A 144,008-nucleotide genomic window follows, 5' to 3' on the forward strand; every position below is an offset into this window, starting at 1 on the left:
AAATAAAAAGGAAAAAATGGGGGGAGGGGTGCGTGCGCCCCCCTTTAATTTTGTAAACGCGCCCCCTCTTTACGGAATTCCTGGATCCGCCCCTGATACTGTTTATTAGATTACTTTCATTTGATATAAATATGTATAATTATATATGCTGAAAAGGAAGGAGCCCTGGTTCTGATCTTCATGACATTGATGACGAAATTTTAATGACTCTTCAGCAAGGTTTTTTTTTTTTGTCAATGTGTTATCATATCTAAACATCTTAAAGACTATAATGAGATTTATATCACGATGGTGCGTTTTTTGCTTCTTGGACTTGTTCGCCTTAGTGGACATTGGTGACCTTTTATTAGGACGAATTTTACATATATTTGCCTCGCTCTTTGACGGATATTTCCCCCTTTTTTACATTTCAACCCACTGTCTGCCACGTTTACTTCCTTCCGTAGGTATTTGTGTGAAATTTGTGAATCTTTGACTTGTTGGCACGAAAAGGGTTAATTGGTCCCGGGTGGCGGCAAGCTGGCACTGGTGTCGATCCCTCTCTGTCTGTCGATGTCTGTCTGTCTATCTGTCTGTCTGTCTGTCTGTCTCTGTCTACTGTATTATATAAAATCAATATGAAAGACCTGGTTGACTGAAGCTCTGCGAAAGACAGAAAGGTTATGATAGTTCGTTACGTTTCTACCTTATACATGAGTTTCACTCACTTACGTTATTTATTTCATTTATATCCCATTCACCTTTTCATATTAAAAAAAGACAAACCCACATGCATGTTTGTGTGTAATGTAGGCTTATATGTGGTATGAGCATAGAGAGAAATGTTACGAGTTTTCTAATACTAAAACATTCAATTCACTTTGTCAATCCTGAAATTTGCATATCTTTTGCCCTGCCCAAATTTTGTTCAGAGGTCCGTACAGGAACACCATGGTTTTAGCAATTTGTGCGTGTTGTCTGAATCTACTCTGAAATTAATCCTTCTGAATTCAAAAGAAAGTGTGTCCAGTCTCCGAATATGGTGCAGTGTGTTCAGGAATATTCTCGCATCAACCACTGCAATAGAGTTTTATTCAGCAGATTTGGCTTCTCTGAATTTTTCCTAAATCTAGTTTAGTTATTAAACTAGATCTAATGTGATGTGTTAGGTACGACAAGGTAATTGGTCTTTAGATGTTTCATTTTTCTTTTTCTATTTTTAATTTTTATTTTTTAAAGCTTTGTATAGCTCATGGTGTGACAAGCCAAACTTCAGAAGGCGCTAAACTGATTGGTAGACGACGGTTGTGACCAGTGCAAATTATATGAATGACCAAGGAATGAATTTAATGCTTGGGTTAGATAATGTGATATATTCATAACCTCAAAGATAATGATAACTATATAACAGTATATAGTACTGTTATCTTCAATTCCCTTTAACCAGCCGATCTATCCAGCCACTACATGTTTTGAAGGCGCCAACCACAGATATTACTGTACTCAAGTGCGCCAACTGACAAGTTGTATGTCTCCCTCTACGTACCCTTTAGCACATGTAAAAGAGCACGACGTCTCTGCCATATTATGATTACCAGTTTCTACTCCACGAATCCTAACTTTCATATCGTGGTATCATTCATGGCATTGAATCGGTGGTGCTCGATTGTGAGTCAGAGAAATTTGTTTTGGCTGTTCGTGATTTCTTCATGTTGCAATGTACTCACAATTATGGACAAAGGCTTGTTCAAATCCACGAGAATGTGTTTTTAGATGATTCACATTAAAACTTTCGTGTCAAACATATAAACACACAAAATCCTCTCTTAGAATTGAACTTATAGTCAATGTGAAAAGGGTCCAGCTTCTTTTGTTATATACCACACTTAAGAATACTAAAGACCATTCTAACAAGCTATTTCGTAAGTAGCTCTAGTGCACATTTAAGAAAATTACCTTGCTTTTTTTCTCAGTTGTTTAGCCCAAGGAGGTTTAAGAGATGGAGTCCCAATTACTGGCTGTAATTATTCAAACAGTTGTCAGTTTTCTATTGATGCAGAATTCCACAGGTGCATTTGTGCCTTTGATGATCGAGGTTCGATGCCGCCGTTTTGCTGAGCAATCTGAAGATTTACTTTGAGTGCTAATACAGAGCGTATCAAAAAAAAAGTAATCCAACTTTGGAGGGCTACCATTTCATAATTGCCTGCTATGGAGAGTGCAATGTTAGTTGTGAGGAAAGAGGAACTCTTCTTCTTTCCATTGATACCTAATTATGTTGACACATGTCATGCATGACTGAGTACATGAACTTTAAAGACAACAATGACAAATCACACTTTTTCCAAGTTTGAGTATCACTAGTATCGTGAAGGAACAATAAATGTCTCACTGAATGGATGGGATCTCTCAATGAAAGCATTAACAGGCCAGCCTGCATGACTGCAGGTATGTGTTAAGGGCTTCTTCTAACCTTTTATGGTCCGTAATCTTCGATATGGCTACCGCTGTTGATAACTTGGTCACTCCCACAAAGGCTGAACCATTATCCATTTTCTCTCTTCACATTCACATTCATTGGCGCTGCGAGCTATGTGTTGAATATGGACAGGGAAAAATGAACTGTGTGGTTTTGCCTCAGGAGGAGTGACCAAGTTATCGGACAGGTGGCCATGTTAAAGGTTATGAACCATAAAATGTTAGAAGAAACCCTGAACACTAAACCTAAACACATACCTGCAGTCATGCAGGCTGGCCTGTTAATGTTACCACTTTCATTGAGAGATCCCATCCATTCAGCGAGACATGTATTGTTCCTTCACGATAACACTCAAACTTGGAAAAAGTGTAATTTGTCATTGTTGTCTTTAAAGTTCATGTGCTCAGTCATGCATGACATGTGTCAACATAATTAGGTATCAATGGAAAGAGGAAGAGTTCCTTTTTCCTCATAATTAACATTGCGCTCTCCAGAGCAGGCAATTATGAAATGGTAGCCCTCCAAAGTTGGATTACCTTTTTTTTATACGCTCTGTATAATGTCAGTTATATCTTGCATACGTTTTAGATGAAATTTCATTTTATGTTAATGATCAGGTTGATGTGGCAAGCACTATCTATGTATGAGGATTACAGTCATGATAATCATTATATCACAGATGCTTATCTTAATAAAGTAAAAAATCAAAATTCCTGTATTCATAGCAAATGACCTTTTTTTTTACTGCTCATGCGCAAACTACATAAAACTATGAAATGGTTTACCGATTGCCTTGTATAGTCGACTGTGACAATCGCAAATGAATAACGGGACGTGATCTTTCTCCGCCAAATAGCAACCACCCCCGTGATATTTATAAAAATTTCATTCAAATCATAATTTCATCAGCACACATCAAAATTCAGTCAGAATCATGTGTTCGACGTTATGAAAAATGAAGTCCACAGATACGAATTCCAAAGTGGTTAGAAACTACATCATTCTCGGAAAAAATTACCGGAACCACACACACACACACACACACACACACACACACACACGCGCGCGCGCACACACACACATACACACATATATATATCATCAAAATATGAAAGTTCTGCGTCGGTGATATCCATATATGTGTGTGTGTGTGTGTGTGTGTGTGTGTGTGTGTGTGTGTGTGTGTGTGTGTGTGTGTAGGATACTATGTATACTGACCAAATGCAATCCATGGTCAGCGGCGGAAAGAAAAAAAACTTTTTTTTTCTTCTTCCCTTCTTGAGAGAACACAACGATGTAGTCTTTATCAGGATTTTTTTTTTTTTTTAATATGATAAAAAAGCGGGCACGCCTTAATTTTTGTACGATACCTTCCCAGGGAAGGAAAACAGTAATGACGTACATTGCGTTCTCACATTGACATGGCGAATCATTCAATATGTTCACAATGTGTTCCAAAAGCCCAACATAAAACATGTTGATTCTGCTGTCAGTGTTCAAATTGAGAAAAAAAAAGTCCTGAAAATGCATGGTTGGAAACAAGAGCAACATAAAGACGAACGAGATCCATGGTGACTAAATATACAATGAAATATTAAATCTTGAAGAAAATGCATTGGACTTCATTTCGTCATATCCATGTCTGGACATAGGGAATTATTATCACATTGCACATGCGTATATTCATTTCTTGAGAAACTGGCGTGCTGATATATGTTCTCATTTTTCTGTTCCATAGATGTTTGTGATGTACTGGTACACATTATAAAGGAACCGCTATTTCGTCATTATGGATTCTACTGGCTTAAATTACACATTGTGGATGCGTGTAAGAAATACCATGCTAATATCTCATTGAATAACGAATTATGCGGTTGTGTCGAAATCAGTGAAATACAGTTTGAGATGACAGACTAAGTTATGTGACATACAAATACTTTAATCTATCATATGCATCATTGACCTTTCGAGTGGTATGATTGATATTGAAACATTTTCTTACGAATTAACAGAAATATAATCAGCACTTTGTTTGAAATCACTTTAAGGTACTTCATACATTAAGATACTGCGTAAGACTGCTCAAACATTGAGACAAAAAGCTTGCATCCTGGCGGAAGCGACAAAAATATAGTATGTGATCATAGTGGGTGCTGTTCGTTATTCCGAAGGTTCGCTATTCCGAAGGTTCGTTATTCCGAAGGTTCGTTAATCCGAAAAACGCAAATTCCATATACCTAGAGATTCGTTAATCCGAAAATGAAAAAGGGTTCATTAATCCGAACATTTGTGGCGTTATTCCGAAGGTTCGTTATTCCGAAGATTCGTTAATCCGAAAATGAAATTCGGAATAACGAACCTTCGGAATAACGAGCTGTAACCATGAAAATCGTGTGCGCGCACTTGCTTCCTTTACTGCGTGTGTGAGCCTTCAAACATGTCAAAAGTGAAGGTCTAAACTCACAGGAGTTTATGAAAGACGTGATAACATAGCATTACCTCGAAAATTCTATTTCTTTCCAGTTTCAGTTTGTAAAATAACAATAATGAACAAATTGAAACCTAAAGGTTGAGATCTGTCTGAAGAAGGGAACCAGCCTTCCCGTCCAACGTTTAGTGAGAATCGAGACTTGTGATTTAGAACGATGTTTGAGGGCGCGACTTGAGGTACTTGGCCACGGCAGGAATATTTTCAAAGCTGGTGAGGAACTTGGCGATGTCGGGACAGACGTCGGCTAAGGGCATGTCTGGATTCGTTAATCCGAAAATGAAAAAGGGTTCATTAATCCGAACATTTGTGGCGTTATTCCGAAGGTTCGTTATTCCGAAGATTCGTTAATCCGAAAATGAAATTCGGAATAACGAACCTTCGGAATAACGAATCTTTGGACTAAAGAGCCTTCGGAATAACGAACCTTCGGAATAACGAGCTGTAACCATGAAAATCGTGTGCGCGCACTTGCTTCCTTTACTGCGTGTGTGAGCCTTCAAACATGTCAAAAGTGAAGGTCTAAACTCACAGGAGTTTATGAAAGACGTGATAACATAGCATTACCTCGAAAATTCTATTTCTTTCCAGTTTCAGTTTGTAAAATAACAATAATGAACAAATGGAAACCTAAAGGTTGAGATCTGTCTGAAGAAGGGAACCAGCCTTCCCGTCCAACGTTTAGTGAGAATCGAGACTTGTGATTTAGAACGATGTTTGAGGGCGCGACTTGAGGTACTTGGCCACGGCAGGAATATTTTCAAAGCTGGTGAGGAACTTGGCGATGTCGGGACAGACGTCGGCTAAGGGCATGTCTGGGAACATTCCCTTCACGTATTCCATCGAGTTGTACAGTAAGATGTCTGCCAGACTCGTCTATAGGGACAATACGAGGTGAAAAACAAGAAAACATAAATCACTTGAAAATGATTGAATGTAATAAACCGAGAACGATCTTTTCTCATTGTTTCGTTCTGTCTAAATGGAGTATTGACTAAATCAGAGTGATGTCACTTCATTACCTGAATAACCCGGCAGGATTTTTATGTGCTTTTTTTTTCAGACCATGCCACTTTACAACGTAATGATTGCAACGATTATGTATTCTGAAACATAAACCCCTTATAGTCTTCCTTCCTTCGTTTAAGAAGGGCAAACAAATCTATCGCAATCTCTAAGCTGGTAAACACATCATTGTTTCTCGTAAAATTGGCACAGAAAAGCGTTCGCATGTCCGAAAATACGACCGGAAATCGTCTCCTTACAAGAAGTAATAATTTCTTAGTATCCGTTTTCTCTGATATATTTATGATAATTCTAACCTTGAGTAAGTCCAGATAGATTTAGATAGAGAGGTACCATGCAATCGAGCTGCCAGGTCACGTTTAAATATGCATTAACTAACACAACAAGTTACAGACATCAATGAGCGTAGCAGTGTAACTTATACACTGTACGCTGGATATTCCACTTGTATCTGGGTTGGAAATAGACTGTATATTTCTCGACTGACCTTCGACCCGACAAAGAAAGATCCTCCTGAGTTCTTGATGATCTTGTTGAGGAAGGCCAACATCGGCTTCAACGTGTTGTCCCGGAAGGTCTCCTTGTCCTTGGCCTGGTGGAAAGTGAGAATGCAGACGCATTATCGACGAGACGAATACTATACAGTCAAAATGCCAACCTAGACCATGGAGCTACAAAATCTGCATACACCATCGGTTAACCACAGAAATGGAAAGTGACAAAATCGAGCGTTCTAATCGAGGAAGGATACAGTATTATGGTCCCAGCTGATTAAGTATCCCTTTAAAAAAGAGGAAAGAACAAGGAACGAATATATGAAGGTACGCCACATTAACAATAAATGTCATCTATATTTCGTCCTCTTGTGTGGTAGGGAAAAAACAACAACCTCCACACAATGGCTAACTACAACATCCCCTCAACAGCATGATCGAAGTCCAAAGTTTTAAAGAATTAACCATTGGTTCATTACTGAAGTAATATTGTACTAAACCGTTAATACATCTTTTAATAGAAAATAATAAAAAGTTAATGGTAATAGAGAAAAATGGACAAAGAAGAAAAGGTACAGAAGGGACAAGGACGAAGAAGAGAAATATAGAGGAAAGGGAAAATAGAGGTAAAAGATGGTGATGAAATAAAGAAAGAGAGGAATCATGAAAGAGAAGTGAAGAAAAAGAATGAACGGGAAAGGGACTCCAACTGCCACAAAGGGAATATCTTAGGCAAATAAGTCATTGTTATTATGACCATCTACCATATCATACTTGAGTCTAATTAAATTGTAAGACACCAACCTTCTTCGCCTCATCCTTCTCATAGTGGATTGGGATCATCTTGTTGGATATGTCATCGAGAGTCTCACACACCACATCAATCTTGGTAGCTTCTTGATTGTTTGCCCCGTAGAAACCTGTGATTGGTAGACACACACGGAAAGACCCAACAACCCAGGTATAAACAAATTACACACCAGACGAAGAGTAAAACACACCTATTTTGGGCTTCCTTACACAATGCTTTAAATTCTTATCTTAATGAGATTGGAACTAATCCATACCTTTCAAGCAATTATTCAGAATTCGGAAACCATTGTTCATCTATGATGAGAGAAGATCTGATTCAGGTGTAGGGGAGGTTTCAAAGTGATACTGTATTCATGTTCTTTTATAAAAAATAGAGATCGAGCAGCCGTTGCAAATCATATGAGTATACAAGTATCCGTTTTCGTTTTGTTTTGTTTAGTTTATGATATTATGCTCATATTTTTCCACAAGGCGCCTTACCATTAGGAATCAATGCGATCAGTTTGAATTCGCCTTCCAGACCGCTGTCAACTATAGCTTCATAGCCAAACCTATATATATACAGCTTCCCAGAAATAATGTCCTTTGCACGCTTATCTCATGCGCCATGGATCCGGGATTATACTAATAATAATAATAATATAGACATTTATAACGCACAAAAAATCCACACAAAGATGCTCAAGGCGCTTATAAGCCATCAGAAAAAAATGAAGAAATTTTAAATCATTTACATTCCTGGGAGAGTAAAAAAATCAAGCCTAAAGTGATGATGTTCACATAGTATTTCTTTTCTAGCTTACCTAATTCCCTGGCGACAAACCGATTAATGGCGCGACTTTGGACAATCGGTTTTCCATCCACGATCAGAGAAGGGGCCTGGCCGAGGGGAAACACTGGAGAAAAAAACAAACATGAAAACAATTCAGTGGTGAATCTTTCGTATAACAGATCTACAACTATCACCAGAAAAGAGCTATTCAAAGTCCCTCCTTAAAACATCTTGCATATCATTATTTGTTATAAATTGGATAACGCTATGTTTCCCGTCCCCCCCCCCCTCCCCGCGGGAATAGTACCCGGGGACACGTACCTACTTTCTTGGACAAGATATTTTGCCCCCATTGTCGCTCTTAACCAGGGTGTACACGAGCAGGTTAAGGGACAATGCTGTGGAAACAAATCTCTATGGGAAGAACAGTGGAGACACAGAAACGACAATGCTGGCCAAATAATACCATTTATTATTTTATTTGCAGAAGGAGAGAAGAAGGAGTTGTCACGCACTATTTAGAGAGAAAACAAACATCTCTGTGTTGTCGTGACACGAAGAATGTCTCCACACTTCACTGCGTCGAGAGCATTGTTTGACCATGGAGCTAAAAGTAGCTCCATGGTTTGACTACTGCCTTTAGCAAGATACACACCGTTTCCACTTCACATCCAAATCTACTACGAATGCCACAAGACAGTCAAACATCGGAGTGTGGGAGATATTTTCAGTGCTTACGTTGGGAGAGTGTGAACAAACCGGCAGAAGACCTGGCTAGTACATAGAATCATGCCACTAAAACATGTAACGTGAGCTGTATGTTTTGAAAAATGCCTGCATTTTTACTTCAAAGTACCTCTCTACGAATAACTATGTATTCGTGCTAAACTGAATCAAAGATTGCTGCCATGGATTCGATAGCCTTCCAATAGAGTCGCGTTTGTTTTAGCATGGAGCTCCAGCTCCATGGTATTAGTAAGGGTGTTATATTTAACACGCAAGCAGCGCAGCGCGTCACCACTGTGAAGTACAAACACCTTAGCCTGGCACGCTGGCAATATTGCTATTATTTGCGAATTTTTAATGACAATGTCAAACTAAATCTGTATTTTGTGTTTATATCAAATGAAGCGATACATTTTGCATTAACAAATTTATGTGGGCGTCTCTTTAATTCTTAATGTGAAACTTGTAAGAAGTTCTTGCCTTCTCGCGTTCTCGAACACGAAAATGTTGAAAAGGCGAGAAATTATACCATCGGTGCTACTTAAAAAGCTTCCACAGCACTTCCATAATACACATTTTACAAGATGCACAATTTCAGTCAGTGTACTGCCATGATAAATCCAACCGTTCGCCGGACGTATCGATTTGGTTTATTTTGTGTGGGCCTTATGGTACGAAGGTCAACCGCCGGATGTGACGTCACCCGATGACACGGCAATCATTATGAATCCAGGGGCATCAGTGAGAGCAAGTGAAAGAGGTGGACTGGAATGGGAGGGGATAGCATAATATGGCTCAGCTGGTTTCACCAGTGGTCGGACAACGCCCACTTACACCCATCGTTCATGCCAAGAAATTGGATAAACTACAGACAATTCCGCACTACCAGATCAACCTGGTCAGATAGGTCATTCACGCATATTAACAAGCTATCTTATTAAAGTTCCCTACAGTTATAGGCCTACTTTATAAGTAGAAGCAAAGAATAAATATCCACGTACTTCTACACTTTTACTCACGCAAGCATTCTCTATAGTAGCCCATTTAGCTCGCCTTCTACATTTTGGCTCTGTTTGACCATCACGTGCCTTGCCTCTTCAAAACCTGTAGCACAATCTCAACTGGCTGAAGACGTTGCAATATTATCCACTACTTACACACGGGGTATCATTAATGACATAGTGCCAATTGTTCGGCAAGAATGCATCTGATCTGACTCAAAGAACACGCACAAAGACGCTCGCCAGGTAGGGTATTGCTAGTTTTGTTTCAGAATCTATACCTACGTTTAGAATCTACCTGGCATCAAACCTAGCTTTCCATCCTCTTTTCCATTTTCTATCTTTCCTCATTCTTCTTCTCTTCTATCAACTACACATAACAGAAACAATCAGTTAATGTAATACCCATTCTTGTTCACCATCTAAACATTCCTCCATAGCAACATGGCTGGCATACACAGTGTAAAAACCTATGTTGTGCATGACTAACAGATGTTGAGAGAGTCAGTTATTCCCACAGGCACAGTAACTCGAGTAGTGACATTCGCATCATGTAAATTTTATTAATTATCATTTTAGGATAAAGAGAAAGATGGGCCAAATCAGAAACATCCCCTCGACTCCCCGCCCCCTAAAAAAACCAACAACAACAACAACATTCTAGACATATTTACTGTCTTCAATAGAATGTGTCTCTGAACTTTCTACGCATAAGGTCCAGGGTCAGAATTCCAGGTCGTCCGTGTTCTTGGAGAAGGTGTACTATGACGTCTGACATTAATAACAAATAAGAAAAGCTGTGAAAAACAATGTTCTGCTAAAGAGACTACCCTGAGTAAATAAGGTTATTATCATGATCAAAGACTTTGGTAGAATCACATCCGGAAGTAGGTTTATGTAATGACATTGCCGATATCAAAAGTGTTTCTTACGTGTAGTGTCAGCCTTAATGGTGGGCCACTCTCCTTCCTTGAAGCGGTAATCCTCGAACTCCACCCCGGCCAGCGTGAACATCATCCTCGCGTTCTCCGCCCGGCCTCGGGCGTTGAAGTACATCAGCTTGTAGGTAGGCATTTTGCACGTTTACTGGTAGGTGCTGGAGGAAAACCAAGGTGATATCAAGCAGTAATATGTAATTTGTAAAGTCTGCGTGGGCTGGGTTTTCACCTGCCGAGCTAAAGCTGAGCTCCGTTGAACACCAAACGACGGAATGGATTCGAGTAGTGGTATTGCCCGTGTATATTTGCCAGGAGCGATATTTGCTCAAGCCCTTCTAGCAAAACTGGTGCTGCCAAGGCCAATACATTGTTATCAGCAATTTGTCCCACAAATAGTCTACGATCATATTGCCCAAGGGGGTAATAATATATTTGAGCGCTATAAAAACACGTATAGGTGATCTATAGATGTGTGATACTGAAATAAAATCAATGGCAACACGATGCCTGTTTACAGCATTGATTGAAGATTAATCATAAAAGGTATAACAGTAACACTTCCATAGCACGAGGGTGGTAAGTATGCATGAATGCCCCAAGCAGGGTATGAAAGAGAAGACTATTGTCATATCTGAATGAGCGATGAGTTTGCATTTTTTTTAAAACTGAATGGGGGGGGGGGGGCATTGTGGCTTTGTGTACGATGCACGATTCATTTCAACAACAGACAACGGAAATTTCTACAAGCAGCAATATGGCAGTTCATTTCTTTTCTTTTGGTTTCATCCAGCAGTTATTTCCACAACTTGAGTAAAAGAATAAACAAAACAAAACAGAATAAAAATCATATTCCATAGAACACAGCATCAACAATACATAATTTATGCAATATTCACTTGCCGTTTGTAAAGGACAGTATTTAGTACGGACATCCTGATATTTTTGTTTTTAATTCCGTTGGGACGACAAATGTCACACGAACTAGGTAGATGTCATTTTGTACCAACAGGGATGTTTTTTTTTTTTAAATTCACTGAGAAAACCACCTGTAATATAATGATTGTTCACGTGATCCTTATAAAATGGTGCTTATCAATACCATCACATGCACCTGACACCAAGCCTGCTATTTGCTAGTGTAGGTAGATAGAAAAGGATTGTTAATACATTCAATGCAAATCAATGAAACGGATTCTTTGAAGAGATAAATGATAGGCCATTGTGATCACATAGTGGTCATTCTTTGTTTGAACATGATTGATGAATTCCAAAAAACTGTTAAGTCGGGTAAGCATAATGATATGCTGCATTATGTCGCTTTGAAGACAACTTTAAGTACCTTACCAAATGAAAAAAAGCGATCTTTATCTATGTGCACATGACCTAACTCCGAAATGGCGTATTATACGTATGTTAACCACGATGTTAACAGTCACTGACGTACGCTGCAGATCAGGCTCCACAGTGGTTCAGTATACTAGTAATACAGGTGACAGAAATACTTCACTCCTTATCAGTATTCATTATACATGTACTGTCTCCTTCGGACGGATAGCTTCAGACCACGCCCCCATCTCTCTCTCTCTCTCGCTCTCTCTCTGTATTTTGCATGCATAAGTAACTGCTCTGTCAGGAAAGCCATAGACGGGAGTATCAGCGCAAAGTTCAAGTCTCTGTGACAGCATGTCTGGTCAATGTTCTTTCTCTGTAAAGGTTAAGAGTACTGTTCCCCCCAAAGAGATGTACGTTATGCTTCTTAGAAAGATAAACACAGAATATAGAGACAGACGCAGTTCGTAAAATGTTACTTGCTGTGCTCCATGGTTTCACAGTACACAGTGTGTATTTGTTTTGTTTTGTTTTGTTTATTTGGATGTTTGTTTGATTTTTGTTTGTTTGTTGGTGGTAGGGTGGAGAGACGGCCTCTGCTCATTGTCTGCAGAGGTGACCCGAGAGTTACTGACTACTTGTACCGGGTACTCGTTTTAAAGCTTTCGATGAAGTGTTTGGTTTAGCTCCACAATGATAAAGTCTTCGCAGATTGACATTCGTTTTTCCAGTCTTCAGAAAACGTAGATTTTTACCCAGGAACTCAAGTTAGGCAACTTTTCATGATAATTAGCTTGCTGTCAAACTGTGATTCCTTTGTCTTTGATAGATTTCAAAGTTCAACAATACCGTGGTGTCGTGCTTATGATAACTGTTAGGGAAGAAAAACCGTCCTACCACATCAAATTCAAAATAAGGTTCTGAACGTCAAAAACAGGTTTTGGAATCGAATCGTGCCCAGTCCTTATACAGCTTTGGAGAATGTTACACATACAAGTACTACATTTAATTTGTTTGTCAAGACTCCTCAGTGTTCCTGGCATTGTTGGGAGAATAATATTGGCAGGGCCCTCTGGAATATGATAACAATGTTCAAAAGCTGCTACCCTGAGTAAATCAGACCCAATCTCTTTGATCAGACCATACTAGCATGTCATGGTAGTCATTCTCACTCGTATTAATCTATTAAACATAAAACGAGTAACCAACATAATGTATTCTATATAGAATAGATAAACAAGCTGGAAATATTGTTTGATTTTTGTTTCCAGTGTAACGCGTACATCATCTTTGAATTGTTATCACAAATTGATATTCCGATTGAATGGACCGTTAAAGGTGGCAATGATCCACACTCCCTTCCCCTCGATAATAAATGGATAAAAGTTCATGCTTTTCCGTTCATAGAAACAAAACGCATTTCACACTAGGTAGTCGTCAACCTCTGCCAGCTCACGGAGTGTAATGATTTTCAATCAGTAGAGGTATGGATAACGCCCCCCGGCCTGCCCACATGCACATTGAAATAGAAAAAGGCCGTGAGTAGCATACGTGAGCACGAGACTTAAAAAGCGAGCGGACGGACGTTGAGGAGTCTTTGTATTTTCAGTCTGCGTGCATGGAAAATGAAATCGTTGAATAACGTGTTTTTTATTTGTGCAGTAATATGTTCCTGCATGTGTGAGTGTGCGCATCTGTATTTTCTTTATTCTTTTACATGTTCCCTTCTTTATTTTCTTTCATCTGCTTCTCTCATTCGTTACAAGCTACACACTTACATACTATAGTTGTGGGCTTTCTCACAGAAAAAAACACCTCTGTAATACTGTCCAACAACACACAATTTTAATCATCTCCTCCCCCCCCCCCCGAAAAAAAAAAAAAGATCCTGCAATTATATCCACTGCAGTACTACTCCACAACTTCCCAAATTGTTCCTTTCTTTAAGCTGTACTCCTTGTAGGACTGTCTTGTTCCAAGCTCAGTCTGGGAGATTATGCGTCATGTGTAACGTGTGGAGTGTGTTGAGCTTTTCACTTAAATACTAGTGTCGTGTACTAAAACATTTTTTTTTTTTTTTTGCGCTTTCACCAAGGAAGGGACTGAAAGGACGTCTGAGACGTCTGCAGACAACATGATAACTTATTCACCTGCAAGTTGCGACTACTACTACTACACAATTTTTTTTTGTACCATCTAAAAGTGTAATTTGTTCAATTTCAATGGGTTGAAAATTTTTTTTAAACTCATGTGTGTGTGTTGTGTGTGTGTGTGGGGGGGGGGGGGCGTGTAATAATGCTGATGACGATACTTCTACTATTAGAACTGAATATCATTACTATTATTGTCATTAATGATAATAGTACTGTTAGCAATAATATCATATAATAATAATAATAATAATATTACTTATTATTATTATCATTATCATAACTACTATTACTATTATCATTAACATTAATTAACATAAGTATTATTATTACTATCTTATTATATTCATCTTCATCATCATTACTTTGATTATCGTATTACTGGCCATTATTATTATTATTATTATTATTATTATTCTTACTACTACTACTACTACCACTACTACTACTATCATTAACATAAGTATTATTATTACTATCTTATTATATTCATCTTCATCATCATCATCATTACTTTGATTATCGTATTACTGGCCATTATTATTATTATTATTATTATTATTATTATTATTATTATTATTATTCTTACTACTACTACTACTACTACTATCATGAACATAAGTATTATTATTACTATCTTATTATATTCATCTTCATCATCATCATCATTACTTTGATTATCGTATTACTGGCCAATTTCTCATATCTATATATACTATGTATGTCATACTGGTATATACGCAACCCAGATAAACCTGTACTGACATTAACTCATTGAGGACAAGTCCAGAGTACTCGAGCAGGTGTCTATGGGAAATGCGTGTTGTAGCAAAATCGTTCCATAACGGGTGAAAGAATATCAACACAATGTTTCACTAAGGGCCTTTTTTAGTTCTCCTGTTAGATTACAATACGAACATGCCAGGTTTTGATGTTATCAAGTTCGAGACAGTAATGAACTCACAATGAAGGAGCCCCCACAGCAAATATTATGCAAAGACTTCATGTTAGTCTTTTATTGGTCACATATAATAAAATCCACCATGTTTTACCAGGATTAAAAGTCAAGGTAGAAGAAGACACTGCTACATTTCTTCTTTTTCCTTCAATAAATAGAAACACAACACAACCACACTGTAAGCTGATATATTCTAATAACTCCATTTAGTACAAGGAAGAATTGAATATATGTGTATATCATATAATTATTAGATTCAAGATGAAGTACGAAGTCATCATGAGTTTTATCTACTACTACATCTATCTGTTCAAAAAATAAAGTAATCCATGGTAAAATATAACCATCAGATATATCATATACAGTTTACCAGCTCCAGAATAATGTCATTGGGCAACATTCTTCGTGGATAGACAATTGGTGAGAATGGCATATTTGACAAGTCTCTTAATTCTGCATGCATGCTGAAATCATTGGTGAAATACATTCACTTCAGGGTAATATTGAGATAGAAAACAGGTTTGATTTAACATCACACATAGATTGGCCCTATCTCAGTACTGGCATAAGTTCATAATATCACAGTAATGCTGTATCTTCACTCAATATATAGCCAGGAACTGAAGACTGACAAGTACTTGTTTTTCAGTGAAGTTACTGTGATGGATGGGATAAAACACACACATTGGCTTGTCAAAACGACAGCTAAGATGAATTCTACCTGCTGGAAAAGTTCTTGGCATCATAAATACAATTTTGCTCTTGAGAGCTCCTTCCGTAATTCTTAATGATCAAAAGTACAGACTTTGTTTGTCATGATACATTAGGGAAAGCTATCTAAAAGCTAATATGTGAGATATTCTTTGTATCTTGAGTAGTAGAATTGGCGCGATGTGTCCATTCATCTAACATTACTGTAAATATCAAGAAAGAAAACTTTTTTTCGGGGGGTGGGGGGATACCTCCTGAGCAAAATCTTGCCTCCTGCTCCTTAAGAGTGTGCACATATGAATATATGAGTACATTTAATATGTTTCACTTCATGAACCTTCATCTGAATAACAGTACATTTGTATCAGTGGTCTTTGTGCTTTAATAGCAGACGTTTTCCTGTTACTGCCATTCAGTATTCACAATCAAAACACTTTCATGTCCCTTTCCTTCTCAATTAAAACAGCTTGGTGGCCATTCATTGAAGACAAATATTCAAAGACAGCACAAGATAGAAAGGAACTTGTGCTTTACACAAAAACAAAATAATTGGCAATATCTTAAAGAAAGCAAATATGAAAAATGAACTTTGGCTGTATAAAAATGTCAAATTCTTAGTTCACTTTACATATAAAAAAACACCCAAAACTTGTAACATATAATGGAGGTTACTGAAATTAAAAAAAAAAAACTAACATGGTATTATACCACTTAAGTGACATATTTATTTCTTATCACACAAAATAACTATCTCCTACGAAACACAATCTTCTTGTCTTGTTCATTATGACTGATTTGGTATATAGCATGCTATGCCTTTCTATCAATATTTTTCATGCCTTTTTCCTTAACATGAATAAGAAGAGAAAAATGCAAACAGATCATGAAGTAATTCTGTATTGGATGACATACCAACCAAGTCAAAGAATGTATAACTTTTGATCATGCTTGTGTATGATTTATTGTTGGTCAATAAATAAGAGTAGCACCACTGGGTTTGTCATAAAAAGCGAGAGCACAAGTAATTCTACCACCTCAGGGCCCCATGCCCCACTATGTTCCAAACACAGCCAATAATCAAAGCAATACAGGGACATGTATTGCCCCTATATCATCAACATTCTGAAGGGATATGTGGCACCAATGTGCCCAAGTTCTTTCATGATGCCACTGGTTGATACGTTAACCCGTTGAGGACGAGTCCCGAGTATACTCGGGCAGGTGTCTATGGGAAATGCATGTTGTAGCAAAATCAGTCCGTCCTCAACGGGTTAAAGGACAAGTCCACCTTCCTGGACATGTGGATTGAGTGAATGCAGTAATATTAGTAGAACACATCAGTGAGAGTTTGAGGTAAAATGGACAGTCAGTTCAAATGTTATGATTTTTTTAAGTTTCTGCTCAGTCACTGCTGGATGAGAAGACTACTACAGTTTGTGATGTCACATGTGTACAACGATACATAAAGAAAATATAAAGAAAATCAACATATTTTCATTTTTCTCGCATAACAAAAGAACACATGACTTGCCTTTTCAGAAGGCAGGGGGAACAATATTAGCCTTAACATATGTCAGTAACAAGTAGAGGAAATCTGATCTTGTTTTCTTTTGCAAAAATAACGATTGTGAAATTATCTTTATATTTTCCTCATAACGTTGTACGCATGTGAAATCACAAACTGCAGTAGTCTTCTCATCCAGCAGTGACTGCACAGATACTTCACAAAGTCATTTTGAACGGATTGTCCGATTTTCCCCAAACTTTGACAATGTATCACTTTCTTGTCCTCATTGATCTGAGACAGAAATAACCATATTGGGAAGACAAAGAAGTCTTCACTCATATCGTCATGGGACAGATGTACAGACAGACACAGAGTATGAATCAGAACAGATCAAGAAAGGAAAAAATAATGCTGGTAAGGCATCAAAGTAGTCTGTGCTTCAGACTGTTTTGTGTATTATCTCCATGAAGATTAATCTTACATTAATTGTATTTGATATCACGAGGCTGATTTCTTCACTAAGAGACAAAACTAGATTTACCGTGCTAGCAGTACAAAATGTGACCCTGCATCACAGACACCAAAAAGTAATCAGACATGGATTAAATTTCTTTTTTTTTAAAGTTGAGGGTAGAGTCTGAAAGAGCAGACACTAAAGCTGTAAAATGATGTATAGCTCAGTACAAATGGACTTACCCAACCTACTTAACCAAATAATGGACAGAAAGCATGCAATCTAGAAAAGTGTCTGTTGAGAAGAGAAACTTTGAAGCTTAGAGTCTATTCAAGTGCTTAACCTCATGAAGAGATCAAATGAATGAATGGGACCAAAATAAATAGATAAATAAATAAATGAATAAATAAATAAATAAATAAATAAGTAAATAAATAGAATAAAACAGAATGTAAAGCCCCATAGCAACCACAATATGAAGGAATTTAATCTCAGTTTCAACTGAAAGTTTGCGCACTCTATTAGGACATTATATTCGTGACTAATATATTGTACTAACCTTCAAAGCAATAGCATTATCCTTTCAAAAGTAATTTGTTTCATTGTCCAAAAATGAAAATTCATGTAGAAGACTTTGCTCTTTCAGAATATGTAATAAACTAAAGATTGACTGGGTTGACTCATTTCACTGTGTCCTCATGTAAAATCGAGGCATGCAACTTTTTGTTGGTTTTCTGAAGCAAGGTCACAAATGGAATACATTTAGAGAAAAATGATACATCATGTCATTTCTTTATTTGCATATATGGTACACATTGCTACTGGGATAGTCATACAATGTAAAATCAAGTAGAAATAATGACTGCATTACAAGGTTTGAAGACTTAAGGCAGGTGAATTATGTAAGCGGTCAATGTAATGACCAACAACAAAAAATACAATAATGTAGTAAAGACTTGTAGGGCAAAGCAGGGAACAGACAATTTTGGATGTTTCAGCCTCATGTACAATAATTCACACATCTCATGGTCTGCATGGTTAGCATCTTATCAACTAACTGTGTGTTTTGCAAAAGGAAAGGAATACGTTGACACATATTCAGGGGACTATGAACTGAAGAGAAACTGACTTTCAATAGAAGGCATGCATTTTTGGATTACACATCACACTTTCCAAGCTATGAAACTCACATATCTGTACTGGTACTTATCAGAAATTTTCACAACCCACACTCAAGTTATCCAAATATAACAGCTGCAAACACCGCAGGATATATAGCACACTGGATAATCAAGTTCAGATTGTAGATAACTTGCACATTTGTTGTTAGTACCGCAGGACAAAGCCTCTCACATAACTAGCCGGCCATCTGAGAGATATGTGTGGTATTGAACACTTTTTAATAGTACTGCCTCCCATACAACATATCAGGTGACTTTTAAAGACTCTCAACTCTAGGCTGTAGAATATGAAATTTAGCCTGAATACCCATAGCAATGACACACACAAGCCACACCTTAACTAAAGCTGAAGAAACCCACACAGCTCTACACCCACTTTGTTGTTTTAAAACTCAGAGCCTGTTGATTTTGATCAGATATTCAAATTAGAAAAATGATGTCTATCTATTGTTCTTCAGTAGCTTTTGTTTAAAAAACCAACAACAACAATATACAGTCAATGTAATAACAAATTTGTCTTCAGTTAACACACTAGTAAAGTTTTTCACTCAGGCATTACCTGTTAATGGAAGAAAACAATGAAATGATATATTGCGCATGAGAACTACGTGCCTCTAATGAACTTGGATTTAATTTGGGGAGCACAATCAGCCAGCCATATCATGAAAAGTAGAAATGTTAGTGACATTCTGAAGAATGCTTTAAGACAATTTTGGCCAAAGACTCAATCTGACAATCCATGTCTGCTGTCACATGTTATAGTTTAGATGACTTTGTGGTGCAGATTATGGGAAAGGATGGGGAATCATGTCTTATATAAGGAAAACAAAACAAGGAAATTTTGATACCAATAAATTTATCTTACTAAACTCTTTAATAGTTCAGTTGCCAATAAAACTTTTCAGGTGCACTTTGATGTCCTTTATAAGTCCATACTGGGACAAAAATTGTGAGAGGAACTTCTTAAATTGTGAAAATATGTAGTATTTCACAAGTATGAAAGGTGCTCATTTTGCCCACTGCCCATTAATGCACTCATCCTAGCCTGTATCATACTGTTATAATAACTGTGACATTGAGTATAAGTCTGTGTCTCTCAGACAAAGGTCATACATGAGCAAAATGTTTCAGCAAAAGAACAAAAGTAAAACTGCAATTTTTGGTAAAACTTTGCCCACTGCTGCCTAACTTCTTCTGGATATTGCTACAAATACTTTACACTGCTTTGTGTACAATGACAGCAATTTGGAATTCCAATATGAAGAAGTTATGGCACGTGAATTGTGACAATGATTTCATTATCAGTTATGTTTTACAATAACCTTATTCAAGACTGCTAAGATTACAATTTATTTTGAGCTTAGAGAAATAGTTTGAACTTAGGACGACATACTGAGCTCAGGACAATGATAAATTGACCTAAATTCCTGCCTTCTGACATACAAATTCCAAAAACAATCATTTTGAAATCTTTAAAATCTTATAGCTAGATGATTTAAATAATTCAATTGAAATTCATGTATTTTGTTGATCTCAAAAATAGCAAAATTTCAAAAAGTGACATTGATCATTCAAGATCATCAGATCTGTTCCTGAATTTGACATGTGAATTGTCCTAACGACGTGGATCCTGACATTAGGGTACTGAATGAATTCCTTCCTATGCTTTGACTGGCAAATCTAATGGATGGATGCACTCCTTATCCTTCTTCCCAAGACACCCCCTACCCTCCCCTCCCCCCCCCCCCCCAAAAAAAAAAAGAAGCGAGATGCTGCAAACCTTCTAAAGATCTAACACAAGCTCAAGGTGCTGTTTGGATGGATTCTCAGGATTTATCTTCCATTCTCCATCAACAACAGACCTTCGTTCCAGCCTTCCATCGGATTGTTTCGACATGGCAAGGGCTTCTTTTTTCTGTTTTGAAGGCAGCATCAAACAATTTCAGAGTCTGCTTCTAACCATCATTTGTAGGACCACGATAGGTCTGGCAGAGTAACAACCTGACTTTCAAAATGCTCAATCTTAAAGCAAGCAATTGTGGGTGGCATTTCTAATCTGTCTTTTCCGACGCAAATCTTAACACAGGACCTCCTCAAGCCTCGTCCTGCCCATCAAATCTGGCACAAATTAACCTGCAAACATGAACAGTTATAGTGCCATAATTATCCTCTTCCTGTAAAAATCCCCTCCAAATGACTAGCAACCACATATACATATATATTGCCAAAAGAATTGCCAAGTCTTCATCACCTATCCACATCATTGCTTTGTCTGTTCATACACTTCATAGCTTCATGAGGAGCAAGGGCATTGCAGAAAGTCCAACTTAGGAGAAGCAACGTCACGCAGACCGACTCTGCTTGTGAAGACAGGGAGCATATTTCTTTCTTGGATGGCAGCATAAAGTGACGATCGACAGCCGCGAAATCTTCTTCAAAAGTCTCGGTCCCATCCTGATGTATCATCCTCGGGAGGAGGTTCGTGGTCAGGCGGGTAGGTGTCGAAGTTTGCCGTGTCCGCGTTTGACCGTACCTAGCCAGGGTGGGGCAAACATTGGGAAGGCAGTGAATTTGTTTGTGCATGTAACCATCACAAGAAGAAACATGCATAGTCTTATTGTCTACTTACTATAACACTAGAAACATTCGAGGCAGGAAACTTTTGCAAATTGGAGACGATGGCCTTTTTCGTGACATGAAACTTTTGCAAATTGCCAACCATGAAAAAATTATGAACATAGTACATGAACTGGATTGTGGAGACAAAAACCTTCTTTTGACAATTGTGACTATCTTAGAAAGTTTCCAGCATGCAAAATTGTCTGGTTTTACAGCACTGCTTATGCACTCGCACTGCAAAGTGATATCTTAGTAACAGGCTGATTACAGCATTGGATTTGTTCTAAATTATCGTTTCCCTGTATTATTTCCTTTCGTTTTAAGGAATCATTCTGCTTTAGCACGAGGAGGAAATGATAATCTTTTCTGAAATGACCTTTGGGTTAGAACAAAGAAAAGACAGATGATAAACTAATGGACTTGCAAATCTATATAGTTGCAGTTGGTGAAAGTAAATATACTCAAATATTTGAGAAACAAATTTATGTTGTATCCACGTGAAATAAATTTATCAAATTAGATAAGTTCATATCCAAGGACAAATGCATGTACCAAGAGAAGGGGGGGTGGGGGTGGGTCTCTGATCAGCTCATAATTCTCTAGTTAGCAATGTCATACTGCCAATATTGCTAACCAACAATCAAACAAATGTATGGGAAGTCACATGACTTAGAAACTTACAGTGGGTATGATCGGTGGTGTTAGCGTCCGTTTTCTTAGCCCTTCCCAGTTGAAACCATCAAACCATCTGCAGAGAAAATAATACAGAGTGCCAAATGCTATCAACATTTACATGTTTGACTATGTTTATCCAAATTTTTGATCCAACCTACATCAATATCCATGTAATTCACATGTAACCGTGTCTAAAGAGACTCTAACTAACCCGCTTTAGGGCCATTTTCTCAAAATCTCCTGCTTGAGTTCGAATTTCTCCTGCTCTAGCTGCATGTTTCCTAAGAATAAAGATGCATTTCCTCCCAATTAAGATTAGCATTCTCTTGCCAAACATTTCTTTGGTCATATTAAGTTTAAAAATAAAGCTAAGATAGCATGTACCAGAGGGCATCTACAATCCTAAAGCTTCCCGGGCCCTTCAGAGGGTCCGGGACCATGGCCATGAGGAACATTGCGCTTAACACTTGTGATGTTCACTATGCACGCACAACTCATTTGTGTTGTGCCCATGTTAATACATTCACAGTCTTCCGTTTGCTAGAGGTTCCAGGTGGGAGAATCCTGCATTTAGAAGATGATTTTAAGTTGGAATCTCTAGTGTTTGGTGATGTGGGACATCCTAAGTGGTAATGTTCAATAACCATCATGGTTTTATCATCTTTCTTCTTTTCATCATTTTTCCTCCGCTGACTACCCTGTCTTCTGTTCCTTTCGTGAAACATGCTCTAAACATCTACTCATGCCTCCTACAATTCATATTACTTATTTCTGACATACACTTTTCTGGCACAGACTTAATGCAATGTCATTTATTATTTTTTTAGCATCAGAAACTACCTATTCTTTGGTATTCCAATCAAAATATGCTTTCTTTGAAAATGTGTCATAAATCATCTGTAACCTGTATTGTAGTTTGATTTTATGTCAACAAAAGACAAAAAATGCAACTCAGATGTCTGTGTATACATTGCACTATCATTGTTACTACATAATAAATATCCATACAGTTGAACCTCTCGTATCCGGACAAGTCCGGACCGGGGCTCATCCGGATAAGGGATTTGGCCGGATACGGGAGACTCAATGCTTTATACATGTACATAATACACATGTACTGATGTAGCCCATATTGTAGTACCACATGTAGTAATGTATATACTGCAACCTTTTCATTGTTACACTCATTAACAGACCCCAAAATAGAGGTTTGTGTTTGCAAGAATGAAATCATTTTCTTTTATAAATTCTTTACCTAAATAATTATTAAGAAATGTATCAAGTATATGTAATTCATGTATGTTTGTGTAGGAGTTCTCAAGGAGTTGGGAATCCCCCTTTCCTCCCGTAATTATTTTTTTAAAAAAATCACGGCGAGATTGCGTCCGTATAATAGAGAGATCTGGATAAAGGGAGGCCGGATAAGAGAGGTTCAACTGTGTATATATAATCACATACTTACACGTCAAGATAAATAAAGTACGCTGGTTTAAAAAAAAAATCTTCAAAACATAAATGATATCTATCTCATTACAGCCTAAACTTAACAGAAACAATAAGCAACATGGCAGCATTGCTAATGGAAAAGTAACAACACATGCTGTTGAAGTCAATGAGTTAGGTGCGATGACATAACCTCTGACAGGATATATAAATTCTGTTTTGTGAATCTGGGTCTAATGAAAAGAGATCTCAAACATACTTGTGTTTCTGGATGTCCTTGAGACCATTCTTCTGGTAGCCCAGCCTCTCTGTCGGGTTATCTCGACACAGCTTCTTGATCATGTTGGCTGCGTTGCGAGTTATCTTCCTGGGAAACTCAATCATGTCCATGCCTTTCAGGATGATGTTATACGTCTTCATAGGGTCAGAACCAGTGAAGGGAGGGCTGCACATAAAAGTGAAATTGGAACTCATTCTTGATATGTGAGGATTTAAAGAATTCTTAGATTAAATCTGGTCAACAACTTGACCATAGTTTAATCACCATAAGAAAATCTGTTTAAAGAATGTTTGAATTCAGCCTGGTCTACTCTTTACCTATCAATGCCAATGGTATTCTCATCACAAGAATACATGTGTGAAGAATGTTTGAATTGAAACTGATCTACTACTTAGCTTTGACCATGGTATGATCACTACAAGTACACATATAAAAAAAAAAAATAATTTCAGAATTAGTTCTCAAACATTTCACCCCATAATTCAATGGTGTGAAGTGTATGACCTGTCCGTCTAAACTCCAACAAACATCAAAAATCTGTTCATGGATGGTTATAGCTCAAAAAACTGAACCTTCAAAGACTGGTAGATTAGCAATGGTGAAGAAAGAAAACCCCTAAATTTGCAGAGAGAGAGAAAGACATACACAGATAAAGACAGACAGAAACAGAGATAGATAAAGACAGAAGCACAGGTTTCTCAGCTTGAAACAATGTTTGAGTGACAATAGAGTTATCATTTTACGAGATCTGAATGTAAACTTGTACCATGTCTCTGAAATCTGTTTTTTAACATCACATTTGGCCAATAATAATCACAAAGTGCTATACTCGATCATGGATGTGCATTTCTAAAGTGAACTTTTATAGTGACCTGTGAAATCATGTTTGAGGGGGCACAGCTTAGTTTTACTTTTTTTTTTACTTCCACTATTGTATGCAAACATACATACATAATTCTACATGCAAGGAAACTAAGAGTTGTTTGTTTCATTGATAGGCCAAGGTGTTTGTTACAACAGTGGTGTGGAAAGTCATCCACGGTTAGCAGTCAGTAAGGAGACTTGTTTCTGTGTTAATAGCTGGATGCTCTCAACCTATTCAGAAACGTGTTGCAGAGACACGGTTACAAACGAGTCTCCGTTAACCCATTGAGGATGAGCTAATTTTGCTACAGCACACATTTCCCATAGACACCTGCCCGAGTATACTCAGGACTTGTCTTCAATGGGTAAGTGGGAAAGCCCTCATAGAGACCCAGAGAATGAGAGTTAGAGACCAAGTCTTGAAAGGTGTTGCCTACCTTCCAGTCAGCAGCTCAAACATGAGAATACCCAATGACCAGTAGTCAGCTGAGAGGTCGTGACCTCTATTCAAGATGATCTCTGGGGCAACGTACTCCGGCGTGCCACAGAACGTCCACGTCTTCCTCCCGTGACCTATCCTCTTGGCGAAGCCAAAGTCAACCTGAGCGATAAGAGATCAGCAGAAGGAACGAGAACCTGACTTATAATAAGTGAAAACTGTATTCTTTGGAGTAACCATCATAGCAAATTTTGAAGAAGGCATCATTCATCATAAAATAATCCCAATGTGGTGTTCTGCTGTGAAAACAAACTCAAATTTGCTATTAGAATCAAGTATCATTTTTATACATTTCCTGGATTTACTATTGCCAAACTTGAACTGATCACCATAGCACATTGCCACAATTGAAATGAATTTATAGCCAAAAAAAAAAAGGATTGTCATGGAATAATGCAATGTAGGACAAACAACCCCTCTGGCTTTCATTCCCACGTTCTGGAACCAATAAAATCTATCTTCAAATCATATCGATGCACAATGCTGTTGCGTGATGATTACATTTAATTTCTTACTCTAGCATGATTACATCCAATCCAACATCTATTACCTCCTTAAAAATAGATAAGGCTGCTAATTCACTCATAGACTAATTTCTTTGTCACCTTCATTCCAACAGTTTAGAAATTCTGTTGCACATAATTACAAAATTAGACATTAAAAGAGCTACATGAATGCCTCAAAGTGGACCAACAGGGATGATGCCAGAATACTTTAATAAAGCTCATTGAACTAGTCATCAAGTTTTGCTATGATTAATGACAGGGAGAGGAAAAATTGGGGGCATTTCATCAAGTATTTTGTCACATATTTTTTTTTCTGACAAATTTGCTCTCAGCCAATCAGATGCAAGGTTTTCAGTAGCTTAAAACAGTTAGTCAGAAAAATATCTGACAAAACCCTCAATGAAATGCCCTCCAGTTTGATGAACATTAACTGTACCAGCTTTCCATAGCCCTTGCTGTCCAGGAGGATGTTTTCAGGCTTCAGGTCCCTGTAGACAATGCCCTTGGCATGGAGGTATGCAAGAGCCTCTGTTACACAGGCAGTGTAGAATCTTGTTGTACTGTCATCAAAGGAACCCCTGCAGCAAAGGAAGGTCACGTTAGAAAACATCTTTATTTGAAGGGTCTTGAAATGACAATGGTCTGATGCCTCAGCAATATTCTCAAGTCAAATCTCTTCACAGTTCACATAATTTATCACGCAATCAGAGCAAGAGAACACAATGCTGCCATCAATAACCTCAAACTAAACTTTCCAATTCTGTGTTTGATTTGAATGAAAATTCAACCACTTTGTATGAAATTACACTTTTTAAGAATTAAAGGCAACATGAACATTAGGTGGAATTGCACTTTACATGTCTAAGGTAAGCCAAGTACTTGTTTTCTATTCATTTAGTTCCCCTTAAACAGACATCACATGAATTAAACTGGTATTCACTTTTAATGTTTCACTTCACCTGCAATTATCATTGTAAAATATCTTTGTTCACATTTGATACTATCCCAGCCTTTTCACTTCATTCTATTCTTATAACAATTTCAAAAACTTTGCAAAGGCATGTTTAACTGGCTTTGCAAGTTTAAGGCCTCACACACACCAGAAACTGGATGTGCCATGTATAAAATTTATGAGGATGCCATACTTGGGAGACATTGGGTTAAGAAAGGAAGACAGTATTAACATGATGACAATATTCTTGAAGAGAGTTGGTACTCACTTATCTCTAAGAATGGTCCATAGTTCTCCCCCTAGACAAGCCTCTAGTAGCATGTACAAATACTTGGTGTCTTTGAAGGTGCAATATAACCTGCAGGGGACCCAGAATTCATACAAAATTCATAGACAAATCACAACATACACGCTCCTAACACAAACATGGGATGCTATCACACCATTGTGATATGAGCAAAATAATGGGAAGAACCAAGCAGTTGTGCATTTTTTTTTCCAGGGAAGTTTCCCACAGTTTGTTGACATTTGCAGTTGATGACTGTGGGGACTGGATGAGAGTTGCCAGGGATCAGGAGAATTTCTAATTCATGCTCCAAGTCTACCAGGGCCAAAATTTGGGACAGCAAGGAAAGACACATTATGGCTTCTTTTTTTTTTCATTTCACTACTCAGTGACTGAACTCTAAAACATTAAAAGAGCTGTGTGATGTTGTGGGATCATGCTGCAAAAGTTGTCCTCACCTGACGATGAAGTCACACCTAGCCTCCATCATGATATTCTTCTCTGACATGATGTGTTCTTGTTGCCTTGTCTCCACAATGTGTCTCTTCTTCAGCTGTTTGAGGGCGTACGTCTGACTCTTGCCTTCTAGTCTTACCTAGCACAACATGGGGGCAGGGGAAAACAAAGTCGCATCATGTTTGCGTTCCACCCAACTCATTGCAATGATCATTTCATGCTCCCACAAGAGATATGATATTAAACGCTATATGGGCCAAATACATATGTGACCCGCTACAACAAAAGGATCCTAAAGTCGCTGACGGCCGAGCCGAGAAAATTGAGTTTGAAGTCACATCATCAAAATTGGTCAAAACAATCAGATTTCTGTTTTTGGCATAATTTTACAATTTTATGTTTTGTCCATCATCTGCCGAAATTTCTAAGCTAAATGATCTACGGAAAGGCAAGAAATCAGCGTTTTTCTGGGCCATTATTTTCCCACTTTCAATGTAAGAGAAACATGTCCGAAGATTTGGATTTAGCGCCGCAGCTTGACTTCGCCCCTAGCAATGAGGGAGTGATCTTATTGGTCAGTGCGTGGCATCCTGATTACCGATTGGTTGTGTGTAGACCGCTGGCACTAAGCTTGACTGAACATGGCGGAGGTCGCTAGGAGCGTGCCTTTTATTGTCAAGCGGTGAAAACTGTCTCGCCTCCCCTTGACCATGATAGCGTCGGAAGGACAACTTTGAAGGCGTTTTTCTCGAAACTGATTTCCTCAACCACTTGACATGCACTGATAAAATCACTGATATCTCTCCAACCGAGTACTTTTATGAGTTGTGCTATACCTTTGTATATCAAATTAAAGTAGAAGAGTAAGGAAATAATGTCATTCCATTTTCAGAAAATTGTCCTCCCCCGACTTTCGGATCCTTTTGTTGTAGCGGGTCACATATGTTTTAAAAATTCTAATAGATTGAACCATGCATCCATGCATTAATCCAGCATCAACACACTGCTTACAGCAACAGGGTGCAGCATGAAGTAACCTGGGGAGAATTGCAATGTGTCAATGGCCTAAGGTTAGCAGATCTACATGGAAGAAGAAAATGCAAGAAGGAGTAAGGAATTATACTGTGGCATATAATCTATCAAACTTCCAAGTTCAAATTCCTTCCAATATAATTTGTGTATGAGTGTTGCAAATTGCTTTTAGCACACCAAACTTAGGAACTCTGTTTATATGATGTACACAAAGAAAGATCACTCAATGGCAACATCTAGATACAGCATTTACAGTTCTGCTTTATGAACAAAATGCATAGACTTACCAGTTCTACCCGTCCAAAGCCACCCACACCGAGTGTTGCTACGATGTGAATATCTCCTAACCTTACATCAGCAAACTCTGAATCAATTCTGAGGGGAAAAGAAAATGCAGTCATAGAAAATATTGAGAAAGCTAAAATCTCTAGTTGTCAAATTACTTCGCTGAATTTTAAGAAAACAATTCTTGTTCTGAAAATATTAGAATGGATTAAAAGTTAGAAAGAAGATTTTACCCTGTCAATAATGCTTGGTTGGTATAGGATTAAAGAGGAGATATAACATTAATGCTATGAATACTGTAGAAGGATGAAGTCTCCCTCCTCAGAGTAACATACTGTAAAAGTTCAAATTTTCGCGGTGTTGAAATTTTCGCGCATTTCGCGCAACCAGAAACTAGCGCAAAAATAAAAACACGCGAATATTTTTGCTTGCCATACGTTCCTGTGCGTGATGTCTTGATTCCGCGGAATTAAAAACACGCGAAACTCTTCTGACCCGGCCTAGCGCGAAAAATTAGTCGCGCGAAAACATCCACTTTTACAGTACTTCTATATTCTGCATTGTATGACAAACATGATTTTATGTTTTTACTTTAACCTTTAGGTGAGGTTGACAATAATTCCTGTTTTGCTAAAGCAGGGTAAATATGCCTTAAAATCATCCATTGTGAATTAATAATTATTATGAACTTAACATTTATCAAGGATTTGTAATGCAAATTCAATAGAAAAATATATTTCTTCATATGTACATGTATACAGAAAAGGTTGTAAAGTCTGTCTTGATACTACAGGCAGTGGAGGATCCAGCGGGGGGCGCACCGGGCGCGCACCCCCTCTTTATTTTTTGTTAAAACAAAAGAAATAAAAAGAAAAAAATGGGATGGGGGTGCTGGCACCCCCCTTTAATTTTGTACAGGTGCCTCCCCTTTAAGGAATTCCTGGATCCGCCCCTGACAGGTGAAGAAAAAGGAGAGAAAAGTGAAACACATGATTTGTATAGACATCAAACAAAAAAACCTCTGAATATTTCACATGTACTGAAATTACTTTCCAGCTACTGATATCAAGTTTAACTTCATAGAATGGAGGTTGGTAGGTGATTCTACTCAAGAAAAAAAGAGAGAAGTTTTGGGTAATTCTCTTGAAAGTTTTGCTCTCATCTTCTCACCTTCCCTTGGCACTGTCTTCTAGTCTGTTCTTGATGACTGACTCTAGGCCACCAGCCACTTGTAGAAAAGACCTAGAACCAAGCAGAAACCATGGGGAAGCTATTACTAAAAGATCTTCTATTAGCCACGATGCATGGCAAAGAAAGACAACATCAGAAAATGTACCCGAGTACCAGTTATGAAATCGCATTTTTTTATTTAAAAAAAATGAATATCATTACCTGTATTTTGCTGTTGAAACCCAATTATCATGGGTAAGGGGCAAAACCAGTGCAATATTTTTACTAGCTTTTAAACTGAGTACTGTATAGCCTACAATTTCAGTTTGATAATCTTGGAGAAAAAAACAACAACCTAGGCATACGTTCTTACAGGTAATGATTTGGTCTCAGCAGTGAAATATAGGTAATGATATTCATTTATTTATCAAACAACATCAGGCAATGTACCTGACCATAGGGTACAATATTACATTGTTTTGAGGAATAAATGAGTCTCATTTAAACTATCTGTATTCCCTGTGGAGACCAAATCATTATGGGTAAGGGGTAATACCAGCGAGATATTATTACAAGTATCTAAACTGAGTACTGTACAGCCTACAATTTTATGTTTAAAAATCTTGGGGGAAATGAACTGTTTTAAAGTGCATCACGCTTTTCACCATCATGGTTTTACCTGTAAGAATATACACCCTAGGCCTAAAGAATGCACAAGGAAATGATTCAGGTATTAAATATTCTTTCTTCCATCATTTAGAGAGTTGTCATGCTCAACACTACATCTACCTGCTTTCATGAAGTCATGTATCTAATAACAAGGTATTGTCCTGCCAATGAAGACATTTATTGCATGTTTTGCATGTTTTCTATTGGGAGAGAAATCCTCCTCCATGGAATGTATGCATAATATTGGACTTGACTTGAATATGAGGAAAGGTAACAATCCAATCTGAAGTGTTTTCACAGAGCAAGAAAACTTTCAATTAGGATGAACCTGATGTCATGGAAGCTTCGTATTTCAGCAATAAGATCATAGAATCACCTTTTTCTCATTTACCACACACCAAATTCATCACAAACTCTGTAGATAGTGTTTCAAATTCTGCCACCTCTTTCTTTGGAAGGTAGAGACTGTGCTTCTTTCTTCTCCTCCACTTTGTATCCTTGCCTGGTGTCATGTGTCTCATTCGATAATGTCACTTGTAAATTTGCACGAGCGGTTTTGATAGCCAAGTAAAGGTTCAAGGCCTAAAGTCGCCGCACATTCCTCGTGCGTGACATTTGGGCAAGCTAAGTTTACACCCAGTCACTGTATACGGGCAATTTTCTCCAATTATAGACACAGAAAGGGTACAAGGATCGGTCATAAAGTGTGAACTTTTGTGTATTGGGTGCTGGATTTCAAAATGTCCACTTTGGGTATACTTCCATCGATGGGTTGATGACTTTTCAAAACATATCAGTCACTTCAGTGCATTTTTTTTAAGGTGAACTGCTAAGATAGATTTACATCACAGGAAAGCTTGGAATTTTCTCTACAAATTTTGCTCACTGCATGTCTACCATAAACATTTCTATAAAAAGTTACATGGCTTTGAAACACAGTATGTTTTCCAAAAGTGTTCATATGTTGTGATTGCAGAATAATGTGGCACATGATTATGGGGGTGTGCACTGTGGCACATACAGAGCTTAAAGGGACTGTACAGTACTGGTTGAGTTAGGGACTCATGTTTTGAACATTCCTAAGTGAGATAATGAAAAGCCTCTTATGAAATATGAAAGAGCATGTAATTTTAAGAAGGATTCAACGTTTATTTGATGAAAATTGGTTTTCAAATGGCTGAGATATCCAAAAAAAGTGCTAATAATAAAAGGCAACATGCCACAACTTTATTAGGATCTCTTTGTTTCACCTTGTTTTTGGATATCTCAGCCATTTCAAAACCGATTTTCATCGAATAAACTTTTGATACCCCTTAGAACTGCATGCTCTTTGACATCTCATAGAGTGGATTCTGAATATCTCGCAAAAAGTTAAAAGCTAAATCTTCACCTCGACCAGAACTGTACACACCCTTTAACTTCTTCTCGGTGGTAAGGAATTACAGAATCCTCTGAATCTGTATAGCATTGAAAAGTGTGAGCCTGTGAAATTTTCCATCTGAGTGGGATTTTTTTTAGCTTACTGAGTACCTTTGTGTCATGTCCTTTTCCCCCTAAATTTAGCAAACAAAACAAGAAACACCTTAGCAAAGTTACAGGTACTTTTATGAGTCTGTATAGAGTTGATTAAACTCTATTGAAGTGTGAAATTGAGTGCTTGCCATGGCATTGGAACCAATCCATTGTTACTCACTCTCTATCCAGGGCTAGACAAACCACTCCATTGGGGTCTGCTGCTATAACCGTTGCCTCTCGGATAATTTCATCTCTAAATAAAGACAGAAAGAAGAAATGATATAATGATAATAATGGCTGAGAAGCAAGAAAATATGAGAAATTTATTCAAAATATTTGAGGAATAGAATTCAAAATGACATAAAAACACAAACATCAATTATATGTATGTGTAATTGTTTTAATGACATTAATGACTTGTCTGGATGTATACAGAGAGGACACACAATAGGCTGAGATAAAAGCACTGAACTGCATTTTCCATTCTAGTAGACAAGAATATAAAGCATAACAAAACCTTCAGCAATCCCCTGCACAGTTTAATAGAAATGAACGAATGAGACAGTAACATGAGGAGATGCATGAAAAAAAAAAAACTCATCTGTGAAAGTTTTGTCTTGAAAACAAATAATGAAGTAATGATAACAAGAAACAAATTTTGGGGATATTAAATGATTACTCTAGCTTCCTCAAAATAGTACCTTGATTGTCAGTGATAAAGATACCTTACTGCAATCCATCCACTAAGAATGGCCTGATTTTACCATGACCCTGATAAAGAAAGGGGTAGATGAGATGCAAACAAGAGGACCAAAGTGTACATCTCGCTCTCCTGGGATGGCATCCCACCAACATCAATTTAGATGTTTACAGAGCAGGACAAAAACAGACTGGGTAGGTCGATCTTTGATTAATCGCACTTTGTAGACATTGCTCTGCTAAGTCAATACCACGGAGCACTTGAGCAGAGCGCCATCATCCATTTTTCCTGGATGGTCATGGTGACCTCCTACCAGTTTCTTCAAACTTTGCAATTTTGGAAAACACTTCCACTCTAGATACCAGATATTGGATGAACAACTTCGCAAGGGGAATTACAGACTCTCCTGGCATATTGTTGAAAGCTAAATCTATTCTCAGGCAAGAAATGTTTGCCACATTTATCATACTGGCACATCTCACAAAGAGAAAAGATATTATGAAAACTCCAGAGACGAGGTGGGAGGTGGATGATAAAGTAGGAGCAGAAGGAAACAGGAGAAAGATTTGGAAGATGAGCACAAGAACCAGAAAAGGCAAGAATGAGGATGATGATGATGCTTACAAAGATAAAAAGGGTATCTGAAACACCAGCATCAATGGCGGGAATGAATATTCCACAACTGCTTGAAAGAAAAAGTCACTATATTAATATATGAATCACCACATAGTGTAGAGGCATGATGGAAAAAGTGATAGAAGACATTCTGAGTGAAACGAGCCTCATTTAATTATTTATTATTCCTTACCCTTCTAGTGCTGATTGTCCAAAGAAGTCTCCTTTCTCAAGCATTTTGGCATTCTTCACTTGACCAGCCATCATCTTCTGGGTCACTTGGCACTGCGGAGTAACCCAACGACAAAATTATTCTATCATTTAGGTTTGTTTTTCTCTCTTTCACACACGTTAATGGCCAAATAAACAGAATCACAATTGTACAACTACACAAACACATGCATATTTGATAAATGCCACAGAAAGCACTGTCTTTTGTGCTATTGTGGAATGTTTCATTGGCTGATTCATAAATATTTTCACAACAAAATGCAGGTTGAATAAACTCTCAGCTCACATAACTACATGACCTACTATGGAAGTAAGGTCAGAAATCTACCAACAGCTAATAAATAATTCTTATAGTGACTAGGAGTATTCTTTAGATTACTGTAGTACAAAGAAACTGTACTCATTTTTGAACAGACACATCATTTCACAATATTGCTTTTCAGGTTGATGAATTCGTTGAGGATAAGGTTGTGTGAGAAAACACATGACCTCATTCATTCCTTCCCATCATTCCTCACCCTTCCTTTACTGATGATGTACATGGTGTCGCCGGTGGCTCCCTGTCGTACAATGTAGTCTCCTTCATCAAAATACGTCTGGAGTGGGGGAGTGAAATACGAGACAGGAGCAGAGGTTTGAGACATCAATCAAACGATATGTTTGGAAAAAAGTCACCAAGAATACTTGGTACCCCTCCGGTCTTCTACTACAGTTACTCTGATGATGATATATGAATCAACTGCCACGAAATATTTGGGCAGGATAGGATAAGACTCATGCAGACAGTTTAGAAATGAACCCCAACATTCAACTCATATAGTTATACCTCATATTATCAACCCCGATCATGAATATAAAGTGGAAATGACTCCAAACTATGAGAAAAATTTCCACTGCCCAAATATTTTTGTATTACTGATGAAGTGGTGCTGGGACATGTTTCAGGTACAGCACATTCTACATACACATGATACGACTTTGAAACTTATCTTTTTTTTTTCAAACTCAGTTCTGCTTATTCTTCTCACACAACTACAGCTATAATTTGCCTTATTTTCCCATACATTTGTTGGGCTAGGTACCATCAAAATGTCAAATATTCATATGCCTAGTTGAAACCCTTAATATCACAATTCTACTTTCTTCAATTAATAAAGTTTATTTCATTTTTACACAATGTATATATTCAACAAGAACCTCAGCAAAGCTACATTTAAGACTTAAACTGCATGGCCCGAATTCACGAAGGTGGTACAAATGAAAACATGGACAAAAACCATGGAGTGCCAAGTGTCGCACGGAATATTTAGTTACGAAATTGGTCATTTCGTCGACAAAATTTCGTTAACGAAATTATCCTTTTGTGCACGAAATATTCATTTAGTTACAAAATGTCATTTCGTTACAAGATAATCATTTCATCGACGAAATTACTGATTTCGTAACGAAATATTCCATGCAACACTTGGCGCTCCATGGTTTTTGTCCATGGTTAAACCATGGTTTCATTTGTACCACCTTCGTGAATTCGGGCCCATGAGTCTAAGACATCACTGATGCATTGATATTAATGAGTTATATCTAAATCAGTATCTTTATGGGAGGGAGGATGCAAGAAAACGGGAGAGTGCACAGCTTGTTTTCTTTACCTCATCTATGATATCTGCTATCTTGTTAAGAGTTTCCTCTGGTAGATGATGAAAAGTTGGCACTCTGCAGGAAAACATTAAAAAGTCAAGGACATCAACAGTTGAAGCATATCAACTACAATTTTATTTGTAGCGATATCTTGATGACTATGTGATATGATAAGTTAGGGGAAACTCCACTCCACGTTAAACTTATTTTTTTCACATGATGAAATGACATATGAATAGTAATGTGAAATTGTCATAAAAATCATATGTTCAATTTAATAGGGCCTACAAAAATTAGTAAGTTTTACATGTATTTCCTAAATGGTGAAATTTGATTACAATCTGTCACATAACTTGTATGCATATGCGATGTAGTAACAAATGTTCTCCTCCCTTTGGTTTACAGACAGGCCTTTAAAAACCTCCTTTCTTGAAATGAAAAAAAAAAAGAAATTTTGATTTTACTCTTTGCATTCACGTTTTCATGAAGACGACATGTAGTTACTATCAAGTTACTGACATAAAATGATTTTTTTTTTTACCATCATAAAGATAAGACAATTATAAGGGTTTTATATCATCACATCAATCATTTCTCACATGCAATAACAAGTCAGATTCTGTTGTTTCAAAATACATGTGAAACTTAGTCACTTTTCACTTTAATGAAACTTTTGCTGTTTTCTTTGTTTAACTTTTCTCTTTGTTACAGTCAGTGAAAACATAGACTTGCGTTCACCAGTGATGATCTTACACTATCAAACAATCATCATTAGAAACCATTCTACAAATTAGATATTTTTGGTCAACCGGAAAAAATGCATATCTCAAAATGATATATATAAAACACAACAAAGACAGCATCAATAAAACTATAAAAAGAAATGCACTGGTTCAAGGTGACTATTACTGGAATGTTCAACAGCTTTAGATTTGTCAAAACATTCTACAGTTGCTCACAAATCTGATTTGCCTCACTCGCCATATTTCATTCACAGCAATTTCATTAATGCCCAGGACTGTTGTGAGTCAGGGGTGGCCGCTCGGCCTTAAATGCAATTTATGGAAGCAGCAGGCTGGTAATGATCAACCATGGCTGGAAAGTGAACTCTATCAAAACAATACACCAGAGTTATGCCATCAGCAGGCAGAGTGTATGCAGAGCCAAAGCCATGCATTAAGCCGACAGGCCATTAGTAGGAGAGCTAAGAGTTGTTCCTCTCTCTCTGTATACATAAAGCTTATGCATTAACTGCTTTTCTTACCAAAGATGAAAGGCTGACATACAAATATCAAGTTGGTGTTCATTAATTCCAAAGGATTGTTAATCCAAAAATGAAATAAGTTTGGTTATTTTGAAGATTCATCATTCCGAACCACCAAAATTCTGTATTCTTAGATGTTTTTAAACCAAATATTTATAGCCTTATTTAGGAGGTTATTATTCCAAAGTTTTGTTGAATGGAAAATGAAATTATGTTCATCATTCCAAAGGGTCAGTAATCCTAAAATGAAGTAAAGTTCTTTAGTCCAAAAATGAACCCCTCCCCCAAAAGGGTGGTACTAAGAACCTTCAAAATTACACACTTTACTTCATTTTCAGATTAATGAACCTTCACAACAACAAACCTTATTCAATTTTTGGATCAATGAACCTTTGGAATGACAAACCTTATTCAATTTTCGGATCAATGAACCTTCCGAATCACAAACTTTATTCAATTTTCAGATTAATGAACCAGCAGAATAACAAACCTTATTTCATTTTAACCAAACTTGCCAAATAATGAACAGCAACCCAAGCATTCATCCAGAGCGTAATGAAGTCATCTCAAACATAACTAATTTCCTTTTCTGCAATATCTATCATAACACACAACATTATAATCAGGACATTTCTTGCAATGACAGCATCATTATTTTCTACTACCTTCCTGTTTTTGGGAAGTTATTATCAACACCACAGCAGAACATTCATACCCATTAATTATCTATGTCATAAGGTTTCTGTGAATTACAGTCAAGATAATCATCTTGACAAACATCATCATCAGCAACATGGCAATTACCATCATTACCATAATCATAATCACAATCACAATCACAATAACAATTACAATCATATTCCCAATCACAATCACAATCACTATCCTTATCACAATGATAGTCACAATCACAATCACCATCACTATCACAATCACAATTGCAATCGCAATCACAATCACAATTACAATCACAACCATAAATGATAATCACAATCATAATCACAATTGCAATCGCAATGACAATGACAATCACAACCATAATTATAATCATCGTTTTAGTCTCCAATCATCAAAAGTTATGTCATCAGTTCCCCACCTCCTGATCAGTTCTACAAAGTCGGCCTGTCGGACCAAGCTGGTCTTCATCATAATGGCCTGGAAGCACTGCCTGTCAATGGCCCACAGTTTGGTGTTGGTTACAGCTGATGGACACAGAGAGAAATGAGCAGAATATAAAGAGTTTAGATGCACAAATATATATCTACTTTCTTTTTCAATTTGAGATGTTTGAGATTGCAGCTTCTAAAAAAAACAAAGAAAATAATCAAAATATGTGTAATAGTTCTATCAATATCATAAAAAAAAATGTATAGTTATGTATCAAATTCAGTACCATAGCAAACATTTTTCTCTATTAGATGATGACATTAATGAAAAATGAAAATGGCATTTACCTCTTTTTGTGTTCTTTTTTTTTTGCATATTTGTATCACTTGAAAGGTAAGAGTGGGAAAAAAACTGGTAAAAGCTGGACTTAGAAAATCTATGTTGGGCAGTTTTGTTAGAATTCAAAGGTCACATAAATGCTTCTTCATTCTTTGTTGTGTTATGCACTGACGGTAACAGGACCTACAGCAGACAGAGCTGAATTTCTTTAAAAAGTCTGTTCGTATGTTACAATGTACATTTTCACGGTTGCTCTGTATCTCCAGAGAGCCACTATGTAAGAAGCCCTTGGATAATGTTACATGTCATTTGACCTCAGGAATTGCCACTTGTAGTGAAGTACCCAGAGGGCTTAAGGTGAAAGAAGTCTCCAGGTTAGAGAAATGTTCTACACTTTTTTTGACATTTTGCATCACTCTACACAGAGAGAAACACACAAGTTTGATAAGACACAAAGAATTCGAAAAATGAAAGGAACAAACATGAAAATGATGAAAGTATTTGACCTTAAAATGATCAAAGATGAGAAAACAGTTCTGGCAAAAAGGGATTCTACGCAAAAAGGAACGCACTGAGAACAAAGAGACAGTAGTGTTTATGTATATACACACTAATAGAGTGAGACAAAAGTTGCTTATGAGATACCGTACATATTGCTGCAGAAGTATTCAATAAATCAAATTCATCTGATTCTCATACATTCCACAAATCAAATTCATTATTCTCCCAATGCAAGTGGAATGCAAAAATAAGATGAAATGACACCACAAAATCTCTTCTATAAATGCTGCAAGATGTTGAATAAACAAGCTCAAACCCTAATGTGACAATGCCATGCCATGAACAACACACGGTTTATTTCTTCATTTACTTTTGTCTTTGAACATTTATTTAACTAAATCTTTGCCCATTGCTATAATATATCAAAATCCAGTCTGGAGCACTACAGGTAAACACTGGAAGAGACATGGAGTTTAGAAATCACAGATATTGACAATACATTGTGACCTTAAACTACTTAATTTGTTTCCATTGAATATTTCTTAAAAAGTTCTTTGAAAAAGATAGTTTGATACATGGAATGCTTGTGTAGACTAACGTTTGAAAAAACTTTTGATAAAGACTTGCTTCCATGAAATACTCATGATTTGAAAGACGAAGACAGACTTTTGCATCATGTTTCATTGACAAATACATATATCAAAATAAAGAAACAATTGCAGAAACAGTGCTCTGTTTTCATAAGTGACTGAAAATGAACTTAAAGCTGTCAATGTTCTGTTCTTCATCTATGTTTGGATATTACATTTTAGATAAATATAAAGCAACAATTCATCAGACTTACACTTTCCTCCAAAAAAGTTATTAGTTATCAAAAGTTATTAGGATATTATGTTTCACGTTCCATTTGCAGACCGTCTATTAATTCAATATAGCCCCCCCCCAAAAAAAAAAGAATGAAAAGAAACAGATGCTTCACAGGAATAAAAACCCAGTCTTATAAAAGGTTTCACGCACATATTTAATATCCACTTCTATTAATGTGAGAGAAACAAAAGAAAACACATCCTTGTGTTTATGTAACCTTTCACTGTCTGATTGTGTTTAATGTAATGAAAATCAATAGAGCATGTTCAAGGACTGAATGAGAAAGAACCAACAGCATTACATCAGAACGCCTGCCTCGTGGTGTTTCTTCCTTATTGCTGTTTGATTACACAGCGTGAATGAAACACACAAGGTTAGCCGTGGATGGGGCAGGGTTTACTCTAAGAGAGAGGGATGTGTTTACTAAGTCATTCAGATTGTTTGCCTCCAGCCCCAGAGATGATATATCAGGCAGACGGAACTCCATTTTAACTCTGCCCTGTTGCCCATACTATGATAGATTACGTGAATTTATGTTCATCCGGTATATGCCCAGCAAACTGACTGAGATGAAACATCTTCATATCTTCCTATCCATTGAGATATCATACTATACACAAACCATTTCAACTACACAAATGCAAACATGCACATTCATATGATGTCAAATTTTTCTTCTTTTTTTTAAATATAAAGATCACTTTATTTGAAAATTTTCCAGTTTAAAGGTTAATAATTCTTTCCGGGTAATAGGATGATCAGTCATGTACACATTACGTACTAGATGTGTACAATGTCATTTCTCTCAGCTTAACATCCCACATCAAGATAACGTTCAGATCCTGTTCAGATATTTTCATGCATTTATTTCCATCAAAATTGGAATATATATATATATATATATATAAATATAAATAAATATATATATATATATATATACATATATATGTATATATATATATATATATATATATATATATATATATATATAATATATATAAATAAATATATATATATGTATATATATATATATATATATATATACGTCATATTTTTCAAAAGATGTGAAGGTTGAATAGAAATGCAGGAAAATATACCTTGATTGCAGGAGGAGGATATGGAAAGAAACACAAAGAAGTGGGAGGACGGGAGGGTGAGACAATTTACGCATTGATAAGAAAACAAACAGATACATTGATAGACAGTTATAATGGACAGATGCACTGGAAGAATGTTGGAGACATGGAAGAAACATTAAAACAAGAATTACCGTTTAAAAAGTAAGCAGGTTTCTTGATGTCTGTGAATGCTGATTAGTGGTTTCTGTGAGTGATGGATGCTTGATAAATCTCTTTGACAAGCAAGTATGTGGTTGAGAGAAGAGATAAAAACCCTACACCACACTTTGTTGAGAAGTTGACTGCATACAGACATATTTATATCCAGGGGTGTCTTTTACACCTAAACTAAGCGTAAGATAAGCAACGTAAAGAGACTGTTGTTCACTTTCAGAGCTGAACGACAGACACCCGTACAGGTGTACTGCCAGCAGCAAAATAAAATTTTGAGTAGAAGCATAAAATTTGATATTCTTTTCTTTCACTTAGAACTTGAGGTATCTGAAGACAACAAAAAAAGTTTCTATAATCAGCCAGAAATCCAGGACTGTCTACTGCGTAGGTTTGCTAAGTACCCTTATGAGGTTTACATGCTGGCTTCTCATTTAGAAACCAACAAACTATAAATATGCGAATACTGGAAAACGGTACTCTGATGATTTATTATACTTGCATATTCAATCGCCAACTGAAATGGATATATGCTTTGTTAATGGATTTTGTATTTCTGAACGTTGCAAGGAAACCGGATACTACACCCTGACCGGTTGATTCTCTCACAATGGCTAGAAATCCCTGGTGATGTTTCAGCTCCAAACAATCAGCTAATAAAACACGTAGCAATAAATGGAAAAAATATGATTTATGCTTTCTTTCTTGATTAACATTTGATAAGGAAGGCAATAGGTATCCTGGGTAGGATATAATCCTTCCTGTGGTATATAGGGACCTTGGACAGGATGTACAACCATATGGCCTTTTTTCCTGAGCCAATTACTGCTCAAAGCACATAAAGGGAAAAGGGGCAATGACAAGGGAAAAGAAAAAAATGATATGGAGAAAGAAAAATGACAGAAATAGACATGAAATGTAAATTGAATTGGCAACAAAGAGAGAGAGCAAGAAATGGAATAAACAGTTAACTCTGCACGCATCAGAGTCACAGAAGTTAAATTTCTGCAAGAGTCAAAGTCAGTATTCAGACTATCATTCGATGGATGTGATGGAGACAGGATTGGGTCTCACCTTTAACCGTTGCTGTTCTGGTACAGTTGTATAGGATAGCCAGCTCCCCAAACACCTTGCCTGGACCCATGGTGGTCAGGAATTTGCCTTCTTTGGTCACCTCAACCTTGCCCTCTGTACAAAAAACAAAACAAAAACAAAACAGGAGGAAAATGTTATTAAAGCTTGAGCATTTCTTTCCCAAGAGACAAATCTACACATCACAAAATCAACATACACACTCTGCTTTCTCTGGACAGCTGAGATGAAATCAATGAAGGGATACCCCTGATAATAACAATGACATATAGATATGAACATGAAAACATTGTTAAGACCTTGAGAGAGATTTCATCCACTTTGTAGATTTCCGCTTTGCAGTGGAGGAACTATTCGAGGATTGCTTTCAAAGAAGGCTGAGGACACAGTACACTTTCATCTGACCTTTTACATGAACTCTTTTGGTTGTCTATATACTTAAAATCTTTATGATAATGAATATTAAATTGGGAAAGATATAAGAACTCACTAGCATGATAATGATCAATTTCCGACATGTATGCATCTATATTTCTATGTATGTATGTTTGTTTGCATGTATTTGTCTCTCTCTCTCTCTCTCTCTACCTATCTATTTATCTATATTCATATACATACACATACTTGCACACAAAAATTTGGATTTTTTTTACAGTACAAATCAAAACATTGTCATACTGTAAAAGTGGAAATTTTGTACATTTTGCATGACCACAAACTAGCACGAAAATAGAAGCACACAAATATTTTAACTTGTTACGTGTACTGCTATGTTATGTCTTGATTCCAAGGAATTAAAAACATGCAATATTCATCTTACTCAGCAGAGTGTGAACAATTACTCGTGTGAAAATATCCACTTTTACAGTAATGTCCACCAAATCATGAATGTTTTTTGTCACATGACTCATGTCAGTGAGTCTGGGCATAGCGTGTCTCTTCCAGAAATCTGAGGTGGAGATGGGAGGAGGGAGGGGGAAGTCAGGAGGAAGGCTGTGGAAGGATGGAAACTGAAGAGTGAAACCAGGACCACAAACTTGTCACTCAAGATCCATCTGCCTTCCATCCAAACATTATTCCAAGACAAACAAATACCCCTCATTCCTCTGCCTCTTTCACCCATTCACCTCCTATCCCAACATAGATGCAAACCATTAACTATGACATTCAGTGATAAGCCAGTCTTGAAAATATCATTCATAAATGCTCAGCCATTTTGTGTTCATTCACTTAGTGTAAACTTTTTTCATGTTAATCATTTCATGACAATGAAGCATCTAAGACTACATTGCCCTGGATATACATAGAAATGAATATCACCACTGTTATCACCACCACAGCCTTTCTAACATATTATCATACAATTTTCTTCTTCAGTAATCTCATTGCTCACAGAAAATGGGTGTGTCAAGTATCAACCTTAACCCGTTGAGGACTGGCTGATTTTGCTACAACACGCATTTCCCATAGACCCTTGCCCGACTACTGTAAAACGAGGAATTTTCGCGCGCATTTTAATTTCGCGAATTTCGCGAGCGCCGAAATTCGCGACATTAAAATGCACGCGAAAGTTTTTGTCTACACTACATGCATTGAACGCCAGTGGCAATTCGCGAAAATTTCATGCCATGAAAAAGGCTGTCGGCTGCAATTCGCGAAAATTTCATGCCGCGAATATATCATGTTTTACAGTATACTCGGGACTCGTCCTCAATGAGTTAAATGAGGAAATAGTAATATCTCACAAGCAACAGATCAGTCTTTTCTAGTATAAAGTAGCTTGCTGAAGCCAGGGAATGACGTCAACGACTTAAATTCTCGCATGACTAATTACTTTTCTTGCTTCTAGCATCGTAATCCCTCCATAGGAGCCGCACCTTCAATGCTATCTGTATACTACTAATTTACTTGTTTTGCATTCACCCCAGCACACACATTAGTGATGCTTGCATAGTAATTTCATCAGTTTATCCTTCTGCGTGTATCGGGACATTGCAGCAGTTGACTCTGAGTAAGTGTGTTTGTGTGTGTCTGTATGTGTGTGTCTGTCTGTGTGTGTGTGTAATAATGTGTAAATACACCATGAATATGTCTACACCCATACACTTATGCATCAGTACATGATATATAGATGTATTCACATCTATAGAAGAAAGCAAAAGTAGTCACACTAATCTTACCACAAAGACACAGCATTGAACTCCATCCCCTCACCCCCACGAAAGAAAAGAAAATAAATTTTGAGAGGGAATAATACATTTATTTTGTTTGAATGTCATCATATACAGCAGCAAAAGTGTGAAAATGCACATAGTATTTAAAGTTCACATCAAAATCACTTCATTTCCTTAATACATGGGACACCTGGTTCCTTCATGAAACAAATTTATAAGATGGAAAGGGTTGACAGTGCACTTTTCATCTTCACGCATTATCTCTCCTTCATATAAATTGTGACCCTGCATCACAAAATCAACAAAATGTCGCCAGACATGGATTTGTAGTTAACACGTTGAGGACGAGTCCTGAGTATACTCAGGCAAGTGTCTACGGAAAATGGGTGTTGTAGCAAAATCAACCCATCCACAATGGGTTAAGGGCAGATTCTGAAAGAGCAGACTCTAAGCTTTGATGTATGACTCAATTCAAATGGACTCTCCTAACCTATATAAATATTTGAAAGAGAGCACACACTCTGGAAAAGTGTGAACCGAGAAAAGAGGCTCTGGAAGAACAGTGTCTATTCAAGCACTTAATCTTTACAAAACTGTGCTAGCTGTGCAAAGGATGGGGGAAAAAAAACCAGGCCGTAAACCATCGGAGCAACAACAATGAAGGGACTATCAGATTAGGCTGAAATTAAGCATGCTCTATTGACACATTCTGTCCATGATTAATGCCAACTTTCAAAGCAGTAGCCTCATCCTTTCAAAAGTCATGAGAGTTGAAATTGAAGAGTGTGCAAAGGATTTTCAAAAAATGAAAAGGAGCCTCTAAGACATACCTGATCTCACTACTTTACAGTAAAAAGGGTTGTCAAAAAACTGCTGAAAACACACTTTCCCATTCATTTTATGATCCTAAACTGACAAGTAATGTAGACGAAGAACAGCTCTTTCAGAAAATATGAAAAACTCAGGATTGACTTGGTTGACCCGTTTCACCTATTCTGAGTCCTCATGTAAAATCAAGGTGTGCGGCTTTTTGTTGGTTTTGTGATGCACGGTCACAATTGGTCTAAACTGAGACATCTTGTCAGAAGAGGGCCAACTCATTTAATCCGTTGAGGATGGGCTGATTTTACTACAACACACATTTCCCATTGACACCTGCACAAGTATACTTGGGAATCATCCTCAACGGGTTAAGGTGACTGGATCTGAAGTATCATTGTTGGACTGTAGAGGGAGCTTTGTTAAGAATAGATAGAAAAAATAGCAATGGCCTTGTGATGTCATGATTGATATATTCTCATTTTATATTAAATTGGCTTGATCTTATATGATTTGAAACAAGTCAGACATGATTTGGGCCAAGTGGTTATCATATTTACCTACTTACTATCTTCGTAAAAAATGCAGGAATAAGTCTCATAATTTGATTGCAAGGATGCTATGAGAAATATCTTGTTTTGGTTTTCATCTTTCACAAAGCAAAGGCAACTCTGCTTGTTGGGAGGATCGCAATTACTGTAAAGAATGAATATCAATGCAAACTGCGAAACCTACTATAATAGATAAATTAGATACTATTTTGGGATCACTTTTTAAAAGTCTAATGCAGAAAATATATCATTGTTGTTTACTAGCTTTTGCATGGCTGGGGATGTGGAGACCTATCACACATGAATATTCAAGAGTGTGATTGCACAAAGTAAGACTTGAGAGTAATTCCACAAGGAAAGGAACACATTGTTTTAGGCTAAGTATAGATGAAAATACCACTAGTATGTGTTGTTTGAAACTAAAAAAAGAAAAGAGGGGAAAAAAATACTAAAAAAGAAATGGTTCCATTTTGCTCATCCCAGCCATACAGGTGCCAGTCAGTCCAGGTTTGGGTATGCTTCCTCATATTGTTGAAGTATCAGTAGCAAATTACAACAATGGGAAATGTCATGTATTAGAATCTGTTAGAAACTTCCTCTTCCTTTTACCCCTCTTTTATATTCTCCCTTGATCCCTTTTTCTTCCTCCTTCTCCTCTTCCTTTTCTCTTCCTCCTCTTCCTTCTTTCCCTCTTTCTTTCTTATCTTCATCCTTTTCCTTCTCTTTCTTTTCATCTTCTTCTTTTCCTCCTCCTCTTCCTTCTCCTCTTCCTTTTCCCCTTTTTCTTCTTTTTCAAGATGTTCGAGGTAGAAGACAATATCTTTGCATAATGTATTCTACCAGACATCTTTCATGGAAAATAAGTTTGACAATTCCAGTGACAGAAATTGCCTTGTACTCTGATAACTTCTACATTGTAATCCTGACAGACAATCAACGTCCAAGGTATAGCTGTGTCTCCATGCCGATGAACAGCCCTAAATTGCTAGACAAGCCGAGATGCTCACGAAACTACATCTTTCCCACTTCCCTGGGGACGATGCTGTCACACATCACAGATGACGGTACCTCAAGATTGAGACACCCTAGAATTGACTGTCTGTCCCTGGTAAATTCAATCCTGAATATATTTTAGATTATTCTGCCCACGCAGCCATCACAGAACATGGGATCTACCACAAGGAGAGGAATTGGAGATGCACAATAAAAGGCTACAAATGAAACTATGAATGCAATATGTCTATGTCTTCCATTGTGAAGAAAAAGATGTCAGTCATCTTTTTAACCAAGTCATATGTAAGCAGTTATATCCAGTCCTACAGCCACCTCAGTATGGTGTCAACCTGTTTAGTGTGGCCACCTGTATGCAACATTCACTTCTGCCACACTTCTGAAATGTCCCTTAACCCATTGAAGACTAGCTGATTTTGCTTTAACACACATAGATAACCGTTTAAGTTTAATTGGGACTAGTCTTCATCAGGTTCAATGAAAGCTCTGATATAATATCACATGTTGACAAAATATGAAAGTGCTACTTCTCAAACTCCACCATAGTTCTGCAAAACCATGGTTAACCCATTGAGGATGGATTGATTTTGCTACAACACTCATTTTCCATATTATACTAATCTATCCCTACCCCAAACCCACTCCCCACACAGGCATACATACGGAAATACACACATTGTGGGCTGGACTCGACAGGGGTCACATGATATCGGCATGATCAGGGAAATTGCAGCACTCAATTCCCTCAGATTGGAGGAGATTGCGATATTTGACTCACACAGGTTGATAATCCCAGTATCCAGGCTCACTGAAAGGTTAATGTGTCCCACATACCAGGGTCACTCGGCTCTTCCTAGGAAACAAATGCCTCATTTGAATACACCACAGTCCTATTCCTTGCAAGTGAGCAAATTACAACAGGGACCCCAGAGACCTACTCTGCTGCCACAGCACAGTTTTGCTAGATTCACAAGGACTCAGCACTCTTCTGAATCATCAAACTGCTTTTTATAAAGTCAGTATCAAAGGCATTTAGCTGTCTTCAACCTCTGTGCTAATGGCAGAGTTAGGTGTTATGCATACTGATGATCAATTAGAATAAAATGAATTTGCACTCTTTAACTAACACATGCAATAAAGAACCGGGAAAAATTGGGATTCTTTAGATAGATTTCGAGGCATGACAATTTCAATATCACACAAGTGAGCAAACATTATTTTTCTTTGTATTGTCAAAAGAATTCCAGTACTTGTTACATGCTTTTCACCCCACTTTCACAATTTGGAATTTGTTATCTACAATTATATATGGATGTTGGTAATCATGACACCAGTGAAAACAAATCATCTCAACAAAAACTAAAATAACTACATCTATAGATAGGTTGACAATTATATTGTATGTCGCCTGAAAAAAAAAATGTGTGAGATTTTTTCCAATTATGTGGTGTCAAACTTTGTTCCAGACAATTTTAGATAACAACCCTTGGCCGTCTCTCATCAATTTCCAAATTGAATTCACACCCTGGTCACATTGCATCCTCCAATTTCTACGAAAATCTCAGGAAGGGCATGACCCGATGACCGACATCTTTGATGTTTTGCTGTTTACCCCTTGCCGGGACTTTTCACGGTTGCTCCCTTCACTCTGACTGCTCTGCAATCAAGTTTGAAACATGAGTATAATCCCCAAGACCCGAAATTTGACCTATGCCTGATTTACAGAGGAGCGAAAAAGAGTGAGATAGAGTGTGTGAAGTAATATTCTGGCCTCTAATATCCAATTATCTGGGGATGAGGCTAGCAAAGGCTTGGTTACATTGAAATCAATACTAGCTGAAGTTGAGGAAGGATAAAAGTAAATGCTGAAGTTCACACTTTCTAAATCTCCCATTTTCATTTATTTCAGAAGGCGGCTCAAGCTAAGTCTTTCTGTATTTCTTGGTAGTTCATGTTCCCAAAGGCTAATATTTTCATGGAATACCTTACCTTGAACTTGAACTTTCTCATTCCAAAAACTCTTCATAACTATACAATAACTTGTAGAGGAGGAAGTAGAGCCTACACTTGTCTTCTGAATAATTCTCTAAACCAAAAAGGTAAAGTTTCAGGCTCTGAGCTTTTTCATTGACCTCATGAATTTTTGTACCTGAATCAGATCATTAATGTTCAATGATAAGTGATATATTACATCCAATGATGCTCTGGAGGTCCTTTGAGGGTTATCATGACATTTGAGGCAAATTTCTTTGGACCATGACTTTTTCCCTTGATTCAATAATGTCAGCATGTCTCAACAGCTCATATGTTAACATTAGCATCACTAAAGTGTACTTAAACTGGCCTTTTGGAAGTGCAAACATTGTTATATTAAATCAAGAATGTGGAAAAACATACAACTTGAAAACACTTTGCCTCTTCCACTCTTCAGAAATGTGCTTTGGCACAGCAAACAACAACAACAGCAGCAACAACAACAACAACAACAACAACAGCAACAACAACAACCAACCAACCAACCAAACAAACAACATTACAACACTTAGAATGTGATGATGTTAAGGAGAAAAAAAAAACCCATTCTTGTCTCTATATAACTTCACACCACAGTCTTTGAGTCATCCTCTTATGAAAAGCAGCAAAACCAGTCAAATCATTTGTCTTACAGAACTAATCATTTGCACGATGAAACTTTTCAACACACGTGTTCACTATCTCATTATCTGAACATCATTTGGTGCACACAAAGGATGGATGCAAACAAGTCATGTAATATGAATGAATGAGAGAAACACTGTATCAAGCAGAGAGAGAGAGAGAGAGAGTCAAGGGATGATAGGTAATATACTGGTTTTAGAAAGAGAAGAGTACAATGAACCCACTGAGATGGATATGGGCGCAGTGGAGTGGAAGATACACAGAATAGTTTCAAACTTTAATGGATGCGGTTTTAGACTGATCGCATCCTCATCAGCCATCATTGCATGATAGTGATTCACCATCACAGAAACATGTCCATCCGCATTCTCCTACTTAATCTGTATCTTTCTTATACATCCATCTCCCTCTCTCTTTCTGCAAATATCACACACACCCACGCATACACAATTATATCCGCACACATATGTGTGTGAGCCAGATAGAATATATTTTGCACATATTATTGTATAAACATATTCAGGGAGCTTCAAATAAGAGCTTTAAAATTGGAAAGTTGAAAGGAAAACAAATACCACCTGGTTGCCTAGCAACTGCCCACAAATGAACTGTCTGTTAAATGAGTATACACCCACTACTTGCTGTTTTAAAGTTTGTTTACCTGTGAAGCTGCTGGTTTAGAGTTTGTCTACCTGTAAAGCATACAAACTGACCAAGAAGTAAAAGGAGAGAGGCAAGATTCTTGGAGGGGGGGGGGGGTGGAGGGGGAGGAGAGAGAGTGAGAGTGAGAGAGGGAGAGAGAATGAGATGAAAGACAAAGAGAAAGAAAGAGAGAGAGAGGAAAGAGAGAGAGAGAAGAAGAGAACAGGATACATGGAGGCATAACTTGTCATCCCAACGATATATTCACAAATGGTCACCAGATATCAGACTTGTTATAATCATGAAGCTCTTCCCATAAAGGATCTTGTGTCCAAGAAAGGGAAATAGATCCAAACAAACTAAACAGTACTTCAAGGTGGATGCGTCACTTTGCTTTTCCAGCTTTGGAGAAAGAGGTTTTGGATTCCAATCAATATTTATTTTTCTCTGTCACGAATGTCAAACTCTTCACCGTTCGTGTCGCCAACAGAGAAACTGGTCAGCGAAGATCTCTCAGGCTTGTCTTAGCTTGGCATTATATTTCCATTCGGTAGACACAAAGACCACTTTGTCACTTTCTGTAACATGACATGTTGCTCAAGAGATGCAATATTTGAGAGCTTAAAATTAGCAACACGGACATTTAAGATGATGATTGCATTGGCCGTTCTCCTCTATTCCTGCGTCATGTAAATTAGCTTTAGATTACGCGAGGATGCAACCTATAAAAAGTAAAATGGCGCCCCCATATGATCAGCGCATCAAATAGATCTCTGCGTCGTGAATTCAGCCGATGCAATAATAGCCCAGAACATGTGGTGAAAAGTCAGACTACACGAGATATAAATAGATCAATTTTGATAAGTGATTTTGCGCATGCGCAGTACAGGTTTTCTTTTTTTACTTCTGAATGTCCACGTCACAAAAATCTAAAGCTCCTGATCAAGTGAAAAAGAAGACTTTAAAGTTTGAGAGAGTGACTGTACATCAAAATCTACTAGATCTAATGATACAGAGTAAAATCACTAGCATCTAACCAAAGCTAAAAATAATTTGCTCCCTCTTAGCAGTCTATAGCTCACTACGATAAAAGTTACATTGTAAGATGCATTTGAAAGAGAATTTCGTTAAACAAAAAGAAATTACAAACATTTGAACCTGAGATCATAGTCACCAGTATAAGATATCAATTACTATGTCACTTCTCTCTGACTTCTACTTGGAGCTGAAATGGAAAATGCATCTAGTCGGCTTCCTTCTCCGAAGCAACAAATGGAAAAGAGCAATCCTAGTCCCACCTGTCATGCCCATGATTCAGAGAGTGCAAAATGGACATCTTCAACCAGCTGAATCTGCCTCCCCCCCCCCCCCAGTTAAAAGACAAAAACAAAAATAACAAGAAATAAAACAGAACTTCTGAAAGGAGGAGAAATCTGCATCCATCTCAGCAAACATCATACACACATCATTCTGCTAGGCTACCTTAAATAGCACATGAGAGTAAGGATGAGAAGAAAGCAAAAAAATGCTGATTTTCAGAGAAGTGAAGTGTACTATGAAGGCCTGGGGGGAGGGGCACGTCTTGTATCGATCACTCAGAGACGTCAAATTACGACAGGAAACCGCCGGGAGACAGGCCCGACTTGACTGAAACAATGACGATGGGACAATCGATATCTCCTCTGTCATCAAACCAGCTTCATAGGAAGTCTGGAGGAAGACAGTGGGAGGATGACGGCAAACCATGGCAACGCTGAGGTGATTGTGAATGACGAAAAACGCTAGAACCAACAATTGTAGCTAACTACTTCATGGGAAGTCATGAAGTTCACAGCAGAATTCATTTCTTTACAGCAAAGTTTCAAAAAAAGTACTTTGCCTTTCCTGCTCTAACTTTTCCGTGTTAGAATTATTGTCTCATATGATAAATATATGTGTGTCTGTCATTCAACATGGTTCATTCATGAGCTGCTGTAGCCACCATTTCTCTCCATCAATATTTATTACTGATTCAGTATTACGAGATGGGTTCCCAACTTTCTCTCATCATTCAACTGACTGTTGCACTCAGCATTTATTGTCACCATTATCTGAGTGAGAAATTCAGTCTACAAGTCATTCACAGTGATACACAGATTCTTCATAAACATTATTGTATATGCCATACATTTTCATGGGTTTTATTTTTTCGAATTTTGTAAGTTGGGAGCTATTTGTGAATTTAACAACATGAACTCTTGACCAGAACATGAATGCAAAATGCACTCATACATTTCTCTTTCAATACTGTACTATATGTAGGCCCTAATTGTGAAAAATTAGATATATGTATTGTATGTACAAACCCACGCAATTATATACAGTTGAACCTCTCTTATCCGGCCTCCCTTTATCCGGATTTCTCTATTATACGGACGCAATCTCGCCGTGATTTTTTTTTTTTTAATAATTAGGGAGGAAAGGGGGATTCTCAACTCCTCGAGAACTCCTACACAAACACATACGAATTACATATACTTGATACATTTCTTAATAATTATTTAGGTAAATCATCCCAAGAATTTATAAAAGAAAATGATATCATTCTTGCAAACATGAACCTCTACTTTGGGGTCTGTTACTGAGTGTAACAATGAAAAGGTTGCAGTATACACATTACTACATGTGGTACTACAATGGGCTACATCAGTACATGTGTATGTATACGTACATGCATAAAGCATTGAGTCTCCCGTATCCGGCCAAATCCCTTATCCGGATGAGCCCCGGTCCCGACTTGTCCGGATACGAGAGGTTCAACTGTATATGTGTGTGTGGGGGGGTCACATAACGGTTGTGTTGTTGTTTTTTTATATTGCTGCTTGTACATTGTGTTTATACATTCAAGATGAATGATTTTGTTTGTGAAATTACAGAAATCAAATAAAGATTACTGAAAAATTGAAAAAGTGTGTGTGTGTGTGTGTGCGTGTGTATGTGTGTGTGTGTATGTAATAACACTCATACAGACATATAATATACATGGTACACAAACATGCCCACAGACCACAGACCACATCCACATACAATATGCTCTCAGACATATAAGTACAAGTGGTCGCCTCCTCCAGACAAGTAATAGCTGCCGTCTCCCATTCTTGACCCAGTTTGGATAACCACTTCTTCCTCCTTCTCCTACCACACAGATGTTGAGGAGTGGAGGACCACTGGTAGAAACATAAGTTTTGAAACCCCTTGAACAACTCTCACAAACTGAGGGGAAATGGTTCATATTGGCTTCATCTATCTCAAGATGATGTCCATGCCGCTACAAAGTGAATAGAATTATTGGATCCACTGAGGTCCATAGTTTGAAGTTTGAACAACAAACTCAATCTCAGCAAAGGATATCTGAAGAGTTTGATCAAGGAATGAGTAAACTCAATTATTATTAATTTGAGATGCTTGCATAAAAGAAAATAATAACAAATATGGAATATCCTTAATCATAACTTTTGGAATATTTATTGTTTTGTAGCAAGTGAGGTGAACTAGAAAGGTCTTACTCTGCTCTATCTGATGATGGACTTACTTTTCCTGGTTTTATGATCAAATTCTTCAGTTTTATTGTTTAATATTTTGGATTTAAAATCAAAACATACAGAGAGGAAAAAATGAGGCAAAAAGTCATGTGGTGGATGTGATATTGTGGATGGATCTTACAGTAACCATACAATGGAGGGTGTAAAGTCTAAATTGCTGTGTGACATTTCACAAAGTGGCCATACAAAGCAGCGGGCCAAGTTAGAATTGCTCGGTGATGTCACACTTGCTTTGTGGTGTCATTTGACAAGTAGTGTACTATTTGGAAAATGCAATCATAAAAAGTGATGTCATTTCCCAAAAAGTATACTGTGGTGGGTCAAACAAGCCAACATTCTGAAATAATGGAAAATTCATATAATCATGTGAAGTTCTTTGAACCTACAACTAGAGAATGGACTTATCTATCCAAAAGATAACAAAATTATGATAAAAATAAAAATAAAAAGCATCAACTTGAGAAATGTAGTTTTTAGGACCTGATGGGATGAGACATTAAATGAATATTGATTACACTTCCATATTTCATGGTACTTCTACTTGTCATGTCATAGCTTTATAACCTATTATAAAGAAGTGATTGCTACCTCAGTATTTAAACTCTGAGATGTCTGTACAAGCATGATTACAATTTAATTAACCTGTTGAGGACGACTGATTTTGCTACAACACGCATTTCCCATAGACACCTGCCCGAGTATACTCAGGACTCGTCCTCAACGGGTTAATGATTGTATCTCTCACATACTTCCATTGTACTGCAGAGTGGATATTAGCAACACAGAAAGCTTGCCAATATCATTGAGTATACTGACACTCCATTGTCAGACGATGAATGACAAAAAGTTCTGCACGAGTACCCCCAAGGCTATTTGTAGGGCCTAAATTGAAATTAGGTTTATTGATCTCTCTAGCATATAAAATATTCAGACTACATTACTTGATTAAAATCAGCCATCCTTGATGGGTGTATGTGTAGTAGATTAATTTATACCAGCGACACTTGGATTGATTCTCGTGGTGCGAATCTGGATCACACATGAAATACAGAAATGAAGCTATGGGTGTAGAATATTGCACTTTCCTGGCAAATGCAGTCATTGATCCACATTCATATGATGCATATTTCTTACTTGAGAATAAATGATTTGTAGTAACCTCTATTTCAATATACAATGACCAATACTCAAGGAAAGGAATATCTATTCGTTATTCAGCAAAATTTGTGCCAACACTGTGATATGATGCATTCACAAAAGTACATTAGGGCCACATTTTAAACATACCAATTAATTTTTCAGGATCATACATTATAAGAGACTACATGGAAATTGCCCTACTGCACAGAATTATGCTCTTTGTACTAAAATGAAGTAATATGAAAGGGCAACAGTTTAATGGTCAAAATGTGTGATGATGACAGTTTGTGTTTAAAATAATAGCTGTGATGGTAAAATGGTACTTGTGGTGGTGGTGCCATAATAATGATAATGATGGTGGGATCATGATTTTAATCATGACATGATAATGGCACTCATGATGTAACAATGACAGTGATGAGTTTGTGATAGTAATGTAATCATGGCGGGGTGATAATGATTAGATCACTACAAATAATTGTGATGATGATATGACATTAACGACGGCAGTAAATGACAAGATGACAGTCTGAATTCCCCTGAATCAAAATGCGAACTTTGCTGATGAAAATTAATTGATATCCTACCCACAATATTTGTTCTTGGCTGATGACAGCAATACACAAAGATGATGCTGATAAGCTATTTAAGTTAAAAATGGATCCTATTATCTTGTCAGTGTGTAAAAATCAATGGGTGTATTTTTTCTTTCTTTCATTAAATACACTACTTGTTTTCATTTTTTTCCTGAAATTCTTGAAGTATAATGTACTCAGACACAGAGTATTGCCCATGCCAGATGCAACCATGAAAGGAGCATTACTGAAGAGTCAAGCAGTATTACCTCATGCATTTAAAGCAGTCAAATCCCCGACAACAGCATTTCGCTAAAGAATCTATCAGCATATCCCAGTCAGAAACAGGATGAATATCAAGGCTTCAAGTTATGATCCGATCACTTTCAATCCATTTCAGGATTGCCTACTTTCTGATACTTCATCCGAGCAAATATCTTGAGACTGCTAGTTACTATCACAGAGCAAAGACCACCCCCTCCCCCTGAAAAAAAATGACATCATCACAATAATAAAATAAAAGATTTTGTTATGCAAAATATATGGTGTAGAGAGTATATGTACCTTCCATGACGTAGACTAGTGAGCCAACATCGCCCTCTTTGATGATACAGCTTCCTTTGCTGTAATCCACGGGATACATGCAATCTACGATCTCCTGGATCTGAGATGACTCCAGGTTCTTCATGAAGTCGTTGTCCAATATTGCTGATTTGATGCATTCTCGTGCACTGCAGGGCAAAAAACCAGAAAGGAGAAAATGAAGTGAAATAGAGAAATGTACAAATAGGGAAATTTACATCATCTATGGCTGATATTGCCTGCAGTATCTATCCATATTACAAATATAGAACATGGAAATGAATCAAATTTGGAAAAGACTCTAGATGGAATTTATACAAATAGCAATAAATCTGTGGGAAGAGAAAAGACATACCCATGAAAGTAAATTAGAAAATAAAAAACAAAAAACTCCCCCCCCCTCAAAAAACAAAACAAAAACAAAACATATAATATCATCATTTGGGAATCAATAGATGACATATTGAAAAGTTTATGACATAGCATGACATCTACATAAAAACATAGCAGCAGCAAATATTGCTAAACGTAATCTATTACTTGAAGTATCAACATATAAGTGTGCTTAACCCATAGAAGACTAGTCCCGAGTATACTCAGGCAGGTGTCTATGGGAAAAGCATGATATAACAAAATCAGTCTGTCCTCAACTGATCAAAGAAAACAAAGACGCACATCGGACACACAATCAGATGTCTATCTTGGCAATTTAGCACTTTCCTGAAGTTCTTTGTTATCTTCTCACATCTCTGACTTAATGAAGATTTATTTTCTGGGTATAAATCTCTTGGAAAAAAGAGAAGATATACCTAGTCAGTGTCTCGCAACATACACCTTTACAAAGAAATCTTGTAAAAACAACAACCACAACAACAGCCAATATTGGGGCTTCATGAGGAAGACAGAATCGAATTGCAGAAACAGAGAATGAGAGGGAAATAGCAGCCATGCGAAGGCATTTGTGCTCGAGGTCAGGAAATTGCTTTCCATCGTGCACACCCTTCTCAGGTGAGATAATCCTTGTAATTGATTTGCTTTCAAGAGGCAAGGCTGCATACGAGCCAAAAGGTTAATTCCAGGCTTACTCACTGCTAGTGGAAAACATCCTGGCAAATTACAGAAAGAAAACAGATTCTCATTTCCATTTTGGATGTTGAAAGCCACCATACCAAGGTTAGCATGGTCAGCAGGTGCTTGTGCTAATCTGTTTGCCTCTGAAATGCAGGTACTTTCTCCTGTGTAATCAATCCAGATTTATACGACAATGCATAATCATTGAGCCCATCGTAATGTGCATATTGTGCTATTCTCTGAAAGGTGCATCCATACATAAAGGACCTCCACAGAAGCAATAACTGCCCTTTCTAAGAAATGCTTAGAACGTTAATTGTACTATAACTTTCCAAATCACTGAAATACATGCCACAAGAATTTGGAATGGGTCAGGGACGTCATTACGATGGCTTTGTAATGAAACATAAATGATCCTATTAAAGCCATTTAGCATTGCCATCAGGTAAAACGACCCAGCATACTGGCTTCTGTGGCACAAGATTTGTTAGCGTGCTTTGCAGACATCATCTTCTCATTGGGACCTATCTCTCACTACCCTGCAGCGTCCGCTTCACATTCTACAAGGAAGGAACAAGCCTTGCCTTTCTTACTAACCACATCAGTCTATCCACAGTCCAGGCTCCCATTAGACTTATTAATCTAGCCGCTCAGCAGGATGACATGGAAGACTTCTCTGATTTCCGTTCACAAATTTCAACTGCATTCATCGTCCCCTAATTAAACCAGAAATTACCGTTCAATGCATTCCAAGGATTATATACAGACCCAATAATTATGATCATGGTCCGTGATGTGTACCTTTGCAGTGACGACATTATATATTTTGCCTGGTGATTGCAACTAGATTTCAAGGTACGCTCCAAACTTTTGTGTAGAATTCTAATTTGTAATTTTCTCTTGTTCCACTGGGAACTGTTCTAACTCTGCAGATGTTTTTATTCATAGAATGTCTGAATGCAGTGAATAATGCACATACACGGAAACATGACATCCAATCTAAATTTGAACTGATTATGAAAGAAATATGTTGACCTGTATAAGCATGGAAATATAAATTTATACAAAGCAAACAAAACAAAACCAAGCCGAAACAAATCCTCCAACACATCCATCATATGAGACCTATTCCTAAAATAAAAAAACAAACAAACAAAAAGTCAAAAGGTCTCATCACACCCACAGACACGTATATTGACATCCATACACTGTTATTGGTCCATGAACACAACAACTATTTTAAAAAGTACATATATTGTTATTCCTAATTGATCCTATTCACTGCAAAATTACAATGAATGCTCACATGATTCTCGGATATTTGATGTCATAAGAAAATTTGAAGTGTAACATGAATAGCAATAAAAAAAAACCCAACCAAACCTCTGAAATATGAAATATGTATTAAAGGGTGTGTACAGTTCTGGTCGAGGTGAGGATTTAGCATTTAACATTTTGCGAGATATTCAGAAACCACTCTATGAGATGTCAAAGAGCATGCAATTCTAAGGGGTATCAAAAGTTTATTTGACGAAAATCGGTTTTGAAATGGCCGAGATATCCAAAAACAAGGTGAAACAAAGAGATCCTAATAAAGTTGTGGCATGTCGCCTTTTATCATTATCACTTTTTTGGATATCTCAGCCATTTGAAAACCAATTTTCATCAAATAAACATTGAATCCTTCTTAAAATTACATGTTCCTTCATATTTCATAAATGGTTTCTCATTATCTCACTTCAGAATGTTCAAAACATGAATCCCCACCTCAACCAGTACTGTACAGTCCCTTTAAACACAATGATAAAGTTAACTATTTTGAAATAAATGCAACCCCCTCCCCCCACAAAAACAAAAAGGGCAATCCAAGTCCAGGGCTTGATTATGTTCTTTTACCTTGAAAAAAACCCCCAACAAAGGCACAGAGAACATCTAGTCCTTTTGTAATCATCATATTTAATTCCTATCAGGACAGTTTACTGTGCCTTTGTCTCAAATAAACATGATTTGACAGTCAAGTTTCATCCAGGAAAGTGAGAACAAGTCCACTTCAAGAGGTTTATTCAACTTTTATTTTAGCCCACACTAAATGCCTGTAGGCTCCAAGCATAGGAACTCACACTAGCACATACGTACTGACTTAATCAGAGTTGGCTTTCTGCTGCCCTCTACACATGGGAAATGTGTCTGTTTGTACTTCTCCTTGCTCATGAGTGTGGCCATGCATAAAGTCAGCATTCATGAGCCTAAATGAATGCAAGTACGTGTATGTCTTGGTACGAGAAGGCAGTGGAAAAATCTTTAAATCAACACTTGAACATGAAGACATACATAAAAAAATACAGAAATGACAAAACATGCACAAGTACCTCCACAAAGTGTGAAAACTTTATTTTAATTTCTTCACTGTGATAATTATGCATATTTCAATTCATTGCTCAAGTGTGAACTGTTCATTTTTTTTTTGACTAATATTGTAGTGTAGCTCAGGAGAACAATAATGTATGAGTTTATTTCCTGTTCGATCCCATTATGAAATGGAAAGCAAGACAGCTTATCACCAATATCATTATTAATGCAGGTGAAAGATATTTATGGTTTACAAACTAATGTTGAGGATTGTTATGCATGCATCATAAGTCATATCTGACCTTGCTATGCCAAATTTAAAAAAAATCCTTCACTTGAAAATATAAGTGGTAGATCTCGATAAAATAAATGTTTAGACCTCATTGAAGGGTTTCTTTTTTTTTCCAGGACAAATATGCCTGGGTAACTCCTCATGTTTAAAGGGACTGCACAGTACTGGTTGAGGTGGGGATTCATGTTTTGAACATTCCTAAGTGAGATAATGAGAAACCTCTTATAAAATATGAAAGAGCATGTAATTTTAAGAAGGATTCAATACTTATTTGATAAAAATTGGTTCTCAAATGGCTGAGATATCCAAAAAAGTGATAATAATAAAAGTCGACAGGTGACAGACCACACCTTTTATTAGGATCTCTTTGTTTCACCTTGTTTTTGGATATCTCAGCCATTTCAAAACCGATTTTCATCAAATAAACTTTTGATACCCCTTAGAATTGCATGCTCTTGACATCCCATAAAGTGGTTTCTGAATATCTCGCAAAACGTTAAAAGCTAAATCCTCACCTTGACCAGAACTTTACACACCCTTTAAGACACCCATAGAGCAATCACTTTATAGCTCATGTAAATAGCTCATTAATGACATCTTTTAGGCTGAGATAATAATGTTGGCACAGTGGTAAACTTTAAACACAACAATCTTGAAAACATCACGACTACCCCAACGCCCCTCCCTGAAACCTGCCATTCCAACAGAGGCCCGAGGTGCATCAGACTCACACTAAAAAGTCAGCACGCACTCAGCACACGTGTGTTTGTGGAAAACTTCTCATCTCAAGTACCAATACGTGTCCAATGTCAGACATGCCCTCCAGAACTTCTAATCCTGTAAGAAAAACTCCTAATATGCATGTAGCTGCTCAGAGATGTCATGTCAAAGAAAATCTACATCTAAAGGAAGATGAACATGAGGGAAACCACTTCCATTTACATTTTTACCGTATGCAGTAAATCTTAGGAAAACTTATGGTGCTGGATGAAAAAAAAGAACCCAGACAAAAATATGACAAGTAACTGTCACAGTGTGAGGAAAGATGTTTCCAATGGGTATAAACAATTGCAGCAGATAGCAAGAAGCCTCCATTATTTGCATTATTACTCAAGTTATTCTCACAACATATCCCTGACTGTTTGGCCTATTCAATTGCCTGCTCACCCTTAAACACAAGGGAAATAATTTTCTAAATACAGTCAAACCTGCCTTAGCAGCCACCTGTCTATAATGGCCACCTGCCTATAGCAGCCACTGACAAATCCCCCCGAGAGAAAAATCCTGTTAAAGACCCTGTGTATAACAGCCACCTGTCTAACGTGGCCAGCGGCCACAAATTTTGTTTCCCGCGGTAGATTTTAACCTGTCTATGGCGGCCAAAGAGCCGATAATTCAGTGTTTTTCTGCTTTTTAGCCGTGCCAGTCATTCATGGGCAACGTTTATTGATCGCCAGTATCATTTGCCATCGCTGCATTCATCACTCATTCAGTCATAATAATGCATTAGTGTTTAGCTTTCTTCATGACTGTACACATGCTGAGGTTCAATAATTTCATAAACACCAGCATTGCTCAATGCATGAAACACACGTGTGCAAACGTACACACATACATGTACATGTAAGTACGATGTACTTATGTATACAACGATGATACATGTAGGACTACATGTAGGCAATGTACACAAACTTGGATGACCTGTCTATAGCTGCCACCTGTCTATAGCGGCCACTTTTTTCGTCTCCCTTTTGTGGCCGCTATAGACAGGTTTGACTGTATCTGTTTTTTTATCATTTTATCTGTCTATATCATTTCTGTATAAAATTGATGTATACTCCTGAAGGATCTGTCCTAATATCCCATTGGCTTTACACGTCCACCTTTCAATTAATCTGTGCATACTTAAAAATGACCGCATTTTTTTCTTTTTCTGGAAAGCTCCTACAATTATCCTACTGTCTTACTAAGATATCGCTCTACTTTATACCTACTGTATCAGAACAAATTGAAAAATGAAATGAACACCACAGCGAGAGAAAATCAACACCAAGATCATTCATGCAGTTCAATCTCAATATTTCAATTCATGTCACATGTTTACACGACTGGAATTCAAGAATCTGTGAACACAGGTCAGGCAAATTCAGAAATTCATGTTTGGTGCGGTTAAAACATTCTGGACCACAATGAAGATTGACTTGTGGATGAGACATTGGTACAGCTTTCTCCCTGAAACTTTTTTCCCTTTTTCCAATTCTATCCTTGCTCTATTTTTCCTGTCACTGACAAATGATCTTTGTTTGTGATTTGTGTTTATTTCATTGGAGCAGAAGTCAGAGGAATGTTGGCTGGAGTTGGGAGTTCATCGGCATGGCAAGTGACAACCAGAAAAGGAACAGGCATCTAGCCTTCTCACTCCTACTCCTCAACTGTCAGAATTTTCCACCCTGAGTCAACCTTAATAAGCAAAAAAGGGTCCACCCCTGAAATAAGAGCCAGCCGATGCTGATGACCAGAGGGTGGATTGTAAGGGAACAGTGGGGTTGGTTCACCTCCCACCATGCAGCCATGGAGCCCCTCTGGCTGGCAGTGATCTTCAAGGTGGTGTCAGTTCCTTTCATGCAACGATGACCTCCATGAACCAAACAATCAGGACTGTCAATGAAACTTGGCATTCTATTCTCCACATTCAAGAATAACACAGTCATCCATACCTCTCATAGGAAATCATAGAAGAGTGTTGAATAATGTCTGCACTTGTATATAGTCCTATTTGGAACAACATTAAAGGAACCCTAACTCAAAGAGAAAGTGGATTGAGTGAAAGCAGCTACATTAGCAGAACACATCACTTTTCTATAGCATAATGAAAGAGCACTTGACTAACTGTTTTCAGAAAGCAGGGGGAATAATTGCTACCCTTAACATATGTCAGTATCAAGTTGATGGAATGTATAATTGTCATGAAAAATGAATTTTTGTGGAAATCCCTTTATATTTTCTTTATATTATTGTCCACACATGATGCCATAACCTCTGGTAGTCTCCTCATCCAGCAGTTCCAACACCAAAACTTTAAAAATTCACAACTTTTGCATTGATTGTCCAATTTTCCTCAAACTTTCACTGATGTGTTCTACTAATGTTGCTGCTTTCACTAAATCCACATTTCTCTTTGGGTTTGGGCTTCCTTTAAGTATCACAACATAACAAAATGAGATAGATAATCTGTCTCGTTTTCAACCATGAAAAAAAAAAGAATACATAAGATCTGAACCACATCTACACAGACAGGTCATGCAACAAAAAAAAAGTAAGCTATTCTGCTTGGCCTTTGAACTGTCAAAGAAGGGTTTAATCTTTCCCACAGTGCAATTCTTCAGATATCACAATAATAAAATCATGGTCAGAGCACATCATGGCCCACTGCCCTTTAGAAGCAAAAAGATGTCAGTTCTGTGAGACTATTAAAGATCCTCTGCTTCTGAGCAGTTGATGCTGCCGACAGGACATAGGCTTGAGACAGCAAAGTAAACTTCGCTTGCACACTTATGACTGACTTGATCATCTCATATTAAACTGTTCACTGTTTACTCCCCTGGCCATGATTCATCCCATCTGTAAACTGATGACCGGTCCAAGATGTGTGCCTACTGACCACAAGACAAACCTTGTGTCCTTCAGTTTGTCTATCCTTAAAATGGACAGCTATCCAGAAGAGTAGTTTGGGCAATTTAAACCACATGCCCTCGAAAATATCACAAGCAACCCTGCATTAACAGCAAGAGAGTTGACTTTAAGTGTCTAGGCTTGTGACAACAGAATAGCCTAAAGACAGAATGGGTACATAATGCACCAAAAAGGCAAGTCATTGGTAATCCACCTTCCCCTCAATTTCTGAAGTATGTGCTATTCATACCATCACTCTCTGTAACTCCTGAGGGTAGCATTAATCTAGAATATATGGCCAGTAATTATTTAACAACTATTCTTATGCTAGAAATGACTGATACAGAGCACACACATTCAGTGATTATCAAACACGATAATTCCAGACTTGTGATACTGAAAGACAGTCCTGACCATGACAGACGTGATTTCAAGTGGATCCAGACACATATATATGTAGATTTAAAAAAATAAACCAATTAATCATGCTTTTATAAATTTACATTCTTTTTTTTTTTTTTGAAAAACAAATCAATGGCCAGTGTTAAAACTTAAAAATACGATGCTCTCTCTCAAGGTGGTAAATTCTCTCGGCTCCTTTCTATCACACTCTCGTAAAAAGAACAGAAAATGGTGAGTGGCATCATCTTTCATCCATTCAGAAAATCACTGCAATCATTGATATAATTAACCTGATGAACGCTAGTTCCGAGTATAGGCCCTTCTCAGATAGGTGTTGATGGGAAATGTTTGTTCTTTTCAAAATCAGCTCGTCTTCAATAGGTTAAGATGAATGGGGTCACTCCTACAAAAATGCTGTCAATTAACATGAATGATTGTTGAACTGAATATGATTGACGAATTTGTGCAACACACTCTGAATACCCTGTGACAAACATCACGGTGTGGAGCTAATTGCTCCATGATCAAAGGAACATGAAATGCATATCCATTACAGCATTCACATTGCCCACTTGTCAAGGGGCAGCATTGGCATTGTACCTCAGCTGGATCAAGATGGGTAGCAATATGAAAGCACACTTCCTTAACACACCACACCGTTACAGTTTGTCACAGTATAGTCCTGTAGCAAGTTGACACTAGGGTGCATCTGGTTGCATCACAAGTACACATACCTGACTTATATCAATGTGGGTGGCAATGTAAATGTGTCTCAGTACAACTCCAGTTGTAAAAAGTTGAAACAGTCAAACACTTTGTTGTTCACAATAATCATTGAGGGGGCTGGTCGGATTTTAGAAGAGACATTTTAGAACATAGCTGACATTGTCATTAACTCTGGAATTGCATAGAATAAGATAAGTCATGTTCGCAGGAAAAATATGATAATTTATAATATAATGATGTGATTGTGTGCTCGATCATTACATCTCTTTCCCACCAGCAATGCCCCCATGGGATTACAGGCGATGATTTGTGCGTAAACAGAAATTAAGTGCTTTAGTGTAGGACGAATGCTCCATTACAGGACAAGTTCACCTTTATAAACATAAGGATTGAGAGAATGCAACAATATTAGTAGAACACATCAGTGAAAGTTTGAGGAAAATTGGACAATCGATGCAAAAGTTATGAATTTTAAAAATTTTTGTGTTGGAACCGCTGGATGAGGAGACAACTACAGCTTGTGAGTCATATGCGTACAACAGTATAAAGAAAGTGTAAAGAAAATTCAACATATTTTCACTTTTTTCGCATAATAAAAGAGCACTTGACTTGACTCTTTCTAAAGGCAGGGGGAATAATATTACCCATAACATTTGTCGGTAATGAGTCGGGGGAATGTGTACTTCTTGCAAAAGACGAAATTTTGTGAAATTCTCTTTATATTTTCCTTATATTGTTGTACGCATGTGACATCTAAGTTATTCACACACTGCAGTAGTCTTCTCATCCAGCGATTACTGCACAAAAACTTCAAAAATTCATAACTTTTGAACGGATTGTCCAATTTTCCTCAAACTTTCAATGATGTGTTCTACTAATAATGCTACATTCTCTCAATCCTTATGTTTATGAAGGTGAACTTGTCCTTTAAAGAGGTAGGTTCTGCAATATGAATGTGCTATCAAAGGAATCCATCATTGCTATGAGAGAGTACAAGCAATGTGAATGTCTTCATTATGGAACCAATCCAGAGTTACACCCAGGCATTGTTCCCGTGTAGTGCAACAATGGTACAAACTTTGTTGGCAATGTGAATGTGGTACACCTGATTCATGACATTAGCCTGTCAGAACTAACAAACCCACTGCACCAATCAATCAAGCTAACAAATACCATCGTCACCCATTCATCATGGGGGGGGGGGGGGGGGGAGGGGAGAGGACATTTAAATACCAGTATAGATGTCTGTTTTTATCGATGGCCAAATCAATCAAAGATCAGCTATCTCACATAAAAGCTCTTTACTGGATACAGGGGCTGCTTCCCAAGCTCACTGGATGAGCATTATTTGCCATTTCCTCCTTAAAAATATTTCAAGGTGCTGGCAGATGAGGAGGGGAAATGAAACACCTGGTGAAGACTCTACATGGTCTTGTTCACACTCGTATCTTCACAAACGAGGAGGGGCATCGTTGCAAGACTGGGATAGATCATTTCTATTTACGGCAGTTTCGTCACGAGTACCATGTGTTCCTGAGTATAAAGCTATTTGATTCATTACCGTTACGTTATCTAGACTTGAAAGATTGATTCATTAATAAATGGAAATAAAGTCAAGATTTTGCATCTTTATTCTGAGTTACATAATTTTCTTCCATAAGTTCATAAATCTTGTAATGTGAATTCCATTTTGTGTGATGATTACACTTGGCAATCTGAAACTCTGTTGGCTCGACACCGTCAAAAAGGGTTAACAGGGATCTTTTTTTTTTAGTTTCTGTGGGCTTTCATACTGATACCAGCCATGCTGAGGTAAACTTCAAACTCCCAAACGCCATCGCAGATAAGAACCATGCACTGAACGGATGTCCCATCTCACTCATGCTGCCTGTTTTGCTAAAGTTCACACAAATTCATTTCATGATGTTAATAAGTTGCTTACCTCCACTTAAATATCGTAGTTACTTTTCTAATTCCCTAATCTTTAACTTCTCCTTTCTCCCATTTCTATGAAATTGCACCTCCTAACTCTCTCTTATTCTAATCACTTTTGACAAGTTATATATCATTTTAGAGCTTTATAGCTTAATCTTTTCAAATGATGTAGAAAAGTGGAAATTCACTTTGGCCTACTTTGTGGGGTTTTGAGCTGGGTGGTCACATATGTGGTTTTCTTCTTGGCATACTAGGAAGACACTTATGCTTGGACAGAAAAAGAAAAGAGTCAAAAGAAATACTTCCGAGTAATTATCATACCTTGATTCTGAAACATACGTCTGGTGTTACAAAACTGCTGCAATCCTTATCCAGCCTTGAACTACACCATATTTTGCTTTTGTTTTTGTTGAACAGGCAGCAGACAGATAAAATATGCCCTGACCATTACTGACAAACCAAAGGAACCTCTTTCAAGTAACCTTGACAACGGAGTGCATTATGAACATTTCCAACACCCCGCTACTTAAATCAGGCTCTTTGGCCTGGCTAACAAGAGCACATGACTGGTCACCGATACGGACAGACTGGAACGAATTGGTGGGATGGAGTCCTACAGTGACCGTTCGATTAGCGGCCATCTCGTTGGGGAGTTCTCTTCTCACACCTCACCGATTTCTACCCAACTGCACCGATGTGCTCTCTCCTTACTGCACCATCTCTGGTGTATATCAAATTCAGCTGTCGATACTCCCCGCTTTATTACCGGACTTTGGACGGTTATTCTGATCAATCTGAGAAGGAGATGAAGGTGCAGGCCTTAGGCTCTAGCTGACTTGCTCTCAGCTTTGATGGAATTTGTTTGTCAATGAATTTTCTAACCTTTTGGTCACAGCGGTGAGGAATGGAGATCATTTCACAATCCATTCTTTTCCCTCTACTCTGCATTACCACAACGTTTGAAAAAGAAAGGTATTGTTATTTCCCTTGCTTAAGATTATTTATACAGTAGAGTCCACTTAAAAAAAAGTAAATTAGAAAAAAAGAACACTGCAACACTCTGTAACATTCTTGACATCACCTGTACATAAGAAAACAATTATACATTGTCATTCAAAGTTCTTCCTTAGTGGAAATGATATCTTGAAAACCACGCAGTTTCATTTACATCAAACTTAAAAAGGCAATCATATTTTTATATCATGCTCAGTGTCTATGAAGTTGGATTGTCTTAGTTAATAAGCTATCTGAAATGGAACAATTTTCTCTTGCAAAAGCTTTCTTTTCAATTCTAATCCATAATATTTTTTTTCATTTTTGTGGTGAAGCTGGAAAATGAGTGAATCTGCCATTATGATTACGTGACTGCATTCATAGCATCTGACAACCTACAAAGATTAATCTTATGATCCCCTCAAAGCCATCAGATCTTATGAGAAAAGACAGAGAAAATATATGGGGTCAACATCCACTCTCATTATTCTCTTCTAGACTAATGAAGCCACTGATACGGGCATGACATCATCTTACAATGGGATTTTTTAATATGAAAAGTCACTCCTTCCCTTTGCCACATGTGTCCACTGGAATGATCACCACCACAGCAGATACTGGAGGGATTGCTGAAGCAGGTGTTAAGACCCTCAGCACACTCAATGTTACAGACACGAGAAGGGAAGTACAAGGTGCCTAGTCCTCCCCCCCCCCCCCCCCCCACACACACACACTCACACACCACACACATCTCAGTTCCGCAGACTAACTTCATTTGATTGAGCGAAATTTCATGGGATGCTCAGAAGATGAAAGACAGGCCCGCATCTTTGGAGCCTGCGGCATCGATTCAGCATCCTGAGATTAGCAGTGAATCAGGTACCTGCTGCTGCCAACGTACTCTCATTTTTGGCACCAGCAGTCAAGTGCTCTCATTATGTAACTACTTAATCTATTAAATCATTTTGCCATCAAATTCTAATAATCAATAGCTATGATTCCTTGGATTTTTAAGACATTAATGACACTGCACACAGTGGGTCATACTTCATAATTACCACCTTTTTAGTATACTTTTACTTTTACTTTTACCACCTGTCTAGTATAATGCTTTTGTCATGTGACACAAGTGCAAATTACACACTTTCTATGCTGTCTGATGGTTAATATCAATGTCACCACATGACATTTTTCTGAGTACGAAATGAAAGGTGATTTAGTTAATTCCTGTGTATAAAAAATACTTATGAGGTATAAATGAGACCAAAATATTTTTCATCCCGCTAAATCTATACGGTATTTGTCAAAGGTGAATTTCCTTGGAAAAAAGAATTAAGAAAGTACATGCAATCTTGGTTTTGAAAACCTTTTTTAATTGAAACGTAATTACTTGAGTTCGTGGTGTGAGCTGAAGACGAAATAAAATGTATGTGTTTATAATCATCTGTACAAGGATATTACACTTCAGTGTCTGAGTTGTGAAAATTTTGTAAAATGGAGTTAAAAAATAAGTCAATACTGATATCACACATTGGAAATTCACACGTACAATAATGTCATACAGAGGAATAGGGAGCTTTGTATTTTCAATCTACATATGATTTGTGTTTCTATGTCAGTCACTGATGACAGTAAATTTTCAGGGACAGGTACATCTTGAGGCTGAGTCGGTACAATGCAAAAAATGAGACAAACTAAAGCATCTTTAACAAAAAAAGGCAATATTTGAATGTCATGTGCAAATGCCATAGCTTTACATCATTACACCTCTCTAGCTTTCACAAGTGGAAATAATTTGATATTCCACTGTACAGTAGGAATATGCTCTCATACACTGCACACACTGTGCTTTCTTGGAGGGAAAAGTTATCGTCTGCCTTTAAAGAAATGCCGGGGGCTCCTCAGCCATCTCAATTTGGTCACCGCAGGAGAGGAGACGCCTCGGAGAGACCAACACTCAAGCCAAGTGGCCCTTGGTGAACGTGCCTTGCTGGTTGCTAGGAGGCGTGGCTGATACTCTTTGGGGAGCTAGGGGGCCAAAAGGGAAAGGTTTGCAGGACGGCCCTGGAAAGTGGAATGGAGCAAACTTGGTCTGACTGTGCTTCTCTCAAATGCATATCATCATCTAGGTTTATATGAACTTCATACCTAAACCTTACAGTAATGAAGTCTACTTCCTTCAAAATCTCAAACAAAAACAGAAAAATGATGCCAAAACAATCTTCTGTTCAGTGTTCCATGTTGAACCACACTGAAACTGCACATTACAAAAATGCAGTATATCCAGAAAAAAGTATCAAAGATAACAAAAAACAAAGAGAAATCAAATAGCTCTACGAATTGAATATTTGACATGTGAGCGATCTGAACATAAGAAATGATTTCCATCGTAAAAGACAAAACAGAAATATGAATTTTAGTTTTTTTTCCTACCATGAATAAAGAATGCACAATTTCAGAATATGGTCAGATGATGATAAAATGTAAACTCTCAACACATAAACACAGGGAAAGAAATGTGCTGAGAAATTTCAAAAACTACAAGGAGTTGGGATGGAGCACATTAGAGGCTAAAGGAAGATAGATATCCAGATTGACCGGGATAAAGACATGTCAGGTAAGATTCACAAACATAATCTAGGGAAACTTGAAGCTGGGTTTACATAAAGAACCCCATTTTCCAGAGAGCCAAAGTTACCTTACTCTGCTTTTGACAACTCACTATAAGATAGGTGTAAAAGACAGGTCCTTTCCATGTCATATGAGGGTTTCCATAACATTTGTTCCCATGAAATACCTGCACACTAAGCAAAAACATAATTTCTACCCACAAATATAACCCTAACCCTAATCCTAATCCTCACATCAAACCAAACCTAAAACCCTCTCACAACCCTAACTCTAACCCTAAGTCCTTGGAGAAAATAAGACCAGAGCAATTGTCGCAGGAGCAAGTTAATGTCGTCTAACCCATGTGAGGTGGTGTTCCTACTCCTGTCTGCCCTCTCATCACAGTAACTTCCATCTTTCAGCAAAAGACTTCATGTAGAACCAACCCACATCTCACTCAACCACTGAAATTTACTTCTTACAGCTTTTGCTTCACAAATAACTCAGTCACTTATACTCATTCAGCTACAATGCACTTCCATTATAACGAACATGATTTTAACGAAATTCTTGTTACAACAAAAATCAAAATTCAGGTCGCAAAATTATCATCTATAAGTTTTTACACACTATACCACTTGGTTATAGCAAAATTTTGTTATGAAAAAACAGTACCACCTGCTTGCAAAGACTTTCTTATAACGAGTACACTGTACTACAGAAAAGACAAAATAAAAGTATCGTTACTGGATTCAATGCCCTCTCCTGGATCTAAATTTAAAATAAAAAAAAACCTCATGATAAAAGTTTCCAAATGAATTCCAGAATCAATTCATTCCCCTCGACATGAAATAATCTGCCATGGTTTCTACCTCCTTGGGAGCCATGCTGCAACTGTGACGGTAAACTAAACAATACTGACGTCAATTACATGGATTAAAAGCATCATGTGATGCCCCCATGAAACCAATGGTGGTATAATTCAACCCTGCATATTATTACCGTGCACATACTGGTGTGAATGCACAGCTCCCTGTAGAATTCAAACATTTGCTAGATATAAATCAGCAAATGTAACGTGAGTTTAATGTTACCCTACACATAATGATACCTGAATGCTGAATGACATGTCAAAATGCAGACAACCATGATCGAAAATGCATAGATCTCTCTCAAGAGAAGGAATACTTTACACTAGGTTTGACATGAGTGTCTGGGTAGAAATCTATTCCTATCTATTCTGTAAGATCTACCACTATGGTAACAGTTACAGTACATTATCCAGAAGGTTCGTTATTCTGAAAGGCTTGTCAATCCGAAAATGAGATAAAGTTTGCCATTTTGATGGTTTGCAATTCTAAAAAATGAAATAAGATCCATATTCTGATGATTCATTAATCCATTAGGGAAATGAGGTTTGAATTTGGAAGGCTTGTTAGTATGTGCACCTTTTTTTTTTCATTTTCAGAGTAACAAATCACTTTTCATTTTCGGATTAACGAACCCTCAGAATAACACATCTTATCTTATTCTCGGATTGACAAATCTTCAGAATAACAACCCTTACTTAATTTTTGGATTAATGAACCTTCAGGATAACTAACCTGATTTCATTTTTAGAATTACAAATATTTAGAAAAATGAACTTTCACAATAACACAGGAAATGCTACAATTAATGAACCCTATTTTTATTTTCAGATTAAAGATAACTCTAGGGAATCTGTGTGCTCTGAATAACGAACATTTAGAATAACAAACTTTCCAAATAACAAACATCACCCTTGGTAACAAAATGAAGTTGTGCCACAATTTGTCATTACTTGGTTTGAATCGGCTTTCACACACAAGAACACTGTTAATAGTTAGTTTTGCTCTCATTATGAAGTGTATGATTAGTATAACAAGATGGAATCTATATTTTCCAACACAGTTTATTTTTTGAGAAAGGCACTTGGCTCAGCCTGACAAGCCTTTTGTTTTTTTAATCACCATTCAGTTATCCACCAACAAATGACCACTCTGTAGTTGTAGAATAGCAAGTCTACTCAGGTGTAGAAATGTGCCTCAGTCCAACAGCAAGTCCATGGTGACACACTATAGATTAGGGGATTAGATAATCATTTTTTACTGACAAGAAGTTTCAAGGAATCTTGAAGACTCCAGCATACATGTCAATCAGATATCAAAGCATAGCAAGTGTTAAAGGTCAGTTTATTTTATCCTGGTTCACTGTTTAACTTATTTTCAGAACCACTAATATCCGGTGAATTTGTACTCCTTCCGTTATTTGCAAATACAAATGCACTTCCATTTCTATGACTGGACAAATTTGATTTCATCAAGTGATGACTTAACTGGTGGAACTCTTAAATAATATAAAAACAACAACATAAAAAGTAATATCTTCACACTCATATAAGTGAACCTATTCCACTCTCCATTCTAATTCCTCTTTAAACCATGTTTGCCTCCCCGACATTTTGCCACAAGGGTTCGAGAAAATGGCAAAGGGCCACGTATGACTGTAATCTAATAAGATCGACAGACTTTTATTACTCTAAGTGCAAGTTCTGGCCAAGGGAAGAAAGGCTGGTTAATCAAAATTAGCTGAAATTAATGAAGAGGCAGTCATGCCCTGCTGTGGCTGGCTGACACACATGGTTGAGGGCCTTTATAGACCTCCATAAAAACACAACAAATTCAATTACATTTCTCCACTTTACAGAAGTTAGGCTGGAAGAAATTTATGTACTTTTGACATTGCTTCGCAATCTCTGTGTTAATTACAGGTGTGCAGTTTCTGGTTTTCTTTTCCTTTTGATCAAGTCCCCAGGCTTCACAAATGATGAAATTATGTTTAAAGTTTTTTTTCCCCTATGACCTACAAAATATTAAAAACGTGATAATTTTGTTGAATTCTCATGTTTCATCATTATCATATGTTTTTGAGTGTCAAACGAAAGTTGAACAGTGCCTATATATTGCAGTTCTATATTTATTGGAAAGTGGAAAATATTCATTATTCTACTCAACATTTTCTGCAATTCCATGTCAACATGCCAAATCCTGGGACTGATGTTCCTGTAAAGCTTGATTGCTGAAACAAGATTATTCCTTTCATATAAATCAAAGATGTGGTAAAGAGTTATATACATAAAAGAACTGAGAAAGGGGTATCCTTTATAACTCCATCTTGTGGATGAAGTCAGGTTGCCAATTTGGAGATTTAACACAGAGGGTATGCTCTGTACAGAGTGGGCTGAGATGGTGAATTTTATTAGCCCAAACTGTCTTGAATTTTTTTATCACTGACATGAAGTAGTTGATTAGCAGGGGTGGATCCAGGAATTCCGTAAAGAGGGGGCGCGTTTACAAAATTAAAGGAAGGGGGGCGTGCGCCGGTTGCGGTCCTCCCTGGATCCGCCCCTGATTAGTGTCTCACAGAAGGAAAACTCAACACTGACGTGATTTGTTGTACATCCCATGATTCTTTGTGTGCAATCACCCTTCAGCTATAAAAAGAAATTCTCAACATGAATCATTCAGCAGTTTGGTCCCAGGGTAACGCAAGGAGACCCATTCATCATGATGTCATTGACATTGTACTGAGCACTGAAGTCCTTGAACCATTTACATTGTCCAATCATTTGTCTCCTGTACCATCAGCCCTTCTCCGCTTTTCACACTCCAGCAGTGCCAATGTGTCACTAGAATCACATGACCTGTTACAAGCTACCTTATGCCATGCATGAACAGCACCCCCCGCAGCTAAGTGATGTCAGCCAATGAGAAGTCACACGGTGGGGTGCTTTGATGCCATTCCTGAAGGCTACTGAGGCATCTAAATGAGTTCTCTACACCTGCAGGATATCTTGAGATGGCTTATGATTACAGAGTTTAAAGTGACACATTATACCCACCATTAATGATTCTGGTGACACAGCATTTGCTCCTGCGACAATTGTTCCTGTCTTATTTCCCCCCCCCCCCCAAGGACTTAAAGGTTACGGTTAGGGTTAGGGTTATGATATGATTTTTAAGTTTAGTTTGATGCGAGGATCAGGATTAGGGCTAGGGATATGTTGGTTGTTAGAATTTATGTTTGGCTTAGCAAGCGAATATTTAATGGGAGCAATTGCCGCAGGAGCAAATGACACGGAACCAATGATGCCATAACACAAATCTAGGCATCTAATGTAAGAAATTAGCCTCCCCCCCCCAAAAAAAAAAAAAGAGAGAAAAAGCACGGCATATATCTCAAACATTGTCAAAAATTTTATTGCAAAATTTAATAGGCTTACGTATTGTTAAAAATGACCTGCCAAACAGATAAAAAGTCAAAGGGGTTCAAGAATAAATATGAAACATGGGCACAATTTAATGCTTAAATTGTAGGCCTAATATCTACCGACAGTTTTAATTACAAAATATCAGTTCTATGTTTACAAACTCAGAGAAATCAACTAATGGGCAAAAGGGGAAAAAACAACAACTTTAACTAATCAGTTCCTCAATAAACACAGATTGCACACTTTCAGGCGTATGGAGAAACAAGACATGCCAACTGAATCAGGGGGTTGATAATTACAGCAGGCTAATGAAAGACAGTACTCATTTGACACTTACAAAGAAAGACGGCAAATCACTACGTGCTGTCCTGCCTAGTGTAATGATTTTCCGATGTCTGCACTGCTGCACTCTAGCTGCTAAAGATGGCAGGCATACATCACTCTGTGACAGGCTCTTCTATTAGGTCATTAAGGCAGTGCCTCTGGCCTAAATACCATTCCTGTGTCCCTCTTCATTAGAGGCTGTCTTCTAAAGTAAGATGCACTCCTCCATCTCTCTCTATACCGTACTTCCTTCCTGTCACATTAAGAGCCAAGCATGCTTTCCAAACAACACTGCTTCAAACAGCTCAGGCACACTACACAAGGTTTTTACCAACATGGCTAAATTGCAGTACATTACTCTACTCAGGCAGACCGTATTAACTTGGTTTGCTCTTTTACTTTCACTTAATCAAAGCTCATGCCCCTTTTTACCAAGGAAGGTCTGGAGGAACTTTCAAATCTGAAACATTGCTCATCCAAAAAATGCATTCTATCTTGAGTCTTATCCTCTTTACCTTTATATTTTCTATTACTGAAACTGCTAGAAATGTCCTTCCCCAAATTCAGCATGAACTACTGCTTAAGTATCTTAGTATCATTAAGGTGAAAAAGAGTGCTAAAGTTTGAAGAATAAAAGACCATAGGGAATCTTTTGACTTTTCAGATCTTATCTTGAGTATTAAACCCAAAATGAAGTGAACTAAAACTGAATTAAGGGCAAAAGTGACCTAGATCCAGGATTTCAACAGTACTGAAACTGTTTTTTTAAATTATTATTTACGTTTTATTTCCACAGGGTAGTCTCATCAAGACCAGCAGGTCCTGCTCTTCCAGAGAGCCCTGCCAATGATGAAAATACACAAACATTCATCATAACACAAAATTAACCTTCATACATGATTGAACAGTAAAGCATTAAAATCTACACACATGAATACTTATTATAATACAAACAATCAGAGTCAAATAAAATCATCTCAATAAATATATTTCTTTACATAGAATAAAAGTGAAATGACCCTTCCCCCCCCCCCCGCAAAAAAAAAAAAATATTTACATAATTATAATAATTTTGATGAGTTTTCTGAGGTTTTACCCTCAATCCCCCATCTTTCCCACTTCCATTATGTTTGCAAAGACCACAGCAATTTGGGTGTGAAGTTAGATCCCCTATATATTGCCTATACATGTATTAGGGTGTAAAGGGAGTCTACATCTACTGTAGATTGCAATACCGACCTCTTCCCCCTCTCTCTGTCTCTCCTCCCTCTGCCCCCCCCCCCCCTTTCTCTTTCTCTCTCTTCATGATATACGGAAGTCCAGTTGTATTTCTTCAGATAATCATATGAACAAAATAATCTGAAAATTTAGGCTGGTATGTGGTTATCTCATAAGCCTTTAAGTGGATGACTTTAAGAAGGTCATAAACTCCTTGGGGTCATTGACAATGTGATCCTATAAGTTGACAGGACAATCACCATGCGGTTTATCAGCACGGACATTTTGTGGCGATGATGGGTCTACTGTCATTCCTCAATAAATCATCTACAAGTATCAAGAACAGATTTCATTCTCTAAAATGACTGACGATCATAAAGCTCACAGCTCATCGTCGCAAAGTTAAATATTTGCTAGGAACAGGCAAAGCCACGTGATGTGACATTTCTCAGACCTTCCGGTAGAAGTTGACACTAATTCATAAAAAGCACAAAATAGTTGCAGTCACACTGGCAAAAGATCTCGAAGTTTAAGATAGCGATCTTTAGGTTCACAAAGTTTTGCCAGTGTGACCACGGCTATCATCGGTTAAGCTGCTCAAGATACTTGACGGTTATTTTCAAATTGTACCGACTAGTAGGGTCAACTCTCCATGAAAATAAAAACATAATCGAACTAAAACGGCATCACCAGGCAAAAGATGCGCTATCACGAGATTAGTGTTTACTCATTAAAATAATCTTTGTTTACAACACAATTCTCCTCTTTCTTGCTTCATTTTCCCCTCTCTCCCTCTCAGAGACACACGCGCTTACGATCCCACACGAAGTTCACCTCATACGAAGTTCTACAATTCACTCTACGCATCGAATTTGAGAAGTTTCGTTCGAAACAATGGGTTATCAAGTCTAACAAAATAAATCACGCGGTGTGAAAGACACGGAGCGGCACGACTTAGCCCGGAAAATACCGTGACATATCGCCTCTCCCGTCCACGTTGTAAGCCGCGTTTTATCACGAACACACTCGAACATTCGGTTGAGTTGCGAGTGTATGTGACTCCGTGCATTAGAATTAGATAAAGCATTAGTCAACAGCACCGTTACCCGAGACCACATTGGATTTTATTTGCTCTCTTGTATCATATAGCCCAGCCTGGTTCGTGGCACGAATTTCCGCTTTGTTAGCGAGTGGTTGAGAACGTTCAAATCAGGATCATATTACTTCGCAAATTCGGGACGTCTTCTGCTGTGAAAATTACCATCAAAGGTTCTTGAAAGTCGGTCATAGCACAAAGAGAAAAGTAGTTAGAAGCATGGACAATCCTATTGTCCTTGATTAACAATTCCTGGATCAGGACTCGAATTCGGTCACTTGTTGAAATGACACTTGAAGATCACGTGATGTTTGTTTAAGTGCCCTTGCCTCGCTTTCGGTGTCACATCTGAGACAAGCTTCGTGATGGCATTGTGATGTAAATCTGGGTTTACCGAACAGCCTCAAGCATCCTTTCCAGGAGCTGTGCCGCAAAACAAGAACAACGTAATTTACTCAACTACATTGGGACGTCCTGTTGCTAGAGAATGGTTAAAAAGGATACTTCAGTGATTATAATGACCATACTATAAGAAGGTATGTAATCGAACATTCTAAAGTTTTATAGGTTTTTTTTTATCATCAATGTGCAGTTATATAGAGTTTCAAGTTGCATAAGTTGAACCCAAAGCATTTGTAACTCGTCGCAACGAAAGCTTGATAGTATTTTAGAATTCTCCGCACCTGAATGTTGCCAATAATAGAAAAATCTGCCCCTTTTTTTCGAAAACCCTGAAAAGCTTTAGATTTTCTAACCAATCGTTAACTGAAATTGAGGCAGAAATTAAGGTGCCATACCCGTGATTTTTACATTAATTTCTTAATTTTCAGTCAGATCCCCCTGTTTTACAGTCTTCTTAGCGTTGTGACGAGTCGCTTTTGTCTTCGAGCTTAAAACTGACGTAACGATACGAAATAAAACTATCTGTGTTTATTACAGCTTGAATTACAACAGTAAAGATTGGTCTTTAATACATAATCGATCAAACGACATTTCGTTCTTCCACTTTGTATTGGTCTTTTTCTTCCAGAGCGAGACATAAAATTACGAGACATACAATAAAGATGACTAAAGAATAAAGTGTGCCTGTCTGCCCACAAGCGTCGAAGTTAATCATTGAGAAAAAAAAAAGTCGTCAACTCAATATTTCAAGACCACATTGCAACGATTTTCTTCCAAGCTGTTAAACGACTACTGAGTAGCCGTCGCAAATTTCTAGACAGCAGTCTCGTTAAAATTCCGAGAAAAATTTATTGCGTGATAATTTCTCTGCGTCATTTATGACGCGCATGATTTCATTCATTCTTTCTCCACTATTTTCTTCCATAACTCCGTCGCGACCAGCAGTCACCGGCGGAGAGGGAGAGCGGGAGTCGGGGGCAAGTTTGCACTTCTCTTCGCTACGGATCACTTCGCACTTTTCTATCCCCAATTTTCATGCCCAAGTATCTGGGAAGCTCATGAATGCAGTCTCTACGCTGGAACTTTAATAGCGGCGGGGAGAGAGAATGAGAGAGAGAGAGAGAGAGAGGGGGGGGGGGGTGGGTAGAGGGAGGGATTAGAGAGAGAAAAAAATAATGTCATTCACAGACAAAGGACCGGCATTTCATTCATCTTTAAACATATCGTGGGCGCGCATTTTGTGTAGACCAACATATGGATAACTGTCCAACGGCACCGTCATCCTCTGAACAATCACCCTGACCTTTGACCTATCCCTAAACCCTTACCGTTAATCCTGCACCCAATCGTGATTCTTATACCCTTAACACTAACCCTAATCCAATCTTCACTCTCCATTACTAACATGTATTTATTCAGGGGAAATTGACCTGATACGCTGTCCAACCAACCAATGCTTTCATACAACACGAGATTGTAAATGCTCCTGAAGTACACATCGACATGCACCATAACAGCCCTTGGCGTTCCTCCAAGTCAAGCTGTGTATAGGCGAAGACATTACGCTGTTTGAAGCTAGGTCTCTACAGATGCGACATACTAATGATATTCATTATTCCGTAGGTTCATTAATCCGAAAATAAAAAGAAAGTGCGTAATAGAATCACGAACCGTCGGAATTACGAACATAATTTCGTTTTCAGATCAAGGCACCTTATTTCATTTTCGGATTATTGAACCTTCGGAATTACGAACCTTATCTTAATTTCGGATTAACCAACCTTCGGAATAACAAATCTTCGGCATATTGAACTTTTGAAATGACGAACTATGACCGTTATACTAAATACTAACAGTGGACTGCACGGTAATAAAGACGAAAAAATTAGATCTCTGACCTACAATCACACAAATTCAGATTAACCTCACGTGAATTCCATCGTCCTGCGCAGAGTGGATCCAATTAAGGAACACACTGGTGGACGTGCATTCGTTGTGTGTGGTAGTCTTCTACCCAAGCTAAGAGTCACAGAAGACAAAACATTGGTTACAGTTCCTTATTCCGAAGGTTCGTTATTCCGAAGGTTCTTTAGTCCGAATTTTCCTTACTCTGAAGGTTCGTTATTTCGAAGATTCGTTATTCCGAAGATTCATTAATCCAAAAATGTGATAAGGTTTGTTATTCCGAAGGTTCATTTAATCCGAAAACGAAAAAAAAAAAAAAAAGGTTCGTTATTCCGAAGGTTCGTTAATCCGAAAATGAAACAAAGCTCGTTATTCCGAAGGTTCGGTAAGGACTATTTCATTTTTGGATCAACAAACCTTCGGAATAACGAACCCTATTTCATTTTGAATAAACGAACCTTCGGAATAACGAACCTTCGGAATAGCGAACCCTATTTCATTTTCAGATTAACGAACCTTCGGAATAACGCCACATATGTTTGGATTAACGAACCCTTTTTCATTTCGGATTAACGAACCTCTACGTATAGGGAATTTGTGTGTTTCGGATTAACGAACCTTCGGAATAACGAACAGCACCCACCAAATCAACGCCGGTCAACGATTTGTACTCTCACCCACGTATGAATCATTCAATACAGTGTATTTGTTTGATGTGTCAAATGCTCAACTGCTCTTCACACACACACACACACGGGGAAGAAAAACAACAACCATACATACAAAGAAACGAACAAATCAAAAATCCTAGCAGAAACTGCCACAATGTACATTTTGGATAGTGACTCGTAAGTGCACAAAAAGAGCTTTGCTCATCAGCGCGCTCACGTTCGAGTCTGGCTGACTAATGACAAGTGTGCTGCGATACCATGAGAGAACTACGAACGTCTTACGACATCAGATCGTTTTGTTTTTGAAACTCTTCATTAATTTAAACAGACGCAAATGTAAACAACGAGTATAAAATAATGACGTCAATCACGAAAATGATATCAATCAAAAGAAATGATTGGCTGACAGAAGATATATGTACGTATGTATGTATGTTGTTCGTCGGTTACTTCGTCTGTTATTGATGGTTTCCTCTTCTACGTGCTCGTAGTAAATAACATTGACCGCATCAGGCAATTAGCGTCAGAGCCCTGGGAAGACAGTGATAAGTGGAGTTTATCATCCATCATGACAACCGACTGGTTCTCATCACACTGCGGGCGTACGCTAGGGCAGAGTGCGCGAGTTCACCAACCTTGGTCACGTGATATGCGTAGAAGACTCGAACGATGAATGGGAATACGCCAAAAAGGATAATAAGAATACATGTATCAGCTAGGCAAGATGCTGTAGGAACAGACATTGTTTAGAATAGTATGATACTAACAGCCGTACGATCCTCTGCTGCAAACTTACACAAATTATGGGTACGCATGCGAGCGCACATACACCCACAAACAAACACACACGCACGCACAAATATAGTGTATACCAGACACATACAAACGCACATCAACATAACATACATACACACTATAAACACATACAAGCGCATAAGAATACAAATTGTAATCATACACGAACACCCAAATGAGCACTTAAAATGACTGTCAAGGGAATTAAAGTATAGGATTTCCTCTGCATTCACCGTGTGTTCATGTATGCCAGCTTAAAAAAGAGAAAAAAAAACAATCTCAGTCAACAATCATGCTTGCTGTGATCGGAAGGGTTGACTGAACTAGCAACAAACGCAAAAATATTCAACTAAGTGAAGTGTTACAATGAGAAATAAAGAAAATTCGAAGGGACGAAGAGCCGTGTGGGAAAAATCGATAACAGCATGCACTTGATCATGTTTCAGCATGATTATTGGTAAAAGTAATCCGCAAACGGGACACTGTTGTGGCGTATATCTTCCTAATTTCTTCCACAGAAATGGGAGTCACAAACATTTCCTGTCCCTTGAGGAGAAGAAATATGAGAACACATGGCTCCCAGGGATTAATTGAAGATTTTGTTTGCGGCACTCTTAATGTTTCCGCCATTGCTGTAGACGGGACTCGAGTGGAGAATGAGGGGGCGGGGCGTTGCGTGGTGGTGGCGGGGGACGGAGTGAGACGCCGTGGCTATGTGTCACTGGACGCCAGTCGGGCATTAATCCTACAACATACTCAAACAAATTACTGTGGTTTGTTCAAATTTCCTCATCATGAAACGTTTACTTTCTCGTCGATTGATTCTAGGTAGTAAAACAACAGCAAGTGCAATTCATTAGAAAAAAAAAATAAGAACCATGAAACCAGAGGAAAATACAGTGATGCTGAACTTATGGCCCTCGGAGTTTCATAGCCGTTACATTCATGTCCCTCTTATTGGGACACTGGTCTATTTCTTCTTTCCATCGAAATATATAATACAGTCAACCCGTCTGTAGCGGCCACCTAGGGGAGATAAAAATTGTAGCCGCTATTGACAGGTGTCCACTACAGACAGGATCTTTCACATGGCTTTTTTCTCGCAGGATTTTTTTTTTTAATGTGACCGTATACGGCAGGTGGCCGCTAAGGCAGGTTTGACTGTACACAGAACTGAGATTCAACAATGAGTGGAAATTCAATAATACATGGCTTTTGTGTTTACGGTAATCCATCCGTTCACGTTCCACATGACTGGAAAGCCACAAGCAACTCGATCCAGCATCTCTTAGTTGCTTATTGCTTAAAGTCGAGTGCACAAGATATGGTTGCCTTAGAAAACCGCATCAACATAACAGTTTGTTAGCTTTTGCCTTGTCGGTACATGTATTAACTATACGTCGAGAACACAGGCACACTCCCACACGTTCCGATAAATCAATTATTACGTAACGTGCTCAAGAAGATACACATTTTTCCAGACAACATAGATTCACTACGCTACTCAAACAATACCTTTAGCGTTATCTTATTTGACCCGAACGCCACCTCGGTGGACGGTCTCACCTTTAAATTCCACGGGCTTCGCCAGGGTATTCACAACATTTTAATGACCACAATAAAATTCAACCCAACACTCGGATCACACTCTTTAAAGGGATACACAAAACCATGTTCACATTAACTTTGATGAAATACGCATTGACCAAAAAAAAAAAAAAATCATCATAAGTAGACTTTTGCCTATCAGCATATTTTGAGAAACACTGATTACATACCATTTAAATCAAGCTAATGCCTTGGCCTAAAAAATCCTTTGGGTTGGTATATCAAAATACCCAGCTATTAATCAAAGCTCTTGTCATTACTATAACAGCTACTACTCCTCTCCTTCACAAAGCTATCACTGCTGATTTGATCTGAAGAATATAACGTACACTTAATTTCTTCTCACTGGGTCCAAATCACATATGGAAATTTAGTGAACATTAGTGTGTGCAAGCGAATATAAGGCCTATGATGGCCTGAAATGATAACCCGAGTCGAGTCATTTCACTGGTCGCGATCCGTAGCACTATCAATTATTCAGCATTCTGTAATTTACTAAGTATGGTCAGATCTTACAACATTTCACTTTTAAAGAAGAAATTCACTCCTAGATATTATCAATTTCATAACAAAGAGAAGAAATATTCCCTGCAAAACAGTGCAAAATGATCCCAATCGGATAAGAAAGAAGTTATGACGTCCTGAAATGTCAAAATTGTTCGGAAAGCATTTCTTGACCAGTCGTTATGAATATTCAAATCAGCAAGTTGATGATGTCTTGCTCTCACGATTTCTAATTCATTTCATATACAGAAATGACAAAAATTTCATATTTCAGCTGTATAAATATAAAAATTGCCTCAGAACCACCCGAAATAAAAACAGAATAAATGTAACCTCTGATATATTTTGGTATGGAAATATACTTATACCTGTAATTGCTAAAAACAATTTTCTGAATACATCACAACTTGTGAGAGCATGACATCATCAACTCGCTCATATGGATATTCGTAAGGACTGGTCAAGAAATGTTCCAAAAACATGTGAAATCTCCAAATGTCATATCTTATCTATTTCTTATCCGCTTTTTGGTCATTTTCGGAACATCCTGTCAGGATATCTTGTTCTCTTTTTTGTGTGGAGTTTATTCATTTTTGGGGTGGATTTCCTCTTTAATATCCCTTCCAGTTTGTCAAAGTGAAGTTGAACATGGAGAGGATTATTCACTTAAAGGACGACCTTCTAGGTTTGTACATCAGGGCGAAGAAACACGTCAACGAACAGAACTACATGGTATCTCTTACAAGGTAATGTCTTCTCCCTTTTTTTTCCCTACCCCGTCCGATACATCATCTGCCTCTCCTTAACATTCCGACGCCCCGAAACACATGCGCGGCTTAACCGAGATTTACGCTGGAGAAACAAACACGCCAACCTAACCATGGTTCGCATGTTCCGCTTTTATAGCAAGGTAGTTATCGCTGGACTTCATTCACCCACACGTCTCGAGTTTCTCGTGGCGCCATTTTGTTCAACTGAAGGCCGACTCCATTTACCCGTCTCTGTAAACACTGAATTTGTCATGAATGTAACATTAACCTTCGTAGAATTCATTTGGCTTTTATCTTTGTTGTTATCTCGTTCCAGAACAAACTGGGATTTGAAGATCTGCCGGTTCCAAAAAAGGACAATTATAGGCCTTGTGAACATGTTTAATTTCTAATTATAATTTTTTTTCTCTTTTTTTTTTCGTAAACGACTTGTGGGGAATTCGGGAAGAAGATGGACGCTTAGCAATATAAATGTCAGCACAAATAGTCATGTGATAAACGTCATTCCTGACATTTACCCGTAGTGTGGTTTGATAAGAATGACGTTTGCAGTCGCGACGCGAAGATCACTTGCAAAACTCGAACTCTTTTATTCCATGTTGTAACAGGAAGATACATTAGACACTCGAAAAATGGGGAAACCCCCCAAGATGCATCCCTATATCATTTAGCGTTTGCTGAAGTATGTAGCAGTCAAACATGATACATCGATCTTGCTACAGAGAGCTATAAAACACGTAAGATTAATGTCTATATGAAATATGTATGGTCTTATGTGGGAGGAAAGTAAAATCTAACCAAACAAACAAACTAAAATCCACAAGAAGCTATACTGCCTCCGGCACCCTTCGGAGTGGGGGCAGAAATTGGTCCTCGGGAATCAATGAATGCCATGGGAAGACCAGAAAACAGCACCCCTAACATTACCTAAAATTATGAATGCGTCTTTTCTAAAGGACCAAGACCTATCTATTTTGTTCTAGAAATGCAAATGTGAATCACAACCGACAGCAAGTAAACCAAACCAGTGAAATTGAAGATGCTCTCTATCACAGGCATTAGCAACAGGCATTTTTCAGAACGAAATAACTTGTGCAATGCACTTGGTTGTACACTCATTGTTCTGGCTGCCACTGCAGGAGAATATCTTGATCAATTTTGATAGGGAAATGAAATAAAGAAAAGAATTCATCGGGTATAGGAAGTGCAACGATTGAGCTAAAGTGCCGTTCCCATGTTACCACTCGGTATCAATCGTGGGAAAATTCGCGCCAATGGAGCAATGGCGGTTTGACCTTTGCCTAACCTACATGCTGTTTTGCGTTGATGGAACGAAGGTGACAGCAACGGAGCAAGTGTGAAGGGTAAGAAAGACTGGGGAGCGTAGATGTATGCTAAATATGATATATACAGGCACCAGTGTCTTCCAAGGGTGGATATTTCTCCATCCATGCCGGATCATAAATCTGGCCAACAAAGGTCTCAAATACTGTGTATAAACAGTACCTATGCACTTACGCGGATCAGCAGTAATTGCTCAGAGGTTTACGGAAAGAAATCGGCCTGCCTGTACAGGATGTCTCTCCATCCACTCAAACTATTTTTCCTCCTCCCTGACTATTGTGCATCAGACGGGAGTTAATGGGGTCGGGCTGTGGTCTACTGATGGTGAACGGGTAGATGGGACGCTAGGGTCGACTCTTTTGATGATTGTGATTAAACTCTGCCCTTGCTCAGAGTTGTAGTATGCTTGAGAGAGGCTAGATTATAAAAACTTTAATAGAACACAACAGAAATAAGCACATTTTTCTTTTAATTCAACGAAATCCACGACAATATCAACATAAAAAGATTGATATAATAACCGGTTAATTCTTGTTCTGTGTTTCAGGTATAACGGAAAATAATTCAGACGATAAAGTAGATTTTTGTAGCTTGACTGTTTCCATGAGAACCCGATTCATCAAGGGCCAAGGGCGCAAAATACAGGCGTACTCTCCTGTGGATGAATGGTTTATACTGGCTGGGGTTAAGGGACCTCACACTTTCTTTCACCCCTTGCCTCAGTCAGTGCAACATCGCATTCTCAACAATACGAGGGAAGGGCGGTTGAATGTGAACAGAGAAGAACGGAAACATCAATGACGTCGGGTGCCTTTTTTTTTTCTTTATTTCAATGTCGCATAGCCGAACTGATAGCAGATGATCTTCAGACTTCCGCAAGATTTGTTGCGTCGCTCAATCACAATACTCGACTGCCCCGACACTGTAATTCTTGGCGGACTGCGAATGCGGAGAGATCATTAAGAACGAATGTTTACGGGAGAGATAAACCGGTCAACGTCCCTCGCCAAACATGTGACCTTATGACGAGACCGATCCAATTTGTGCTGGTTTATACACTCACTGCTGTGATACATGTTTCTGATTACACTATGACAGCGAGTGGGACTGAGGAGGGAGGGCGAGTATCGCAATGATCTGTGACATGGCGGAGAAATCTCTCAACCATTCTTAAATAGGTCTCCCCGGTCACTTAAAGCCACATTTCCGCTTAATGCTGGGTATATCGCCTTTCTAGAGGGACTTTACGAAAAAAAAAAAAGAAACAGTTTGTTAATTGATGAGGAAGCAGTATTAACGGGATGACACGTGATTCACCTACAAACATAGATGTTGTAGAATAAAATCTGTCAACAACCATTAAACGTTTCAGCATCATAGCCGCAGCCATCTTTAGTAGTCGACACATCTTTTCTCACTTAGACCTTTAGTTATTTACCCCTTTACTTTAATGACATCTCTTGCGTATTTTCCAACAACATCTCAGATGTTATATGCCGGTATTAGTTATAATCAGGTACGTAACATTGTTCGTCCCGTTCAAAGAAAATAATTTTTGGTGGTTTGCACATTTTCTTTTTTAATTTCATTTATTCAGGTCCGTTTAATTCTGCACATAGGCCTACCTTCCCGATATAATAACAAAGAAATATGTAATAATATACGCTGATATGAAAAAAAGAAGTAATTTCAAAGGGAGTAGTCAATTTTAAACAGTAATGATACTTCGTCATCACAATGACAAGCAAAAAGAAAAAGAAAAGAAAAAAAGGAAAAAAAAGTGGGTTCTGCAGTGCAATCATGGGTAAGTTGGAGCGAAATATCGGAGAACACTATCAAGATCAGAGCTTGATTTAGATGGCGACCCCAAGGACCACGAAGAGGTGCCTATCGGAGGAACTGCTCTACAAAATTCATCAGGAAACAGTGATGCTAACAAACGGCCTTGGTATTTTACTGGAGCCGATAAGAGATCAAACACCTAGATGCTTACTTTATCCACTTTAGTCCACTGGGGATATCATGACTTTGAATAAGGAAAAGTAAACGTCCTTTAGAAGGTCACGAGATATATGCGAAGGAAAACAAGAGTATTTCTATCGCGGCACAGTGAACAACTCTTTCTGTAAAAGTGGATATTTTCGCGCGACTAATTTTTCGCGCTTCGCCGGGTAAGAAGAGTTTCGCGTGTTTTTAATTCCGCGGAATCAAGACATCACGCACAGGAGCATATGGCAAGCAAAAATATTTGCGTGCTTTTATTTTCGCGCTAGTTTCTGGTTGCGCGAAATGCGCGAAAATTTCAACACCGCGAAAATTTCCACTTTTACAGAATTTCATCAAGTCAGATGATTGTGTACCATTGGAATTGCCTGTATTTTTGGATCTATTTTTTTGTGGTTGTCGGGATGTGTGTGCGTGTATGTTTTCTTTGGGGACACCGCAAGCTTTCAAAGTACTAGTAATCGAATTTGAACCTCAGCCGCGTAAAACCCGGAAGAGGAGATATGTGTTACGATGACAGTACAATACAAACATCCTATATACTTGATCAAGGAATAACTTACCATTTGCAGTCTGACTACGTATTAATGACATGGCAAGGTCTCCAAGACAAAATACCCCCCCCCCCCTCACACGCACACACACATTCAAACAAACACCGAATCTTAAAGAAAATAAAATGTTTGAAAACAGAGTGGATATATAGGTAGATAAAAAGATGAAACCTAACTGATGCGAGGATTTGCTGAATACACGCTCGCTCAAGATGGAGTCGCCCGATATCTTTTCGCTACCCTTGGAATCATTAATCTCGCAAAGACAGTATAATCAAGGAGGTACTAGGCAAGCTTGCCTAGTACCTCCTTGGTATAATTTTCCTTTCAATACATAAACATGAATACGCCCCTACTGGATGGAAAGAGCACTAGTATATATTAGACGTGGACTGAGCGGAGGTAGAAGCATGAAGCTACAAGCACACAGCTGCGATATCACACGATCCTAAGATCAACATGGGGACATTTACACTCTAAACCAGTTACAAGGGTGGCCTCAAGCGATTAAAATGGGCATGTGGGGGTCAGTTTCACCTTCTGTGACTCGATCGGTATTTGGCGATTTACAACCGCAATACCACATCTGAAGGGTGTTGGATTCCACGAAGTGTAGTTGAGATATACAATGTATTCCAAGTATACATTTCTACGAGCAGTTAAGCAAGTTCGAGGTTGAGGTCGTTAATGGGAATGTAAACACAGCTGAGGAGGATCAAGGGGGGGGGGGTAGTATAGCTTCAATGTAGAAATGACAAGTTTATGCTTTCTCTGTCATTCATTCATCTGTGGTTTCCATGTCACACTAGAGCGGCTTGAACAGAAATGTTTTGTGGATAATCTTTCATTCACGTTGGACCATAATAGTCATTCCGAGCTATGTGGCAGCTTTGAGCAAATTTACACATCTCATACAATACTAATTCCTTAATCACAACAGTTTACTTTGTTTTAGCTGTGCTGTCCACGATCTTATTACTAGTAATTTGCAGTTATGTGGTATTCTACTCACAATTTGACGCGAAATGCACGTTACCTCATCGATTCTGCCTACTTTCCCCGATACGAACATGAAACGGCTTTTAGATGAGCATTTACAGCATTTCACTTCATTCTACATCATATTGATCTGTATACAACTACGATGAATTGACATTGCACTATGGTCTGACAGAGAAGGGTGCAGTAGTGATGACCGTAGTTAACTAAGCTGGGATAAGGTCGTGTTGTGGTGTGTTGCTGTCGCAAACTGCCTAAGCCCCAATCATCATTGGATTAGTGGCTGGATCACCGCTACGCGGCGGCCCACTAACTGCGCCTCTTGAGGGCCCACCTTTCCGCGGTTAATTCTATTAAGAGAGTGTGATCTAGAAAGGGAAAGTGCTACTTTTTAAATCACCTTCCCCCCCCCCCCTCTCTCTCTCTCTCTCTTTCCCTCTCCAATTCTTCTGGCTGTTCCATTCTCTCCCCCTCCCTTTCTAGTTTTTAATACTACGATATTTAGGGAACACAAACTGCCGTGCAGGGACCAACATTGAACCACTTTTCAATCGGTATAAACAATTCTCCTTTGCTTAGCCATAAAGTCTTTCCCTTTACCGCGTAATCCCCTTTCAGTGATTATGAAAAGAAAAGCTATGTTCCTATTTTTGATCTTTCAGTCCTCATAAAAACATGCAGGGAATAAAACCCGCCAACACGTCGTTTTCACTATTGTCATCCCACAATAATAAGTTTTTTTTAATCACGTTCACGCTTCCCACTTTTTTCCCCACCATGGCTTGGTCGTGGACGTACGTCGGCTGCCACAGTATGATATGCATGCATGAAGCTAAGCCATCACCTATATAAAAGCAGACAGCTTGGCATGTCGCATGATATACTACCCTCAGCCCACTATGCATCTGTTTAATATTCGATTGATGAATATTCATACCTGACCCCAAAAGACGTCAAAAGTAATCGACAGATCCCCGATTCAGGCAAACTTCTTCCGTGAGGTGAAGAGATGTCGTTATATGCCGAAAACGAGATCTTCGGGTAATATAATGCGCAGTCACAGACACCGAGAGTGACCTATTTTATTGGATTTGCATTGGATGAGGAACAAAAGATGCCCGCCATGTCAATATCAGGTTCAGTTTTCTTCGTTATCATTCTTTTGAAGTATTCGTAATAAACCGGCTTACTGTATTTTCGTCGCTACGCCTTACACTTTGGTGTGACCAAAACAAGGCGAATGTACGCCCGCGATGTGCTCTTTGAAGCGGTCAACCTCCGCACCTCCAGTAGCGCTTGATTGCCGCTGCTGCGCACAGGTGTGACAACACGCCCTACTAAGTCCACATCTTCATTGGATGAACCGCATCAATGGAACGAGCCGCCACACAGCTGTGGCCATAGTCAGGGCACTGCTTTGATAGGTCGGCATGCCCTATGACGACACAAGATCACACCTGTATTCTGCATCAAGGAATGTGTAAGAGTGAGAGAAGGTGAAGGTGTGAGTGTGTGTGTGTGTGTGTGTGTGTGTGTGAAGGAATTAAGTTCTATCGGTTTACATACACTTCATACAGCAGATCCAGTAAATCGATTACTCACACCAATAAACGGGCACTTGAAACACTGTGACGATTTTCCATTTATAGCGGATTCGCCATAACACTCTTCACTGAAGAAGAGTGATACACACAATACTAGTACCCTGAACAAGTGTGCTTAGAAAACGCACAATAACAGTCAAAGTATACTGTGGATCTGGGAGAAGATATGTTTCATTCCACATTATGTTCTTCCCATCCGGTCACTTCAATCACTTCAACCCGGTTACATTGTATATCAAGATCATGATAATAAACAAGTTATTCAGTAGTTCACAAAGCTATCTCGACGTGGTCTATCGTTACAGGAATGATGCCAGATTTTACAGCTAGGAGGGCTTCATAAACCACCCTCACACCTCCCCCCCCCCCCCAAAAAAAAAAAAAAAATTCGGCTTAACATAACGATATCTTAACGTCAGCTCTGTCCTAAAACTTCACGAACTGTTGATGGTGATTGTAATGTGTTCATTAATCGGCTATTTATTGCCTTTACAAAGAGCGCGTGGGCAATCTATGATTATAAAAAAATCTCAAAGAATTAGATGTTTATTTTCCCTGCGGCACCAGGACGAATGATGAACTAAATATTTTGGCACAAAAATCTCTATTCCGAAGACAGATGGAAAGTTATGGGTATGAGAAGGGCACGGAAATAAGGGCTGTACATTCAAAATAAAACAAAATATCAATTAGAATGCGGAATTTAAACAGACAACATATTTGTAAATGGCAATAATTTGGAGGGAAAAGTATATACCCAAATGCTAAACATGACATCAACGCACATCGCGACTTAACGGGACCCGGGCTTGCAGGGCCGAATCTGGTTTTGATCGCCTTGCGAAATCTTCTGGACGTATTCTGATACCTGTAGATAAACAAAGGCCATCCTCTCGCTGAACTAGATCCACACGTTCCGGGGGAGAAATCAGAAACTCTGTCAAACATGGCTGCCCGAAAATTCATCGCGACTGGCTGAGACGGCGCGAATTTTATTGGTAAACATCGAAACGAACTCGTCGTTCATCGGATTCCAAATTACTGGCAATTTCAAATGTAGGTTAATTCAATCGTTCAATACCGCTATGCAATGTTACTTTTTTACCGCAGGACAACAATATGCCACGTCCGTATAAGGTACGCCTAGGATGAACGAATCTGGACAACTATTAACACTTGAAAATGTCCAATATCTCCACAGGTTTGACGACTCTGTCCATCAGTATTAATGTATACAGTTAGAGGTCTGAGCTGACAAAACGTTTGCTGGCAAGGCACAGTGTATCTTGTGCAGGATGACTTGTGACCACACTTCGTGTTTCAATCTCTTTAACCAAGTGTCCCTACAACAGAATGACTGTATACGAGCCCGAGATGGACAGATAGATAGATAGATAGACAGACAGATAGATAGATAGATAGATGGATGATAGATAGGTAGATATAGATAGATAGATGATAGATCGGTAGATAGATAGATAGATAGATAGACAGACATATAGATGGTTATATAGATAGTTAGATGGCGAAATGTCCTCTACGCCACTGTCAAGGACACTCGGTTCTATGAACTGCACGTGGTCTGAATGGCAATGACCCACCTACAAGTGGATACCAGACTGCTGCAAAAAGTTCTTGCCCCCCCCCCCCGTCACCTCGATCTCTATTTAGTATAGTAGTCAGAACGAGTTAATGCATTATTTTGTTTTGTTTTTAGGGGGGGGGGGGATGGAAATTCGATATGGGCAAATGTGAGAGAGGACTTATAATACTGGTAAATCAATCAAATCATAGTCCACGCCTAAAAGGATGACACGATTTATATACCTCAAAAGATCACGCAATCTTACACGTAAAAAAAAATACTGGTTGAAAAAATATGCACTTCATGCAACAATGTTAGACAAATGAAATCTCTGTGCTACGACATTAATAGCAGTCAGCAGATTTGCCTAGTTGGACTAATTGGCGAACCACATTTATGGGTGTTTGTCAAAAGCTACCATGCAATATTTAACCCCCCTTTCAATGTGTACTTCCACAGGAATATACAATACTACCTCTTGTATGCTTACTTATTTGACTTACAACAGATATGCCTCTGATATATCCCCACCCCCTTTTTTTTCGGGGAGGGGACGGGTTTGTAAGTCCAACGTGTTGACTTCCTATGTCCCTGGTGCATCGCAAGCAGTAGAAAACTGTAAATAGCGCCACGCACCATTGGCGCGTACCTGCCATGACATTTTACATCTCGCAGACTATTTGACATTTCCGGTGTGCCAGGGACAAACAAAGCTCACATGAATACGTAATCAGCAGCGCACACAGGTTACTGTGACGATTGAGGACTCACAAGGCAACGTCCCAACACAATTGGTTGTATGAACAAAAAGAAAAACCTCACGTTCGTGAACGTTTGCCGAGTACAATATTTGAGCCAACACTCCTGAGTAATATTTGTGCTAAAGGTATCGGTCCAACACCTAGGTTCTGCGATAATAATATTGATGAGACCTTCATTCAGTGGTAATATACGGTAAGTCGGCTAAAGCTGCGACGATTTAGGCTTGTGTGCCTGCGCCTCGCGTCTATCGCTACCACACTTTTATCGCGTCCATCCGATCCGAAGCGAAGAGGACGATGAGAGAACTTTGAGCGCTATCGATCCGCTTTTCGCTTATGACTTGTAAGCGGCGTCTTATTTCTCCACTCCATGTAGTTGTGTAAGAGCACTACGACACGCCACACGATCAAACGTCATTAAACGAGAGGGGGACGGCTGGCTGGCATAACCATGTAGATCGTTAGGGGTGACTACACTTTCTCTTTGAAGAAAACAAAAAAGTTTCCATGGATTGATAAACGCCAAAGATGGAGGGGGGGGGGGGGGGGAGGGAGGGTTAATTCTGAACAACCGGAAACAAACAAGTCCACTGCAGCAGCGTGATCAGAGTTTCAAGGAAGAGAGACTAGCGACCTTCATAAAAATCATTACTCAATGAGATGATTGTCGCCACAAAATCTCTTTGCAAGGCTGCGCTATGTGAGGCTTTATCATAAGAAGTGGACAATAAATATCAAAGAGAATCCTTAAATTGGCAACACTGGATCACAGTAACTCCCTTGCCGTATTTCACTGTATCGTTTATACCCTGCCACACAAAAATACAGCTTTCTACACGTCAACACAGCATTGGTTTGCCATATCTAGCCCCAGTATTTTGATTTTTCTTTTCGCGTATTTATCATGTTAAAGGGTGTGTACAGTTCTGGTTGAGGTGAGGATTTAGCTTTTAACGTTTTGCGAGATATTCAGAAACCACTCTATGAGATGTCAAAGAGCATGCAATTCTAAGGGGTATCCAAAGTTTATTTGATGAAAATCGGTTTTGAAATGACTGAGATATCCAAAAACGAGGTTAAACAAAGAGATCCTAATAAAGGCGGAGCCTGTCGCCTTTTATTATTATCATCACTTTTTTTTGATATCTCAGCCATTTGAAAACCAATTTTCATCAAATAAACGTTGAATCCTTCTTAAAATTACATGCTCTTCCATATTTCATAAGAGGTTTCTCATTATTTCACTTAAGAATGTTCAAACCATGAATCCCCACCTCAACCAGTACTATACAATCCCTTTAAAGTGAGATAACAGATAAATAGTCATGTAAGCCACATTTTCACTAGTTGTGAATGTACAGTGTTGCTCTGAGAAACACCACATTTCGAATTTATTGAATATGCGCAATTCGATCTTCACTTTCGCTGTTTAAGAATTGGCGGGGTATATTTAATATCATGCATACACATGCATCATTATTTTCTGTTTAAAATCTGTCTTCTTCCTTCACATTGAGCAGTTTTCATCATGTCTGTCGACTTAAGATGAGTCTTGACAGTAAGACAATTAAAAAGTTGAGGTAAGACTCAGGCAAATAAGGTCATGGCCTTGAGGTCCTTTAGTACACATATAACAATTCTGCATCCTTGGGCAAAATATCATACTGAATTCTGGAATTGATACATCTGCATTTGTTTTAAGTATCTTTCACCGAATAGCAACGATTATGAGCATCATCTGCAAAATCATGAACCCATCCTTCAGTATGAGAGACGCGATATAAGGACTCTCAACAAGACAGACGTCCTTTGGAACAAACAAGAATGCATGCAATCGAGAGCACCTTTAAGAGAACTCGTTCTTTGCATGACGTCTAACCAGAGAAGCAGATGTTCAATGGATTGAAACCCACTTTTTAAGATCATTGCGATGAGAGCCCGGCCTCGTGACTCTTTTGATACGAATCAGTTCGGTCGAATACCAGAAACACCGCTGGTATAACCATCCACCCCATGCATTAAGGTGGCTTTAACGAAGATGACCTGGTACACGCCCTGGACCGAAAGTACGCTGGACTCCGCAACTCAACCCTGGGTTCGCTCTCCTCTTCTTTTGGCAGGCCGTGTTGATGGTAGTAAAACTAGAACACGACCGTGATCAGAGGGATCAACACCGACATCATATCTTATCTGGCAAAGTACTTCTCGAAATCTGAGGAGATTCCATTGGAATGGAGTAAAAGTAAGAATATGAGATGTACCGCAAGTCTCTTCCTTTGAAGGACTATCTTCGATTACTACTGTGAAAGGCATCATTCTATCAACGAAGGCGAGAACAAAGTACGCGGACTGCGATACACAATACAGGGCTTAAACATTCTCATAATGAAAGTCAATTTTTTCGCATCGCGAATTTCTATCAGTGTTACAGTGTTTTGAGAATAAAAATCTAAAATGTTTATGTGTGACTTGATGTGTTAAATGCGGATAGCGCCTTCGTCAATGATTATACATGATAGTTTTGCACAGACGTATTTGTTTTGGTAAACACGCACTCAATTAAACGTAAGACTAAGCCGTTCTTAAATAATGTAAGAGAAAAATAAGTCGAATTTGAATAGAGGCACACAAGACCACATCTAGCAGCATACCTTTATAAACACCCTGGGCTGAATGAATATGAGGTCAACATTTCACGTAGAAAGAAAGACAATATTTTTTTCGTCGCAGAAAAAAACAAACAATAATCATGACGTAAACACAAATAGCAACAGTACTGTCAAGATATTACGGACAGCATACAGGTTTGTCTTTCAACTTGGCTGTAAGAGGGGAAAGCCCCGTCATGTAAATACTAAAATACATTTGGAAATCAATAAGAGACCTGAAGAAAGCTGGACATTATTTTGTGAACAAATACTCGCTCCCATATCTTCGAGACTATCAGTCAGCAGAATATTCATCGCTTGGAGGTCATTATCGCACGATATGTAAACAATATGTGTAGACTTACGCAGATAAACGTGTCTTGTAATTCCATTTGAAAAGAAATCTTACGCAAGATTTTGTGATGATAATAAAATGATATTGTACTACGATCTCTTTGTCTGAAAATAAAACCTGCTCCGGAGAAAACAGGTGTCACTTTCAATTCCCCATGAATGCTTAATACAGAATTTGTTTTGCAGATTCAAAAGAATGCGCCACAAGTTTCTAGTTTCCGATTTTTCACATCAAAATTTCTATCAAAGACTATTCGTGATGGGCGTCATAAGTGGTGCACTCAAACTTAGCATGTCCTGTGCCACTACAATGAGGAGGCGTAGGAAGGGAGATATACACAGAAAAAAAATACAGACAGAAAGAAGTCCACTGCACTTTGTTGAATACACATGGAGAAGAGCAAAAACATGATTCATGATTTTGATAACCTAAACAGCCTCCAGAAAAATATGGAAAACTGCAGTCCAGTGTTGTTGAGACTGATAGTGAGTCAAGAGGTCATTCAACTTTTGTAACATCGCACCATTGGCAAAACCGCAATGATAGATGCACTCTTGTGTCGGTGTATATTTCGTGGTATGTAAGAGGGAAAATACAGCATCTGAAAGGTGCGAAAGTTCGACAGATCTGATCGTGCCTTTCACAAGATACCGTAACGAGTATCGATCATATTATTCCCCATACTTTCCAACCCGTTAGGCCAGTGAACTGCTATGTAACTGGTGAAAGTGTAACCACGGAAGGACTGTGAAATAAAGACATTCCCCAATAAAGGTATTTATCCCCGATTTCATTACTTTAGCCCTTAATTGGTATAATTATGACTTTGAACATGGACTTCCACCGTTCCCTGAAAGGCACAAGTGATGTCCTTTCAGCCAGTCCATGATCCTCGATGATTTTCCAGAGACGGCTTGTCATTGGGACGAGAATGGCAGGCATATGACCATCGACGAAATACTTTGATAAAAATCAAATAACGGCAAAAAATGATATCGTCCGGGAATTGTGTCGGATGCTAGTCCTTCCATCGTCAGTCTGCTTTCATCCCGTCTTCCTCCGATTCTACCGGATCTAATCGGAACCACATGAAGCTGGCTCCAACATTCTCAAATATGTCATCCGCATCAAAGATAGCATTTGGATCGAATCGATAATGTATTCCCGTCGCCCCTACAGGAAGAGTGTGGGAGTTTATTCTTTGCAGTAAGGGGCCAACAAACCAGTCCGGAGATAGCTCTTGTGCACGTGGGTACAAATAACCTTTCTCTTATTTCTCAGTTGGTTAGACACTTCACTCGTTTACAAAGCGACAAAATGCGTAACAATTTATGGAATTCATCAGTCATGATCAAACAAATGATGAACTTGCGTACAGCAGGAGACCAGAATGGACCATCAGCTAATACTTTGGAAAAGCATCCATCTTATTTTTTACTGGATGTATAACAATCTTTTTCCATTGATACTGCCAAATACCACTTTTGCTACCATGTGATGTGCTAGGATGCACCTTTTATGAGGATTACTTGAATAATCATTACATCACAGATGCTTATGTCAGAGAATTTGTTGGTATATACATAACACCTTTCCTGCTCATGCGCAAAGTGGAACCCCCAACTGGCTTATTACGTTTTAATCGCTGGAGAATCACCACTACCAATGTCTTCAAACGTTTCTAATTTCTATTCTCTTTCACCCCCCCCCCCGTTGACTTATAGTGCAATTGAACGAGTACACACATGCAATATAATAAACAATTCTTTAGCAGACCAAACAGACCTGTCATAATTTCCAAATAACCAGATAGTAACTTTGATAAAATGACCATCTGAAGTAATTTTCTCTCCAACCAAGTCTAGGGGTTGCCTGCGCGGATCAAACGTCTGTTATAGTGAGTGAAGGAGTCCAACCAAAGAGAAGAGGAAGAGGACTCAAGAAGCCCTCTCTCTAAAGAGAGTCTGTAAGTCTCGCGAAGCTGTGCCCATCTTACCTCGTCTTACTCCATCACATATCGAGTCAATGACATCAAATATATTAAGTGAGTATGCAAACAGATAATCGGACATAGAGCCGACTGAAAAATCAGGCGCCGAGGGGAAACTTGCGGCGGAAAAAGGCGAACAAATGTGTTTGGTATGTTCTCCGGTCTAGAACTCCGGGGAGAAAATCTCTCTTCGGTTTCGCCCGTTGAATATTCCTCGTGGGACTTTTTTTTTCACCAAGAGCATTGGAGGGTTTTCCCCTGACTCAAAATTGATTCTAGAAACTTGTTTTTTTTTTTCATCATATCCAACAAATCCCCCCCCCCCGCCTCTCTCTCTCTCTCTCTCTCTCTTTCATCCCCTCTTCAATATCGGTCTTCTTTACACCGTCTCTGACGCAAGGCGTAGAACTTTACACAGAGGCCGCTTTGCGCGGCAAATAGCGGGATGTTTGCGTCGCTTGATGTAGGGGATTCGCTGATCGATGTTTTAAATGCCGTGACACGTATGACACAATTATTCAATATCTGGAGCAGCGAACTCAATCTGATTTCGGTAAAACGCTGATATCATGCTGGGGCTAGAGTCATCTCGTGGTACCTCTACCACACACCTACTCAACCAGACGACAGACCTCGAACACATTCAGAAGCGATCACGTTTACTGCTTCCCTAATCCACAGAAAGATCACGAGTCATAGTCAAGTGGAAGAGAGCTTTAATGAATCACAATCAGTAAGAAACTAACCTTCAGTTGGTCTCAACAGTGAGATACCTGGGGTGGGGCGCAGCCTTGTCTCAAATATAAGTAACAAAATATGTAACAAACACTACCCCAACAAGTGCAGTCATGATGTACGATCCTTATACATGTATATTCCAATATTCTCTCCCTTTCCGTACTAATCATAGACCTTATATATCCCATGTATTCGAAGCAAGAGAAAGAGTGAGAGAGAGGGAGAGAGAGAGGGGGGGGGGGTGGGGTGGGCGGGGGAAGAGACCTGTCGCACGCAAGATATGCAGAGGACTAATAAACCAAGCAGTTATGATATCATTTATCCAGGGCAGCCTCTTCCGAGGTAACCGCACTCTTCCAACAAAGTCCTCGCAATTTTCTCTCTGGGACCTCGGCGGTATGATACTCTGTTTTCAAACCATCTGTATAGATTCCCTGCTTTAATACTTTCTACTTTTTCATTATATGCTGCTACATTTTAGTGTTTACGACAATGTTTTTTAGTTCTCTGCGAAGTGGATCGAAAGGACTTGGTTACTTAACTCGCTGTCCACCGCGCAACTGTGATTTATAGGGCCTATGTGATTGCACTCACTTGGCTGTCTACGTAATCTGAAATTATTCAACGCTAGACAATTTCATTCCATAACAGCAACTTCCCCACAAGAATCATGACGAAAATACAGAACATTAATCACTGCAAACTATATAGGTAACATCATATTGGGCGATAAGAACTGTGACCCTTTCCTCTTTAAACATTTTGTATTGCAATCTCCTTGACACTAATAGTTGTATATCCTCTCTCTTTGTGGATAACAATAGAACGACAGCCAACCCCCCCCCCCAAAAAAAAAAAAATAAAAATAAAACACCACAAAACAATGGTAAACGTTGCCTGGAGTAAGACAATGAAGTGCCCCTCATATAGATAACAAGGATTCATTCCAAACGGCAACACGCGTCCTTCATATTACACTTGTTGCATGCAGTCCCCTTCAGACTCGAGTCATTACTAGTTACTTCGTGTCCTCTCTACACCACCAAAAAGAATGTGACCTGGTATTTCCAGAAAGAGTTTTGCCTTGACTTCTCACTTGGGTGTTAGCTTTGGCTTCCCGCCCCGTCGACTGACCGCATTCAACCCATGGCAGCTGTATGCTCGCCTTGTTTGACACCTCTACGGGCTGCTCAATGTGCATTCCTATCTATCCCACTCCTCGTGTCCGGGGTGTCTGCTTGACTTCGCTCAGACGACGCAACTTGACGGAAAACCTCAAATAATGTTCGCGCCAGTTCGTCGCGTTTCATTTAAGCTTAATTGAAGGTGTGATGGAATGTGGTAAGCGATTAGTTCCTTGTGCCAGAGTCAAGATGAAATCCTCGCGTTTAACAAACTGCACGAGGCAGACACGTGACGAAATGAGAAATGAAACACAAACTGACTCGGAAGTTATTCAGCTTTAGCTTGCCGCCGCAAACGAATAATGGGTGTTTGAACCCAGAGAAGATAGTGTTATTTCAGTTGAAAATTCACCAGGACACAATGTGTATACAGTAATGTGAGGAAAGCAAACGAGGTGTAACAAGAATACTCACAGAGTCACTCATGGAAGGGAAATGCCCTATGCATTTTATCAGATGGAGAGATGTTTCGTCGAGCATGCATTTTAATATGATTTTTTTTTTTTTTGCTCTTTTATAATACAAGTTTGAAATGTTCAGTTATATAATGGTAAACACCAAGTTAACATTGCATATTGCATGTTGCATGTTGGCTCTCAGATTAACGAACACGTCAGTTAACCCCAAGATAGGTCGAATCTGAACATCACCGTTTGTGCCGCAATGCATGTCTGTCTGCCCTCCCCCCCCCCCCCCCCCCCCATACTGAGTAGGCCCTACATAGGAGCATCAGAGGATATGTCTGGGAGGAGTTGAAGGGTAACAAACTCGGGTAACACATGTGTGAGCGAAAACTTGGCTATACCTCCACAGACGTCAGCAATACACGTCTTCGTCAGCACCGATGCTCACACACATAGAATAAATGAAGGCAGTGCGGTGAACAAGTACAGCTCCAATCTACGTCACTGCTCGGTCGGGAGATAATGCGAAAATGACGGCGGCTTGTTAATAATCATCTTCCTTTAATCTTGTAGTCCCCATGATTTCTTGTGATCATGGCAAGCCTTGCATAAATAAAGAGCCTTGTAAGATTTTCATCACATTAATTACATTGATGTAGAAATTAGCGCTGCGGGCAAACACCAAGAACAAAACTAGGGGATAGTTCTTCCTTGAAAGTTGCGGCGTATGGAACAAACTGAGGACAAAAACCTCGTCGCAAACTTACGCAAGTGTGTCTGCTTTATACATCAACAGAATGAGGCTATGTTAGTGTGATTTTACATGTACATGCAGTATCATCTTAAAGATTTACTACGGAGAAGCCCTTGTCACGATCACTACAGGTAAATTGCATTATAAGGAGAACACTAATAAACGATGTACCACGCCATGTTGAATAGCGCTTGTAAGAGACCAGTTTATAACAGACGCGACACATGACTTAACCTCAATGCTTGCGAGGAAGATATTCAAAATGTAAGACTCTGTGAAGGAAACAAGTCATATAGGAAAATTCAGCCAGAATTTCTGAACTAATGTCGATGTCTTAATCACAGGAAGAAAATATTCACATGCACATAACGCCTCGTCTGTCGACACGAAAAAAAATACAACATGTACACTGTATTAACCTTTTAAGTCGGGCCCATCGGCTCACAGGTTTGTGTATGAGATTTGCGCACATTTGATACACTGGTACAGAATGGGTTATGAGAAGAATTTCGGTTTTTTGACATGAAAAACTTTTCAGGCAGCAGAAATGCGATTAAAGTTGCATGATGCAGTTCTTTGATCAAGCTTAATAATTACATGTAGGCAGGCCTGCTAGCATTATGGGAAGATAGCACTCGGGAGGGAAAAAAGAGTTGTTTGTCATGATTGTGATTACAAGCAGAGAAAGATGCGACACACCGACCCACATACACTCCCACTCGTCATTTGTCAGAAATTAGTACTTTAAACTACGGTGTTAAAGAAAATAAACATCTAAAACAATGTGCTGCCAAAACCTATGTACGTGTTGAGCAACAAGCAAAAAAAGAAAGAGAAGAAAAGAAGAAACAATTGAAAAAAAAGAAAAAAAATAGTGACCATTTTGGAAGTTTGCAAAAGGTCAAGACATGGCGGGCTTTGACCCATTTTAGGAGATGGTGCTGCATCCATCCTGCACAATCAATCAACTTCAGACTATACCACGCTTCATCATATGTCGATACACGGGTTCAATTGGTGGTGTCACGCGTGCGATGCATTATATTGACTGATAAGCAATCTTTAATGACAATTTCTGCTTCTGACACGCAATCGACTCGCTTTGTGCCACCTCCACAAACACCTCGGAGTGCACTTTGGAGGACGAACAGACGTAGAGAGAATAAGGTGAGGAGGAGGGATCTTGGATGAAGTAGGACAGGTGACAACTAGAGTCTTAAAGATAACTGTACTCAGCAAATAGGTTATCAACACAGCAGTTCTTCACATTGTCGATGTTGTGTAGTTTATACAGTATGCACGACCTTTTAACTCATTGTCATAGGGAACCTGCATGGCTCCTGTACACAGTATATGAAAATTTGAGATTCACAGGGAATGGGTTGATACCTCTGTCACTGTCTGTTATAACATGTTGCACCGCAGGCAATGTGCTTCTATCTTCTCCCATCCGTTCGAAGTGGAGTGATCCATGTCCCGCCAACATTAACCTCGCTTTTCAACAGAATTTTGTTAACTAACTTTTATGCGAGGTGCATGATACAATTGGAAAACGATTGTATCGAACTGAAAGTGGTGTCTAATTTTGCGCAACTTAAAAGCATGGTCTATCAAAACGGGTGCACGTCACGAGTTGGACACTCACGAATCATGCAGCCCACGAGTCATACAGCCCATGAGTTGTACAGCCCACGAGTTATATAGTCCACAAATGATACAGCCCATGAGTTCGACACTACGCAAATATGGCCCATGAGTCCGACACTAGGCAAACAAGGCCCACGAGTTCGACACTAAGTAAAGAAGGCCCACGAGACCGATTAAGCAATGGCGAACTCATGGGTCGTTTTTACCTACTGTCGAACTCGTGGGCCTTTTTTTTTTTTTTTTTTTTTTTTTTTTTTTTTTTGCTTAGTATCAAACTCGTGAGCCTTGTTTGCCCAGTGTCGGATTCATGGGCTGTATGACTCATGGACCCTTTTTTCAATGTCGAACTCTTGGGCCGTATGACTCGTGGGTGTCAGTCTCGTGTGATAACTCACTTCAGCTGGCGGAAGAGATGAAACTCAAGTTTTGACATCGCAACGTCAAGAGAAGATGGAAGACGCATTTGACGAAATGTTAATTTTGGTAAGATGGGTAGATTGTGACGGGTGAATCACATGTGAAACTTCAGTCTGACAAATCCAGATACATGCATCCTTATCAATGAAAATTTACCACACTAATTTCACGTAAATAAGTGATAACTAACATTCAGATTTCTCTAATCTTTTCCGATATTAAAATAAGAGAAAATAATAGTCCACAGTGATTTAAAAAAAAAAAAAGAAGAGAGAAAGCAACGGAATATACAGAGACAGATCAAGGTAAAGAGATTCAGGTAAATAACAAAAGGTGACGGTTCATTCAGACGAAGCTAATTTGTTTTTCTCGTATGGCCAAGTACCAACACGTCATTACACCCCCTCAAACAAAAACATAATTATTCATCACCCTGACATTTTTCTTTGTCGCATTCATCCCGAGTCTATTATGCCAAGCCTTCCAAGGATTGCTTGGACTAGCTGTGATTGAGAGAACAGTGAAGAGGAGACACGACCCTGCCGACCACGGAACGTATTTTCGTTGCCAACCTGCCCTGGTCGGTGATAATGCGGGGATGTCACGGCATCGGTAAATCGACGAGAGACTCGCCGATGACAGTCTCGTGGGCAGGTGCGAACGATGGATTACAGTGTCAACACGGACCGAGTCTTGAGCAAATGGTGCGCATTCCGCGTTCGCTGCGTCACGGGATGAGTAGGGGAATTAGTTCACCTAATCCAGGTTGTAACAGAAGGCTCCGAGGGGTGCGTAGAACCTGGTACGGCATGTCAATGTGGTAGAATACTGAGGAAGTGGGAGACGTAATGAGGATGTACTGAATGTTTTTTAAAGTTTGATAGACGAAATCAATGATTGTGTAAAGTTTCTGAACATTTTACTTCTATGTATTATTGTCTCTTTAATGATTCCGGCATCTGAGGCTGATGTGAACACATAATGACTATATCAGGTTTCATTACTAATTGACAGCAACCCTCTCTCCTAAAATAATCCATGATCCTGTCGTTAAAGTGATCAGGCTCCGCTGACTGAATAAACAGCGTCCTTCTTTCGTTATTAATCCCGATGTCGGAACATTGATGAGGGCTATTTCGTGAAATAAAGTGAAATTGTGCATGCTAGAGACATGGTGACTTTCTCTCCTTGTTTGCTAAACAAATTACTCTCTGTGTTGTGGGGCGATGAGGCGGCTCATTTAACATCTATTGACCAGGACAAGAGGAAAGTGTGAGTGAAAGGTAAAGGGAAGAGAGGTCGAGAGAATTTGAACTGTGGCATTAGTAAGCAGGAAAGAGAAGCCGATGAGGAGAGAGAAAACATCTCTGATCTACCGCGAAAGAGGAAATCGATTAAATGGAGGCAGGAGAGGGAAGGCGGTGGTCAAGATTTGGGTGCAGAGTGTAATGTAGGCCAGAAGTTGGGGGTGTTGGAGAGAAAGAACAAATACCATCACGGGTGTACAGGTGCATGCCTGGTGGTAAACTTGCGTTCCTTTTCAGTATTAATTGACGTTCACTGCATGGCGCATCCCTGTAAATCATCGCTTTGGTAATCATTCACAAGCGCTTAAAGGGAGGCAGTCCTGAGAATTTTCACTGTGTGATAATTAAGAAGAGTAAAAAATATAGCCTTTCACCAATTTATACACGTGGAAAGCAAACACTGTCTCTGTACGCGATTTTTACAAAACAATTTCTGCAAGCGATCGTGTAGGAGCCTGCAAAAAGGTGCAACGTCATTGATGCCCAACTCACTAAGTTGACCGCCGTGCCTCAGAGAACCAATTTAAGTGTTCAAAATGATCATATCTGATTTTGTCATAAAATGTGCCAATATGTGGTTTTATCATTTCAAACAAAACACATCAAGCTTATTTATACATATAATTTATATAAAAATAAATAGTAAACATGAATTCATAAATAACTAGGGAGCTTACGCATGACGAGCAGAACACAGCTGGGAAGAGTTGTGCCTCGGTGACGTCTGACTCTCCGCCAAGACTTGCTCATTAGCATAATCACCATGCAGATTCACACTTTTTCAATCAAAATTTACGAGCTTATTTGATGATTTGCAAGTTTGTTTTTGGTGAAAGTAGTTCATTGGAGGTACCAACAACATATTTTTTTTTGAAATTCGTGAGGACTGCCTCACTTTACGGTTTCTCTTTTTCTTTGCTTCCCCGAGTCGTTTGCGACCAGCTGCTGCTACGGCGAGAAACAAGCGCTAACTTTATTCATCCAACACTTCGAGATATTCTCATGGTGCTAATGAGATAGAATTAGGGGACAACTTCGTCATTGTACAGTAAGAGTGTACAATAAAGATCTAGGATATCAGATCAATGCACATAGTAACCATAACAACGATCTGAGTCGTGCTAATGATGAATTGCACTTCCTACTAGCAGAACAGTGAACATACAAGACTTACATCACTCCCTTGGGCTATGATGGAATAAAGCGAATGACGACAAATGGGGAAAAAAAGATCTTAATCAGCACTCTATCCACTGGCCATGATCTCATATCATACTTGTAATGTATGTATGTATAGATGTATGTATGTAGGCCAATGCATTTAATGATAACAACATAAGTGCAAAGTTAGTGAATAACTTTCATGGAGAGAGATTCACATGATCATATTCAACTTGTATTTGCCTGAATTAACAGTGATTTTGTTACGCAAGTTCCAGGTGTCAAATGAAATCATCGTCATTATAATGGACTTAAAATTACCTTTAAAGAAGAGTTTATCAGTGTATCAAATGTTGTAGGATGATCTTAAACCCAATCTAAATGTACTTTCTGGAACTGATTTTAAAATTCTCAAACCAACGCTTTCGTTTTCCCTCTCCAACGTATCAAAGAGCAAACAATAGCAAGCCCAAAGGATGATATTGACCCCTCTTTGGGTCAAACGAGACGCAAGCCTGATGTTGGTGAATCATTCTGGAGGGAACCTATGATTCGGTCAATTGAGCGAGTGAAAAGCCTTTCGGGTGGCACAGTCTGATTTGTGGCGACTCCTTGAAATAGCACTAGAGCGCAATGTTCACGCGTCACGGCAACGCGACGCGGACCCATTACGTCACTGCGATATTATTTCCGATTGGCTGGAGACACACGCGGGAGAAATCACTTTGGGCGAATATTGTGAATATCTTAACAACTTCCTGCAGAAGAATAACTTATTCTCGACTCACTCGCCAGAAATCGACGCACAAAACACACTCGTCACAATTGAGTACAGTCAAACTGTACAAAATCATGGTAGGTTTGGTGTACATTTACAGTATGCACATGTCTTTCAAATTTTTCCACTTAACATGCATCGAATGTTTTGGCTCAAAGATTTAATTCTGCATTATGCATCCGGATATTGTAATATTCACAGAAGTAAAGTATGTATGCTCGTGTTTCTGCGTCTGTGTTCTAGTACATGTATGTGTGTCTGCGTGTGTGTGTGTGTGTGTGTGTTAAGCTCTTGTGAGTCATCTGTATAGATAAGATTTATTGCTGTGCAATACACTTGCACAATACTGTACACTAGTACACAGCTTGTCTGTTGTCCCAGTCATACAACAATTTTGCACGTGTCATTGGGCAAGGTTATCAACCCAGACTATCACTCAAACCTTTAATCACTTACGGAGAGAAGAGCCTTAAGGCAAACTACAGTCACGCCTCATTTCCACCATGGTTTTCAAGAGATGCTTTTCTTGGCGTCAAAAAAGACTGTATCAATGTATCAATTTGAAGAAGTTGCCTCCACCACTTGTCCACGGCGACGATTGAACTAAAGTCATGTTGTTTGTTTGTTTTGTCCGAACACACCTTTTTTTCCCTTTTTTTTTTGGATGTGACATTATACACTTGGTCATCTGTGTCCATTGAATGAAATAGACGTTCAATGAATAGAAACATCGGGAACTATCGTAAACTTTGGGTCGAATATAACAAGGTCATACCGTCAAACGTAAGCCCAATATCAAGAGTGATTGTTTCTAGGCTACAGAGGCTACAGGCCCTATAACATCCTCCAGAAAGGCAGAGTTCTAATAGTCACGTCATCTTGCTAAATTTAACACGCGACTCAAAGGCATTTGGTCCATACTGTACGTTAAGCCATCATCTGACATCGGGGAAACACTTTTTTTCCCTCATATTTTATATATATTCCGCTTTTAAAGATAAATCTGTTGTGGGCGACAAATTAGATCATTATGAAAAGAAAATAGCGTCACGAGAAGGCTTCACTCTCCTAAGGATCACTCGTACGAGCAGACACGTTGCCTTTTTTTTTTTTTTTTTGAGTACTGATCCGTTCTATTCCGAGTGTGTACAAAGACCCGAGATCTGTCAGCATTCCACACATTTATTATCGCTCTTATCTCTCTCTCTCTCTTTTATAACATCATATATAATACTATATATATATATATACATGTAAATTATGAAAATGTAATATATATATATATACATTTTTTCTTTTCCATATAACAGTGAATATCAGTGGTGTTAGGTCTTACGGAAATTTGAAGATGCGCATAACTCCGTTTCGCTATAAACAGCTGTAGAAGCAGAACGTATCTAATTAAAATCGATAGTTTGTTTTTCAAAGGTATATGGTCGTGTGATGAAGATAAATATTGGCAATAATTTTAGAAAACTTTTTCCTTCACATCGCACCTCAAATAGGCATTCCAAGACTCGCACTTCTCGATTAAATCCTCTTTCTCTCTCCTGGTATCTCAGTCCTAAACTTTCTATTGTATTATTTCCTCAATATAAATTCATCAATCTTCACACGGGTTGATGAAGACAAATGCTACGAGAAGATTGGGCAGACTTACGAGGGTGACTTCGGGACGATCTTTAGTTCAAGGGTTGAAGTATCGGGTAGATTGCCACCTGATTCAGCGGAGATACCAAGCCGTTTTTGTTTCGATCTCTGCATCACATGTTTAGTGGCGGGACGGATTACCGAGCGATACTTGTCGAGCTCGTTCTGGAGTCGCTGTATGAACACGTCCTTCTCGTCGAGCTCGAGCTCCAGCTCGTCGATGAGTTCGTCGCGCTGCCGCAACTCCTCGATCTTTTCCTGCAGGGCGAACTGGAGGTCGCGTAACGTCGCCATGGCTGAGGCCTGTGGTACTGCGTCAACGTGCATCTGGACTGAGGAAGCTGTTTGGCAGGCGAGGGGTTAAACGTCGGAAGGAAAGAAATACAGTAACGAAGCACTTTATACAGGCAACGGGTGAATGCCTCCAGTTGACAAGTGATATTCCAAAATTATGAATCCAGGAGTTCACGAAGTCTTCCAAGATCCTAGTACGCGAGCAGAGAATATACATCCCAGGCCGATGTAAGCTGTTGGTAAAAGCAGATGCAGAAGGCATCTAATGTATATAGTGTGTAGGAAGTCACACAGAACACACGACAGCCTTGACAATGTACACAATGTCACGAAATAGAGTGGAGTGACAGTGCCTATCCTTGAATCGCACACATGTTAACCGAGAAGAGAAACATCAGCCTTCTAGGCAGTATCCTCTGACAACGAATAAAATCCACGCTTCTTCCTGGCGGTTCACAAAGGGTTAAGCGCGAAACACTTCCTCCTTGCTCCCTTCTGACATCACTTCATCACAAGGTGTTGTTGACGTTACAAGAGGGGCGGAAACAAACCAGTGGGCTGGCAATAAGTGATAAAATGTAATGCTAAATATAGTTGCTTGTTTTAATGGACGCTTTGGATGGCTTCTCGTAAAGCGTACACCACCACAACAACATTCGTCAAAATTGAGATTGGCAACCATTAAGACGGCTGTCATTTACGCCACAAGACACACAAGCTCTTCGTGCAAAAGGCAGAGGTTTGTAAGAGACAAGACGCAATCCCCGTCCATAAATGTCTTTTTGCGCGGGAGATTTACAACTCTCGCTTTGTTAAGTCAGACGACAGATAAACAAACGAACACAAACACTCTCCTCTCTTCTATAAACTCCTTGTTTCCTAGTCTCAGTGCGTGTATGATATCAGCGCAGGGACATATCTTCACACAACTATTTTCATTTCAATCTATCTGACGATGTCACGAATTATTTCGCCGATCGGACTATGAAATGCAACGTGCCGTCAGAGAATATGCCTTGCCACGTAGCGTGAGATACTTGAATAAGCACTTGAGGAACCAAAAGCAGAGGATGATTTCAAAATTCAGGACAAAAATGTCATTTCAGCGGTGCCTCTCTAATTTGATGCTCGAATTTCTAGCATCCAGTTCTTCGACTGAACAAATCTCTCCGGCTGAGATCGACGAGGTGAGAGTTGTAGAAATGCGTTATTCTTACAATCCGAGGGAGTGTTGACCACGTAGAGCGGGGATTACTTTTCTTTATAGTACCCTTTTCTCACCAATCAGTGACTCGCGTGGGCCATTGTGCTCCTCCATAACATATGTTTTACGAGACTCAAAATGTAGACATTGTTATATAAACACGATATGACGTTGCACAGAATCTCAGAAATATTCGAAGAAGTCAAAATCCAACTCTCCGTGTAAAGATGACCACTGCGTCGCGACTAAAATCCGTAAGGCACGTTTATTCTTGTCTCAAAACAAAACGGAAATATAAAGAGGTTCTATAGGGGATCATTGGAGCCATTCCACGTTTAGATCTTCCAGTTTTCGTACTGCGAGCTGATCTCAGTTTGACAAGACTGCTTTCGACAAGAAATCAAAGCGGGAGAAAAGGTTTGGTGTCTACACGCATATCAACCGAATAGCCAGAAGCATTCATTGGACAAACAGTGCAGAAGGTAAGGTCCTCAACTGGTACACAAATCCGTTAACTTTGGAGTTAATCAAACATGTTAAATACCATCCTGGCGATAAGAAGAATAAGCACGTTTCGCTAATCCGCGGAAAGGATAAAATAAATGCAATGCAATGCAGGTCCTTTGCATGATTCTGGCACCACACAAATTAATACATGCGGTACAATAAGATAGATAGAGAGAAGGAGAAACTAGTGAATTAGTATCAACGAGTCGCCTACAGTTCTAGCGGCTGTGTGAAGTGGTGAGCTCACCGAAAAGTGAATTATAGTAAAACTCGCAGCGAGATGCCTTCGCATCAATACCGCAGGCTGCACTCGTTATGTACGTCTCTGGCGCTGAATGGGGGCGTGCGTCTCATACAATTTTGATCATCTAGCGACCATGTGTGATTTGTAGCGCCCCCACTTTGACGACCAGCGTGTAGAATTTACACGCAGAATGCACAATCACCTGCGACCACGCTCTGTAGAAGATCGTAAAATGATTCAAGGGTGTTTTCACGCCGCTTACTTCGCGGTCACTCTTGAAATGGAATCCGCCAGATATAGTGACATTCACTTATCACTTGCACTCTCAGTACTTATTGCACGCCTCACGTTTATGTGTAAGAATGCTATAGCCCTTAATACCTAAATCACAGCAAAATCCTTGAAAGCTATCTTTATATATACAGCTCTGAAAGAAAAGCTTTGTGGGCCGTATTACTAAAATGTTTACACCTCTTTTGAATATTCCTCACTAATCCTGTTTACTCGACGGCACGCTGTGCTGTATTGTCGAGTGTTCACTGGTTGTTATGCTGCACAGTCGGTTTTGAAGGCCGGAACAGTGACTTAAGTTACCGATCAAGACTTATAAATGTGGCCATATACTGTATTCGAGAAGGAAAAAAACATTAGTTTCTACAGACGGCGATTTTGCAAAAACGACAAAACAAAAGAAAAAAACAAAACAAAACAATAAAGAAAGTCGATTGTGCCAAAAATATCATGTGATTCTTTGAGAAGTCATAATCTTTCATTCCCTCACTTTATATCATATTTCCATTATTGGGGCACATTCACATAATTCTGTACCTCCTCCTTGATAGTTTAAAAAATATTGGCGCCGTATCGAGATCCTTTATTCATATCAAAAACCATGGGCAATAGAATTACAGTATAATAGGGTGCAAACAGTTTACGTTTACTGTGTTTTGTGTAAGTTCGGATCAAATTAAAAAAACAACTACAAATATTGTAATAAATCAACAAGCGTGTTCACGCTGGATTTAAATGATTTGATACGCCATTTTTTTTTTCTTCTAACGTACAGAATTACTATGCAATGGATCAGTGTGCGAGTATGAGTGTGTGCGTGTGTATTTTATGTGTATGGCGTTTCGTAAGTGTGTACATGTGTTTGCTTTGGCTTGGATTTCCATGTTCCTTCAGTGCTATGACTGCAGTACGGTATTCCTTGTTTTCGAGTAGTTTACGTGTGCACAGTGACTCAAATCATTATAGGACAATGGCGCAATTTGGACGCTAATTACACAAACGAAGAGCCCACTCGAAGGTCTATACAAATGTAATGTAATCATGATGGGGGCAAATAACTGCATTTGCAGACCAAAAGGAGACTAAAGGAAGAAAACATATGTGATTTGATCCGATGTGATTTGCTTCATTTTCTTTTCATAGTTCCAGCCCTTCTTTAGTTTATTCTTTTTTTTTTTTTTGGGGGGGGGGTTAATTTTCTATTGTAAAGGGTAAAAAACCTCACACACATCTGGATTAGCCTTTTGAGAGATGGGAATTGGGGGGGGGGGTAAAGTGGACGTAGATTACCGTAATGCGTCTCTTACATTTCGAGAAAAAAAGATCAACCACACATACAAACACACCTCCAAAACAAACAAACAGAAACAGAAAAAAAAACCTATCAAAAACTTTATACAAAAGAAATCGAAAAATTCATTCAACTTTTTACATAATTGTAGTTTTGAAAAGAAAAGAACTGCCTCTCGCCTCCCATTTTTAAAAATAAATCCATTATACGATACTTCTGTTCAAACTTTTTAACAATAATGAACAACGCGTTTCACGATACGCTGTCTTACAGAGCTAAATATGAACTTGCGTATTACTGTGTTCTACTAATATTGCTACATTTTCTCAATCCTTATGTTTATGAAGGTGAACTTGTCCTTTAATCTGTGAACAGCTGCCTACAAGCCAGCAGCGCCATCAGGGTGTCGCTGTTGTGTTGTGGTGTCATTTTACCTCGTTTTTTTTTTTTTTTAAATAATGTGATCCATCCATTATATTTCCTGTTTAAGACCATTCTCTTTCCTTGTACCCTATACAGATTGATGATCTCAGCGACACAGTTACGGTGTTAATTCAAATGTATTACGCCGCTGGAAAATAAGGTCGACCCTCTACATGTTGGTTAATCTCGTTCTTTCTTATTCAGTTAGCTCCATGTAGCTCACTGGTTTATTTCGGGAGATACTGAATGCGCATGGAGATATTTCGGGATTAGCAGGTGCTTTTCTACGTTAGTCTTCAGTTCAGCGCATCACACATTTAGGATCAGTCGAAGATAATGCCATCACAAATACTAAGGGAAATCCGTATATAATTATATCCTTATTGTACGTGACATTTCTCACTTGTGTGGCCAGAGATGTCAATAAAAAGGGGGATATATCGTATAAGTATATGACAATGATTTTAAGGATTTTGATAATCGTACGGATTCAAGCGCGATTCGTTTGAATATATATATAAATATCGAGAATGACATACCGACATTCACAAACGCGCGCGCACACATAAACACACAGAATTCATGTAAATATTTTGAAGATCCTTGGGCAGGATTTAGCTCATTGCGTCATTGCTAATAAAAATTAAACTTGTCATCTCATATTGGGGGCGTATGTATGAAAAGTTCATAAAATCTCTCCGCCTCCTCGCATTTCCACAATCGTATGGTATGATGCAAGCGCAATTAGTTTTCATGCAATTCAACGACGATTGAGTAAGTTATATGATACAAATTACGCAAATATTCGTCATGTTATTCAACGAAAATTGATTGAGTAATATAGGCACATCATACATACATACACTACAAAAACGAAACAAAAAAAGTGCAAAAGTCGCGTGTTCAAATATTGAGACATGATTATTTCGTAGATAATTACATCGTAGAATCGTTAAAAAGAATACCTGCAATAGAAATTATGAACTGCACAAGTCCCGTGTTGTTACCCATACTGTCTTCTGCACATATAAAGATGTTCTGCAAAGATTTTCTTACTTAATTTTTCATTCACTGTACTCCAGCTTGTAGATCTTTAGAGATAAAGAGTATTACAGACTGCTAGTAATGCAAACATCGTTTGAATTTACGCTGTAGTCATCAGTATGTTTGGGTCATACAAATACGGATGCGACTTTATACAACAGGCAAATATACCATCAAAAATGAGTATGTCTTGTACACGCCTTTTTAAAGAACCGCGGAAATGTGTCTCATTAACAACAAATTCATTCAGCCTACAGGAACAATACAGACTCCATTTTTCCTACGCTGTTGGGATCCTAACACAATAATTATTTCGTAATGATTTGAAACACTGACGTAGTGACGTTAACAACAAACAGAAGAATAATAATTATACTCAAATGGAAAGACACCATGCAAGCGGAAAAAATGGGGTAAAAGCAAGAGAGCGTGTATAGGTATGAGGGAGAGAGAAAGGTTAGGACATAGAACAAATTTCATGCAATTTCAAGACCTCGACATACCGTAAATGCACACTGCTTCTATAAGCATCTGAAAAAAATTGAATTAGATGGGTGGCACTTTGCGTCATTTCTTGCAACCCCATCTCGCTGTGTCCAGTGATGTCAGAAAGGGAATTCGATTACACTGTTGATGCGTTGTGGCAGTGTAACATTTTCTCACCACTATAATATCGATCTGTGGCGTCACAATGCCCCCTGGCTAACCACGCCAACATGACCGTGTGCGGCCGTGAAGGGGTTTATACCAAACAAACGACGCGTGAAAAGGTGCGATAAAAAAAAATCCACGACTTTATTTCACTCCTTGAATGTTCGTCGTTGGCATTTGAATGCAATGTTGGCAGTGTCTGATATATTTTCTTGGTACTCATTAAATAACGCATCTGTTTGCTAGCCTTTCTTCCAAAACGTCTTCCAAAATGTAATTATCTCGGTGGAAAAAAAGAAGAAGAAAACAAACAAAAAAGTTTACACGATTCCCAGGAATTTAGTCAACCATGATGAAAAGCTGATGAGATCTTGGAGGTATTGCGCTTACTTGACATTTCGACTGCTTTTTTCCCCTTTTATATAATGCCACACTCTCTCTAAAAAAAAATCGAGTGAAAATTTTCACTCTAAAAAGAGTGACTACAAAAAAGAGTGAATTTGGAGTGAAATTGGAGTGAATTTTGAGTGAAAATGCTCATTTTCACTCATTTTGGAGTGACCTCAGGGATCACTCCAAAATCTTCGAGTGATCCCTGACGTCACTCCAAAATGAGTGAAAATGAGCATTTTCACTCAAAATTCACTCCAATTTCACTCCAAATTCACTCTTTTTTGTAGTCACTCTTTTTAGAGTGAAATTTTTCATTCGATTTTTTTTTAGAGAGATGAAGATTCTGAGACACAAAAAAGTTGCGTGTTTGCTGTAGTCTTAGTTCTTCTGTTTCCTCAATCAAGTTTCAAAGCTGCAAAACCGTGAAATGATCATTCATCATTTATTTACTCGGAGGAATATCAAGAGGTTTTCCTGAGTTTAAAACCGCCATCGGGCAGTTACTTTCCGCTGATCAGGATTATCGGTCATAGCGAAGACATGGGGCAGTAATAAAAAACTTTGCGAAAGTAAAAAGAAAACAAGAGTCATGTTGCTGTTATGCGCAACGATGACTGTCTAAAGAACTATATCTAATTCTTTTTGGATAGTTTTCGAGTAGGCAATTGGAGCAAAACTTTTACCTGAGCAACACTTAATCAGTTTTCAAAAGGCAGATAGACTTCCTTATGGTTGAAAGTTAAACTAAAATGGTAGATGAAACCAGTACGTCAGTACGTCCTGTCTCAGAGCAGCGAAATAACAAAACTACACCCGTTTCCTCCAAAATTATAAATACTAATATCTTCATAATCTTTTGACGATCCGTAAGGTATAGTAGGCCTAAGTAATGGATTAATACTGAAAAAGCGTAATATCAAAACTTCGTGACCCCGTAATAAAGATTCAAATGTTTTGCTTCAGGTATATACACACCAAAATAAAACAGGCGATGAGAAAATGAATACAGGCTACGGCTGTGATTCTAGTTTTGTTGCATTGGTGCATTGGTGCAATGGTTTTGTTTAGACAAAATTTTCTTTCTTTTAAAGAAGGTATCTCATTGAGCGGCGAATGTTTGCGAACGTAGCGAATTTTAGCAAATTTTAGGTTTTGTCATGGTTCGTAGAGTCTAAACAGTGGCAGATTCACAGTTTTCATTGTCGCAAACAGTCTTTCCTGTCGAAAAGAAATTTTGAATTTGTTCAAAATTTCTTTGAGACAATTTGCAACAACGTGCAACAAGCAAAAACTGTTTGCGAATTTGATTGCAACTGTTTACGAACCCTGACGAAACTTGAAATTCGCAACGTTCGTGATAAACATTCGCCGCTCTATGACATCCCCCCCCCCTTCTTTCAGAGAGGGGGAGCATGTCATCAAGTGTAACTTTACTGCAGGTTAACACTCGACACATTTTACCGTTTTAGCAGAAACGGGGGCTTTCAGCAGAGGGGAATCTAAACTCCAGCAACGAGCGGAAGCTGCAGGACTTGAGGTCCTCGAACAGAACATCCTTGAAAGAGTAAAGACATCCATGATAAAGAGGTTAGTCACAGTAATGGAAGAGAAAGAGAGAGAGAGAGAGAGAGATAGGGAAGATGTTCTAATTGGAGGCAGTGAGACATGTTCAAGTGTACCAGCTGTCAGTGTGTATAGTAGTGATGGGGTGGAAAGCATGTTCCATTTCTGCCATAAATTACTTCAAACTACCCCTGTTAGCCGCAGCCATTTTTCGAGGACGGAGACACCGTTGAAGGATCTCTCTACTTCTCTTACACTCACGGCAGTCTTCTCTTCTTCTCTGCTACTCCAGATTCCTGTCACTATTTATCACAAGCCGCAGCCAATTATCAAAGTGCCCCAAATCACCAAACTCTGCCCCACTCGAAGCTTCACAGATTTGTCGTTATCTTTGGCACTTACTGCACACATAAACCTACTTTCTAAATCTCAGAGAAGAGTTGAAATCATACCTCAGCACTCTAAAACCAGGCTGGACTGATTCACTTCCTACTTTGTTATCTGTTTTTAATGAAATCCATCCATTTTTCTGGGGACATGGAATTCTAACGCATCACAATACTTGTCATTTCAGCCCAAGAAAAAGTGAATAATGAAAGAAGAACTTCGTAGACTCTTCGTGAGTTTTCTGCGATTCTGCTTAGCAGACTACTTCGGAATACAACTGATACAGACAGGGTAATAAAACATTTTCCCCCCAAAGTTTTGAATGAATAACTGCATCACATAATTATACATAATAAGCTATCTTGGATTGTAAGAAATCAGGAAATGCTCATCGTTTTTAGCAACATTTAAAACACAACTCACAAGAACTTGAAATTAATAAATATCAAACATCCTGAAGAGAAAGGTTCCCTGCCAGCAATAGGGTGTAGGTCAGGCCATTTGACTCTGTGTGAACTGTGGAGCTGCACACTACTAAACTTTAGATTGGTGTTGATGTAATGTGTGCTCTAATGCACTCATTCTTACCAAACTGATTGACAGGTTACCGCTCTTTACCTCTATCGGGCAATAGATAATTGAGTAAGTTGCATTTCCATGAAATAATCAGAGCTGTGCTTTCCAAGGCTCCATTTGCAAAGGGACTTCAATCAGGACTAATGGCTACACAAACAGTGCCCAGGCATATACCACCAAGCAGCCTGTATTTACCTGTACAAGTAAAAAGGAGTTTCGAACATCACGGTACTCTGTGATCCAAAAATCGTATTAGCAGTGATCAATCTAGGTGCACTCTTTGCTGTGGGACAATAGATTTCATTAGCAAAATGAGTTTTGTTCCTTTTGGTTCATCCTTTGCTGTATTTAAACTCCTTACATCTTACCACACAAAGTGTCTTCTGTATTTGCTGCCATAGATTACTTTGGAAAGAGCAACCCACTTTTTCTGATTTCCCGAGAGCGGTGGATCATTAAGGTTCAAGTCACCCTAAGGAGTGTCTAGTCCACAAAGCAGGGGCATCTTGCCACCCTTTCTCCCAGTGGTATTTTGGAAGAGGTGGAAGGTGCTAATAAGTCAAATTTGTTCGTTTTATTTGAAGAGCTCAAGCGTGACTAGTTGACGATACCGGTCTGTGATGCTTCCTGGGTGGCTGCGTGGAGGAATGCAGAGCTGTCAATAATGAGGAGAGGATGGGAAGGCATCTTTCAAGGACCGGTAATAACCTGCATCGATCCCTCCTGGTATAACACCGATGTCCTATTCTTAAAGACACTATGTCAAGAAGATTGGAATTTATTGGTAATGATGTATGAATGGATCATTGCATCTATTTTCTGTACACATACCTTCACACACACGCACAGGGCAACAATGATGCTACTGTGGGGGATGCTTATACACAATGTAATTGATAAATACTCATTTGAAAAAGAATTTGTTAGAGAAGACAAATAACAACAAGACAAATTGGCTCTTGAGTAGCTGGGCCTGTGTGTGTTGTTTAAGTATAAGGGGTGGAGTGCTGTGTAAGGGAGAGTATCATTGCTACGCTTAAATATTTTTGTGCATAAATAGGTTTTACAAATATTTTGCGATGTACAAGCACCGTCTGAATCTACTGCAGTTTGTGATGCCAAGTATGGACAATATAAAGAAAAAATAAACAGAATTCAACATATTTTCAGATTTCTAGCAAATGAAAGAGCACTTGACTTACCTCTGTCAGAAAGAACATGTGTCAGTAGCAAGTCCAGGAAATGAGTACTTTTTATTTTTTTTAAAAATGAAATCTAGTGGAATTCTCTTTATACTTTCATCTTATTGTTGTACATACATGACATCACAAACTGTAACAATCTTCTCATCCAGTGATGGCTGCACAGAAAATTGAAAAATGTTTAACTTTTGAATGGACAGTCTGATTTTCCTAAAACTTTCACTGATGTGTTCTACTAGCACTGCATTTATTCAATCCACACATATATTTGAGTGAACTTATCCTTTAATGCTCAGCATTGCCTTGCTTTCTTCACCCAGACAAAAAAGAAAATCAGATGAGATCTAAAGAGCCTATTAAATATTATAAACACCTTGAGTACATCAGCTATTAACATCTCATCTCATCACCTAATGTCAGCCTCAACTAGGCAGGCAATCTTGCTGTCAGTGATGAGAGAATTCCAAATATCATAATTAAGTGCTGGCTAAACCTTGCCTCATTAATCCTCTTCACACTCTGGCAAAGTGTCAACGAAGGGTCTTCATCCACACCACCCCCCCCCCCCACCCTTTTAACTCTTGTAATGAGTCCAGTCATGGCTGTTTCATGGCTGAAGATGATTTCTGGAATTCTTCTCCTCAAATTCGCTACGTGATGACAATAGAGATGCAGAGAGAAAGACAGAGAGTGAGAGAAAAGAGAGAGAGACAGTGAGAGAGCGTGTGTGTGTGTGTGTGTGTGTGTGTGTGTGTTTGTGTGTGTTTGAGTGCCACAGGATTCACTGTCACGTTCCATGATTTAATGTTTATATTTGCTTTCTGGTTTCCTTCTTCCAGATCACAGTTTGTGCTTCATCTCCAGTCTAGAGGGTGTTTTCATGGTTATTTGTGCTTCATGGATTGTGATAGGAGAGACGTTTAACACTTTCAGCACCACAATTTCAAAATATCATTTGCATCCTGCATACTTCAGTTGCTGGAGACAGCAACACAAGGGCAGGTGGCAGGGTAGTAACCTTGCATGTCAAGGCAGATGATTTATAACATTCCAAAAGCATGAAGTTCATTCCTATAATAAGTTAACAGACTTAATCTAAATGATCTGTCATTCAGGATTTGATTATCTCTTCTTAAATTGCAGTGTGAGTATAAAGATAAAATTCTTATCAAGACTTCCTGGACCCTCACATTTCGGTACATGAAAATACTCTTTTCCCCACATTTATCAAAACTTTCTCCCCATCGTTACTGCACTTTGAGCATCTTACTAGGTGGAGCTCCTGCACAACAAATCTTCAGAATAATTATCATAATCATCATTATCTTCTGGTGAGGTGAAGTACATTTGCAGCTTCAAAGCTCCACTTATTAGCATTTTCAAAGAGCTCCTTTCAGAAGATTACAACTGAATTCCGTCACCGTGACGACGAAAGGTCTGATTTTTTTCCTCACCAAGTATAGGCAACCTTCACTGATATCCTGGAGGGCAGACTCAATCATCTCATTCTCTGGGGCTGATAGCAAGGTAACATTAACATCTGGTGCATGATATTGGCAATGGGAAGCTTCATTTAATAGAGAAAATTGTCAGTTTGCTTCTTCAAAAACATTACAGCCTTATGCCAACTCCAAAACTACCTTCAGACCAGAAGAAATGAATGAGCCAATCTTTGCCTATTCCCCAGTTCATTACATCTTTGTCTTCTTCTTTCTTAATCTTCAAAAGGCTATGGAGCCTATCAGGAAGATGTACTTGACATCATTTGACAGACAAAATTGTCTGTTTGCTTCTTCAAAAACATTACAGAATTATGCCAACTCCAAAACTTCCTTCAGACCAGGAGAAATGAATGAGCCAATCTTTGCAGATTCCCCAGTTCATTACATCTTCTTCTTCTTCTTCTTCTTTCTTAACCTATTGAGGATGGTTTGATTTTGCTACAATAAGCATTTCCCATAGTCACCTGCCCAAGTATACTCGGGACTCGTCTTCAACGGGTTAATCTTCAGAAGGCTATGAAGTCTATCATGAAGATAAACTTAACCTGTGTGCTTGTTTCTGGGGGGAATGTGGTCCTATCGTACTCAGAGGCTGATGTGAAATGGCCTATAAGGAGATCTTGGTTGAGTTAGAATTCATCTTGGAGCTTGGTAGTTTAATTCATAGAAGTCAAACTTGTCATGATATTCCCTTGGATGGTATGTCTGGGAGGGCCACGTTGTAGTTTTTCCTTGTCTTGGTATTGCTAAAAGTGACAAATTTATCCGGGGGTATATCACTCAACCACGTTGAGAGCAAGTCACCATTGACATATGTGTAGAAATGTGTAGATCTTGTGAGGCTTCTTCTTAAGAGCTTAAGATCTTCTTCAGATCTTAAACACACCGAAACGTGCAAATAACTTTCTGTTTATATATGTGAAATATCAATTTACTAGTAGTCACTGACGCCGAGGAAGAGTGAGTAGATAAATGATGCAAAAAGAAGTGTTGTGATATTTGCTTCAAGATTTCCTTCCTGCTGTGATGTAGATGTTGTAGAGCAGCTATGTGGTGGTGAGAAAAGCACATTACTGTGTCATCATGGCCTTGAATATATTTCTCTTCTTTCAAATACATTCATGCCGAGGGACAGTCAGTTAATCACATAAATTCCCCCGGATGTATCTGGCTGACGTCTGTTCCTTCGTGAAGAGTGTACAAGTTTTATTCAAAAAAAGAAAGAAGAAGAAGCAGCTTGTGGCCTCAGATGTCAACTTTCCATCCTGAGGACAGGAAATTGCAAATGATGTCAATAAGACTCGAGAGAATCCTGACTCCACTTTTATTTTTGGTCATCCATGCATTATTCAATGACTTTTTATCGATTTTTTTCCATATGTGATCATATTTCTGCTTGGCAAAATCAAATTCAAATACCATCCCACACTCACATCAAATGTAGTTAAGAGATTATTAGGAGACATAATACATACATGTATATATATCTTTATATATATATATATATACATATATACATATATATATATATATTATATATATACATATATATATATATTATATATATATATATATACATATATATATATATATATATATATATATATATATATATATATATATGTATTTATATATATATACATATATATATATATATATATATATATGCATGTATACATCAATTGATAGATAGATATATAGATAGATAGATAAATAGACAGATAAAGAGGCTGATGGAATCAATAGTGTTTTATATACATGAACTATGCAGATGTAGTCTACGCATCTTTGGAACACTTGCAAAAAAGGGGAGGTACTGGATGAAATATTTTCTGTAATGATATAATTCATTATACCAAGCAAACAGGTATTTGAGAAGAAACAAACATAATCTGAAAGTGGAAATACAGAGCATGTGTGAATGACTGATTCAATCATCTTGCTCTTCTCTTTTATTCATCAACTCACAAACATACTAAACTAAGTGATGCATATGATAATGAAATAAAAGACTGGGTAGTATAGGGATACAGTGGAGTGGGGAAGGTTAGCCCAGCTTAGATGTATTCAAGAATCCAGGTAATGCAGCTTTCTTATTGATCTCATTGTAAGTACTGTAAAAGTAGTTTCTTTCGTGTACAGATACTTTCACGGTTTCCATAGGTGCCGACTTATTCGCGTGTGTTTAAATTTGCCGTCGGAAAAATCTGTGAATTCACAGTCGGCAAAAACTGTTTTATTTTGCACATGAAAACCCAAACTATAATCCAATTATTTTTTTTATTTATTAAATAGAAATTAAAATTAAATGCAGGCTTACCTGAAATCCCGTCCCTCGAGTATTTCATAACATGCTTGTAGAACTATTGTTGCCTAGATGACCTACATTGCGCGGTATCACTGTGTGTGTGTTGACCATCAATACACTAAATGCGCGGAATCTTCGTGTATGCATGTGTGCAATAGCATTGTAACAAGCGGCGAGTTCAAAACATTTCCTTGCGTGGTTAATTTTGCGCGACTTTTCAAAACATTTTCGCGTGATGTTAAATTCAGGGTTCAACCTCAAATTGTGAAAATAAAACCACAGCGAAAGAAACCACTTTTACAGTACACACACAACCAAAGAATCTTGACTTGAGTTGACTATTGCCAATGAGCCTATGTTTCCATGCATACAGTATATTCGCTGACCGATGTTATTCGGGGGCAGCGAATGAATCCCCACGCTACCAGGGGGGTGTTTCTCAAAGCTGTTCTTAAAGTTACGAACAACTCTAAACGACTGGTGATCAGTTCTTGTACTGAACTATGGAAATTCTGATCAGTATAGAACATCAGAACTGATCACCAGTCATTCTTAAGTCATTCATAACTTTAAGAACAGCTTTATGAAACACCCCGAAGGTCTTTAATAAGAAGGAAATAATAATTATCTGGAACTGCAAATACCTGTTTATGGTGAGCCCAGTATGAAGCGGAAGACATCATGTGGTAGATTGGTGTGACACCGCAAAATTTTCAGAGAAAGAGAGAAAAAAAGATAAGAGGATAATAAGAGAACAGTCTTTATCATAAAAACAAATCATAAATCAAATGCATCCACTGTAACATAAAAGCAGAAATTTTATCAAAACAGCCATTTCTCAAATTTTCAGAGAAAGAGAAAAAAAGATAAGAGAATGTAAGACAACAGTCTTTATCAAAAAACAAATCAAATGCATACACTGTAACATAAAATCTGAAGTGTTATCAAAACAGCCATATCTCAGACGAAATGACGACAGAAAATCAATGGGCAACTCAGACCGGACATCAGATTAATACGTGATGCTAACTAGAAAGGCATATTGACAAAATGGAATGTCAACTAATTCATGATGCTAATGTCAAACAACATGTAAAGGAGGAGGAAAAAAAGGAATGAAGGAAGAGGAAGGAAGAGGAGGAGGGAGAAGAAACAGATGGAGAAGAAGAAGATGGTACAACAAACTCTACACTGACTGAAGTCTGTCATGGGCACAATATTGACTACTTACTGACAGTAGAGGGCAGCAGACATGGTAAGTGAAATGGCAAGGATTGGGTACTGTGTGGAATTAGCGGATCAACTTCTGTCAGACACCTCTTTCTGGCCTTCCGTCTTCCTTCCTCTCTCTCTCTCTCTCTCTCTCTCTCTCTCTCTCTCTCTCTCTATCTCTCCAGTGTCTGTTTTACCTTGAGGATAACTCCCTATGATCTTTTCCCCCATCTTTTTTTTTCCTAGTTAAGACTGATTATACAAACAATGTCTGTATTTTTTTTCTGAGCTTTTCATTCAACACCCTTATATCCATGCATGCAAGTATCCATGTTTGCAGGTGAAACTTTTGCCAACTGCATCTCTGTTTCACTTAGTAACTAGTCTTACCTAGTAGCTTGTATTATAAGTACAACACAGGTGGCTGTGGAACTTTGTCAAAAGTGCACAAAAAAGAGAGAGAAAAAAAAATTCACTCAAGACTCCCTGAGCAAGGGTTCTGCCAGATTGTTTCCATCAAGGGGTGGGTGGGTGGGGGGATGGGGGGGGGGGGGGGGGGGGGGGGTCAAGCCCCCTCCCCCCTCCCCACCCCCACATGAGGGAAAAAAGTTCTACTACTCCTGTACTAGAACACATTCAAAGCACAAGTGTATGGGTACCTCCCAACACAAACAGTCATACGAAGTGACCACAGGGTCACAAACCTGGCATGGAGAATGCCTCAGATTTTCAAAACAGCGCCCTCTACTGGCATAGTCTTTATACAACCCCAGCATCACACACCATCTTCTGCTGATGTGGAAACAGCAGCAACATGCTTAAAAAAAAGAAAAGAAAAAAAAAAGCGCCACCATTTCGGATTCAACAAACATATACAATCGAGCCATAAAATTATTTTACAGCTACAGGCAGGAAAATATTGAAAAATTGTGTGTCTTATGATCAGCAGCTAAGTGGTCTCGGTAACTTAATCATTTGCTTCGGGTAAGCAGAGTACTTGACCCTTAACCCCCTGAGGGCTACCTGAATACTACCTGATTTTGCTACAACAGGCATTTCCCATAGACACTTGCCAGAGTATACTTGGGACTAGCTTTCAATGGCTTAACCTGTTGAGGACGGTTTGATTGTGCTACAACACGCATTTCCCATAGACACCTGCCCGAGTATACTCGGGACTCGTCTTCAACGGGTTAATGGCCAATGCACTTTTTCGCCAACTGGCGAGCCTTCTGGAGTGTTTTCTTACACAAGTATCGAATGATGATGATGACTCAAGATAGCTTCTCCACTGACATGAACAAATTCTCATTGCAAACAAAATCAAACAAAAAATAGACTGAAATTCATGTTATTGATCATTTTGCCAAGGCGAGGTAATAGCTTAACTTTTCTACGTTTTTTTTTTTCATACAGCCATTCATGCTATCTTGACCTAATTGTAACATTAGCAAGTCCACTCAGGTTTACAAAATGTGCCTCAGTCCAACAGGAAGGCCAAGGTGACACAATAAGGATTATGGGGATTAGCTAATCTTTATTCATTGACACAGAGTTTTCAGACATCTGTGCCAGCATGCAAAAAACTCAAGTACAAGGTACATTAAGGGCTAGTGAAAAAAAGTACTGCAATCAGTGTCATATGTTTTTTGTTTTGTTTTGTTTGGAGGTTTGCATGGTGAAGTAAATGAGGGAGAAAGATTTGCGGTGACACCATGTGTATACATGGTACACAAGGTGTCACCGCAAATCTTTCTCCCTCAAGGCTTTGTTTGCAACGCGCATGAAATTACGCACAAAACCACAAACTAAGATGAAAAGCACTCAAATCTTTTTTAGGTGAAACAAGTCTAAATTATCATAACACTCAGTTAACTTCATAATTGAAGTACCCCAGAGCACACTTTCCCCTACTGAAGTTCTCACACACAACTTTGTTAGACTGATAAAACTGTGACACGCAATCCCCACACTTACGGACAGTGAGCCACAAGGAGCCTCCACAAAAGTGTGCTGCTGCCCTCTGTGGTTTCAAAATAGAAAGCTTTCTCCATGACTGTCACAACATGAGTAAGTGAGGAAGTAATTCTGGGAAGAGAGATATTTACTCGAGTCACTCCAAGGGACCTCAAAAAGGAGAAAACTGGCTACTTCATTCTGGAGTGCTTTCATTATCATCTCTTCTGCAATCCCACCAGACATCATCAGCCCCTCATCACTTCCGTTTCATTTGCTAAAAACATTTTCAAAATCAGACGACTTTCTGTCAACACACTCCAAAACAGAGCATTATCTGAGCAGAAATAGAAACAGCGAGTGCCAATGAGTGTTATGAATAACACTTGGAAAATACCTGTTTTCTACTTGCAGTAAACATCAAAACTACAAACGTAAACAAATGAATACCTGTGTCACTGATGGCATAGCCATAGCTCATAAGAAACAATTTGAACTATGTAATATGTTGAATTTTCTTTGACAGTGCAAATGGGGAGACAGATTTGGTCTGTGGGAGATGTATCTCCTCTATAGGGTGATTGGTCCTAAAATCTTTATCTTATGATCAGGGTGATGATGTGGCTCAGTAGGTAGCGCATCTAACTCGCAATCCAAATGATCTGGGTTCAATTCTTGAGTCTAGCTGAGCAGTGTTGTGTGTAACCACCCTCTTCCCTCTAGCAAGAGGCAAAACACTCTGTCCCTAAGATAGGATATAAAATGGAGGTCTCGTGTATGAGTTAGCCACAACTCATGCACATAAAAGATACCACTCTATTCATAGTTTATATGTGAGCTCCAGTATCATGCAAATATGCAAAATTCAATGTGTAAATTAATACTAAGAATAAAAGGTCACTCTCAGGACAAACACCTCTGTATTTACAGTCTCCACTAACCCAGAATTTGCTTGAGTTTTCATGTAGATATTCAGGTACAGTTGATCATGACTACAGATAATCCCAACTAAATTCGCTGTCACAGCAATATCTTGCACAGCTGCAAAGAAATGCACACGCAAAGCAGATATTGAAACAGATACAGCCAATCTTGCCCGCATTGGATAAATTTGGACTGTAATGGTGTTTGCTCTCTACCTTCCTCCCATGATTAGATATCTATCAACCATCACAAGCCCGTATCATCCACCATCACACGCTCCTATCCTTCCATCAGAGTCCTGGGTACGAGCGATGACCTGATAGCTGCCCACTAGGTGACTCCAAATCTAGGCAACACTGTCACAGAATGAGTGGAAGTCAAACACGTTTTTCAAATCACAGAAATGAATCAGATGGTTTATGAACTGTCAAAACAAGCATCCATCTCACACTAGGTTGATGATATCTCTTGCTTAATTTGCTATGATCTCCTCACTTTGCACCTATAAGTAAAGAAAGTGGGAATAGACAATATGGAATCCACCAATGACAAAAAATAGATCAAACCGACTGCCCTAGTTTCATCAGAGAGAAGCTGCAAAAATTAGATGCTGCAAAACATTGGAAGCCATAGGGACACACAGATATAGACGGCATTGTTAATGAGGGATAATTCCCATTAGGCTGAAAAGGACTTGGTTTCTCATCCTTTTCTTTGATTTAATTGTGGGATATCAAACTGTTGTTTTTAAATTCTTGTCTCTTTCCTCTCTCCTTTCCACTCCATTCTAGCCAACAGCCGTTTAAACTTAATAACATGATGGATAGACAGCTTTCCTATGGGAATGTTACAATTTTTGGAAACTGCTCATGGTGAAAGTAGGTGAAAGTGGGAGTAGTAGTTGTAGTATACCATAACTTTGAACAGCAAGTACAACCCTCATATATATAAATATATACATGTATACACATAGACAGACAGACAGACAGACAGATAGATAGATAGATAGAGAAAGAGGAGAGAGGAAAAGGAAAAATGGTGTTAGGGAAAAGACAGGAATAAAGGTCATGCAACCTGAGCACTTCAAGTTTTTCTTTTCCACCACGTCTCGTCTCGGGATGTTTCAAATGCTGGGGTTTGATGAAAATTGGCTGCCCATGTGTGAAATGAAAGAAAGAGTTTGGCGGAGTACGTGGGCACTAGGCAGCAGTGCACTGCACTCTGTCAGTGGTAGGGGGAGAAACGGGGTGAGAGTGGGTGGAATTTATCACTGCTAAATTGCCTTTTACATACTCCAAACCTCTTCTCCATCACGGTGACATTCATTAATAATTAACTCCTTTTCCTTTTACGAGTCTGAAAATATCAAAGGGTTGTAGTGCTTTTTCTCTTTCTCCATCTCTCTCTCTCTCTCTCTTGCACTCTCACTACATTTTAGACAAGTTACTACTACCATTACTACTACTACTACTACTGCTACTACTACTACTACCAGTAGGTCAGTTGTTTAACACAAATTAGCTTCATTTTTGACACATGGTGATCTTTTGTAGAAAAAAAAGGAATCATGTTTGAAATAGAAATGTTTCAGTTTTTATTCATTCATGCCTTAACAAAAAGGTGCATATGTATGAATTGTGAAATTTAGAATAAATATACATAAATATGTATGTATAAACATACAATTTCATATCAACACAAGAACTGCGAAGATACAGTTTTCTTCCACACAATACATACAAGTAAAAGTTGGTTAGCAGAGCTCATATTCAACAAAATTGATCAATGCAAAGGAAATGCCCATGATACAATTCTAGAATTTCCATGTAAGCTTTAACATAGGTTGTGTGTGTATGTGTGTGTGTGTGTGTGCAGGCACGTGTGTGTGTGGGTTTAGCAACCTATTATTTTACCCTATTATCTTTACATGATACACTATTTATTCCACTATTGCAGAAAAAAAATAATAACTTAAAACAAAATGCATATTCCAAAGGGGTTGCCATTTGAATCAATGCCCTGGGGAGAAAATGCAATACAACCATTAAGGATGGAACTTGGAGTGAATCAATTCATCTTCCTTCTATATTCATCATCCTCATGAAATAAATATGAGAGAGAAACAAAAAAAAAAAAGCTAACACCGCAACAACAAATGACACCATCTGAATCTTGACCAGTCCATTTAACAGTCATAACTTTGATTAGTCATAAAATAGAAATACAGAAGTTTTGGAATACCCAATCAGAGGCCCAAAGGGAAGATGGCTTACCTCGTTACTTTAACACCCAGGAAAGGAGCGGGTCAATAAACTGCCCATTACAGCTTTGGGTTGGCCTCTCTGATTTTAACACGTTGAGGACGGACTGATTTTGAAAGAACATGCATTTCCCACAGACCCTTGCCCAAGTATACTCAGGACTCGTCTTCAACGGGTTAAAGGGATGGTATAGTTTTTTGTTGAGATGAGGCTTCAGGTTTTCAACTTTTGTGTGTGTGTGTGTGTGATAATGAGAAACCTCTTAGGAAATATGAAAGAGCATACAATTCTAAAGGAACTCAAAGTTTATTTGAATGGAAATCATTTTTTTGTAATGGCTGAGATATCCACAAACAAAGAGGTCCTAATGAGAGTTGGGACCCACCTTTCATTGGGACAACTTTGTTTTACTTTGTTTTTGGATACCTCAGCCATTTCAAAACCACTTTTCATCAAATAAACTTTGAAGCCCTCATACAATTGTTTGCTCTTTAATATTCCACAAGGTATTTCTAACTAGTGCAAAAAGTTGAAATCTGAATCCCCCATCTCAAAAAAAAAAAACTATACCATCCCTTTAACCGTAAGTGAGATGCCAGCATCAACCTCCTTGCCCTCGGGAGAGCCAGTGGTGGTAATGACAAATAGCTGTATCTACTTTATTATGAATTTGCACTTCATTCCAACTATCAAACTTTGAATTGTCCTGTTCTGCCTTGTCCGAAGAGGTCAACGTTCAAGATTTGTCAACAGTTTAACCCACTGACTACTGTGCCTTGCAATATACCAATCACTCTGGGAGTCGTGGGCTTCATGCAATGACAGATGATTGGCTGAAACTCAGCAGGTCAATTTTCATCCTGGCTTTCTCAGAATTCTCCAGATAAGGACGAGGATAAAGAAGGATGACAGGTTAAGCTTTTATAAAGACAATGATCTATCATATCCCACAAAGTTTGTTTTGAGCCAGAGAAGAGATAGAGTAAACTTATGCAGGTCTCCTTACCTTGGTATGCATTAATATAACAAAATCATGCTTGGTCAATATTTCCGAGCTATAAAGATGCTTCTCAATTTAGACAATAAACCCATGAGATTAGAGGCTGGAGTCAGAAGATTTTGTGGGCAATCCTTAATGGTCACTGGGCATTAAGTGAACTTTTGCCAATTCCCAGTGCCCCTCACTTGGTCTATTTTTAGCCTACCAGGGCAATCCCTGTCATTCATCTGGCTAAATTAACCTCCTCATGACGAACAATCTCAAAAATGCTATTGATACTACACACAGAAGGGCTGTCATCGGTAGTCATAGGGTTAATTGGCAATAGATCTGTAGTGAGATATACGGTCAAATCAACAATATCCCAGTGAATGCTGTATCATCTATAACTGACAAATGGTTACAGACCTCTCAATATCATATGACAATTTTCAGAAACATTTTGTTTTAGTTTTTCCTTGCCATTCCCAGGTGGTGTGAGTCACAAGATGTGATAAATAGAGAGATATTATGCATAAAATATACATACAACTTCTACTTAACATTGGGGATCTATCCATGCTTACATGGAAAACATACTATTGATATACTATGGACAGAAAGAAGAAATATCTAATTAAAGTGCTGATTATATAATTTGTATTTGGGTAGTTTTCCTACACTGAAGTAGATGGTTTCAAAAACTGAATGCTGCAGACTTTCCTATCTTTGTTTTCAAAAAGTTTTATCTAATAGGTATTTACTTTGGTATTTACTTTGACCTGCCATAGTATGGACTTAATGAATCCAAGTTAAGTCATATTTGCAATTCTTGTACGGGACCAAATCGCATTACACATCAATAAGGAACATAATCGTCGGGTGCCCGTGCATTGGCCGTTAACGCAATTTTGTATTGCGTTAACGGCCAATGCACGGGCACCCGACCATATTATACGACCCCTCTATCCAGAGATCACATTAAATAAGTTAACTTCTTCTCTACAGGATTCTGATTTCCCAAAAGACCCATCAGCTTTTTATCTAGAAAAAAGAAAGAAAGAAAGAAAAAGGTTTCGAAAGGAAAGGGACAATTTCCTTGACCACACAGAAAGCAATCTGCAGCAAACTAGACTCAATTCACTCCCTGGAGAGATTACAGCATGATTTCTGATGAACAGGAGAACATTTTCATTTTGCAGACTCTATAGAGACTCTGATGATCAATATCACAAAATTTCAGCCTACCCCCCCCCAAAAAAAAAAAACCAAACCCAAAACACCAAAAGTTATCCCGTTACCAGACAGACATTTTATTTCTCTTTTCGTTTAGTGTGCTTACAGTAGCAGGTTTTACATGTTTTAAAGCAGTATGAGGGAATAGTATAAGTAACTACAGTTGAACCTCTCTTATCCGGCCTCCCTTTATCCGGATCTCTCTATTATACGGACGCAATCTCGCCGTGATTTTTTTAAAATAATTACGGGAGGAAAGGGGGATTCCCAACTCAATCTAACAATGGCGACCTACAGTCGACTTTGCCGAGTACGTTTTATTTTCAAGATCTACTCGATACATTTCTTAATAATTATTTAGGTAAATCATCCCAAGAATTTATAAAAGAAAATGATTTCATTCTTGCAAACACGAACCTCTATTTTGGGGTCTGTTACTGAGTGTAACAATGAAAAGGTGGCAGTATACACATTACTACATGTGGTACTACAATGGGCTACATCAGTACATGTGGATGTGTATGTACATGTATAAAGCATTGAGTCTCCCGTATCCGGCCAAATCCCTTATCCGGATGAGCTCCGGTCCCGACTTGTCCGGATACGAGAGGTTCAACTGTAGTATAAAGACCAGATTAGCTCTGATCTTGCACATGGAAAAGACAACATGTCCGCAGATCCTTTTTGTATCTTTCCTCCTTCTCTTCCCCGAATCCACTGAAGAAGCATTGTCTTCTATATGTGATGCTTGATCTCTCTATCTTTTTATTCTTTTTAAGATTATGACAAAATTTGTTCAGAGAAATGAGTGTCCTAAAGTTTATTTGGATTCTGTATGTAAGCCCAGTACTTCTATTTGGTATGTGAATTGAAATACAGTCACACTGAACTGAATGGCATTTCATTAAATTATGGCAACTGCATTGATCGATGAGTTGAATTCCACTGAGCTGTCACGAGAAGCCAACTACATTATACATATAAACATATTTGTATGCATGTATGTTAATTTGTCTAAGTGTATGTATGTATGTATGTATGAACGTATATAGATATATAGATAGAATATAGATAGGAAGACAGATAAGATAGCATACTGTATACGCAATATATTTAGCTAGTCTTAATTTTCGCGAATCAGGACTTCCCGACGATTTCTCGAGGGGTTGAATTCGTGATCGTGGAGCACTGTACTGAACCAAGAAATGTTTACATGTGTGTCACATTCATATCGGGATCGGAGTAATTATCTTTGCGTGTCTTTAATTTCGCGAATAGCACCCGACTCGCAAAATTCGCGAAAATAAAAACCTGTGAAATATTCGGCGTATACAGTAATTGTGTAATGGCAATGATCTAGATGATATAACTGTGATCCACATTCGCCAGTCACACATATTTTCAAGTCATCTCTTCCGAAGATTCTCTGCTGCATTGAGCAAGACATGGCCGGAATCTTCAGACAAGTATACAGAGGCCACAAAATTAATTACCCTAGATGGGGCCGCAAGGTGTAATTGCCCATCAGTGAGAGCGATTTCTCAGGAAGGAACAGAAAAGTAAGTCAGACAAATCTCTGAAAGGGCCCAAAGAGTTAGCGGGGGGAGGTTTAATTAATCAGCATCGGTTAGGAATGACCCCGTCACCCCTGGATACACATCTGATGAGGCTTGAAGAAGAAAGGAGATATTAACAAAATTTATGAAGTCTAGGATTTGAACCATGCAGGATTTGTATCACAGATGCATCCATTCATTAGAGCAGGAGTATGCCCTAATTCATTTATCTCACTGTAACAAGCCCCTTTCATAAGTCTGATATATTAACTACAACAAAGTATACAAATGTTGAATTCTTTCCCATTTTATGCTAGATTCACAGAAGAAAATGAGACATTTTTCTCACAAGTACTCACTAAAAATCAAAGGTAAAATAAAACAAGTAAAATGAAAAGAATTAATGTTGATATTAATTGAATAATGACACTTGGCATCCAATTAGCGAAGACATGCTCCATTTCATGTCAATGAGTACCAAGCTATCAAACTGTACAGCTCTACACCCTGCACCAAATGAGATGGAGAGAGAGAGCAAGATGTGTGGTGATTAAAATTCATTCCTGGATATGAGGAATATGTCGGCTCTCCCCTGCTAATGTCTTGTGGCATTTCATTCCGGGCACGACAATCCCATTTGTAAGGTGATACGTTAGACAAGATGAGGGAGAGGTTCCATCTCTGACAGGATTTTCACCTTCTCTCATCCATCCCCATCATCTCTTACCATCAGAAATAATCTACTGCCACCACTACGTCATTCTGATATTAAGGGCACAGAAATAAACAAACAAATAATGCAGTGTGCATCAAAATATTCAGTACACAAACTTTATATCTGATCAGATAATACAATTTTGATTAAGGGAGAGAGTAAGATTATTACAAGCCACTGCTTAAAGTGATAGTAGCCCACACAGCAAAATATATGTTTTGACGGTACTCTGGTGAAACTTGCCTAGATATTTCTGACGGTATCTGAATTGCCATATTTAGACTGTCACTGATACAACACTCATTCCGTACTCCATCTATATTTAGAGAGTAAGGAATCAACAACATCAGCTGCGGATGTGAGCATTGAGACTGGTGAATCACAATCGGGAAGAAAGCGGGAAGACCCGAGAGGCAGCCACCATACCCGTAACACGATCCTGACCGCCCGCAAAAACCCGGCCGTAATGAAGCACGGAATCAACTGGTTTTAATTGCAAATGTCACACCTCACTTTGCCTCCGCCATCTGTCCTCCTAATGATCCTGGCTGTGAATACAAGCCTTTTTTTCTCCAATGACACATGATCTTCATCTTGTAGAGCCCCATCTTGATTCCCTTAAGCCTTAAATGAGCTGAAAAAAGGGACAAGTATCATTTACAGTGAATACATCTTGCATAAGCTGCTCAGATAGGTCATAGTCAATATGCACTAACCGAGGCGTATATATTATTGTCAATCTAACCCTTATGTGCCGAGGCACTTACTGTAGCTTAACTTGCTAAGTGTTTTCATCAGCATGCAATAATCTGTCTCAACTTGACCTAGTTGTACATTAGGAAGCCTACTCAGGTGTAGAAATGTGCCTCAGTCCAACAGTAAGGTGATGGTGACCAAATAAAAATCTAGAGAGATTAGATAATCTCTGTTTGTTGACATCAAATTCCAGATATCTGTGCTGATCAGCCATAAAAGCACTTCAATGTGTGTGTGTCAGTCAGAGAAAAAAAGCACAGTAAGAATCTCACTGCCTTGAAATGAAAATCAGGAACAAAATGGGTCTGTGTTCTTAGCCTATCACACCCATCACCATGGCACCATTTTGAGATACTGTCACTGTCCACTGAGTACTTTTATATGCATGGGTAAGCCTTCTAAAATTAGTACACACAAAATCTTCCACCATGTCAAAATGATGTTTAATCTTTCATCACCTCTTCCATGTTGACCCCTTTCTTATTTTAACTACTCCTGATGTATCAAATCACCTATCTTTGCCCAGAATGCTCTTACCAGAATTTCTTGCTTATGAAATACATTTTAACATAAGTTATATCATGTGCACTTTATGATTTTGTTGCAATATAGAGGACTTCAAAATTAGTTATAGGTACCCACAGCCAAAAATAAATCATCAGAGTTGCCATAACACAAAACGAAAATAGTCTGCAGAAATGTAGGCCTACATTACAAACACATTCTGCATAAAACAATGCCAATAATTAGAATTTCGCAGGAGAATGCACACACAACATGAAGTAGATCCTACTTTTGTAATAAGATACTTAGTGAATCCACCATAATTGAATCATCCTCAATTTACTGTCTTTAACCGTCTTTATCATTACTATCAAAATATTTCTCATGAAATATCTACAATGACCAATACATTGACATTTAAAAGGATTACTTTGAACATATGCTTGCCTTTATGTAAAAATGCAAACCATGTGCTGATCTTTGACGGAAAAATCAAAAATGCTAAAAATATGTACATCATGGAGAATCACTTCTTTTTGTAGCCTGTTTTCAAGGAGTCCCTATATTTTTATGTGAACTTCCACACAACATGTGAATCATCATTTGGGCTCACTCTCTGTGATGACAACTCTCCCTGTGGATTTAATCCTTCCTACTTACACTTGAGCCTTCCGAATGGCACAAATGCTTGGCATTCTAACAAATGAATCGGCTGCGAGGGACCCCGTATCCATGACAATGATGAAACTCGGTCCCTCTGCATCGCTGCATCGGATTGCCCCTGAAAAAACAGTTTTTCATTCGACCTGCTCGACTCCCCCCATACGGTCTGGCATCGCCGCCATTACTACAACCTGGAACAGCCGTGTGGATGAAATTTCAGCTAGGGAGATTTGGGCAGAATGCACGAAAAGAAAAGACAATTGGGGTAGCAGAATCTGGAGAAAGAGAATATGATAAGGAGAACATGACTAGGCTTTAAGTATGGATGGATCTTGGTCATTACTGTTGTTATTTATTGTTTGTGCATTTGCTTTGATACTTCATGTGTCTCTATTTGTGAGCAATGAGGACAAATAGGCATGATGCCTACAAGTAAACTTTGCTATATTCGCATGATTAATTTTTCGCGCTGAGCAACTGAAAAACATATTTGAAGGTTGTTGAATTCGCGCTGCACAATTGTCAACCCATTCACAATGTGCAGAGAAAATTGCGAAGATATTTTCATGAGTTTTCAGAATTCACGCTAGCCAGAAGTAGCGCGAAATATGCGAAAATTATTGTAATGTGCCACAAATATTTCTGCCTTTACAGCAGATTCTATATAGGAAAAGTAAGAAGTTGGAGGAAGTGGAAATGTTGGAAGAGTATGCAGGAATCTTTTGGGGAATCCCTGCAAAGTGAGGAAAAAATATGAATATGTTTCCCATAGGAAGAATATTTCCCACTTTAAAAACAGCTGAGGTGGCTGTATTGCTTGGCATATCTCTGGGCTTCAACCACACTCTCTTTGAATAAATTACAGAATGATGTATTTTCTTACATCAAATCTTCCTCTCTTAAAAACAATGCTCAACACTGGCACTAGTGCTCAGTCACAGACTGGTAGAAATCACTGTCAGGCCATTAACTTTTCAGGGATTGCCAAATTCATTGGTCAGACATGACCTTAAAAAAAAAAAACCAAACAAACAAACAAAAACACTGTCAGGGCCAGTTGGAAAAAAGAAGAGGACCAGTCAATATCATGTAGGTTCAGACCAGTAAAAAATAGAAAAACTGGATATCTACCGGTGCGACAGGGACAGGTCGGACCAGTAGGAAAAAATGGATTTGTGTGCACCCTGCTTAAAACCATCAGCAGTTGGAACAAAATCTAATTTGTAGATGATGCATTCATAACAAAAGTCTGAATCTCAAAGAAACTTTTTTCTGCATGGCTGGGAAATTGAAAATGAGAATGCTTCATCTTTCAACCTCAAAATCTCTAGGGAGTAATTAAGGATATATAAAGAGGCAGAGAAAAATCAAACTATGTGAGATCATTTCCTCCCCCTGCCCACCCTCAAGTCTTGTCTTATACCAGAAGCTTTCTATCATATAATCATTCAAGCTACTATTCCATGTGATTCTTGAGTTTCATCCGAGTAAAAGGAAACCCAACAAGAGGCCCATGCTTCATGTTTCCCTATCGCAACCTTTTCGCAAGAAAAATAAGACGACAGAACACACATGTTGGCCTCCTCTACCGTGGTGTGCATGTCACCAGGCGAGGGAGCCCTTTTCAAGAAAGTATGTCGCCTCTCATCATCTTTGCTCCGCGTAGATGAAAACTTTCACGCTCTGCAAATTGGGCGAGCGATTCCAGCGGGTTGTCATCCTCTAAGCTTGCAAGACACCTCAGACCTGTACGCCCACTCCCTCTGTGAAAGAACAAACCATCACGTGTAATGCCAGCTTTGTCACTCCAGTTCAAAATGACAGATTAACCTCTTTTTTTGCCCGACTCCTCTCCATTTCTGGCATTATATGTCAATCAACTTTATCCCCTCATATCCTTCAAACCTCCCCCCCCCCCCATGCTCCCTTTCTTCATCATATCTTGATAAAAAACGAATCTTACTTCATATCTCATTTGAGCGTGTTCTTCCAAACTCTAAAACTTTTTGCTCTCTCTCTCCTACACCATTATATCTTTCAATATCTCTCTCTGTCATCTATCTTTCTCTTCAACTTTCATCCATGTTGGTTACAGTGATCATCACTTAAATAAATGAAACTTTGCCGTCCTCTCTCGTAGATACCAGAAAAACTTCACATAGACCAAAATGAGTCAGTCATTCAGTGCTGAGTATATTTCTGTTATTTAACAATTAACTTACAAATTGCAAAACTCAGACACTCATTATACAATACGTCATAAAGTCGTCGGACGAGAATGAGACGGGCATTAAAGGCATAATTTACCATTTGCAGATGAAACAAAAATCCAGTATTAGTGCTTCAAAATAGTTCTAAAATGTGTGTTAGGGATAGAAACAACCAATGTAAAAATATGAACTAGTATAATCGATGTTAAGTATTGTTAAATACACAAAATGTGAATGATAGCTTTAATAAAAATGTTTCCAGAATAAACCATCTACAGTTAAGGTTTATTGAGAAAAATAGTGATATCTCCTTATATTTTAGGCTTTCCTGCCAGAATGTTATATGATAGAATGTTTTGTGATACAACTGACTTACACATATGCATTAATTGTGATATCTTTAACAGTTTTTAAATCACTGCTCCCAGCGGTAAACAGGACCTTAAATTGTCTCGGACACTATGGGTTTAGTGGCAACTTAATGCTCTTCTCATTCTCAACAGACAAAGTATGCTTAACTCTCTATGCACCAAAACATCCTTGATATTTTATGCTAACATGACCCTCTGTACTGGCAGAGTTCAAAACATGCTTGACCATGTGATTAAAAGCTCTTGCAATTACGGCACTTACGACCCTCTTCCAATTAGCTGTGGAATTCTGACAATGAACATGTCTTTCGTCCTTATCCAATACAAAGAATGATAATTTCACCTTCAAGCTGACATCTGTAAAAAATCTGAGGCCTAATCACTGTTGGCATGGAGCCAGCTTTACTCAATGATTACATCAATTATTCCATCACGGCTTTAATGGAGCATAATGACAGATTAACACCTGCCTAATCACCCACAAGTAGCAATGTATCAAATTGTGAGAGTAAATGCCTTAAGTCATCAAATCTCATTTCTGTCACTGAATTTCAGAAACCTACATCAATCATGCAAGCACTAAGAACAAGGAAAAACATACATTTTCTGATTTTGTCAGCCTTATACCAAGACCCTTTTAAAAGAAAACATTCTGCAGCATGTGGGGAAACAACAGTGATGTAAATACCCTGGGTATCTGGCAACCCAACAGGGAAAAGTACAGTGGATAGACTACAATCACTGTCAGATTATCACAAGCACAAATTTAAAAAAAAAACAGCTGCTGCAGTAGGTGACTTTGGGTGCTTTTGAATGAAACGTGCAAAGAAAATATTTGAAGTGTCACTGTATAAGCAAAGTAAATGAAGTTAGCTAATTATATCACAATAGGACCAGACTGTTCACAATAACTCTTACCATTTGAATTAATTAATATTTTTCAAACTTCTCTGCACTGATGAAGTTATAACAAATCATTTTCTACACAAAATATGTCTTTATCTGTATTTGTGTGCACATGCACAGAAAAGAAAGTAGATTTGGACTTTGTTATAAAGGCACTATAACTCAATGGAAACTTACTTGGCTGGGGGAGACCTGTACCACAGAAAAAAAACACCCATTTCAAGCTATCTTAGTCCCACATACTGAATCTGACTGATGTCTATATGTATCGTATAAAGCACCCAAAACTTCCCACCTGGACTTTCATTTTGTGAGAGGCAACCTGCAATGCCAACAGGAGCTAACGATAAGGAGCGAGATTAAATAGAACGGTTTGAACAGACCTCACCCCTTCAGCAAAATTCAATTCTTTCAGTTTGACTGTCTTCAACATTTTGGGGCAGGTATTTGTACAGGTTTTTCTTTCACCTTTTTCATACCCTTGATTAGATTAATGCTACCTGGCAGAGACATGGAGAAGCCTATATTTGCACATTGCATGCAAATTGCATAAAACAGATTAATGTGCTGAGCTCTACCGCATAGTGGAGCCTGTCTATACAGCAGGGATGCCAACCCTGCCATGTAAACGACATTGCAGCATTTGGATGGCTGAAATTGTATTGTTGGTGGAAAACAGTATTTTCACCTTTGCTGCCATAAACATGTGTAGTAATAAGATTGGGAAGAACAACATTTTTCATGAAACTTGCCACATTTGGGATAAAAGAATAGTACTTAAGCCTACTACTGCAAAAAAAAAAAAAAAAAAAAAAACCACACACACACACACACACACACAAAAACACAAACAGTTGGGATTGCTGAAAGTGGTTGCAATGAAACACAGCACAAGAAAGGACTCAGATGAAATATGTTACCTTACCTAACACACAATGGCACAACATTTGAATTTAATGCATAGACTTGACATATAAATCATCAAAAAATGTCTATTTTCATACTCCATTTCTTTTCTGACTTGCTCTTTATTTCTACTATTTTTTTTTCTACCATGGACCATTACCTTTCCTGAAAAAAAAGGTACTGCCCTGACAGGTTTTCTGAAAATTGATGTGACAATGTCACTAAAATTACTCTTATTGTTTCCAGGTAACATCAACATCACAGCAGAGAAAACTAATTTCATGTTGACATATAGCGAAGTACCTTCAACCTCATCTCCCTCATAATTACAAGTACTTGACAAAAACTCACTTCGCGGGCAATTTGCACTTGAAAGCAAATTTCCCAAGCACTTCCTTGGGGTTCAAAGTACAATTTGACAGACTAGAATAACATGAGAGTGTGTATTTGTTTTTGTGTGGGTGACTCCGGTCTTTAGTCCACATGGTGTTCAACCAGGTGTTAATAAGAATGCCACGAGCAATTTTCTTAGAGTTTTCCTGAACTCGTCGAGTAAGTGGAAAGAAAAAATAATAATCACACAGGAAAAGGGTGATACAGAAGGGGGAGTGACTGAAGAGGAAGGAGAGAGAACATTTTGGCCAGCTCCGTATTCTTCATTGTCCAAAAACATTTTAACTGCCATGGGCCCTACTGCATACAAAGATGCGATTAAACTTGAGTCAGAGAATCAAACATAAGTAGGGCTTAGGCCAATCAGAAGGGAGTATTCTATGCCACTTTAGTGTAACTATTGTTATCTTTTTATGATGAGGTACAGACCATCTAACTTTGTTTATTATCTGTGTAGTTGATGCTTGGCTGGTACTTCAAACCAATAATGGGAAGTAAATTTTATCATTTGATTTTATTATCTGGTAACTATCTTCATTAGATGTGAAAAGACTTTATGATTGATATTATCATTTTTGCAGAATGATTTCTCACACAAGTAGACAGCAAGTGATTAGAAATCAATACAATGTTTTAAAATGAGAAGAAATTATCATTAAGGCTCACCAAATGAGGGGTAAAAGTCAAGTGGCACCACAAATACCCCTCCCACACTCACAACAATAACAGATAACAAAAGAAGAAAAAGATGTGCACTTACCGCTATACCATTTGCAATTATATTCTGATGCAACACCCAACACTGACTTAGCACAATGGCAAGCATCTCAATAACCAATTATAGTTATTCCCCCCACAGATTTCTTTTTATTTAACTGTCATTTTCAATACAATACCTTTATCCTTGTAGTATATAGCTGGAAATGGGTCTCAGGGAGGAGCCAAAACTACAATCTCATAAGATACATTTTGTAATGCACAAGTGTTTCCAACCTACGGGTTTTGTTGTTTTTTTTCATTTTTTTTTCCAGTTCACCTGCAACATTTTACATACAAATTTCATCTATTTTACTTACGTGGCTGCAAATGCTGCTGTTATGAATTACACGTCACAGTCTATGAGCTGCACATTCCATATGACTTACAATGTCAAAAAAGTCAAATCAAAATGGGATTACAAGAGACCAATGATCTGCCTTGTGAAGCAGTTCTTCTGTATCTGACTGAGAAGCCAATGACCCGTAGTATGATACCCAGCCTAAGGTAACCCCAGTGCGTCCTTTCTGAGGTGGGTAATCTACCTGTGATACGCCTCTCATCCGTCTTGGCTGACACGGAACTATTGTCACACACGGCTCAATTTGAGAATGATTGCAATGGCAGAGCATGCCCATGGTCACCACAGCTGTAGCAGACGATGGTACCTGGGCGGGATTTCTTTTCCCCGCTGGGATTGGAATCTTATCTGGTTTTTAGGTCACTGAATTGTTTGGGTGGGCTGGGTGGTGTCATGTAGTGCACATATTACTGGAATAAAGATTCAAACTTTCAAAACTTTCTTGTCTTGTCTCCTCTCTCATGCTTAGGATACTGACTTCATTTTTTTTATAAAGTTACCACAACTTTTGTAATATAATTCTTTATTCTTTATTGCATTTCAAGAATATCAAAACAATGACAGTGCTTTGAATGTAAACAAAATAAATGTCAGAAACAACAGCCATGGCTAGAGGATAAGCTAAAAGAAATTAAGATATCCTAATTACATATAAGATAAATCTCAGGGTTCATTTCATTACATCATGTTGTAACATAACAATCTTAACATAATAATCTACAATCTACATACATCTAAAAGACAAAAAATTATAGAAATAAAAAAAAAAATCAGAAAAGTAAATGTGCAAAAATATTGGGAAAAATTGGACACATTAACAAAAATATGATTGTTAAAGTTTAGAGAGTGAGACAAATTGGCAACTCTGTGTTTCATTTCTCTCACATAATAAATCACAATTAGCAGATTACATAGTGAGTAAGTAAAACTTAATCATGTCCACAGACTTGCAGGGTATTGCTTCAGTTCAGACTCTCCATCAACACAATCAATTTGTAATTAAGTTGGAGTTTAAATTGATGAATGATTCAGATGTGTTTACATAAGAGTTAACAATCTGTGTCCCATTAGTACCACGCATCACAAAAGAGGGCAATCAGCAGTCAAGGGGAGACAGAGTGCATGTTCTCATTATGACAGTCTACTCATTAGTCTCTGATAGAAGAGTAACCAGACTCTGAAAGGTGTACAACGGAGGGCTGATCATCACAGCAGCATGGTCACATATATTTATATGAAAATTTAGTTGCCTTTTACCTCCTGATAACAAATAGTACAGACCTATTTCAGAAAAGATTGTAGGGAAGTCGGAAAATGGGGAAGAGCTTTAAATCTTTATGTGTTCAGACTGTAATCTATCTATTTTTTGATTTTCACTTGCATTTTTTTTTCATCAGCATTCAGATTGTTATGTGTTGCTTGAAGGTTTATTTCCTAGATTTCTCTGATAATTTTTCCAAACTTGTCCATGATGTATTAAAAGCACACCAGGGCATAACAATGTGCCTATTAAAAGCACACCAGGGCATAACAATGTGCCTCAGTCCAACAGCAGGGCTATCGTGACACAATAGAGATTAAAGGAATTAGGTAAACTCTGTTCATTTGCAATTAATTTTCAGACATTTGTGTCAATCAGTAAAGAAGGCACTCACTGTAGACATAAAGATTGGCAAACAAAACACAGATGGTGACACAATACAGTGGCGGATCCAGAGGGGGGCGCAGCCCCTCTTTATTTTTCATTAAAAACAAAAGAAATAAAAAGAAAAAAATGAAATGAAACCCGGAAGTGGCACCAGAAATATTAGTTGCGCCCCCCCCCCCCCCTTACACAATTCCTGGATCCACCCCTGCAATAGAGATTAAAGGGATTAGGTAAACTCTATTCATTTCCAATTAATTTTCAGACATTTGTGTCAATCAGTAAAGAAAGCACTCCTGTAGATATAAAAATTGGCAAACAAAACACAGATGGTTTAAAGCCTTTAGGACACAAAGCATAGATTTATACTTGTGCCCGTTGAAGACAGGATTTATCAGTTAGATTATTTCACATCAATATCTGAAATGGCATGGCAATACCAACATTTCTCAGCCATCTTTTATCAGTCATACATATCAAATGACACTACTTATTCTATTTGTATCAACATCTTTGGTTCCTGCAGCGTCTAAACCAATGGCACATTCAACCCTTTTTTTTATGTCATCACCACATTTGCTATACACTTCCCTCTTTGCTACATCATCCAACTTGCCATGATTCTTTTTCTACCCCAAAGAGTTCAATTCTGTATCATTACTATGCTCAACCCATTGAGGACGAGTCCCAAGTATACTCGGGCAGGTGTCTATGGGAAATGCGTGTTGTAGCAAAATCAAACCATCCTCAACGGGTTAACCACTAGATTCATGACTCATGATTATGCCTGGTTCTACAAACCTTGAAGAGCTAGACAACATGGCTGCCACATCGCTGTAGACCATATTTTTCTTGCTGGTGTATTTTCAGGATGGCGCAGAGCAACAATGATTGTGTGTTTAATATTCATCTGTCATATATTTTGTCTACGGCCATGTCCATTCTATTTCAGCAATGTGTTTTTATATTGATTTTGTCATTGACAAAAATGATTTTAAGGTACACGTATGCCTCAGAATAAATAAGCCATCCAGCGGTACTTCTTGTCCGATCACGCCCACACTTATTCTTGACATTTCTGAGGCTGACATGTTTTTGCTCCATGGAGCTCTTTTCTAGTAAAGTGCAAATTGCTCCATGCTCAAACCTGCCAAGCGACACCCAATGAAGCCTTCGCCACAAATTTTCCACATTTGTTCAGCTAGCAAAGAAAACGTCAAGGCTACACGATGTTAAGGAAGATTTTTTTTTTTTTAATTGATGATACAATTATGACAGCATGTGAGTAGTTTAAGGTAAGTATTGTAAGAGGAAATTCAAAGCTTTGAAAGTACAAAACTCATCCAAATTTTAAAAAAAAAGAAGAAATTGAACAAATATGAACATTACTTTTGAGACAAAGGGTTTCAAGGTTAAGGTTGTATCAAAGTGCACTGACTCAGTTCTTATTGTGCGCAGGGCAATATATATATATATATATATATATATATATATATATATATATACATATATATATACACACACACATATATCATACCAGAAATAGGCCATGCTCACCAAAATTATAATACAAAGCCAACAGAAAAAAAATAACCTGCTACCCTTTATAGTTTGTCACCCAAGGCCACATTTCATTCATGCTCCATATTTCAGTTATTCAAAAATCTTCTCAAGGCCCCCCTTTCCTGTTTTCATCAAAACAGACCACAGGCAATGCAACAACTGATCTCCTTTTGGTCGCGTGCCAAGGGAAGCTAAAATGTGGCTTATTAGTCAAAAAAGCTAGTCTGAAAAGTTTCAGTTTGCTGTTGACAATATCTCGCAAAGTTTGGTGCCCTCTTGCCCTTACCAAAATTGATATACATTATCCTTCTCCACAAGAACCAACATCTTCTGAAGAGCTCAGCAAGATTCTCCGCTTACAGATTGCTTGTGACGGAATCATAGGTCAAACAGAAACATTCAATTACGACAGAAGCCCCATTTTATCTCCTCTTGGCTTAAAACGTAGATCAAAATTGACACTCAAAATCCAGTAAAGCCTGGGTCTGGAGTTCTTGTAATCAGGGCCCACAGGTCAGCGGTAATTTTACAGAACGAGAAGTGAAGTTGCCAATCCCGTATGACCTACTGAGACTCACGATGACTGCATATCCCATGGTAGTACGACATCATTCATAGTCTGCAATTTGCTGACAAAATTATTAGACCTGGATAGCCACAATCATGTTAAATTTGGTTTCCTATCCTCAGATGTGGAACGTAACCTCTTCTTCTGTTCAGTAGAGATACAATTTGCATTGTATGTTCTTAGACAGACCAAAGTATTGGACAGAGCATCTTCAGCTAAGAAGAGGGATCATTTCGTTTAGGGTTGTTTCATAACTTTAGTGTCACAAGACCACTTGCAAACACAACATGATGTACATAGTCATTTTGAAAGTGAAATGCATCAAACTAATGTTAATGCACAAACAGCCAAAACAAGAATAGTGCATTATTTTCTCTATTCACTGACAATTACTTTTTGTAGAAAAATACTGGCACTTGCAACATTTAAATTTTTAGTCAATTCCATATTCCTTACCTAAACATCCATTTCAAAGTTTTACGGTTTTTGTTCTTTGCTCCTCACAACATTCAAGAATAGGTGACAATTTACACTAT

General features: G+C 38.4%; 2 protein-coding genes across 2 annotated transcripts; both read right to left on the reverse strand.

Annotated features, from left to right (window-relative positions):
- Positions 1-5,340: 5,340 nt before the first annotated feature.
- On the reverse strand, positions 5,341-10,992 carry LOC139731280 (S-crystallin SL11-like). The gene is made up of 5 exons (XM_071642167.1): positions 10,711-10,992; positions 8,083-8,175; positions 7,271-7,386; positions 6,460-6,564; positions 5,341-5,822 (listed from the first exon to the last, which is right to left on the reverse strand). The coding sequence occupies exons 1-5, from the start codon at positions 10,850-10,852 to the stop codon at positions 5,652-5,654; spliced, it is 627 nt and encodes a 208-aa protein (XP_071498268.1). The 5' UTR covers positions 10,853-10,992; the 3' UTR covers positions 5,341-5,651.
- Positions 10,993-20,860: 9,868 nt separating this feature from the next.
- On the reverse strand, positions 20,861-109,414 carry LOC139731321 (cGMP-dependent protein kinase 1-like). The gene is made up of 17 exons (XM_071642208.1): positions 107,162-109,414; positions 55,616-55,782; positions 41,883-41,996; positions 37,802-37,907; positions 35,453-35,516; positions 34,322-34,399; positions 33,766-33,857; positions 32,436-32,510; positions 30,074-30,145; positions 28,906-28,993; positions 27,589-27,725; positions 27,113-27,202; positions 26,329-26,470; positions 25,325-25,488; positions 24,003-24,188; positions 22,307-22,373; positions 20,861-21,539 (listed from the first exon to the last, which is right to left on the reverse strand). The coding sequence occupies exons 1-17, from the start codon at positions 107,476-107,478 to the stop codon at positions 21,441-21,443; spliced, it is 2,058 nt and encodes a 685-aa protein (XP_071498309.1). The 5' UTR covers positions 107,479-109,414; the 3' UTR covers positions 20,861-21,440.
- Between the last annotated feature and the right edge of the window lie 34,594 nt (positions 109,415-144,008).

This window comes from Diadema antillarum, unplaced genomic scaffold (assembly GCF_040938485.1).
Source record: "Diadema antillarum isolate AM-2024a unplaced genomic scaffold, OU_Dant_1.0 seq00000368_RagTag, whole genome shotgun sequence".
Taxonomy (NCBI): domain Eukaryota; kingdom Metazoa; phylum Echinodermata; class Echinoidea; order Diadematoida; family Diadematidae; genus Diadema; species Diadema antillarum.

Bases quoted from the DNA above. Each gene is read 5' to 3' on its own strand.
- LOC139731280 (XM_071642167.1), bottom strand. From the start codon at position 10,852: ATGCCTACCTACAAGCTGATGTACTTCAACGCCCGAGGCCGGGCGGAG. The intron at 8,176-10,710 runs GTAAGAAACACT...TTTTTTCTCCAG, and splicing joins CATTAAGGCTGACACTACAC to TGTTTCCCCTCGGCCAGGCC. The intron at 6,565-7,270 runs GTTGGTGTCTTA...ACTTTCCACCAG, and splicing joins AGAAGGATGAGGCGAAGAAG to GCCAAGGACAAGGAGACCTT.
- LOC139731321 (XM_071642208.1), bottom strand. From the start codon at position 107,478: ATGCACGTTGACGCAGTACCACAGGCCTCAGCCATGGCGACGTTACGC. The intron at 37,908-41,882 runs GTGAGACCCAAT...TGTGTCCATCAG, and splicing joins CAGAACAGCAACGGTTAAAG to CTGTAACCAACACCAAACTG. The intron at 27,726-28,905 runs GTAAGTCTATGC...ATGTTGTGCTAG, and splicing joins GCTTTGGACGGGTAGAACTG to GTAAGACTAGAAGGCAAGAG.